Below are 137,128 nucleotides of genomic sequence, written 5' to 3'. Positions count from 1 at the left end.
CAGGTGTCCCCACCTCACTACTGGGGGATCTGGAGTCACCTGTGGGGCTCACCTGTCCCTCCTCACCTGTGGGGCTCACCTGGCCACTCTCCCCAGCAGAACTCACCTGTTCCCCCTCCCCTATGGAGCTCACCTGTCCCTCCTCACCTGTGGGGCTCACCTGGCTGCTCTCACCTGTGGGGCTCACCTGGCCACTCTCATTGTCACCTGTGGGGCTCACCTGTCCCCTCTCCCTTGCAGAGCTCACCTGGCTGCTCCCACTTTCAGAGCTCACCTGTCCCCACTCACCTGTTGGGCTCACCTGGCCACTCCCCCACTCACCTGTGGGGCTCACCTGGCTGCTCCCACTTGAGGGGAATCCCTGACTGCTCTCACCTGTGAGGCTCACCTGTCCCTCCTGACCTGCAGAGCTCGCCTGGCTGCTCTCACCTGCAGAGCTCACCTGGTCACTCCTTCCATCACCTGCAGAACTCACCTGGCCATTCTCACCTGTGGGACTCACCTGTCCCCCCTCACCTGCAGAGCTCACCTGGCTGCTCCCACTTTCAGAGCTCACCTGTCCCCCCTCACCTGTTGGGCTCACCTGGCCACTCCCCCACTCACCTGCAGAGCTCACCTGGCTGCTCGTACTTTCAGAGCTCACCTGTTCTCCCTCCTCACCTGTCGGGCTCATCTGTCCCCCCTCCCCTGCAGAGCTCACCTGTCCGCTCCCACTCTCACCTGTCCCCCTCACCTGTCCGCCGTGCCGCAGCCACGCCTCCCCCAGGTACCCGAGCACCGCCCCAGGTGGGCTCCGCCTCCCGGCCTGGGGGTGGAGCAGCCCCCGCAGCATCTCCAGCCCCGCCCCCCCCAAACCCCGCCAGGTGCGCGGCGGCGGCCCCGCCCCCTGGCCCGGCCCCGCCCCCTGCCCCGCTGCGCATGCGCGGCGGTGCCAGGCGCGGAAGCGGCGGAAGGCGGGGTCGGAGCGCGCAGGCGCAGTCCAGGGGAAGGTTCCGGTGAGCAGCGCGAAGAGCAGCACGCCCAGCGCCCAGGTGTCCACGGGCGGCGCCAGGTGCGCCAGGTGCGGCAGGTGCGGCTCACCTGGGCGGGGCAGCAGCTCGGGGGCGGCGTAGGGGGCGTGGCCGGGGGCGGGGCGCACCTGCGCGCCCTGCACGCGCGTCAGGCCGAAGTCGGCGAGCTTGACCAGGCGGCACTCGGCGTCGAAGGCCAGCACGTTGTCCAGCTTGAGGTCCGCGTGCACCAGGGCGTGGCCGTGCAGGTAGCACAGCGCCGAGCACACCTGGGCGGCGCAGCGCTTCACCTGCGGCTCCGGCAGGCCCACCTGCGGGCAGGGGACAGAGATGGGGTCACACCTGGGGGCACACCTGGGGACAGGTAACGCACCTGGGGGCACACCTGGGCATGGGGAACACAGCTGGGGGCACAGCTGGGGGCACACCTGGGGACAGGTAACACAGTTGGGGTCACCTAGAGATGGGAGTCACACCTGGGGACAGGTGACACACCTGGGGTCACACCTGGGCGTAGGGGACACAGCTGGGTTCACCTGGAGATGGGGGTCACACCTGGGGGCACACCTACGGACAGGTAACACAGCTGGGGTCGCCTGGGTGGGGTCAGTTATTCACCTGCAGCTCCAGGAGACCCACCTGGGGTTGGGGGACACACCTGGGGCACACCTATGAGGTCACTCAGTGGCACCTGGGGACAGGAACACACCTGGGGACACACCTGGGGATTGGGGGACCACCTGGGGACACTCAGCTCTGTCACCCAGCCAGGGCTGTGTCACCTGAGAGGTCACCTGGGCACACCTGTCCTCCCACCCGGGTGCAAAACTGTTCCCTCTTCCCACTCACCTGTCACTCACCTCACACCTGTCCCCCACCTGTCCCTCACCTGTCTCACCTGTGACTCACCCCAGGTGTGAGCAGCCCGCACAGGTCCCCCGCAGGTGTGAGCTCCATCCCTCACCTGTATCTCACCTGTCCCTCACCTGTCCCTCACCTGTTTCACCTGCCATACCTGTCACCTGTGACTCACCTGTCCCACCTGTCTGTCCCTCACCTGTGACTCACCCCAGGTGTGAGCAGCCCGCACAGGTCCCCCGCAGGTGCGAGCTCCTGGGCGAAGCCGAACTCCGTGGGCGTCTCGAAGGCGAGCGGCAGCACCTGGACGCAGGTGAGCGCCCCCCGCAGGCACAGGTGAGTGCAGAACTCGCGCAGGAAACGGAACCGGGGCGTGCGCGCCTTGGAGAGCAGCTTCAGCGCCACCTGCGCACCTGGGACAGGTGACACACCTGGGATAGGGACAGGCACAGCTGTGCCCAGGTGCCCCCAGGTGCGCTCATCCCCGCGCCAGGCCTGTGCCAGCAGCATGCACCCATGGGAGCTGCTGCCCAGGTGTGCCCAGGTGTGCACAGGTGTGTCTGTGGATATCCCCAGGTGTACCCAGGTGTGTCCAGGTGTGCCCATGTATATCCCAGGTGCCCCCAGGTGTGCCCAGGTGTGTCTGTAGATATCCTCAGGTGTGCCCATGTGCCCCCAGCTGTCCCCAGGTGTATCCCCCCAGGTGCCCCCAGCTGTGCCCAGCTGTGTCCAGGTGTCCCCAGGTGTATCCCCACCTGTCCCCAGGTGTCCCCAGGTGTCCCCAGCTGTCCCCAGCTGTCCCCAGGTGTGCCCAGGTGCCCCCAGGTGTATCCCAGGTGTGCCCAGGTGCTCTCTCACCTCCGTGCCGGGGCCGTGCCAGCAGCACCCGCCCGTAGGAGCCGCTGCCCAGCTCTCCCAGTATGGACCAGTCCCGCTCCAGCGCCCGCCGGGGCAGCGCCCGGTCCGCGCGGGCCATCAGCGCCTGCAGGGACCAGTGCGGACCAGTATGGACCAGTATGGACCAGTATGGACCGGTACGGACCGGTACGGACCGGTAAGGACCGGTATGGACCGGTATGGGGTGTTATAAACCAGTATGGACCGGTATGGACCGGTATGGACTGGTATAAACCAGTAAGGACCAGTATGGACCAGTATGGACCAATGCAGACCAGTATATCCAGTACAAACCAGTATGGACCAGTACAGACCAGTACAACCAGTATAAATCAGTATAACCCAGTACAGACCAATACAGACCAGTACAAACCAGTACAGACCAGTACAACCAGTACAACCAGTACAGACCTGCAGGAGCCGCTCCTGAGCTTCTGCTACTGACTCCTCATCATCGTCATCGTCACCTTCATCAGCAGCGGCCTCCACGCGGACATCCATGATCTGCCACCAGTATAAACCAGTATGAACCAGTATGAATCAGTGCAGACCAGTATGAACCAGTACAAACCAGTACAGACCTGCAGGGGGCACTCCTGACCCTGCTCATCATCGTCACCTTCATCATCGGCCTCTGAAGGTGCATCCGTGGCCTGCAGACCAGTATGGACCAGTATGAACCAGTACAAACCAGTATAAACCAGTATAATCAGTACAAACCAGTGCAGACCTGCAGGAGGCGCTCCTGAGCCTGCTCATCATCATCATCGTCATCTTCATCATCATCTGCGTCTGAGGGGACATCCGTGGCCTGCAGACCAGTACGGACCAGTAATGACCAGTATGAACCAGTACAGACCAGTATAAACCAGTATGAATGAGTATAACCACTATAACCCAGTATAACCCAGTACAGACCTGCAGGGGGTGCTCCTGACCTTGCCCATCGTCATCATCGTCACCTTCATCATCATCATCGGCCTCTGAAGGTGCATCCGTGGCCTGCAGATGAGTACAGACCAGTATAAACCAGTATGAACCAGTGTAACCAGTATGAACCAGTACAAACCAGTATGACCCAGTACAGACCTGCAGGGGGCGCTCCTGAGCCTGCTCATCATCATCATCGTCACCTTCATCCGAGGGAGTGTCCATGGCCTGGACCAGTATAAACCGGTATGAACCAGTATAAACCAGTATAACCCTGTATAGATCAGTATAATGCAATATAAACCAGTTCAGACCAGTATGACCCAGTGTAAACCAGTATGGACCAGTATGGACCAGTATGGACCAGTATAACTAATACAAACCAGTATAACCCAGTACAAACGAGTACTGACCAGTATAACCCAGTGTAAACCAGTACAGACCAGTACAGACCAGTATGACCAGTGTCCCCCAGTATAACCAGTACAGACCAGTACAGACCAGTATGACCAGTATCCCCCAGTGTCCCCCAGTATAGCCCAGTACAGACCAGTACAGACCAGTATGACCAGTGTCCCCCAGTATAACCAGTACAACCAGTACAGACCAGTATGACCAGTGTCCCCCAGTATAACCAGTACAACCAGTACAGACCAGTATGACCAGTGTCCCCCAGTATGACCAGTACAAACCAGTACAGACCAGTATGACCAGTGTCCCCCAGTATAACCAGTACAACCAGTACAGACCAGTATGACCAGTGTCCCCCAGTGTCCCCCAGTATAACCAGTACAGACCAGTACAGCCCAGTAGAACCCAGCAGAACCAGCCCAGCCCAGTGTGGGTTCCCCTCCCCCCCTCCCCTCCCCCCCAGCACCTGTTCCCCTCCCCCCCCCCGGTGTCCCCAGTGCCACCTGTCCTGTCCGAGTGCCACCGGGGTCACCAATGTCACCAGGGCCCCCCGTGGCACCGGTGCCACCTGTTCCAGCGTGCCCAGGTGGCCTCGAGAGTGCCCCAAGTGCCCCGGGGGGGGCCCCAGATGGCCCCGAGTGTCCCCAAATGTCCCTGAGGGTGGCCCAGCTGTCCCCAAGAGTCGCCCCCTGTTCCCATGGTGTCCCCAGGGTGGCCCCAGGGGTGGCCCAGCTGTCCCCGGGGTCCCACAGGTGTCCCCAAGGAGGCCCCAGGGGTGGCCCAGGTGTCCCCAAGGGTCCCTCACCTGTCCCCAAGAGTGCCCCAGGGGTCCCTCACCTGTCCCCAAGGGGCCTGAGGGGCAGCTCAGCTGTCCCCAGGGTCCCCCAGCTGTCCCAGGGTGTCACCAGGGTGGCCCAGCTGTCCCTGGGCATCCCAGAGGTGTCCCCAAGAGGCCCCGGGGGTGGCTCAGCTGTCCCCAGGAGGGGCCCCAGATGTCCCCGAGGGTCCCCAAGGGTTGCCACGGGTGGCCCAGCTGTCCCCAATGTCCCCCTGCTGTCCCCAAGGGTGGCCCAGGGGTCCCCCAGCTGTCACTGAGGGTGGCCCAGCTGTCACCAAGCAGGGCCCAGATGGCCCCGAGTGTCCCCAAGTGTCACCGAGGGTGGCCCAGCTGTCCCCGAGAGTGCCCCAGGGGTCCCCCAGCTGTCACCAAGTGGGGCCCAGATGGCCCTGAGTGTCCCCAAGTGTCCCCGAGAGTGCCCCAAGGGTCCCCCAGCTGTCACCGGGGTGCCACAGCTGTCCCCAAGAGGGGCCCAGATGGCCCCGAGTGTCCCCAAATGTCGCTGAGGGTGGCCCTGCTGTCCCCAAGGGTCCCCAGCTGTCCCCAGGGCCCCCCACTGTCCCCCGGGTGTCGCAGCTGTCCCCAGGGTTCCCCCCCTGTCCCCAGGGTCCCCCCCCTGTCCCCAGGGTCCCCGCGCTGTCCCCGGGGTGCCACAGGTGCCCCACCTGTGTCCGGGCGCTGCGGCTGTCCCCAGGTGTCCCCGCTGTCCCCTGGGCCGTGTCCCCCCCGGTGGCCCCGCGGTTGTGACTCAGAGTTTCCCGAGCCCGCGGTGCCACCGCCCCGCCGGGATTGTCACCTGCGGCGCGACAGCGCGGGGACAGCGCGGGGGGACAGCGACAGGAGGGGACAGCGCGGGGGGACAGCACGGGGACACGGGGGGGACGGCGACAGGAGGGGACAGAGCGGGGACAGAGCGGGGACACGGGGGGGACAGGGACAGGAGGGGACAGAGCGGGGACAGAGCGGGGACAGAGCGGGGGGACAGAGCGGGGACACGGGGGGGACAGGGACACGAGGGGACAGAGCGGGGACAGAGCGGGGACAGAGCGGGGACAGAGGGAGGGGACAGAGCGGGGACAGGGACAGGAGGGGACAGAGCGGGGACAGCACGCGGGGACAGCACGAGAAGATGGGGGGACAGCGAGAGACAGTGGGGCGACAGTGCAGGGACAGTTTGGGGACAGCGAGAGACGGGGGGGGACACTGGGTGGGGGCAGCGCGGGGACATGGGGGAAACGGGGGACACGGGGGGGACACAGGGGACAGAGCGGGGACAGGGGGGGACACGGGGGGGACACGGGGGACAGCGAGAGACGGGGGGGACAGTGGGACAAGGGGGCATGGGGGCACAAGGAGGAGGGGACAGCAAGGGACAGAAGGGGACAGGGTTTAAAAGGGGGGGGACAGGAGGGGACAGGGACAGGGATTGAGGGGACGGGGGGAGATGGGGGAGGGGACAGAGGGCACAGAGGGACAAGAGTGGGACAGGGAGAGCAGGACAGGAGGGGACAGGGGACAAAAGGGGAGGGGGACAGGAGGGGACAAAGGGGGCACGGGGAGAGGAGGGGACAGGGGTTGATGGGACAGGGGACAAAGGAGAAGGGGGCGACAGGAGGGCACAGAGACGGGGGGAGCACAGGGACAGGAGGGGACAAGGAGGGACACGGAGGGGACAGGACATGGGGACAGGAGGGGACAAGGGGGACGGGGAGGGCGGGAGGGGACAGGAGGGGACCCAAAGGGACAAGACAGGGACAAAGGGGGACTGGGAGGCACTGGGAGGGGGTTTGGGGGCACTGGGATATACTGGGAGGGCACTGGGACAGTGAACCTGGGTGTATGGAGCTGTGCTGGGGCCATGCTGGGCCATGCTGGAACCAAACTGGACCATATTGGGGCCATAGTGGGACGTACTGGGACCATATTGGGCCATACTGGTGCATACTGGGACTATCCTGGGACATTCTGGGGCCATACTGGGATGGACTGGGTCATACTGGAGCCATACTGGGAGGCAGCTGGGCCAAGCTGTGATCATGCTGGGACCATACTGGGCCATACTGGAGTTGTACTGGGGCCATACTGGGACCATACTGGGCCATACTGGTGTCCCCAAACCCTGTGCCAAGGACTGGGCCCAGTCCCAGTTCCTCCCAATTCATCCCAGTATATCCCAGTCCATCCCAGTATATCCCAATCCCCTCCCAGTTCATCCCAGTTCCCCCCAGTTTATCCCAGTCCCTCCCAGTTCCCCGCTCTGTCCCTCCCACCCCTCCCCCCCGCACCTGTCGCTGTCTCTGCCCCTCCCCGGTAATTAATCCCGGCCCTAATTAACCCCTGCAATTAACCCCTGCGGCAGCTCAACCCGCTCATTAATCATTCCCGGTAATTAATGCCGGCCCTAATTAACCCCTACGGCTCATTAATCATTCCTGGTAATTAATCCCCGCTCTAATTAACTGCTGTGGCAGCCCCACTCATTAATCACACACAGTTATTAATAATCCCTGTCATTAATCATTCCAGTAATTAATCATCCTCGGTCATTAATCATCCTCGGTCATTAATTATCCTGGTCATTAATCATTCCGGGTAATTAATCATTCCAGTGATTAATAATTCAGGGTAATTAATCATTCGCTGGTAATCAATAATTCCCGGTAATTAATCACACCTGGTAATTAATAATTCATCCCAGTGCTCCCAGTTCAGCCCAGTCCAGTCCATGCCCATGCTCCCAGTTCAGCCCATCCCAGTTCATCCCAGTGTTCCCAGTTCATCCCAGTCCAGCCCAGTACTCCCAGTTCATCCCAGTGCTCCCAGTTCATCCCAGTCCATCCCAGTTCAGCACTCCCAGTTAATCCCAGTACAGCCCAGTCCATCCCAGTACAGCCCAGTCCATCCCAGTCCATCCCAGTACAGCCCAGTCCATCCCAGTACAGCCCAGTCCATCCCAGTCCATCCCAGTACAGCCCAGTCCGTTCCAGTCCATCCCAGTCCATCCCTGTCCATCCCAGTACAGCCCAGTCCATCCCAGTCCATCCCAGTCCATCCCTGTCCATCCCAGTACAGCCCAGTCCATCCCAGTCCATCCCAGTACAGCCCAGTCCATCCCAGTCCATCCCAGTCCATCCCAGTCCATCCCAGTTCAGCCCAGTCCGTTCCAGTCCGTCCCAGTTCAGCCCAGTCCATCCCAGTACAGCCCAGTCCATCCCAGTCCATCCCAGTTCAGCCCAGTCCATCCCAGTACAGCCCAGTCCATCCCAGTCCATCCCAGTACAGCCCAGTCCGTTCCAGTCCGTCCCAGTTCCCCCCCCCCCCCCTCCGCACCACCGAGTCTCGGCTCATTAACAGCGCCCGTAATTAACGACAGCCGCTAATTAACCCCTGCTCTGCCGTCACGGACCATCCCCGGTCATTAATCATTCCCTGGTAATTAATCATTCCCTGGTAATTAATCATTGCTCCCGGTAATTAATCATTCCTCCTGGTCATTAATCACTCCCGGTAATCAATCCAGGGTCATTAATCATTCCTCCCGGCAATTAATCACTCCCGGTAATCAATCCCTGGTAATTAATCATTCCTCTCGGTAATTAATCATTCCCCACGGTCATTAATCACCCTCTGCAATCAATCCCGCTCATTAATCACCGTTAATTAGCGCAGGCACAGGTGGTTGTGGGGGGGAGGGGCGGCCCCGAATTCCTCCCGGGTCAGAGTGGGGAGAGAACAGAGCGACCAGCATAAACCAGTATGGACCAGTATAAACCAGTACGGACCAGTATAAACCAGTACGGACCAGCATAAACCAGTATGGACCAGTATAAACCAGTACGGACCAGTATAAACCAGTACGGACCAGCATAAACCAGTATGGACCAGTATAAACCAGTACGGACCAGTATAAACCAGTATGGACCAGCATAAACCAGTATGGACCAGTATAAACCAGTACGGACCAGTATAAACCAGTATGGACCAGCATAAACCAGTATGGACCAGTATAAACCAGTATGGACCAGTATAAACCAGTATGGAACCAGTATAAACCAGTACGGACCAGTATAAACCAGTACGGACCAGTATAAACCAGTATGGACCAGCATAAACCAGTATGGACCAGTATAAACCAGTACGGACCAGTATAAACCAGTATGGACCAGCATAAACCAGTATGGACCAGTATAAACCAGTATGGACCAGTATAAACCAGTATGGAACCAGTATAAACCAGTACGGACCAGTATAAACCAGTACGGACCAGTATAAACCAGTATGGAACCAGTATGGAGTGGTATAAACCAGTATGGACCAGTACAGGCCAGTATAAACCAGTATGGGCCAGTATAAACCAGTAGGGACCAGTACAGACCAGTATAAACCAGTATGGGCCAGTACAGACCAGTTCAGAGCTCCCAGTCCCCCCCGCTCCCCTCCCCCCCGGTTATTTCGGTCCCCCCGCACCTGTCCCTGGCCCTGCCCCTCCCCCACCGGGCCCCGCGCCAGCGCCCCTCCCCCACCCGGGGGGGCTGGGGAACTGGGAGGGACTGGGATAAACTGGGATAAACTGGGATAAACTGGGAGGGAATTGGGATAGACTGGGATAAACTGGGAGGGAATTGGGATAGACTGGGACAAACTGAGAGGTACTGGGAGGAGATTGGGGGAGACTGGGGGGAACTGGGAGGGACTGGGACAAACTGGGAGGGACTGGGAGGGACTGGGATAAACTGGGAGGGAATTGGGATAGACTGGGATAAACTGGGAGGGACTGGGAGGGACTGGGATAAACCTGGATAAACTGGGATAAACTGGGAGGTACTGGGAGGAGATTGGGGGAGACTGGGGGGAACTGGGAGGGACTGGGACAAACTGGGAGGGACTGGGATAAACTGGGGGGAGCTGGGAGTCATACTGGGGCCAAACTGGGCTATACTGGCGCTATACCAGAGCCAAACTGGATCCATACTGGGCTATACTGGAGTCACACTGGGACGGACTGGGCCATACTGGGATGGACTGGGCCATACTGGGGTCACTGGGGCCGTACTGGTCCCTATACTGGGCTATACTGGGACGGACTGGGCCATACTGGTCGCTAAACTGCCCCGCCCCCATTCCCAATAACCCCTTGGCCCCGCCCACTCCATTTGGCCCCTCCCATCTTTTGACTTTTTGGCCCCGCCCCCATTGCCCCATCCTGCCCCTTGGCTCCTCCCCTTCTTTTAGCCCCTCCCTCTTCTGGGCCCTGGCCCCGCCCCTTCTATTGGCCCTTCCCATCCATTGCCCATGGCCCCGCCCCCTCCCTTGGCCCCGCCCCTCCCGGAAGCACAAACTGCACGGTGGGTGGGGGAGGGGCGCCTTTATTGACATGGGGGGGGAGGGGAACACGGGAACGGCCTCACCTGGGCAGGTGAGCTCAGGTACCCCCTGGCACCCCCTGGCACCCCTCACCTGGGCAGGTGAGCTCAGGAACCCCCTGGCACCCCCTGCAACCCATCAGGTACCCCTCACCTGTGCCAGGTGTGCTCAGGTACCCCCTGGCACCCCCCTGGTACCCCCTGGCACCCCTCACCTGTGCCAGGTGTGCTCAGGTTCCTCTCAGGTGCCCCTCACCTGGGCAGGTGAGCTCAGGTACCACTGAGGTACCCCCTGGTACCCCTCACCTGTGCCAGGTGAGCTCAGGTACCCCTCAGGTACCCCCTGGCACCCCCATCACCTGCGGGCACAGGTGTGCACAGGGGCGGGGCACAGGGTCCCCCAGGCCAGGAGCACCTGTGGGGTTCCAGGTGGGCACTGGGCACCTCCAAGGTGAGTCCAGGTGGGCAGAGGGCACCTCTAACATGTCCAGGTGGGCACTGATGTGTCCAGGTGAGCACCGGGCACCTCTGCCATGCCCAGATGGACACTGGGCATCTCCAAGGTGTGCCCAGGTGAGCACTGGGAATGTCCATGGTCTCCAGGTGAGCGCTGGGCACCTCCAGGTGGGCACTGGGTACCAAGGTGTGCCCAGGTGGGCAATGAGCATCTCCAAGGTGTGTCCAGGTGAGCACTAGGCACTTTCTCGGTAGGTTCCAGGTGAGCACTGGGCACCTCCAGGTGGGCACTGGGCACCTGCTTGGTTTTCAGGTGAGCACTGGGCGCTTTCTCAGTGGGTTCCAGGTGGGCACTGGGCACCTCTGACATGCCCAGGAGGGCACTGAGCATCTCCAAGGTGTGTCCAGGTGGGCACAGGCCACCTGTGTGGTCTCCAGGTGTGCACAGGGCACCTGTGTGGTCTCCAGGTAGGCACTGGGCACTTTCTCAGTGGGTTCCAGATGGACACTGGGCACCTCCAAGGTGTGTCCAGGTGAGCACTGAGCATGTCCATGGTCTTCAGGTGAGCACTGGGCACCTCTGACATGCCCAGGTGGGCACTGGGCACCTCCAGGTGGGCACTGGGCACTTCTGACACACCCAGGTGAACACTGGGCACCTCCAAGGTGTCTCCAGGTGGGCAGAGGACACCTCTGATGTCTCCAGGTGGACACTGGTCATCTCCAAGCTGTGTCCAGGTGTGCACTGGGTACCTCTGACACACCCAGGTGGGCATCAAGCGTGTCCATGGTCTCCAGGTGGACATTGGCCACCTCCTAGGGGGGTTCCAGGTGCACCTCTGTGGGCTCCAGGTGGGCACCGGGCATCTTTGATGAGTCCAGGTGCGCACCAGGCACCTCCAGGTGGACTCTGGTCATTGCCAAGGTCTCCAGGTGGGCATTGGTCACCTCCTCGGTGGTCTCCAGGTGGACACAAGGCATATCCAGGTGGGCACTGGGTACCTCTGAGGTCTTCAGGTGGACATCGGTCACCTCTGACACGTCCAGGTGGGCACTGGGCACCTCCTCCATGGGCTCCAGGTGGACATCGGTCACCTCAGTGGTCTCCAGGTGAGCATTGGTCACCTCTGACACGTCCAGGTGGGCACTGGGCACCTCTGAGCTCTCCAGGTGGGCACTGGTCATCTCATTGGTCTCCAGGTGGGCACTGGGCACCTCTGACACGTCCAGCTGGACACTAGACAGTTCTGGGCTCTCCAGGTGGACATTGGTCACCTCTGAGGTGTCCAGGTGGACACTGGGCAGCTCTGACGTCTCCAGGTGGACATCAGTCACCTCTGGCATGTCCAGGTGGGCATGGGTCATCTCATTTGTCCCCAGGTGGACATCAGTCACTTCTGTGGTGTCCAGGTGGTCAGAGGGCACCTCCGACATGTCCAGGTGGGCACCGGGCAGTTCTGAGGTCTCCAGGTGGACATGGGTCACTTCCCTGGTGTCCAGGTGGGCATTGCTCACCTCTGTGGCTTCCAGGTGGGCACTGGGCAGCTCTGAGGTGTCCAGGTGGACACCGGGCACCTCCTCAGTGGTCCCCAGGTGGACATCGGTCACCTCAGTGGTCTCCAGGTGGACATTGGTCATCTCTGATGTGTCCAGGTGGGCATCAGCTGTGTCACTGGTTGCCAGGTGGGCATCGGTCACCTCTGAGGTCTCCAGGTGGACACTGGGCAATTCTGAGGTCTCCAGGTGGACACTGGCCACCTCTGATATGTCCAGGTGGCCATCGCTCACCTCTGATGTGTCCAGGTGGACATTGGGCACCTCCGTGGGTTCCAGGTGGGCACTGGTCATCTGGGTGGTCTCCAGGTGGACATCGGTCACCTCTGAGGTGTCCAGGTGGACATCGGTCATCTCGGTGGTCTCCAGGTGGGCACTGGGCAGCCGTGACATGTCCAGGTGGGCATCGGTCATCTCAGTGGGTTCCAGGTGGACATCGGTCACCTCTGAGGTCTCCAGGTGGGCACTGGGCACCTCCTCCATGGTCTCCAGGTGGACGTTGGTCACCTCTGAGATGTCCAGGTGGACACTGGGCAGCTCAGTGGCCTGGAACTGCACACCTGTGCCACCTGCAAGTGGTGGCAACACCTGGAGCTGGACATTGGCCACCTCACCTGTCTGCAGCTGCACACCTGTGCCACCTGCGGGTGGTGGCAACACCTGGAGCTGCACGTTGGTGACACCTGAGGTCAGCGGCAGGGCCTGGAGCTGGACATTGGTCACCTCACCTGCCTGGAGCTGCACACCTGTGCCACCTGGGGGTGGTGGTGGCAACACCTGGAGCTGGACATTGGCCACCTCACCTGTGCAGAGCTGGACGTTGGTGACCTCAGGTGGTGCTGGCAACACCTGGAGCTGCACACCTGAGCTACCTGCAGATGGTGGTGGCAACACCTGGAGCTGGACGTTGGTCACCTCACCTGTCTGGAACTGCACACCTGTGCCACCTGCAGGTGGTGGTGGCAACACCTGGAGCTGGACGTTGGTCACCTCACCTGCCTGGAGCTGGACGTTGGTGACTTCTGAAGGCGCTGGGAGCACCTGGAGCTGCAGCCCTGCCACACCTGTCATACCTGCCACGCCTGCACCTGCCACACCTACACGTGTCACACCCGTCACACCTGTCACACCTGCCACCTCCCCACCATGAACCTGGACATTGGTGACCTCTGGGGCCACCGGCAGCACCTGGAGCTGGACACCTGTGACCCCTACATCTGTCACACCTGTCACACCTGTCACACCTACACCTGTCACACCTGTAAGCCCTGTGACACTTGTCACACCTACACCTGTCACACCTGGGACCCCTGTGACACCTACACCTGTCATACCTGTCACACCTGGACTTGTAATACCTGTCACACCTGCCACTCCTGCCACACCCACACCTGTCACACCTGTCACACCTGTCACACCTGCCACACCTACACCTGTCATACCTGTCACACCTGCCACACCTACACCTGTCATACCTGTCACACCGGGACTTGTAACACCTGTCACCCCTGCCACACCTGGGACCCCTGTGACACCTGCTATACCTGCTACACCCACACCTGTCACACCTGCACTTGTAAAACCTGCCACACCTGTCACACCCCCACCTGTCACACCTGTCACACCTGTCACTTCTGCCACACCTGTCACACCTGTCACCCCAGCCACCTGCACCCCCGCTGCCGCCCCCTCCCTGCCCGCCCCAGGTATGAGCAGGACGCTGTGCCAGGTGCGCTGCTCCCTGCCCACCTGCGCCAGGTGCGGCTGGGCGTGGCCGGGCGTGGCCGCCACCAGCAGCACCTTGTGGGGGGAGGAGCCACCAGGGCCAGGCAGCACCAGGTAAGCGCCAGCAGGTGATGGCACAGCTGTGGCACCGCCAGGTGCGGCGGCAGCGCCAGGTGTGCGTCGCGGGGCGGGGCCGTGCGTGCGCAGGTGTCTCTGCAGGTAGGCGGCCATGACGAAGGCCTTGGGGCAGGTGGGGCAGCGGAAGGGCCGCGCCGCCGAGTGCGTGCGCCGGTGCAGGTGCAGGTTGGACGAGTGCGTGAAGCTCTTCCCGCAGGTGGCGCAGGTGTACGGCCGCTCCCCCGTGTGCACCCGCAGGTGCTGCCGCAGGTTGGTGGCCTGGGCGAAGCCCTTGCCGCAGGTGTCGCAGGTGTGCGGGCGCTCACCTGTGTGGGTGTGGCGGTGGCGCCGCAGGCTGGAGGAGTTCTTGAAGGCCTTGGGGCAGGTGGGGCAGCGGTAGGGCCGCTCACCTGAGTGCTGCCGCAGGTGGTACTGGTAGTGCGACGCCCACTTGAAGGTGAGGCCGCACTGGGCGCACCTGAAGGCGCGCAGCCCCGTGTGCACGCGCAGGTGAGTCTGCAGCAGCGAGGAGCGCTTGAAGCTCTTCCCACAGGTGGCGCAGGTGTAGGGGCGCTCACCTGTGTGGTCGCGCAGGTGGTAGCGCAGCCCCGAGGAGCCCTTGAAGGCCTTGCCGCACTCGCCGCACCTGTACGGCCGCTCGGGCGGGGCCGGCGCCTCGGCCTCACCTGGTGCGGGTGGGGCTCGGGGCCGCTCGTGCCCGGGCAGGTGCCGCGCCAGCCCCGCCCCGTTCTTGAAGCTCTTGCCGCAGGTGAGGCAGCGGTGGGGCGGGGCCGGGGGCGTGGCCGGTGTCACCGTCACCTCCTGCTCGGCACAGGTGAGCCCCAGCGGCCTCCAGAGCGGCTCAGGTGAGGCGGCGCCGGGCGGGGCGGGGCCCTGCGGGTGCCTCTGCGGGCAGGTGCGTGAGGCCAAGGGCGTGGCGCAGGTGGGGCACTGCGGGGCGGGGCCGTGCGTGCGCCGGTGCAGGTGCAGGTTGGACGAGTGCGTGAAGCTCTTCCCGCAGGTGGCGCAGGTGTACGGCCGCTCCCCCGTGTGCACCCGCAGGTGCTGCCGCAGGTTGGTGGCCTGGGCGAAGCCCTTGCCGCAGGTGTCGCAGGTGTGCGGGCGCTCACCTGTGTGGGTGTGGCGGTGGCGCCGCAGGCTGGAGGAGTTCTTGAAGGCCTTGGGGCAGGTGGGGCAGCGGTAGGGCCGCTCACCTGAGTGCTGCCGCAGGTGGTACTGGTAGTGCGACGCCCACTTGAAGGTGAGGCCGCACTGGGCGCACCTGAAGGCGCGCAGCCCCGTGTGCACGCGCAGGTGAGTCTGCAGCAGCGAGGAGCGCTTGAAGCTCTTCCCACAGGTGGCGCAGGTGTAGGGGCGCTCACCTGTGTGGCCCCGCAGGTGGTAGAGGAGGGCGGAGGAGCCCTTGAAGGCCTTGGGGCACTCGGAGCACTTGTAGGGGCGCTCACCTGTGTGGCTGCGCAGGTGATGCGCCAGGCGCGAGGACCAGCGGAAGGATTTGCCGCACTCCCGGCAGGTGAAGGGGTGCTCAGGGGCACCTGCGGGGGGCGCCGCGCCCGCCATGGCCGCACCTGGGGGGACATGGCTGCAGGTGAGAGGCTAAACCTGGGACAGGTGAGAGAACAAACCTGGGACAGGTGAGTGCACAGAGCTGGGACAGGTGAGAGAACAAACCTGACACAGGTGAGAGCCCAAATCTGAGACAGGTGAGAGCCTGCACCTGGGACAGGTGAGATCACAAACCTGGGAGTGGTGAGAGCACAGAGCTGACACAGGTGAGAGCACAGACCTGGGGCAGGGACAGGTGAGAGCCCACACCTGACACAGCTGAGAGCCCAAACATGGACCATGGGGGACAGGTGAGAGCCTGCACCTGACACAGGGGACCCGACAGATGGGGAGAGGTGAGAGTCCAGATCTGAGACAGGTGAGACACCAGACCCAATGTACAGACAGGTGAGAGCCCAGACATCAAACACAGGGACAGGTGAGAGCCCAGCCATGGAACACGAGGGACAGGTGAGAGCCTGCACCTCACACAGGTGAGAGCCCAGCCATGGAACATGGGGGACAGGTCAGAGCCCAGACCTGAAACACAGACACAGGTGAGAGCCCAGACCTGGGACAGGTGAGAGCCCAGACATGGAACATGGGGGGCAGGTGAGAGTACAGATGGGAAACACAGGGACAGGTGAGACCCCAGTCCCAGCACAGGTGAGACCCCAGACCCAGTACAGCTGGGCAGGTAAAACCTTGGACATGAGACACAGACACAGGTGAGACCCTAAATCTGACCCAGGGGAACAGGTATGACCAATGCCCCATCCCCGGTGTGCAGGTGAGACCCCAGCCCTACCCCAGGTGTGCAGGTGGGACCCCAAAGTCGATCCGGAGGGCGTGGCCAGATCGCACTAGGCCACGCCCCTTTCTATAGGCCTCGCCCCCCTCATGGCCCTCAGGCCCCGCCCCTTTCCCCTCAGCCCCTGCAGGCCCCGCCTCCTCCAGGCCCGCCCCGCGCAGGCGCCGCCGCCGCGGCCCCGCCGCTTCCTCCTCCTCCTCCTCCTCTTCTTCCTCCCTCCGCTCACCTGCGGGGCTCACGGTGGCTCCGCCGGGGCCGGAGCCGGGCCAGGACTGGGTTAGAACCGCGTTAGAACCGGGCCAGAACCGGGCCCGGCGCTGCCGCCGCCGCCGCGCAACGCCCGGGCCTCGCCGCCTCACGAGGCCACGCCCCCTCCTCCTCATGAGGCCACGCCCCCTCCGCCTTCCCGCCTTCCCCGCCGCCAATCGGACAGCACCTCATTGGGCCAGGCCACGCCCCTCCTTTTCCCTCCCGGAAGCGCGCGCGGTGCACGCTGGGTAATGTAGTCCCCAACCGAGCCTGGTCTAGCGGCTCTTTCTGGGCTGTGTTGGGCTGTACTGGGTTGTACTGGATTGCACTGGTCTGTACTGGGTTTTGCTGGTTTCTACTGGTTTGTGCTGGTCTATACTGGTCTCTACTGGTCCATACTGGTTTGCATTAGTTTATACTGGTTTGTACTGGGTTGTACTGGTCTTGACTGGTTTGTTCTGGTATGTACTGGTTGGTTAGTTTATACTGGTATATACTGGTCTGTACTGGTTTTTACAGGCCCATACGGGTTTATACCGGTCCACACTGATTTTGTACTGGTTTCTACTGTTCTGTACTGGTCCATACTGGTTTACACTGGCTATACTGGTCTGTACTGGTTTTTACTGGTCCATACTGGTTTATACTGGGTTTTATTGAGTTTTTACTGTCACGTCACTGACGTCACGGTGCAGGGTGTGACATCATGGTGGTGGGTGTGACATCACGGTTCTGGGTGTGGCATCTTGGTGCTGGGTCTGACGTCACCGTGGTGAAGGCTCTGGGTGATGTCACAAGGGTCATTGACTCCTGGCGTGGGTCGGGGTTGGGTCAGACAGAGGGGACACCAGGGGGTCATGGGGTCATCAAGGGGTCATTGCTGGGGTCACCTGTACAGTGTGGACAACAGGGAGAGACACAGTGACACTGGTCACCAGGGGTCACTGTGGGTCACCACAGGTCACCGTGGAGTGACACAGAGTGTCACTGGGGGTCACCAAGGGTCACCACAGGTCGATTTGGGTCATCATGGGTGGACAGGGGTCAACAAGTCAATGTGAGTTACATGGATGGAGATGGGCCATGAGGGGTCACCATGGATGGAGATGGGCCATGAGGAGTCAACGTGGGTCACCACGGATCAACAGGGGTCAACAAGCCAGTTATGGGTGACTGTGGATGGGCATGGACCATCATGGACCAAGAGGAGTCAACACGGGCCAACATGGATGGAGATGGGCCACCGTGGGCCAAGAGGAGTCAATGTGGATCCTCATGGATCAACAGGGATCAATGAGTCAACGTGGGTCACCACGGATGGACATGTATCAAGATGGGCCAAGAGGAGTCAACGTTGGTCACCATGCATGGAGATGGACCAAAATGGACCAGGAGGACTCAGTGTGGGTCAACTGGATGGACCCAGACCATCATGCACCACGAGGAGTCAAGGTGGACCACCATGGATCAACTGGAGTCAACGAGTCAACATGGATGGACATGGATCAAAATGGGCCCAAGAGGAGTCACCATGGGTCACCATGGATCAACAGGAGTCAACTTTGGTCCACAGGGATGGACATGGACCATCATGGATGAAGAGGAGTCACCGTGGGTCACCATGGATCAACAGGGGTCTACAGGAGTCAACGTGGGTCAATATGGGTGGTGATGGATGGACAGGGGCCAACAGCAGTCAATGTGGGTCACCATGAATGGAGATGGACCAAGAGGAGTCAACGTGGGTCAACACGGATGAAGATGGAAGGACATGGACCAGGAGGAGTCACAATGGATCACCATGGATGGAGATGGATCAAAATGGGCCAAGAGGAGTCACCGTGGGTCACCATGGATGGACAGGGGTCCACAGGAGTCACCGTGGATCACCATGGATGGACGGGGGTCAATGAGTCACCGTGGGTCACCAAGGGTGGACACTGACCACCATGGGGTCCCTGGGGGGGTGTGTGGGGGGTCCAGCTCCGTGGGGGTCCTGTGGGGGTCTCTGGGGACATTGAGGTCCCTTTGGGGTCATTGTGGGGACATTGAGGGGATCCCTTCGGGGACGTTGTCATCTGTGGGGACCATGGGGAAATTGGGGTCCCCATGGGGGTCCCTTTGGGGACATTGGGGTTCCCATGGGGATCCCTGTGGGGCCTGCGGGGACATTGGGCACATTGGAGACATTGGGTCCTGATGGGATCCCTGTGGGGACAGCGGGGGGTCCCTTTAGGGACATCGGGGTCCCTTTGGTGACATTGGGGTCCCGCTGTGTCTCCATCCGGCCCCGCCGCACCCCCGCTCCGCCAGGGGGCGCCCCCGCCTCTCTCCCGTCTCTATGGCGGCCACGGGGCCACTCTGGGCCCCTTTCTATGATCCACTTCCGGTCGTCTCCGGCGGAAGTGACGTCGGCGAGCGGCGGCGGCGGGAGCCGAGCGAGGTGTGGGGGAGGGGCCGGGGGGTCCCGGGGGGAGGGTTTGGGGTGGGGGAGGGGCGGGGTGGGGCCGGGGGGGTCCCGAGGGGTCCCGGGGGGGGCGGGGGAACGGGCCCGGGGGGTTCCGGCTGAGCTCGCGGACACCGCGCTGTTCCTCGCGGTGATGTCATCGGCGCGCCCTGACGTCACACGGGCTGTTCCCGGGCACCGGTGACGTCACGCGGGGTGTCCCCAGCTTCCGCCGGTGTCCCCATCAGTGTCCCCAGGCTCTGATGACGTCACACGGGGGGGTGTCCCCAGCCCCGGTGACGTCACCAGCCCCGTGTCTCTGTCCCCAGGTCCCGCCGGCCTCGCCGCTGTCCCCAGCGCTGTCCCCGTGCGTGTCCCCGGCACCGCCAGCCCCGCGTCCCTCTGTCCCCTCTGTGCCCTCTGTCCCTGCCGTCCCCAGTCCCGCCTGTCACTGCCATCTCTGTGTTCCAGTGTCCCCTCTATCCTCCCAGTGTCCCCTCTGTCCCCACCATCCCCGTGTGTCCCCTGAGTCCCCAGTGTCCTCGTATCCCTCTATCCCCCGTGTCCCCTGAGTTCCCAGTGTCCCATCTATCCGCTCTGTCCCCGTGTCCCCTCTGTCTTCTGTCCCTGAGTCCCCAGCGTCCCCTCTGTCCCCTCTATCCCAGTGTCCCCGTGTCTCTAGTGTCACCTCTGTCCCCAGTGTCCCCTCTACCCCTGTGTCCCCACCATCCCCTCTATCCCTGTCCCCCCAGTGCCCCCTTTGTCCCCCTGTCCCCCCATTGTCCCCCATTGTCCCCCTGTGTCCCCTCTATCCCCACCATCCCTGTGTCCCCTCTAGCCCCTGTTCCCCCTGAGTCCCCAGTGTCCCCTTGGTGTCCCTGTGCGCCCTCTGTCCCCATTGTCTCCCTGTCCCCCAGTGTCCCCCAGTGCCTCCCATTGTCCCCCATTGCCCTCCATTGTGCCCCAGTGCCCCCCCATTGTCCCCCAGTGTCCCCCCCCATTGTCCCCCTCTCTCCCCATTGTCCCCCATTGTCCCCTGTGCCCCATTGTCCTCCTAACCCCGCCATCGCCCCCATCCTCACCATCCCCCAGTGCCCCTCTATCCCTGTCCCCCCATTGTCCCCAGTGCCCCCCATTGTCCCCAGTGCCCCCCAGTGCCCTCCATTGTCCCCCTGTCCCCCCATTGTCCCCCCTGTCCCCCATTGCCCTCCAGTCCTGCCATTGTCCCCCTGTACCCTCAGTGCCCCCCATTGTCCCCCTGTCTCCCAATTGTCCCCCAGTGTCCCCCACCATCCCTGTGTCCCCGTGTCCCTCTGTCCCCTCTGTCCCCAGTGTCCCCACCATCCCCGTGTCCCTCTGTCCCCTCTGTCCCCAGTGTCCCCACCATCCCTGTGTCCCCTCCCAGTGTCCCGTGTCCCTCTGTCCCCAGTGTCCTCATCCTCCCAGTGTCCCTGTGTCCCCTCCCAGTGTCCCCCGTGTCCGTCTGTCCCCACCATCCCCCAGTGTCCCCTCTATCCCCACCATCTCAGTGTCCCCTCTACCCACTGCGTCCCCACCATCCCCTCCGTCCGCGTGCCCCCGTTGTCCCCCCGTCCCCGTGGCCGCCATGCCGGACGCGGTGCACCACATCCACCTGCGCACCTTCAGCCGCTCGCTGCTGCGGGCGCTGGACGGGCAGCGCGCCCGCGGCCGCTTCTGCGACGTGACGGTGCGCGCCCGCGGCGCCTCGCTGCGCGCCCACCGCTGCGTGCTGGCCGCCGGCAGCCCCTTCTTCCACGACAAGCTCAGCCTGGGCCACTCGGCCATCGAGGTGCCGCCCGTGGTGCCCGCGGCCGCCGTGCGCCAGCTGGTGGAGTTCCTGTACAGCGGCAGCCTGGCGGTGCCGCGCTCCGAGGCGCTGCCGCTGCTGACGGCCGCCGCCGTGCTGCGCATCGAGGCCGTCATCGGAGAGTGCGCCCGGATCCTGGCGCAGGCGCGGCCCCTGGCGCCCGCGCTGAGCGCCGGGATGGGCGCGGGGATGAGCACGGAGGTGGGCACGGAGATGGGCGCGGAGATGGGCACTGAACTGACCGCAGAACTGACCACGGAGATGGGCACTGAACTGACCGCTGAGGTGGGCACGGAAATGGGCACTGAACTGACCTCTGAGGTGAGCTTGAAGGTGGGCACGGAGATGGGCACACCAGTGGCCACAGAACTGACCACGGAGATGGGCACACCGCTGACTAAGGAACTGACTGCTGAGATGGCTGCGGAGATGGGCACTGAGGTGGCCACACTGACACCGGCACTGACCGCTGAGATGGGCACGGAGATGGGCACGGAGATGGGCACACCACTTACCGGAGAACTGACCACTGAGATGGCCAGGGAGATGATCACACCACTGTCCACACCGCTGGCTGCTGAGGTGGCCACGGAGATTGCCACGGAGATGGCCACACCACTGACCACAGAACTGACCAGTGAGATGGCCACAGAGATGGCCAAACCACTGTCCAGACCACTGTCCAGACCACTGACCACACCACTGACCCCATCCCTGACCACTGAGCTGGCCACTGAGCTGGCCACACCACTGACCAGACAACTGACCACTGAGATGGGCACGGAGATGATCACGCCACTGTCCACACCGCTGTCCACAGAACTGTCCACAGAACTCACCACAAAGCTGGCCACACCGCTGACCGGAGAACTGACCGCAGAGCTGACCAGACCGCTGTCCACACCGTTGTCCACACCACTGACCCCATCCCTGACCACAGAACTGACCACACCGCTGACCAGAGAACTGACCGCACCGCTGACCAGAGAACTGACCACACCGCTGACCATAGAACTGACCGCACCGCTGCCCACGCAGGTGCCCCGAGGGCTGCCCAGCAGCGGGCACAGCCGTAAGCAGCGCCAGCCGCTGCGCCTGCCGCCCGTCCCGCTCAAGGAGGAGCGCCCGGAGGAGGATGAGGATGGCCAGGAGGAGGATGAGGAGGCGGCGGGGGATGAAGGCGCCCCCCGGGCCCCGCCGTCCCCGCCGCGTTTCGGCGCCGCCATCGCCGCCCCCGAGGCGCCGTGGGCGGGGCCCGGCGGGGGCGGGGCCGGGGCGCCGCCCTGGTGGGCGGGGCCGGGGGTGGGCGGGGCTCTCAGGGCCCCCCCGGCGCCCCCCGGAGCCCCCCGGGGCCGGGCCCAGCCCCCGCCCCCGTACCTGTGCGGGCACTGCCAGAAGAGCTTCAGCTCCCGCAAGAACTACAGCAAGCACCTGTTCATCCACTCAGGTGAGCGCCTGGGGACACCTGGGGACACACCTGGGGACACACCTGGGGACATGGGACACACCTGGGGACACACCTGGGGGCATGGGGACACACCTGGGGACATGGGACACACCTGGGGGCACACCTGGGGATACACCTGGGGCCATGGGGACACAGGGACACACCTGGGGACGCACCTGGGGACATGGGGACACACCTGGGGACACACCTGGGACAGCTGGGGACATGGAGACACGCCTGGAGACATGGGGACACACATGGGGACACACCTGGGGATGTGGGGACACACCTGGGACATGGGGACACACCTGGGGACATGGGACACACCTGGGGACATGGGGACACACCCGCAAGAACTACAGCAAGCACACGTTCATCCACTCAGGTGAGCGCACCTGGGGACACCTGGGGACAGACACAGACACACCTGGGACATGGGGACACACCTGGGGGTCCTAGGGCCCCATTTTGGCCCATGTTGATCTGTTCCAATCCATGTTGACCAATGTTGACCCATTTTGGCCCGCATTGACCTGTATTGATCTGTATTTACCCGTGTTAACCCATTTTGGCCCGTGTTGGCCCATGTTGACTCACACCGATCCAGTTTGACCGATGTTGACCCATGTTGACCCATTTTAGTCCGTGTTGACCTGTGTTGACCCAGTCTGGCCCCTGTTGACCCACACTGAACCATTTTGGCCCGTGTTTACCCACATTAACCCAGTTTGGCCCACGTTGACCTGAGTTGGCCCATATTGACCCACACTGACCCACTTTGGCCAATGTTGACCCACACTGACCCACTTTGGCCCACGTTCACCTGTATTGGTCCGTGTAAGCCTGTATTGATCCACGTTGACCCACATTGACCCAGTTTGGCCACACTGACCCACACTGACCACACTGACCAGTACTGACCACACTGACCCACACTAACCCACACTGACCCACACTGACCACACTGACCACACTGACCACACTAACCCACACTGACCACGCTGACCACACTGACCACGCTGACCAGTACTGACCCACACTGACCAGTACTGACCCATGCTGACCACACTGACCCACACTGACCCACGCTGACCAGTACTGACCCACACTGACCCACACTGACCCGCACTGACCACGCTGACCACGCTGACCAGTACTGACCAGTACTGACCCACGCTGACCACGCTGACCACACTGACCACGCTGACCAGTACTGACCCACGCTGAGCACAGTGCCCGTTTCTCTCCGCACAGGTGAGAAGCCCCACCAGTGCTCGGTGTGCTGGCGCTCCTTCTCGCTCCGCGATTACCTGCTGAAGCACATGGTGACGCACACGGGCGTGCGCGCCTTCCAGTGCTCCGTGTGCTGCAAGCGCTTCACGCAGAAGAGCTCGCTCAACGTGCACATGCGCACGCACCGCCCCGAGCGCCGCCCCGAGCGCCGCCTCGCCCGCCGCGGCTGCGCGCCACGGGCCGCGCTCAACCGGCACGTGGGACAGCGCGCGACGGCGACGGGGACAGCGATGGGGACGGCGATGGGGACAGCAACGGGGACAGCAGGGACAGTGATGGGACTGCCACCAGGGACAGCAACGGGGACAGCGATGGGGACGGCGATGGGGACAGCAATGGGGACAGCGATGGGGACAGCAATGGGACTGCCAACAGGGACAGCAATAGGGACAGCGATGGGGACGGCGATGGGGACAGCGATGGGACTGCCACCAGGGACAGCAACGGGGACAGCAGGGACAGTGATGGGACTGCCACCAGGGACATCGACAATGGGGACAGCAGGGACAGTGATGGGACTGCCAACAGGGACAGCAATGGGGACAGCGATGGGGACGGCGATGGGGACAGCGATGGGACTGCCACCAGGGACAGCAACGGGGACAGCAGGGACAGTGATGGGACTGCCAACAGGGACAGCAATGGGGACAGCAGCGGGGACGCACTGCGCGCCGCTCCAGAGGCACACGGCAGCCGCCGCGCGCCCAGGGACAGCAGTGGGGACACAAATGGGACTGCCACCAGGGACACCAACGGGGACAGCAATGGGGACAGCAATGGGACTGGCACCTGGGACACCAACAGTGGGGACAGCGACAGGGACAGCAATGGGGACGCCCCGCGCCATGCTCCAGAGGCACGCGGGACACCATGGGACAGCAGCAACGGGGACAGCAGCAATGGGGACAGCAATGGGGACAGCAATGGGGACAGCAGCAATGGGGACAGCAGCAACGGGGACAGCAGGGACACCAATGGGACTGGCACCAGGGACAGTGACAATGGGGACAGCAATGGGGACAGCGACAATGGGGACAGCAATGGGGACAGCGGCGGGGACAGTGATGGGACTGGCACCAGGGACACCAACAGTGGGGACAACGCTGGGGACAGTGATGGGACTGGCACCTGGGACAGCAGGGACACCGATGGCACTGGCACCTGGGACACTGACAATGGGGACAGCAGCGGGGACGGCGATGGGACTGGCACCGATGGGACTGCAACCAGGGCCTCCACCAGGGACAGCAGGGACACCAACGGGGACAGCGGGGACACCGATGGCACTGGCACCCGGGACACCGACAATGGGGACAGCAACAGGGACAGCGATGGGGACAGCAAGGACACCACTGGGACCGCCATCAGGGACAGCAGCGACACTGGGACTGCCACCAGGGCCATCACCAGGGCCACCACCTGGGCTGCCACCAGGATTGCCACCAGGGCCACAATCTGGGCTGCCACCAGGGCCACCACTGGGCCTGCCACCAGGACCGCCACCAGGGCCACCACTGGGGCCACCAGCAGGACCACCATCTGGGCTGTCACCAGGGCCACCACCAGGGCTACCATCTGGGCCATCGCCAGGACCACCATCTGCGATGCCACTGGGGCCACCACCAGGGCCACCACCAGGGCTGCCACCAGGGCCACCAGCAGGGCCACCAGCAGGGCCACCTGCAGGATCGCCACCAGGGCCACCACTGAGACTGTCACCAGGACAATCGCCCGGGGTGCCACCAGGGCCACAACTCGGACTGCCACCTGGGCTGCCACCAGGGCCACCACCGGGCTGCCACCAGGGCCACCATCAGGACTACCACCAGGACCACCACTAGGGCTGCCACCAGAGCCACCACCAGGGCCACCATCTGGGCTGGCGCTGGGGCCACCACTGGGACTGCCACCAGGGCAAACAGGGCCACCACTGGGACTGCCACCAGGACTGCCACCAGGTCATCACCAGGGCTGCCACCGGGGCCACCACTGCCACCAGGGCCACTGGGACTGCCACCAGGGCCACCACCTGGGCTGCCACCAGGGCCACCGCTTAGACTGCCACCAGGGCCACCACCTGGGCTGCCACCAGGGCCACTGGGACTGCCACCAGGGCCACCACCTGGGCTGCCACCAGGACCACCGCCACCAACAGGGCCACCACTGGGACTGTCACCAGGGCCACCATTGGGGTCACCAGGGCTGCCACCAGGGCGATCACTGGGACTGTCACTGAGGCCACCATCGGGGCCACCAGGGCCAGCAGGACCACCACTGGGGCCACCACCAGGGCCACCACCAGGGCCACCAGCAGGACCTTCACCTGGACTGCCACCGGGGCCACCACCAGGAACACCACCAGGACCACCAGCAGGGCCACCATCAGGACCACCAGGGCCACCATCTGAGCAACCACTGAGGCCACCACCGGGGCCACCACCAGGACCACCAGCAGAGCCTGCCCCGGGCCCGTGTCCGGCCGTGGTGGGCGCTGGCCCCGCTCCCACAGCTGAGGAGGGGTCCCAGCCCCTGGCGGTGGGGGATGGAGCAGGAGCGTGAGGGCATCTCCAGGGGCTTCTGCAGGGTGGGGGCACCTGCCTGGGCACAGGAGAAGGGGACGGGGGGGACACCCGGGGGGCCAGGCAGGGCCATGAGCAGGGACAGATCCTGATCTGATGGACCCCCGGAATGTTCTGGAACTCTGGTGGGCACGGGGATTGGATGGATGGACCATGAGTGGCCATGGAGATGGTTGGATGGACAGATGGACCATGAGTGGCCGTGGAGATGATTGGATGGACAGATGGACCATGAGTGGCCATGGAGGTGCTCAGAGGGTTGGACAATGAGGGTGATGATGTCGTTGACCTGATGGGACCCGCGGAATGTTCTAGAGCAGGGATTGGATGGACAGATGGACCATGAGTGGCCATGGAGGCGCTCGCAGGGCTGGATTGAGGTGTCCCACCTGGAGAAGGACCCAGGGACACCTGAGAGTGACCCCAGAGCTGGGGATTGACGTGGGACCGGCCTCGCTCCTGTCCCCTCGATGGTGACAATGACCCCGGGGGTTCAGGGACACTCTTGGTGCTGTTCTTTTGCTGTTTTTTACATTAAAAGTGACGTCACCTGTGGTGTCACCTGTGGGGTGTCACCTGGGCTGTGTCACCTGTGGAGTGTCACCTGTGCTGTGTCACCTGTGGGGTGTCACCTGGGCTGTGTCACCTGTGGGGTGTCACCTGGGCTGTGTCACCTGTGGGGTGTCACCTGTGGGGTGTCACCTGTGCTGTGTCACCTGCTCAGCTCTGTCCCGGTATCTCCCAGTGCTCCCAGTAACCCCCAGTGATCCCCAGTAGTCCCAGTAATTCCCAGTAATTCCCAGCAATTGGGAGTAACTGGGAGTTACTGGGAATACTGGGGGTTCCTGGGAGCACTGAGGGTTACTGGGGATACTGGGAACACTGGGGGGTACTGGGAGCATTGGGGGTTACTGGGGGTTACTGGGAGCACTGGGGGTTCCTGGGAGCATTGGGACATCCCGAAGTGCTCCCAGTAACCCCAGCGACACCATTAACCCCCAGCAGCTCCCAGTGCTCCCAGTAACCCCCAGTCCTTCCCCATTTCTGCTCCCCATTGGTTTGTCCAGCTGTCCATCATATCATCGGCCCCGCCTCCTCGTCGCGCGCTGATGCCGATTGGCCGCTCAGTCCAGGAAGCTCCCTCCTTCCCCAGGGATCTACGCCCGCTGATTGGCTCAGCTCCTCCCGCTCTGCGCGCTGATTGGCCCATTCGCCTCCACGCGCCGGAGACCTCCTCCCGCCCTTTCCTTCCCGCCTTCTCCTCTCCCATTGCTCCCGCGCGCTGTCAATCCCCACTAATCCCCGCCCTCCCGGCATCCCATTGGTTCTCGAAAACGTCAATCAGGCATCGGGGGCGCTGATTGGCCGCGGGGCGGTGCGGGGGCGGGAGCAGCACGCCGTGCCCATCGTGAGGGGGACGCGGCCGCCATGGCGGCGCCTGAGGTGGCGGCGGCGCTCGGGAGCGGCCCCGGGGCCAGCGGAGCGGAGCTGCCCGAGCCGCTGGGGCTGCTGGAGCTCTGCGGGGCCTGCAGGCAGCGGCTGAGCCCGCAGCGGAAACCGAGGCTGCTGCCGTGCCTGCACTCCGTGTGCCGGGGCTGCATCGGCAGCGAGCACGGGGACAAGAACGGTGAGGGGATACTGGGGGTTAATGGGGATACTGGGAACACTGGGGGTTACTGGGAGCACTGGGAGATACTGGGAGCACTGAGGGTTACTGGGAACAGTGGGAGCAGTGGGGGTTACTGGGAGATACTGGGAATTATGGGAGCAGTGGGGGATACTGGGAGTTACTGGGAGATACTGGGAACACTGGGATATACTGGGGTTTACTGGGAGCACTGGAAGCATTGGGAGCTACTGGGAGTCACTGGGAGATACTGGGAGGTATTGGGGGTCACTGGGAGATACTGAGAGATACTGGGGTTTACTGGGGGATACTGGGAACACTGGGAGATACTGGGGGACACTGGGAACACTGGGAGATACTGGGAGATACTGGGGGCTACTGGGAGAGCCTGGGAACACTGGGGTTTATTTGAGTTACTGGGAGCACTGGGAGATACTGGGAGCACTGGGGGTTACTGGGGAATACTGGGAGATACCGAGGGTTACTGGGAACACTGGGAGTTACTGGGAGCATTGGGAGAGACTGGGAGCCACTGGGAGATGCTGGGAGCCACTGGGAGATGCTGGGAGTTACTGGGAGAGACAGGGAACACTGGGGGTTAGTGGGGGTTAATGGGGATATTGGGGGATACTGGGAGCACTGAGGGTTACTGGGAGCCCTGTGGATACTGGGGGATGCTCAGGGGCTTACTGGGAGCACTGGGAGAGCCTGGGGGTTACTGGGAGCGCTGGGAGATACTCAGAGATACTGGGAATACTGGGGGTTACTGGGAGCACTGGGGGTTACTGGGAGCCGCTGAGAACAATGGGAGTTCTGGGGCTTACTGGGAGATACTGGGAATTATGGGAGCCACTGGGGGATACTGGGAGCTACTGGGAGTTTGCACTGTTCCCTCCCTGGGCACACCACTGTCCCCTGTCCGTCCCTGAGGTGACCCTGGTGGCAGTGGAGGTGACAAGGACACCATGGAATAACTGTGTCCCCTGTGTGTCCCCTGTGTGTCCCTGGGTGTCCCCTGGGTGTCCCTGTGTGTCCCTGTGTGTCCCCTGGGTGTCCCTGTCTGTCCCCTTTGTGTCCCCTGGGTGTCCCTGGGTGTCCCCTGTGTGTGTCCCCTGTGTGTCCCTGTCGGTCCCTGTGTTCCCTCTGTGTCCCCTGGGTGTCCCCTGGGTGTCCCTGTGTGTCACCTGTGTGTCCCCTCTGTATCCCCTGCGTGTCCCTCTCTCTCCCTGTGTGTGTCCCCTGTGTGTCCCTGTGTGTCCCTGTGTGTCCCTCTGTGTCCCTGCGTGTCCCTGTCTGTCCCTGTGTGTGTCGCCTGTGTGTCCCTCTGTGTCCCTCTGTGTGTCCCCTCTGTGTCCCTCTGTGTCCCTGTGTGTCCCTCTCTGTCCCTGTGTGTGTCCCCTGTGTGTCCCTGTGTGTCCCTCTGTGTCCCTGTGTGTGTCCCCTCTGTGTCCCTCTGTGTCCCTGTGTGTGTCCCCTCTGTGTCCCTGTGTGTCCCTCTGTGTCCCTGTGTGTCCCCTCAGCGTTCGAGTGCCCCGTGTGCCACCAGCAGTGTCCCCTGGGTGACATCATGGACAACCTGTTCCTGCAGCCCAGCGCCAGCAGCCAGGTACGGCCTCATTAACCCTAATTAACACTAATTAGCGCTAACTAACCCTGGAGGTTAATGAGCTGTCCCTTGTACCCAGAGCTGCACCAGCTGTGAGGACAATGCCAGTGCCACCAGCTTCTGCTTGGAGTGCTCGGAGCCGCTGTGTGCCACCTGCGTGGGGGCTCACCTGAGGGTCAGGTACACCCGGGAGCACCGAGTGCAGCCCCTGGGTGAGTGTCACCTCATTGCCGCCTCCCTGTGTCACTGTGCCACCTCCCTGTGTCACCTCCCTGTGTCACTGTGTCACCTCATTGCCACCTCCCTGTGTCACTGTGCCACCTCCCTGTGTCACCTCCCTGTGTCACTGTGTCACCCCTTGTTACGAGGTGCTGACCCTGTCACTGGATCCATCTCGGTGCCATTCCTGGTGCCAGACCAATCCCATTCCCATTCCCCATTCCCCCATTCCCCATTCCCATTCCCATTCTCCCATTCCCCCATTCCCCATTCCCATATTCCCCCATTCCCCATTCCCATTCTCCCATTCCCCATTCCCCCATTCCCATATTCCCCCATTCCCATTCTCCCATTCCCATTCCCATTCCCATTCTCCCATTCCCCCATTCCCATATTCCCCCATTCCCCATTCCCATTCCCCCATTCCCCCATTCCCCATTCCCATTCCCCCATTCCCATTCTCCCATTCCCCCATTCCCATTCCCATATTCCCCCATTCCCCATTCCCATTCTCCCATTCCCCCATTCCCCATTCCCATTCTCCCATTCCCATATTCCCCCATTCCCATTCCCCCATTCCCATTCCCCCATTCCCCATTCCCATTCTCCCATTCCCATTCCCCCATTCTCCCATTCCCCCATTCTCCCATTCCCATTCCCCCATTCCCATTCCCTCATTTTCCCATTCCCCCATTCCCATTCCCAATTAGAATGGGGAAAACTTGGAAATTGGAAATGGGGGAATGGGAACATGGGAATGGGATTAGGAAAATGGGAACTGTAATGGGAATGGGAGAATTGGGATGGGAGAAACTGGAAAATTGGGAATGGGGGAATGGGGAAAACTCAGAATGGGGGATGGAAATGGGAATGGGAGAGTGGGAGAATGGGAGTGGGAACATGGGAACAAAGGCAATGGGATTGGGAAAATGGGAATTGGAATGGGGAAACTGGGAAAGGAAATGAGGGGAGCTGGGAGCATGGAATGGGGGAAACTGGGAACAGGAACGTGGCAATGGGGAATAGGGAAATGTGAAATGGGAGAATGGGAATGGGAACAGGGAAATGGTATTTGGAATGGGAACATGGGAACAAGGGAATGGGAATGGAGATGGGAAAATAGGAATAGAAACGGGGAATGGGAATGGGGGAAATTTGGAATGGGAATAGGAACAGAGGAATGGGATTGGGAATATGGGAATTGGAATGGCAATGGGGGAATGGGCAATGGGGGAATGGGCAATGGGGGAATGGGGGAATGGAAGCAAGAACATGAAAACGGGAATGGGATTGGGAATATGGGAATTGGAATGGGAACATGGGAATGGGAATGAGGGAAACTGGAACATGGAATGGTAGAATGGGAATAGGAATGGGGGAATGGGAATGGGGGAATGGGAATGGGAATTCCCTTGATCCTATTCCCAGTTTTCCCCATTCCCCCATTCCTTTTTCTGTTGCCATTTTTGCTTCCTTTACAATTTTCCCATTCCCATTCCAGTTTCTCCCATCCCAATTCTCCCATTCCCTCTCTCCCCAGGCTCTCCATCCGTTCCCGATGATCCCGCTGATCCCGCTGATCCCGCTGATCCGGCCCCGTTGCCGTCCTGGTGCCGCTCGCACCCCCGGGAGCCGCTGTCGCTGTTCTGCAGCTCCTGCGAGAGCCTGACCTGCGGGGAGTGCCACAGGAGGGAGCACCGCCACCACCCGTGAGTGTAATTGGTGTTAATTAGCGTTAATTAGTGCTGATTGCTGTCATTGCTGGCATTGCTGCTGGCACTGACCGCACAGGTGAGTGTTAGTTACTGTCATTGCTGGCATTGCTGTAACCGGGAGTGCCACAGGAGGGAGCACCGCCACCACCCGTGAGTGTAATTGGTGTTAATTAGCGTTAATTAGTGCTGATTGCTGTCATTGCTGGCATTGCTGTAACCGGGAGTGCCACAGGAGGGAGCACCGCCACCACCCGTGAGTGTAATTGGTGTTAATTAGCGTTAATTAGTGCTGATTGCTGTCATTGCTGGCATTGCTGTAACCGGGAGTGCCACAGGAGGGAGCACCGCCACCACCTGTGAGTCTAATTAACCTTAATTAGTGCTAATTAATTAATTAGTGTCATTGCTGCTGCCACTGAGTGTTAATTACTGCCGTTACTGAATTACCGTCATTACTGCCACCGCAGGGAGCACATACAGCACCCGTGAGTCTAATTAATGTTAATTACTGCTAATTAATTAATTACTGTAACCGGGAGTGCCACTGCAGGGAACATCACCAGCACCTGTGAGTAACGTTAATTAGTGTTAATTACCGCTAATTAATTAATTAGTGTCATTGTTGTAACTGGGACTGCCACTGGAGGGAACGCCAACAGCACCTGTGAGTGTAATTAACGTTAATTACTGCTAATTAATTAATTACTGTAACCAGGAGTGCCACTGGAGGGAACACCAACAGCACCTGTAACATTAATTACTCCTAATTAATTAATACTGTAATTGCTGTAATTTGGAGTGCCACCAGAGGGAGCACCCACAGCACCCCTGAGTAATGTTAATTACTGCTAATTACGGTAATTAATTAATGAATGAGGCTGATTAATTACTGGGAAACACCTGGAGTTGGCCTGCAGGTTAATTACTGCTGTTAATTAATAAGTAATTTCGTTGCTGGTTTGATTATTGAGTTTATTACCGGTTCTATGACTGGTTTAATTACTGATTGTTTAAATTAATTGATTTTTAATCAATTTTAATTGATTTCTGTTTATGGTTTTGCTGTTTTAATTGGCCAAACTTGGGGGAATCAATTGCTTTGATTGCTTAGCTGAGCACATCTTTAATTAGCTTGATCACCTTATTAATTAGCTAATTACTTAATCATTAATGGCATTAATGATCAATTAAGAAGCGCTTTTGTTGGGTAAGATCTAATGTAACTAATGTAATTAATGTAATTAAGGATTAAATGACAGAATCTGTTACCTGGGGCATCTCATTAACTAAACCTCTTCATCCATGGAGCTAATTAGATAATTGAGGCGTAATGAGGATTAATTAGTCCATTAATGGGTAATGAACTAATCAACTTCATTTTGCTTTTCTCTCCCCCTTTTTCCTCCCTTTTTCTGCTCCCTTTTCCCAATTTTATTTTTCCTATTTTTCCTTTTCCTCATTTTTCCTTTTCCCCTTTTTAATTTTCCTCATTTTTCCTTTTCCCATTTTCCCTTTCCCCCTTTTTTATTTTCTTTTTTTTTCCTATTTTTCCTTTTCCTTTTTTCCTGTTATTCCTTTTCTTTTTTCTTTTCCCCTTTTTCATTTTCTCTTCCTTTCCCCATTTTCCCTTTTCCCCTTTGTCCTTTTTTTCCTTTTCTCCTTTTCTCCTTTTTCCTTTTCTCCCTTTTTAATTTTCTCCAATTTTCCCTTTTCCCCCTTTTTCCTTTTCTTCCTATTTTTCCTTGTCCCCGTTTTCCTTTTCCTTTTTTTTCTATTTTTCCTTTCCCCCTTTTTCGTTTTCCCCTCCTTTTCCCCTTTTTCCTTTTCCCCTTTTTCCTTTTCCCCTTTTTCCTTTTCCCCTTTTTCTTTTTCCCCCTTTTTAATTCCCCCCTTTTTCCTTTTCCCACCTTTCCTCCCTTTTTATTTTCCCTTTTTACCCTTTCCCCTTTTTCCTTTTCCTTTTTTCCTATTTTTCCTTTTCCCATTTTTCATTTCCCCCCTTTTCCCTTTCCCCCACCATTTCTCCCTTTTTATTTTCCCCTTTTTCTTTTCTCCCTTTTTATCTTCCCGTTTTTCCTTTTTCCCTCTTTTCCTTTTTAATTTTCTCCCTCTTTTCCTCCCCTTTTTCTCCTCCCTTTCTGTCCCTTTCCCCTTTTCCTGCTCTTTCCCCCCTCTTTCCCCTCTGCCCCTTTTTCCTCATTTTCTTCTCCATTTTTGTCTCATTTTTCCCTATTCATCCCCACTTCCCCCGTTTCCCTCCATTTTGCCCCATTTTCCCACCATTTCCCCCATGTTTTCCCCATTTTCCCCCTTTTTTTCCCCAATGTTTTCCCCATTACCCCCCATTTTTCCACCATACTTTTCCTCTTACTTTTCCTCTATTTTCTGCCATTTTCCCCCATGTTTTCCCCATATTTCCCCCTTACTTTTCCCTGTTTCCCCCAATTTTTCCCCATGTTTCCCCCCATTTTTCCCCATTTCCCCCCATTTTTCCCCATTTTTCCCCATTTCCCCCCATTTTTCCCCATTTCCCCCAGCTCCCAGCCTGTGGCCGAGGCCGTTGTCCAGCAGCGCTCGGTGCTGTCGGCGCTGCTGCAGCGCCTGGCGGAGAAACACGGCGAGGTGCAGCGCTGCAGCGCCCGCCTGCACGCCTGGTCAGTGTCCCCAAATGTCCCCTGAGTGTCACCTGAGTGTCACCTGAGTGTCACTGTGTGTCACTGTGTCATTGTGTCACCTTCCTATCCCCTGTGTGTCACTGAGTGTCACTGAGTGTCCCTGACAAACACGGCGAGGTGCAGCGCTGCAGCGCCCGCCTGCACGCCTGGTCAGTGTCCCCAAGTGTCCCCTGAGTGTCTGTCACCTGAGTGTCACCTGAGTGTCACTGTGTGTCACTGTGTCATTGTGTCACCTTCCTATCCCCTGTGTGTCACTGAGTGTCACTGAGTGTCCCTGACAAACACGGCGAGGTGCAGCGCTGCAGCGCCCGCCTGCACGCCTGGTCAGTGTCCCCAAATGTCCCCTGAGTGTCACTGTGTGTCCCTGAATGTCTCCAGTGTCCCCTCCATGTCACCCTATCCTCTGGGTGTCCCTTTGTGTCCCTGAATGTCCCCAGTGTCCCCTGAGTGTCCTCAGTGTCCCAATGTCCCCTGAATGTCCCCAGTGTCACCTCCATGTCCCTAAGTGTCCCCTGAGTGTCCCATGACTGTCCCCAATGTCCCCAGAGTGTCTTCAGTGTCCCTGCCTGTCCCTGAGTGTCCCCTGTGTGTCCCTCCCTGTCCCCTGAGTGTCCCCAGTGTCCCCATGTCCCCATGTCCCCAGGTCCCGTCACATATCGGACGCGCAGAAGCGGCTGCAGGTGGAGGTGAAGCTGGGCACACTCCATGTCCCCAGTGTCCCCAATGTCCCCAATGTCCCCAATGTCCCCAGTGTCCCCCAATGTCCCCAGTGTCCCCCATGTCCCCAATGTCCCCATGTCCCCATGTCCCCCATGTCCCCAGGTCCCGTCACATATCGGACGTGCAGAAGCAGCTGCAGGTGGAGGTGAAGCTCGCTGTCCTCCAGGCCATGAGGGAGCTCAACAAACGCGCCAAGGTCCTCATGGGGGACGTGCAGGTGAGAGTGCCACCAGCCCTGGGTGTCCCCATTGTCCCCCGAGTGTCCCCGAGTGTCACAGTCAGTGTCCCCTCGGTGCCATGGTGACACTGCTGGTATTAACGATCATTAGGAAATCCAAACTAATAAATGGCAAAAGTTTTATTTTTCTGACGAAAATCTTCCCCTAAGTGTCCCCTGAGTGTCCCCTGAGTGTCAGTGCCATGATGACACTGGTGTTATAAAAACTCAGCCAGAAACCCAAATTAATAAATGCCCAAGGTTTATTCATTTATATATATGTATAAAATTATGAAAGAAATTATAAAAAATTGGACTAAATAATTATAAACATAAATGTTAGTTATCAATATATTGTAATAATAAAAACTAATGATAAATAAATTATAATTTTCTATAAATTATTGTCCCTTTGGTGTCCCCAGCACGTGACCGAGGGCCGGCGGCAGCGCCTGGAGCGGCATTATATATAATATAAATAACTATAATTAATTATAAATAAAAATGATATATAATTATACCTAAATAATGATAAATAACTAATTAATAATGATAAATAAGTGACAATTTTCAATAACTGCTTGTCCCTTTGGTGTCCCCAGCGCGTGACCGAGGGCCGGCGGCAGCGCTTTTAGCTGCATTATATATAATATAAATAACTATAAATAAATACAAATAATTATGAATAAAATGATATGTAATTGTGAGTGAATAACGCTAAACGATGACAGTTTTAATGGAATCGCTGTCCCTGGGTGTCCCCAGCGCGTGACCGAGGGCCGGCGGCAGCGCCTGGAGCAGCATTATATAAAATATAAATAACTATAAATAAATACAAATAATTATGAATAAGGAGATACATAATTATGAATGAATAATGCTAAACAATGATAATTTTAATGGAATCGCTGTCCCCTGGGTGTCCCCAGCGCGTGACCGAGGGCCGGCGGCAGCGCCTGGAGCGGCATTATATATATAATATACGTAACTATAAATAAATACAAATAATTGTAAATAAAATGGTATGTAATTGTGAATGAATAACGCCAAACGATGACAGTTTTAAAGGAATCATTGTCCCCTTGGTGTCCCCAGCGCGTGACCGAGGGCCGGCGGCAGCGCCTGGAGCGGCAGCGCCGGGAGCTGAGCCGGCTGCGGCGGCTGCAGGAGCACGCGCTGCGCTTCGGGAAGCGCGCCCTGCACGGGCGCCACGGCACCGCCCTGCTGCTGTCCCGGAGGCTGGTGAGACACGGACACGCAGGGCCCCGAACCGCACCCCAGAATGTACCCCAGAGACACCCGGGCACCCCTCAGGGACACGGTGGCACTTGGGGACGCTTGGGGCCTTTGTGGTTGTGACTCTGTGCTCCCACAATGGAGACACCCCCATTTGCTCATCGTTTTCTCACTGTTTTCTCCCCGTTTTCCCCATTACCCCCATTATCCCCCCATTCCCCCCATTTCCCCCCATTCCTCCCCATTTCCCCCCATTTCCCCCCATTCCTCCCCATTTCCCCCCATTTTCCCGGTCTTCTCCCCATTTTCCCTATTCCTCCCCATTTTTCCCCATTTTCCATGTTTTGCCCCATTTCCCCCCATTTTCCCCCATTCCTCTTCCTCCCCATTTTGCTGTTTTTCCCCATTTTCTCCCTGTTTTTTTCCTCACTTTTCTGCATTTTCCCCCATTTCCCCCCATTTTTCCCAATTCCTCCCTATTTTTCCCATTTTCCCCCGTTTCTCCCCATTTTTCCCATTTTCTCCCCATTTCCCCCCACAGCACCGCCCTGCTGCTCTCCAGGAGGCTGCTGAGAGACCCCAAAATACCCCAAAATGTGCCCAAAATGTACCCAGGGAACCCAGGGGCTCTGATGTCCCCAATGTCCCCAATGTGTCCCCACTGTCCCCAATGTGTCCCCAGTGTCCCCAGGTGCAGGCCCAGCTGTTGAGGGCCCTGGGGGTGCCAATGTCCTCAATGTCCCCATTGTCCCCATTCCCCCCAAAGTCCCCAGTGTCCCCAATATCACCAATGTCCCCAGTGTCCCCAATGTCCCCAGTGTCCCCCCGGTGTCCTCACTGTCCCCATTCCCCCCAATGTCCCCAGTGTCCCCGTTGTCCCCAATGTCCCCAATGTGTCCCCAGTGTCCCCAGTGTCCCCAGGTGCAGGCCCAGCTGTTGAGGGCCCTGGGGGTGCCAATGTCCTCAATGTCCCCAATGTCCCCAGTGTCCCCAATGTCCCCAATGTCCCCAGTGTCCCCAATGTCCCCATTCCCCCCAGTGTCCCCGTTGTCCCCAAGTGCAGGCACAGCTGCTCGGTGCCCTGGGAGTGTCAGTGACCCTGGTGTCCCCAATGTCCCTGCTCTCCCCAGTGTCCCCATTCCCCCAGTGTCCCCAATGTGTCCCCAGGTGCAGGCCCAGCTGCTCGCTGCCCTGGGGGTGCCAATGTCCCCAGTGTCCCCATGTCCCCAGTGTCCCCAGTGTCCCCACTGTGTCCCCAGGTGCAGGCCCAGCTGCTCGCTGCCCTGGGGGTGCCCCTGGAGCCCCCCGAGCCTCAGGGGGAGCTGAAATTCCAGTGGGACCTGCAGGGATGGAGCCGGAGCACCCAGAGCTTCGGTGAGGGACACTGGGGACATCGCTGGGGACACTGGGGACAGTGGGGACATCACTGGGGACACTGGTGACATTGGGAACATGGGGATCAGTGGGGACATTGGGGGCATTGGGGGGAATGGGGACATTGGGGACATGGGGGACACTGAGGGGACAGTGGGGACACTGGGGACATCATTGGGGACACTGGGGACAGTGGGGACAGTGGGGACATTGGGGACAGTGGGGACATTGGGGACAGTGGGACCTGCAGGGATGGAGCCGGAGCGCCCAGAGCTTCGGTATGGGGACACTGGGGACACTGAGGGGACACCGGGGGGACGCTTGGAGACACGAGACACAAGGGACAAGGGCATGGGGTGACAAAGGACAGGAGAGAGGGGGTGACAGGGGACAGGGGGTGACAAATGACAAGGGGTGACGGGGGGGTGACAGTGACAAGGGTGACAATGACAAGGGGGGTGACAGTGACACGGGGCGGTGACAATGACATGGGGGGGTCAGAGAGGGGGTGGCAGTGACACGGGGTGACAGTGACACGGGGGGTGACAGGGAGGGGGTGACAATGACACGGGTGATATGGGGGATGACAGTGACGGGGGGGTGACAGTGACACAGGGGGGTGTCAATGACACAAGGGGTGACAGTGACAGGGGGTGACAGTGACAGGGGGTTGTCAATGACACAAGGGGTGACAGTGACAGGGGGTGACAGTGACACGGGGGTGTCAGGTGGCCCCGGTGTCCCTGACCCCTCCCCTCCCCCCAGGTGCCATCGTCTCAGAGCCGCCCCTCCCCCCCTCGCGGAGCCCCCCCCGCGGCCCCTCCCCCACCACGCAGGTAAGGGGGGACACTGGGGGGTGACACCATCCCACGGTGTCCCCGTTGTCCCCAACCCCCCCGCGGTGTCCCCAGTGTCCCCCGTGATGTCCCCACAGGTACCTGGGGTGACATTCCGGGGGTGCCACCCCCCTCAATGGTGTCCCCAACCCCCTGTGATGTCCCCAATGTCCCCACCCATCCCATGGTGTCCCCACAGGTACCTGGGGTGACATTTGGGGAGTGCCACCCCCTGTGATTGTCCCCAACCCCCCTGTAATTGTCCCCAATGTCCCCACCCCTCCCTGATGTCCCCACAGGTACCTGGGTGACATTCCAGGGGTGCCACCCCCTGTGATTGTCCCCAACCCCTGTAATGTCCCCACCCCTCCCCAGTGTCCTCTCAGGTACCCTGGTGACATTCTGGGGGTGCCACCCCCTGTGATGTCCCCACCCCCCTGTGATGTCCCCACCTCCCCTGTGATTGTCCCCACCCCACCCTGCTGAACCCGGTGACATTCCGGGGTGCCACCCCCTGATGTCCCCATGTGTACCCGGTGACGTTCCCGGGTGCCACCCCCTGATGTCCCCTCCCTGTCGTGTCGTGTCCCCAGGTTGTCCCCGCACCCCAGGAGCTGCTCCTGCAGGGCCCCCCCCGGCTGTCACCTCCCCCCCAGGTGTCACCTGCCCCCCGGATGTCACCTCCCCCCCTGGAGCCCGCGGCCACCCCCAGCCCCCAGCGCGGTGAGGGGACACGGGGGACAGGGGACACGGGGACACGGGGACAGGGGAGGGGACACAGGATGGGGACAGGGAGACATGGGAGGGGATGGGAGGGGGACACAGGATGGGGACACGGGGACAGAGACACGGAAGGGATGGGAGGGGGACACAGGATGGGGACATGGGAGGGGGACATGGGGCAGGGGAGGGGACACGGGGACACAGGTTGGGGACAGGGGAGGTGACAGGGGAGGGGACCCTTGGGCAGTCCCTGACTGGCATTTGTCCCCAGCCACCAGCCCTGAGAACGGCGTCACCGCAGGGAGCGTGTGAGTGGGGACGGGGGGGCACTGTCCCTTGTCACCCCCTGTCCCTTGTCACCCCCTGCCACCCCTGGGACCCCCCCTGCTCCTTGTCACCCTCGTACTGCCCCCTGTCCCAGGGGTGACATCTGTCCCTCTCCCCTGATGCCATCTGTCCCTTGTCCCATGGTGCCACCTACCTATCCCTGTCCCATGGTGACATTTGGGGCTGTCCCCTGTCCCCTGGTGCCACTGTCCCTGTCCCGGGTGCCGCTGTCCCTGTCCCTGGTGCCATCTGTCCCTGGTGCCATCTGTCCCCTGGTGCCACTGTCCCTGTCCCCGCAGGAGGGTCCCCAGCCATTCCCCCCGGGAGGAGAAGCTCGTTAAGAAGCTGCTCATTAAACGGTAACGAGGGGGGGAGGGGACCCTGCCACCCCCTGTCCCTTGTCACCCCCTGTGTCACCTGTCACCCCTGTGTCCCTTGCTACCTGTCACCCCTTTGTCACCTGTCACCCTGTGACCCTGCCACCCCCTGTCCCTTGTCACCTGTCACCCCTGTGTCCCTTGTCACCTCACCTGCAGCCCCTCCCCGTCCTGTCCCTCCCTGTCACTGTCCCCTGTCCTGGGGTCCCCCTGTGCCAGGACCCCCTGTCCCTGTCCCTTGTCCCCAACACCCCCAACCCTTGTCACTGTCCCCCTGTCTCTGTCCCTTGTCCCCCTGTCCCTGAGCCTTGTCACTGTCCTTGGTGTCCCCCTGTCCCAGAGCTCCCAGCACCCCCAGCCCCCCAATCTCCTGGGTCCACCCCCAGAGCTTTGGGGTCCCCGTGTGTCCCCACTGTCCCCCAGGATCCCCCCAGGGGTTTTGGGGTCCCCCTGTGACCCCGCTGTCCCCAGGAGGGGCTCCCAGGGGTTTTGGGGTCCCCAGATGTCCCCAGCATCTCCCAGGATCCCTCCCCTGAGGTTTGGGGTCCCCGTGTGACCCCATTTCCCCACAGGAGGGGCCCCCTCGGTGTGGGGCAGCCCCCCCCGGGTTTTGGGGTGCCCCGGTGACGTTGGTGTCCCCGCAGGAGGGGCCCCCCCTCGGTGTGGGGCAGCCCCCCCCGGCTCCCCAAGCAGCCCCGGGTGAGCCTGGAGCGCCTGGAGCTGGACCTGGAGCTGGACCCGGCACAGCCGCCCGTGTTCCGCATCTTCCCCGGGCCCTCGGCGCACGAGTTCAGCCTCATCGTCATCGAGCAGGGCGCGCCGGGGACACCGGGGACACCGGGGACAGCTGGGAATGAGGGGACACAGGGGACTCAAGGGACAGAAGGGACTCAAGGGATAGAAGGGACGGCGGGGACGGTGCAGCCACACGGAGCGCTGCCGGTCAAGGTGAGTGACACCTGTGTCCCCTCCCCACCCTGGGCAGTGTCCCCAGTCTCTGTCCCCGTCCCCTTTGTCCCCATCCCACTCAGGTGAGTGTCCCCTGTGTCCCCTCCCAGTGCCCACTGTCCCTTCCCCACCCGGGTGAGTGTCCCCAGTCTCTGTCCCCATCCCTTGTGTCCCCTCCCCACCCAGGTGAGTGTCCCCTGTCCCCATCCCCTTTGTCCCCATCCCACTGAGTGTCCCCAGTGTCCCCATCCGGTCCCTACTGTTCCCCACCCAGGTGAATGTCCTCAGTCTCTGTCCCCATTCCTGTCCCCTCCCCACCCAGATCAGTGTCCCCTGTGCCCCCTCCCCAGTGCCCATTGTCCCCTCCCCATCCAGGTGAGTGTACCCTGTCCCTGAGTGTGTCCCCTGTCCCCATCCCTGTCCTTGTCCCCCTCCCTGTCCCTGTCCCTGACCGTGTCCCCCCCTGCAGGAGGAGCAGCAGGAGTCGCCCATCGGTGACACCGGTGACACTGGGGACACCAAACCCGTGGGGCTGCTGCCCCCCGCCCTGGGTGACCCAGCCCCTGTCCCGGGGGTCCCTGGTGTCCCCGGGGGTGTCCCCGGTGTCCCCGTGGGGGTCCCTGGGGTCTCGTGCTGCCGCGTGTGCGGCCAGGCCGGGGCCGTGGTGATGTGTGACCGCTGCCAGCGCTGCTTCCACCTGCACTGCCACCTGCCCGCCCTGCACGACGTGCCCAGGTACGGATGCACCAACGGGATCCAGGGGGATCCAGTGCCCTGTGTCACCCCCAGATGTCCCTGGGATCCACTGCCCTGTGTCACCCCACAATATTCCTGGGATCCGTTCCCCTGTGTCATCCCCTGGGACCTGGGATCCACTGCCCTGTGTCACCCTTCAATGTCCCCAGGATCCACTGCCCCGTGTCACCTCCCCGGGATCCACTGCCCTGTGTCACCCACTGTCCCCCAAATGTCCCTGGGATCCACTGTCCTGTGTCACCCCTCAGTGTCCCTGGGATCCACTGCCCCGTGTAACCTCCCTGAGTCCCCCAATGTCCCCAGGATCCGCTGCCCCGTGTCACCCCCAAATATCCTTGGGATCCGTTACCCCGTGTCACTCCCCCATAATCCCCTGCACCGTGTCACCCCTCAGTGTCCCTGGGAGCCACTGTCCCTGTCACCCCCTGGGCCTGGGATCCACTGCACTGTGTCACCCTCCTGAGTTCCCCAATGTCCCTGGGATCCACTGCCCTGATCCCCCATGACCCCGTTCCCACTCCAAGCCCCGTGGGCATCCCCATTCCTGTTCCTGATCCCCCATTCCCGATCCCACAGCCCCGAGTGGACGTGTTTGCTGTGCCAGGAGCTGCCCCCATGATCCCATTCCCGATCCCCCGTTCCTGATCCCCCATTCCCGATCCCCCATTCCCGATCCCCCATTCCCGATCCCCCGTTCCTGATCCCATTCCCGATCCCGCAGCCCCGAGTGGACGTGTTTGCTGTGCCAGGAGCTGCCCCCTCCCCTGCCGGAGCCGGAGCCGGATCCTGAGCAGGGCCCCCCGGTGAAACTGAGCCCCCAGGACCAGCAGGTGAGGCTGGGCTGATCCCACTGGGCTGATCTCCCTGGGCTGATCCCTGATCCCAATCCTGGGGCTGATCCTGCTGGGCTGATCCCACTGAACTGATCCCTCTGGGCTGATCCTGCTGGGCTGATCCTGATCCCGAGGATCACTCTGGGCTGATCCCACTGTGCTGATCCCGCTGGGCTGATCCCTGATCCCAATCCCGGGGCTGATCCCACTGGGCTGATCCCAATCCCGATCCTGAGGATCCCACTGGGCTGATCCCGCTGGGCTGATCCCTCTGTGCCGACCCCTCTGGGCTGATCCCGCTGGGCTGATCCCACTGGGCTGATCCCGCTGGGCCAATCCCGAGGGATCCCTCTGGGCTGATTCCTCTGGGCTGATCCCACTGGACTGATTCCTCTGGGCTGATCCCACTGGGCTGATCCTGTGACCCCCTGATCCCTCTGGGCTGATCCCTCTGGGCTGAATTCCTCTGGGCTGATCCCACTGGGCTGATCCCGCTGGGCTGATCCTGCTGGGCTGATCCTGTGACCCCCTGCTCCCTCTGGGCTGATCCCTCTGGGCTGATCCCCCATTCCTGATCCCTCTGTGCCGATCCCGGGGGATCCCCTGGGCTGATCTGATCCCAGGGGATCCCCTGGGATCTCCTCCCTCGGGATGCCATCCCTGACCCCGATGCCGTTCCCGCAGCGCTGCGAGTTCGTGCTGCTGGAGCTGCTGTGCCACGAGCCCTGGCGGCCCCTGCAGCGCCTCTGCAGCTCCGCCGTGAGCGCCGGGGGAATGGGGGGATCTGGGGTGGGATCGGGGGGGATCTGGGGTGGGATCGGGGGGAGATGGGGAGGGATCGGGGGGAGATGGGGAGGGATTGGGGGGGATCTGGGGTGGGATTGGAGGGAGATGGGGAGGGATTGGGGGGGATCTGGGGTGGGATCGGGGGGGATCCGGGGTGGGATCAGCTCCCCAGTGACCAAGGGGGATATGGGGGGGATCAGGGATGTGATCTGGGGGAAACGGGTGGGATCAGCTGCCCTGGTGAGCAGGAGGGGAGATGGGGGATCAGGGGTGGGATCAAGATGGGGGGTGGGATCAAGATGGGGGGTGGGATCAAGATGGCACCTGCCCTGTTCAGGCTCAGGGCGTGGGATCAGGATCAGGGGTGGGAGCTGCCCCGTTTTGGAGCGTGGGTGGGCCCACGGTCAGGACGTGCCCCCCGCGCCCCCCTGACCCCGTGCCCGCCCTCAGGACGGCGCGGGCGCCATGGACCTGACGCTGATGCGGGCGCGGCTGCAGGAGAAGCTGAGCCCGGCGTACCGCAGCCCGCAGGAGTTCGCGCGCGACGGCTGGGTCCTGCTGCGCCAGTTCCACCGCCTCACCGAGGTCTGCCAACTGGGGGGCCCTTTGGGGGGTGTTTGGGGTGTCTAGGGGGTTTTTGTGGGGTTTTTGTGGGGTTTTCTGGGGGTTTGTGGGGTTTTTGGCGTGTTTGTGGGGTTTTTGGGGTGTTTTTGGGTTGTTTGTGACGTTTTTGGGGTGTCCAGCCCCTCTGGAATTCCCATTTTCCCCTCAGGATGTGCAGTCCAATCTGGAGCTGCAGAGGTTCCTCGAGAGCCGCCCCAGGGGCCCTTTTTGGGTTCTTTGTGGGGTCTTTGGGGTGTTTTGGGGGTTTTTGTGGGGTTTTTGGGGTTTTTGTGGCGTTTTGGGGGTTTTTGTGGGGTTTTTGGGGTTTTTCCCCTCAGGACCAGGTGGATGTGCAGTCCGTCCTGGAGCTGCAGCGGTTCCTTGAGGAACCGCCTCAGCGCTGCCCTCCAGGGCCCTTTCTGGGGGTTTTTTCAGGCTTTTGTGGAGTTTTTTGGGGTGTTTGTGACATTTTTGGGGTGCCCAACCCCTCTGGAATCCCCATTTTCCCCTCAGGACCAGGCGGATGTGCAGTCCATCCCGGTGCTGCTGTGGTTCCTTGAGAGGCTCCCCAGGGCCCTTTTTGGGGGTTTGTGGGGTTTTTGGGGTGCTCAGCCCCTCAGGAATTCCCGTTTTAGGACAAGGCAGATGTTCAGTCCATCCTGGAGCTGCAGAGGTTCCTCGAGAGCCGCCTCAGCGCCGCCTTCGGGGACCAGAAGTTCTCCAGGATGCTGCTGGAGCCTGAGGAGAGCCTGGTGGGGTCACCGGGGACCTGAGTGATGATTCTGGGGGGACAAAACCCTCCCAGAACCCCAAAATCCCCTCACAACACCCAAATTCCCTCACAGGACCCCAAATTTCCTCTTCTAGGACCCCAATTTCTCCTCTTAGGACCCCAATTTCCCTCACAGGACCCCAATTTCCCTCATAGGACCCCAAATTCCTCACCCAGGACCTCAATTTCCCTTTGAGTACCCCAATTTCCCTCTGAGCACCCCAGTTTCCCTCTGAGGACCCCATTTTCTCTCTGAGCACCCCAATTTCCCTCTCAGGACCCCAATTTCCCCTCACAGCAACCCAAATTCCCTCACAAAACCCCAAATTCCCTCTGAGGACCTCAATTTCCCCTTTCAGCACGCAAATTTCCTGTTCTAGGACCCCAATTTCCCTCCCAGCACCCCAAATTCCTCACCCACACCTCAAATTCCTCCTTTAGGACCACAAATTCCCCTCACAGGACTCCGATTTCCCTCACAGGACCCAAATTCCCCTCACAGCACCCCAAATTCCCTCACAAAACCCCAAATTCCTCTTTTAGGACCCCAAATTCCCCTCACAGGACTCCGATTTCCCTCACAGGACCCCAAATTCCTTGCCCAGGACCCCGAATTCCTCACCTAGAACCCCAGTTTTCCCTCACAGGACCTCAAATTCCCTCACAGAACCCCAATATTAACTCCTAGAACCTCAATTTGCTCTCCCAGGACCCAAATTTCCCTCACAGGTCCCCAAATTCCCTCCAGGACCCCGAATTTAACTCCCAGGACCCCAATTTCCCCTCACAAAACCCCAAGCTCCCTCACAGCACCCCAAATTCCTCGCCTAGAACCCCAAATTCCCTCTGAGGATCCCAATTCCCCTCACAGGATCCTGATTTTAACTGCCAGCACCCCAAATTCCCCTCCCAGCACCCCAATTTCCCCCACATGAATTTTGGGGTCCCCCCAGAGCCCCCCAGGATTTTGGGGTGTCCCTGTCCCCCCTATCCTGGGGTAAATAAAGGGTAAATAAAGCCCCGGGGGGGGTTTAAAGTTTGGGCTCTGGGTTCTGCTTCGTTTCTGGGCTGGGTTTGCTGAATTCTCAATTTTCTGTGCTTGGATTTCCTGGAATTTCCCCCATTTTAGTGTTTGGATTTCCTGGATTCTGGCCCAATTTCTGTGCTTGGATTTCCTGGAATTTCCCTCATTTCATGGCTTGAATTTTCTGTGTTCTCCTCAATTTCTCTCCTTGGATTTCCAGGATTCTCCCCCATTTCAGGGCTTGGATTCTGCCCCATTTCTGTGCTTAGATTTCCTGGAACTTCCCTCATTTCTGTGCCTGGATTTCCAGGATTCTCCCCAATTTCTGTGCTTGGATTTAGTGGGATTTCCCTTGTTTTTGGGCTTGGATTTGCTAGAATTACCCTTATTTCTATGCTTGGATTTCCTAAATTCTCCCCTATTTTGGGGCTTGGATTTCATGGATTCTCAACCCATTTCTGTGCTTGGGTTTCCTGAGTCCCCCCCAGTTTTGGGTTTTGGATTTCCTGGGTTCTCCCCCATTTCTGTGCTTGGATTTCCTGGGTTACCCCCCAATTTCAGGGCTTGGATTTACTGGAATTTCCCTTGTTTTAAGGCTTGGATTTCCTAGAATTCCATTCAATTTTTGTGCTTGGATTTCCTGGAATTTCCCCAATTTCAGGGCTTAATCTGACCTGGATTTACTGAATTCTGCCCCATTTCTGTGCTTGGGTTTCCTGGAATTTCCCTCATTTCTGGGTTTGGATTTCCTGCATTCTGTCCCATTTCTGTGCTTTGATTTCCTGGAATCTCCCCAATTTCAGGGCTTGGATTTCCAGGATTTTCCTTCATTTTAATGTTTGGATTTCCAGGATTCTGCCCCATTTCTGGGCTTATGTTTCCTGAATTCCTCGCCCATTTTGGGGCTGGGATTTCTTGGATTCTGCCTCATTTTAATATTTGGATTTCCTGGGTTCTCCCTCATTTTAATGTTTGAATTTCCTGGGTTACCCCCCAATTTCAGGGCTTGGATTTCCTGGATTCGCCCTTATTTTAGTGTTTGAATTTTGAGCATTGTCCCTCATTTCTGGGCTCAGATTTCCTGAATTCTCCCCCATTTCTGTACTTGGGTTTACTGGATTCTCCGTCATTTTAATATTTGAATTTCCTGCGTTCTCCCCCATTTTAATGTTTGGATTTCCTGAATTCTCCACAATTTCTATGCTTGGATTTTCTGAATTCTCCCCAATTTCCGTGCCGGATCCACCCCTGGGCGTGAACTGGGGCTGGGACGGGAGGCGCTGGGAGGGCAAACTGGTCCCAGTTCACCCCGAGCCAGCAAAGATGGCAGCGCCCATGAGCAACATGGCGGCACCCACTGGGAGAAAGGGCCGCAAGCCCCGCCCCCCGCGCGGGATTGGCTGGTGGGAGCCGGGGAGAGCCGAAAGGCTCCGGAAAGAGCCGAGTGTGAGGCAAGGGAGAGAGAAACGAGATCGGCGCTTCTCGGAGCGCCTGGCCCCGCCCCCTTTTCCGGAAAAACCCGAAATGCTCCGGAAAGAGCCGAGCGTGAGGCGAGGGAGAGAGAAACGAGATTGGCACTTCTCGGAGCGCTTCGCCCCGCCTCCTTTCCGGAAAAACCCGAAGTGTTCCGGAAAGAGCCGAGGACTCGAGATCGGCGCTCCTCGGATCACCTCGCCCCGCCCCCTTTTACGGAAAAACCCGAAGGCTTCCGGAAATAGCCGAGCGTGAAACGCGGGAAACAGAAACGAAGCGGCTGCCGGAAAGAGCCGAGGGGCGGAGATCGGCGCTTTTCGGAGCGCTTTGCCCCGCCCCCTTTTCCGAAAAAACCCGAAGCGCTCCGGAAAGAGCCGAAGCGAGGTCGAAGCGCCGGAACGAGTCGATCTCCTTCCGGAAGAAGCCGAAGCGCCCTCGGGCCCGCCGGAGTCTTTCCAGAAAGTGCTGAGGGGACCCTCCCCCCCTTCCGGAGACCCCCGAGCCCCTCCCCTCCCCCCCCCTTTTCCGGAGATCCCCGAAGCGGTTCCGGAGCTCCCGGAAGCGGCTCCCGAGCGGCGCCGGCGGAGCCCGAGGCCAAAACGGTTCCGAAGCGGGTCCGGAACTCGCCAGGCGGCTCCGGAGTTTGCCGAGAGATTCCGAAGCCCTGCGGAGGTTCTCGAAGCGATTCCAGAGACCCGCGAAGCGGCCCCGGAGATCGCCCAGAGGTTCCGAAGCGGTTCCGGAGAGTCCCGAACCTCCTCCCTCCTTTCCGGAAGGTTCCGAGCGGCTCCGGACATCGCTGAGGCCGTTCTGCAAAGCCCCGAGACGGTTCCGAAGCGGTTCCGGAAGTCGCCAAGCACCTCCGGAGCTTCCCGAAGCGCTTCCGCAACTCCCGAAGTCGCAGCGAAGCAATTCCGGAGCTTCACGAAGAGATCCCGGAAGTTGCCGAAGCGGTTCCGGAGAGTCCCGAGCGGCTCCGGAAGTTGCCGAGCGGCTCCGGAAGTTGCCGAGCGGCTCCGGAAGTTGCCGAGCCGGCCGGCCCTCAGCGCTCGCCTCCGGCCCCCGTCGCCCCCGGAGCCCCCGAACCGGAGCCGCCCCCGGCCCGGCCCCGCTCCCTCGGCCCCGGGGGGGGCCCGGACCCGCCCCGGCCCCGCCGCCCCGGCCCGGCAGGATGATCAAGCTGTTCTCGCTGAAGCAGCAGAAGAAGGAGGAGGAATCGGCGGGCGGCACCAAGAGCTCCAGCAAAAAGGCCTCGGCCGCGCAGCTCCGCATCCAGAAAGGTCTGAGGGGAGGCGGCGGGCACAGACTGGCGCCAGCAGGGACGCACACTGGGGCCAGTCAGAGCTGGACACTGGTCCCAGTAAAGGTCCCAAACTGGGCCTGTGAGGGTCCCGAACTGGGACCAGTAAGGGCTGGAAACTGGGGCCAGTGAGGGTCTCAACTGGGGCCAGCAGGGCTGCAGACTGGGGCCAGTAAGGGTCCCAAACTGGGTCCAGAAAAGGCCTCGAACTGCGGCCAGTAACGGCCACAGACTGAGGGCAGTAATGGCCGCACACTGGCCCCAACAGGGCCTCAAACTGGGACCAGTAAGGGCCACAAACTGGGCCCAGTAATAGCTGCAAACTGGGACCAGTAAGGGTCCCAAACTGAGGCCAGTAGGGACCCCAAACTGGGCCCAGTAAGGGCTGGAAGCTGGGACCAGTAAGGGCCTCGAACTGAGGCCAGTGAGGGCCTGACTGGGCCCAGTAACGGCCACAGACTGAGGCCAGTAATGGCCACACACTGGGCCCAGCAGGGCCTCAAACTGGGACCAGTCAGGGTCCCAAACTGGGGCCAGTATGAGCAGCACACTGGGGCCAGTAAGGGCCTCGAATTGGGGCCAGTGACGGTTGCAGACTTGGCCCAGCAGGGCCGCACACTGGGCCAATGAAGGCCACAGACTGGGGCCAGTAATGGCCACAAACTGGGGCCAGTCAGGGTCCCAAACTGGGGCCAGCAACGGTCCCAAACTGGGGCCAATAAAGGCCACAGACTGGGGCCAGTAAGGGCTACAAACGGGGGGCAGTGTGGATCCCAAACTGGGGCAGGAAGGGTCAGAAGCTAGGACCAGTAGGGGCCCCAAACTGGGACCAGTCAGGGCCTCGAAGTGGGCCCAGGAAGGGCCATGAACTGGGCCCAGTAAGGGTCACAGACTGAGCCCAGCAGGGCCATGAACTGGGCCCAGCAGGGCCATGAACTGGGCCCAGTAAGGGTCACAGACTGGGCCCAGCAGGGCCTCAAACTGAGGCCAGTAAGGGCCTCGAACTGGGACCAGTAACGGCTGCAAACTGGGGCCAGTAACGGTTGCAGACTGGGACCAGTAAGGGTCCCAAAGTGATCCCAGTAAGGGCCCCAAACTGGGGCCAGCAGGGTGTCATACTGGTCCCAGTAAGGGCCCCAAACTGGTCCCAGCAGGCCCTCATACTGGTCCCAGTAAGGGTCTCAGACTGGGCCTATTAACGGTCGCAGACTGGGCCCAGTAAGGGCTGGAAACTGGGGCCAGTAAGGGCCTCATACTGGGACCAGTAAGGGCCTCATACTGGGACCAGTAAGGGCCTCATACTGGTCCCAGTAACAGTCGCAGTCTGGGCCCAGTAAGGGCTGCAAACTGGGACCAGTAAGGGCTGTAAACTGGGGCCAGTAATGGCCTCAAACTGGGGCCAGAAAGGGCCCCAAAGAGGTCCCAGTAAGGGTCTCAAACTGGGACCAGTAAAGGGTCTCATACTGGGACCAGTAAAGGGCTCATGCTGGGACCAGTGAGGGGCACATACTGGGACCAGTGAGAGGCACATGCTGGGACCAGTAAAGGGTCTCATACTGGGACCAGTAAAGGGCTCATGCTGGGACCAGTGAGGGGCACATACTGGGACCAGTGAGGGGCACATACTGGGACCAGTAAAGGGCTCATACTGGGACCAGTGAGGGGCACATACTGGGACCAGTAAAGGGCACGTACTGGGACCAGTAAAGGGCACGTACTGGGACCAGTGAGGGGCACATACTGGGGCCACTAAAGGGTCTCATACTGGGACCAGTAAAGGGCTCATGCTGGGACCAGTGAGGGGCACATACTGGGACCAGTAAAGGGCACGTACTGGGACCAGTGAGGGGCACATACTGGGACCAGTAAAGGGCACGTACTGGGACCAGTAAGGCCTCAGTGGGGGTCACATACTGGTCCCAGTAAGGGGCAGGTACTGGTTCCAGCAGGGGTCCCATACTGGGACCAGTGAGGGGCACATACTGGGACCAGTAGGGGTCAGATACAGGTCCCAGTATGGCCCCAGTATGGTGCCAGTATAATCCCAGTATAGTCCCAGTATGCTCCCAGTACGGCCCCAGTATGCTCCCAGTATGGCCCAGTATGGTCCCAGTGATTCCCAGTATGGCCCAGTTTGGTCCCAGTTTGAGCCCAGTTGTGCTGGGGATGGGCCAGGGAGGGGTTGGGCTCATGGGGTGTCATGGCTCTGTGTCACCTGTGTGTCACCTGTGTCACCTGTGTCACCTGTGTCACCTGAGTGTCACCTGTGTCACCTGTGTCATCTGAGTGTCACCTGTGTCACCTGTGTGTGTCACCTGTGTGTCACTGCTGTCCCTCCTGTGTCCCCGTGTGTCCCCAGCTGTCCCCAATGTCCCTGTGTCCCTATTTGTCCCTGTGTGTCCCCGCTGTCCCCTCAGTGTCCCTGTGTCCCCTCAGTGTCCCGTGTGTCCCTATCTATCCCCAGCTGTCCTGTGTGTCCCTCCTTGTCCCCGTGTGTCCCCATGTCCTCAATGTCCCCATGTTTCCCAGCTGTCCTCGCTTGTCCCCAGGTGTCCCCAATGTCCTCATTGTCCTCTCTGTCCCAATGGCCCCAGTGTCCCCATTGGTGTCCCCAGACATCACCGAGCTGAACCTGCCCAGACGTGTGAGATCCCCGTCCTGTCAGTGTCCCCAGTGTCCCCTCAGTGTCCCCTCAGTGTCCCAATGTCCCCTCAGTGTCCCCTCAGTGTCCCCTCAGTGTCCCCAATGTCCCCAGACATCACCGAGCTGAACCTGCCCAAGACATGTGAGATCCCTGTCCTGTCAGTGTCCCCAGTGTCCCCTCAGTGTCCCCTCAGTGTCCCAATGTCCCCTCAGTGTCCCCAGTGTCCCCTCAGTGTCCCCTCAGTGTCCCCTCAGTGTCCCCTCAGTGTCCCCAATGTCCCCTCAGTGTCCCCATTGGTGTCCCCTCAGTGTCCCCTCAGTGTCCCCATTGGTGTCCCCTCAGTGTCCCCTCAGTGTCCCCATTGGTGTCCCCTCAGTGTCCCCTCAGTGTCCCCTCAGTGTCCCCATTGGTGTCCCCAGACATCAACGAGCTGAACCTGCCCAAGACGTGTGAGATCGATTTCTCAGACCAGGACGATCTGCTGCACTTCCGCCTGCTCATCTGCCCCGACGAGGTGCGCCCAGCATGGGGACACCTGTGTCACCTTGTGTCACCTTGTGTCACCTCTGTGTGTCGCCTCTGTGTGTCACCTGGGGAACCTGGGGGAACCTGGGCGAACCTGGGTCATCTGTGCCACCTGGGGAACCTCCATGGGGAACCTGGGTCACGTGTGTGTCACCTGTGTGTCACCTGGGCAGCATCTGGGGAACCTTCCTATGTCGCCTGGGGCACCTCCCTGTGTCACCTGGAGAACCTCCCTGTGACGCCTGGGGCACCTGTGTGTCACCTGGGGCACCTGGGGGTACCTCCTTGTGTCACGTGTGTCACTTGGAGGGTACCCCAAGGCACCTGGGGAACCTGGGGAGCACCTGGGGAACCTTCCTGTGTCACCTCTGTGTCACCTGGGGGGCACCTGGGGGGCACCTGGGTCATCTGTGTCACCTGGGGCACCTCCCTGGGGAGCCTGGGTGGCACCTGGGGCACCTGGGGGCATCTGGGGAACCTGGGGGGCACCTGGGAGTACCTGGGACCTGCGGGGAACCTGGGGAACGTCCCTGGGGGTACCTGGGGAATCTGGGGGCACCTGGGTCATCTGTGTCACCTGTGTGTCTCCGGGGGGGCACCTGGGGAACGTCCCTAGGGTGCCTGGGGGGCACCTGGGGGGAACCTGGGGCACCTGGCATCTGGTGGGCACCTACCTGTGGCACCTGGGGCACCTGGGGCACTTGTGGCACCTGGGGGGACCTGGGGGGTACCTGGGGGCACCTGGAACCTGGGGAGCACCTGGGGGGCACTTGGAGGCACCTGGAGAACCTGGGGGGCACCTGGGGGCATCTGGGGCAGCTCCCTGTGTCACCTGTGTCACCTGTGTCACCTTGCACCTGGGGGGCACCTGGGGGCCATGTTGGGGGGAACCTGGGGCACCTCCCTGGAGAAGCTCCCTGGGGAACCTGGGTGTCCCCTCCGTGTGTCCCCTCCGTGTGTCCCCTCCCCGTCCCCGTGTCCCTGTCCCCTGTGTCCCTGTCCCCGTGTCCCCTCAGTGACGTTTGTGTGTCCCCAGGGTTTCTACAAGGGCGGCAAATTCGTCTTCAGCTTCAAGGTCAGTGCTGGGCCCCCCTGGGCGGGCACTCGCTGGCCCCTGGGGACGTTGGTGGCCATCGGGGGTCACTCGGTGGTCATTGGGCACTGCCTGGTGGCCATTGGGGGTCACTGGGTGGCCATTGGGGGTCACTGGGTGGCCATTGGGGGTCACTGGGTGGTCACTGGGGGTCACTCGGTGGTCATTGGGCACTGCCTGGTGGCCATTGGGGGTTGGTGGCCATTGGGGGTCACTCGGTGGCCATTGGGGGTCACTGGGTGGCCATTGGGGGTCACTCGGTGGCCACCGGGCACTGCCTGGTGGCCCCTGGGGAGGTTGGTGGCCATTGGGGGTCACTGGGTGGTCACGGGGGGGTTGGTGGCCCCCGGAGGGGCTGGTGGCCACCATGGTGACTTGGTGGCTCCTGGGCCAGAGGAGGGCTGGAGGTCACTCAGTGGCCACTTGGGGTCACTCAGTGGCCATTGGGAGGGTTGGTGGCCATCAGGGGTCACTCGGTGGCCCCCAGGTGTGTCCCCCTCAGGTAGGCCAGGGCTGGGGAGGGGATTGGTGGCCCCTGGAGGTCACTCAGTGGTCACTCGGTGGCCATTGGGGGTCACTCAGTGGTCACTCGGTGGTCACTTGGTGGCCATTGGTGGCCCCTGGAGGTCACTCAGTGGTCACTCGGTGGCCCCAGGTGACCCTGTTGTCCCCCCAGGTGGGGCAGGGGTACCCTCACGACCCGCCCAAGGTGAAGTGTGAGACGATGGTGTACCACCCCAACATCGACCTGGAGGGCAACGTCTGCCTCAACATCCTCAGGTGAGCCTGGGACACACCTGGGACACACCTGGGACACACCTGGGACACACCTGGGACACACAGTGACACACACAGTGACACACCTGGCCATGCTGTACCACCCCAACATCGACCTGGAGGGCAACGTCTGCCTCAACATCCTCAGGTGAGCCTGGGACACACCTGGGACACACCTGGGACACACCTGGGACACACCTGGGGGGCTGTGGTCACCTGCTGGTGGCTGTGGTGGCCCCACTGACCATTGACCACTGACTGCACTGACCGCAATGACCACTGACCACACTGACCCCACTGACCACACTGACCACACTGACCACATTGACCACACTGACCACACTGACCACACTGACCCCACTGCCCACTGACCCCACTGCCCACTGACACCACTGCCCACTGCCCACTGACTGCTGTCCTCTAATTGCATTGCCAACTGACCGCTGACCAATGACCAACGACCACACTGACCGTGGCCACAATGGCCGCAGTGGCCACTGACCCCTGACCGCAGTGCCCGCTGGCCATGGCCGCAGTGCTCACTGACCATGGCCGTGCCCGCAGTGGCCTCAGTGGCAGTGACGGCTGACCACAGTGCCCGCTGACTGCAGTGGCCACACTGACCACTGACCACTGGCCATGTCTGCGGGCACAATGGCTGCCCTGGCCATAGATGTGGCAGCAGTGGCCACAGTGCCCGCTGACCGCAGTGACTGCAGTGCCCGCAGTGACCAGTGGCCGTGGCCGCAGTGCCCTCAGTGACCACAGTGACCGCAGTGCCTGCAGTGACCAGTGGCCGTGGATGAGTGCCCAGTGACTGCTGGCCGTGCCCAGTGGCCGCAGTGCCCGCTGACCGCTGTGGCTGCAGTGCCCGCTGGCCACAGTGCCTGCAGTGACCAGTGGCTGTGGCCATGCCTGCTGCCCGCTGGCCGTGCCCGCTGACCACAGTGCCCACTGGCCGTGCCCGCTGACCGGTGCCCATGGCCGTGCCCGCTGACCACTGCCCGCTGACCACTGCCCGCTGACCGGTGCCCGCTGTCCCCACAGGGAGGACTGGAAGCCGGTGCTGACCATCAACTCCATCATCTACGGCCTGCAGTACCTGTTCCTGGTGAGGGACACCTGGGGGGCTTGGGGACACACCTGGGGACACCTGGAGGGGCTTGGGGACACACCTGGGGGGCTTGGGGACACCTGGGGGGGCTTGGAGGCACACCTGGGGGGCTTGGGGGGACACAGGGACACCTGGGGGGGCTTGGAGACACCTGGGGACACACCTGGGGGGGCCTGGGGACATTGGGAAAAAATTGGGGACACGTGGGGGGGCTTGGGGACACACCTGTGGGGACATGGGGGGACACAGGGACATCTGGGGGACAGCTGGGGACATGGGGAGGGACATGGGGACACCTGGGGACACATCTGGGGGCTAATGGGGACACATCTGGGGACACCTGGGGGCACACCTGGGGATGTGGGGACACACCTGTGGGGACATGGGGGGACATAGGGACACCTGGGGGATATGCATGGGGACACCTGGGGGTGTTGGGGACACACCTGGGGACATGAGGGGACACCTGGGGGACAGCTGGGGGGACATGGGGACACACCTGGGGATGTGGGGACACCTGGAAGGCTTGGGGACACACCTGGGGGGACATGGGGGGATACACCTGAGAATACCTGGGGGACCTTGGAGACATGGGGACATTGGGGGACACGGGGACACACCTGGGGGCACACCTGGGGATGTGGGGACACACCTGGGGGAGCTTGGGGACACCTGAGGACATGGGGACGCATCTGGGGGCACACCTGGGGACATGGGGACACACCTGGGGGCACACCTGGGGATGTGGGGACACACCTGGGGGCACACCTGGGGATGTGGGGACAAACCCCAAACCAGGGCTGATGGGATTTTGGGGCAGTTTTAGGGGAATTCTGGGTTTTGGGTTGCATGAGGGGATTTGGGGTTTTTGAGATTTCCTTCCCCCCATATTTGGGGGTCCCTCAAACCCCAAATTTCCCCCCAAAAGGAGCCAAACCCCAAACAATGATTGATGGGATTTTGGGGGGGGATTTTAGGGGAATTCTGAGGGGTTTCAGGTGAATATTGGGATCTGAGTACTTTAAGGGATTTTGGGGGGTTTTAGGGGAATTTTGGGACTTGGGTGCTTTAAGGGATTTTCGGGGAGTTTTAGGGGAATTGTGGGATCCCCCTGACCCCAAACTTTCCCCCAAAAGGAGCTGAACCCCAAACAGGAACTTACGGGATTTGGGGGAGTTTTAGGGGAATTCTGGGGGGTTTTAGGGGAATTTTGGGATTTGGGTTGTGTAAAGGGATTTTGGGGGATTTTAGGATCTCTCCCCCCCATATTTTGGGGTCCCTCAAACCCCAGATTTTATCCCCAAAAGGAGCTGAACCCCAACCAATGGCTTATGGGATTTGGGGCAGTTTTAGGGGAAATCTGGGGGTTTTAGGGGAATTCTGAGATTTGAGTGCTTTAAGGGATTTTAGGGGAATTTTAGGGGAATTTTAGGATAAGTTTTGGATCCTCCTGACCCCAAACTTTCCCCCAAAAGGAGCCAAACCCCAAAAAATGACTGATGGAATTTTCTGGGATTTGTGGCGCATGAAGGGATTTTGGGGGGATTTGTGGGGTTTTTGAGAATTCTGGGATTCTGTGGGATTTTAGGGGAATCTTAGGGGAATTTTGGGATCCCCCTGACCCCAAATCTCCCCCCCCAAAGGAGCCCAACCCCGAGGACCCCCTGAGCACGGGGAGCCCCAAAACGGGACCCAAACCCCAAACAGGGGCTGGTGTGAGGGGATTTTGTGGGATTTTAGTGGGATTTTTGGGGATTTTGGGACTTGGGTGCTCTAAGGGATTTTGTGGGGATTTTGTGGGGATCTTAGGGGGGTTGTGGGATCCCCCTGAGCCCAGGCTTTGCCCCCCGAAGGAGCCCAACCCCGAGGACCCCCTGAACAAGGAGGCTGCTGAGGTGCTGCAGAGCAACCGGCGCCTGTTTGAGCAGAACGTGCAGCGCTCGCTGCGGGGCGGCTACGTGGGAGCCACCTACTTCGAGCGCTGCCTCAAGTGACCCCAGAGCCGCCCCGAGGAGGGGAGAGACGCCCCAGGAACCCAGGAACACCCGCAGAGAAACCCCCCAAAACACCCCAATAAAACCTGAGAAAATCCCCTGAAAGATCTGCAAAATATCCCCAAAAACACCCAATAAAAGGGTGCGAAAATATCCCCAAAAACACCCAATAAAAGGGTGCGAAAATATCCCCAAAAAATCCCCTTGGAGAACCCAGTAAAACCTGAAAAAAAATCCCCAGAAAAATACCCCAGAAAATCTCAATCCTGGAAAACCCCACGGAAAACCCAATAAAACCTGAGAAAATACCCCAGAAAATCCCAGTCCTGGAAAACCCCACGGAAAACCCAATAAAACCTGTGAAAAAATCCCATAAAAAACCAAATGTGAGAAAAACCCCATAAACCCCCCCAGAAAAACAACCCTATTAAAAACCTGCAAAAAATCCTATAAAAACCTGCAAAAAAAGGACAAAACCGGAAAATCCAATGAAAATCTGAAAAAAAGCCCAGAAAACCCCCCAAAAATCCTCAAAACCCCCCAAGAAATCCCAAAAAACCCCAAAATACCCCCCAAAAATAAAAAACCAAAATTCCTAAAATGCCTCAAAAAAATCCTGAAAAAATCCCAAAAAATTCCCCCAAAATTCAAAAAAGCCTCCAAAAATTCCCAAAAAATATCAAAGATGAATCCCCAAAAATCCCAGAATAACCAAAAAAAAAAAAAAAAAACCCAAAAAAAAAAAAGATTCTCCAAAAACCCCAAAAATTTAAAAAGAAAAATTTTGAAAAAACCCCAAATATTCCCCTGGCCCCGCCCCTCCCCTCAGTGCTGCTTGGGCCGGATTAAAGAGCAAGGGACTGGTCTGGACTGGTTTATACTGGTCTGGACTGGTTTATACTGGTCTGCACTGGTTCGGACTGGTTTATACTGGTCTGGACTGGTCTGGACTGGTTTGGGTTCAGTTTGGTTGGGTTGGACTGGTTTATACTGGGAGGGGGTGTCACTAGTTTATACTGGTTTATACTGGTTATACTGGGAGGGGGTGGGGGTGTCACTGGTTAAACTGGGATGGGCCCAGTCCCATTCCCAGTGCTCCCAGTATGGCCCAGTTCCCTTCCCAGTATGTCCCAGTTCCTCTCCCAGCACTCCCAGTATCCCCATTCCCATTCCCAGTATATCCCAGTACATCCCAGTATATCTCAGTACCCCCAGTTTCCCCTCCCAGTACAAACCAGCACTCCCAGTACCCCCAGTATCCCCAATTCCATTCCCAGTATATCCCAGTACCCCCAGTTCCATTCCCAGCACTCCCAGTACCCCCAGTTTCCCCTCCCAGTACATCCCAGTACATCCCAGTATCCCCAGTTTCCCCTCCCAGTACATCCCAGTACATCCCAGTATCCCCAGTGCGTCCCAGTCGCTCCCACCCTCCCCGCACCCCCTGGCCGCCAGGTGTCGCCCCCCCGGAAGTGGCCGCTCCGGCTGCTCCTCTCGCTGCTCCCGTACCGGAAATGGCCGCTCCGGCCGCTCCTCTCGCTGCTCCCGTACCGGAAGCGGCCGCTCCGGCCGCTCCTCTCGCTGCTCCCGTACCGGAAGTGACCGCTCCATCCCCTCCTCTATGGTTCCCTCCTCCTCCCCTGTCTGCGCCGCCGTCGCGTGCCCGGAAGCGCGGTGACGTCATTGTTTGCGGAAGTGCCGCTGCGGAGCCGGGTGAGGGCCGGGGGCGCTCGGGGGGTTTGGGGACGTTTGGGGACATTCGGGGACGTTCCGGGACGTTCGGGGACATTTGGGGACGTTCGGGGACATTTGGGGACGTTTGGGGACATTCGGGGACGTTCCGGGACAGTTTTAGCGGCTCGGGAGGGCCGGAGGGGCGCGGGGGCCGCTCGGGGCCGCTCTGAGGGATCGGGGCGGGGTCGAAGGGGCCTGAGGGGGGGGGGGGGGGGGGCGGGCGGGACCGGCCCGGGCACTTCTGATGTCACCGTGCGCCACCTCCCTGTCGCCGTGTGTCGCCTCTGTGTCCCCCTGCGCCACCTCCCTGTCCCCGTGTGTCCCCTCCGTGTCCCCTCCGTGTCCCCCTGTGTCACCGTGTGTCACTCTCCTGTCCCTCTGTGTTCCTTCCCTGTCCCCTCCCTGTCGCCTCCTCATCCCTTTGAGTCACCCCTGTGTCCCCCTGTGTCACCTCCCCGGGGCCGTGTCACCTCCGTGTCACCGTGTGTCCCTGTGTGTCACCGTGTGTCACCGTGTGTCACCGTGCTCACTCTGAAGGATGTCACTGATGTCCCCGTGTGTCACTGCTGTCCCCAGCGTGCCATGGAGCTGCTGTTCGGGCGCAGGCGCTCCCCGGAGGAGCTGCTCCGGCAGAACCAGCGCGCCCTGTCCTGTGTGTCCCTGTGTGTCCCTGGGTGTCACTGTCACTGTGTGTCACCGTGTGTCCCTGTGCTCACTCTGATGGATGTCCCCGATGTCCCCAGTGTCCCCAGCGTGCCATGGAGCTGCTGTTCGGGCGCAGGCGCTCCCCGGAGGAGCTGCTCCGGCAGAACCAGCGCGCCCTGGCCCGCGCCGTGCGGGAGCTCGAGCGGGAGCGGCAGAAGCTCGAGGCGCAGGAGAAGAAAATCATCGTGGACATCAAGAAAATGGCCAAGCAGGGCCAGATGGTCAGGGGGACACTGGGGACACTGGGGGGCATTGGGGACATTGGGGACAGATGGTCAGGGGGGACACTGGGGACATTGGGGGGCATTGGGGACAGTGGGGACAGTGGGGACATTGGGGGGCATTGGGGACAGTGGGGACAGATGGTCAGAGGGGACACTGGGGGGACAGCAGGGCCAGTTGGTCATAGGGGACATCTGGGGACATTTGGGACATTGGGTTAGGGTTAGGGGGACATTGAGGGGGGACACTGGGGACATTTGGGGACATTGGGGGGACATGGCAGGGACAGACGGTCAGAGGGGACACTGGGGACATTGGGGACATTGAGAACAGATGATCAGAGGGGACACGGGGACATTGGGGGACACTGGGGGGACATTGGGGGAACATTCAGAGGGACATTGGGAACATTGGGGACACTGGGGACACTGGGGACATGGCAGGGCCAGATGGTCAGAGAGGCATCTGGGGACATTGGGGGGACATTGGGGACGTGGCAGGGACAGAAGGGGGACACTGGGGGACACAGGGGGTGCAGAGGGGTGGGAGAGGGGGGAAGGGATCAGGGACAAGGGACACGGAGGGGACAGACAGGGACGGAGGGACACAGGGCACATTGGGGACAGCAGGGACAGCAGGGCCAGATGTGAGAGGGGACTTGGGGACACAGAGGGGACAGCGGGGTCAGAGGGGAGATGGTGGGTGGGAGGGGACTGGGGACAAGGGACACAGAGGGGTCTGGGGGACATGGAGGGACCGGGGGATGTCCCCTTGATGTCCCCGTGAGGTCCCCTCACTGTCCCTGCACGTCCCTGGCGATGTCCCCACTGTCCCTGACGCTGTCCCTGTCCCCTGTCCCTAACCCAGTCCCTGCTGTCCCTGTGTCCCTAACCTTGTCCCTTGTGTCCCCTGTGTCCCTAACGCTGTCCCTGCTGTTCCTGCTGTCCCCAGGACGCTGCCCTTGTCCCTGTCCCTGTTCCCTGTGTCCCCTGTCCCCAGAACCCTGTCCCCATGTCCCTTACCCTGTCCTCGGTGTCCCCTGTCCCCTCAGGACACTGTCCCTGTCCCTAACCCTGTCCCCTGTGTCCCCAGGACGCTGTCCCCTGTTGTCCCCATGTCCCTAACGGTGTCTCCATGTCCCCAGGACGCTGTTCTCATGTCCCTGTCCCTAACCCTGACGACTGTCCCCTGCTGTCCCTGTGTCCCTGTCCCTAACCCTGTCCCTGCTGTCCCCAGGACGCTGTCCCTGTCCCTGCTGTCCTCTGCTGCCCCCCGTGTCCCTAACCCTGTCCCCTGTGTCCCTTGGTGTCCCCAGGACGCCGTGCGGGTGCTGGCCAAGGCCCTGGTGCGCACACGGCGCTGCGAGCGCGAGTTCATCGCTGTGTCCCCGTGTCCCTGTCCCTGTGTCCCTAACGATGTCCCTAACGATGTCCACTGTGTCCCCGTGTCCCCAGGACGCCGTGCGGGTGCTGGCCAAGGACCTGGTGCGCACACGGCGCTGCGAGCGCGAGTTCATCGCTGTGTCCCTGTGTCCCCGTGTCCCCAACGCTGTCCCCATGTCCCCAACGCTGTCCCCTGTGTCCCTGACCCTGCTGTGCCCCGTGTCCCCATGTCCCCAACGCTGTCCCCGTGTCCCCAACGCTGTCCCCGTGTCCCCAGGACGCCGTGCGGGTGCTGGCCAAGGCCCTGGTGCGCACGCGGCGCTGCGAGCGCGAGTTCATCGCTGTGTCCCTGTGTCCCTAACGATGTCCCTAATGATGTCCCCGTGTCCCTAACGATGTCCCCGTGTCCCTTGGTGTCCCCAGGACGCCGTGCGGGTGCTGGCCAAGGCCCTGGTGCGCACGCGGCGCTACGAGCGCGAGTTCATCGCTGTGTCCCTGTGTCCCCGTGTCCCCAACGCTGTCCCCTGTGTCCCTGACCCTGCTATACCCCGTGTCCCCGTGTCCCCAACGCTGTCCCCGTGTCCCCAGGACGCCGTGCGGGTGCTGGCCAAGGACCTGGTGCGCACGCGGCGCTACGAGCGCAAGTTCATCGCCATGAGGGCCAACGTGCAGGGCGTGGCCCTGCGGGTGCAGACGCTGCGGTCGCACAGCGCCATGGCCACCGCCATGAGGGGGGTGACGCGGGCCATGGCCACCATGAACCGACAGGTGAGCGTCGCCCGCGTGTCACCGCGCGTCGCCCTGTGCGTCCCCGCGCCGCCTGTCTGTCGCTGCGTGTCGCCGTGTCACCCGTGCTCGCTCGGGTCACGGTGACGCCCCTGTCACCGATGGTGGCGCTGAGGTCACCAGGCTGTCCCCGTTGCCGCTGCTGTCCCAGCGGTCACCCTGCTGTCCCCTCCGTGTCCCCATTGTCTCCAGTGTCCCCTTGCTGTCCCTGCTGTCACTGTGTGTGCCTCAATGTCCCCGATGTCCCCGATCCCCCCAATGTCCCCAATCCCCCCAGTGTCCCCATTGTCCCCAATCCCCCCAGTGTCCCCAGTGTCCCCAGTGTCCCCAATGTCCCCACTGTCCCCAGCTGAAGCTGCCCCAGATCCAGCGCATCCTGCAGGAGTTCCAGAAGCAGTCGGAGCTCATGGACATGAAGGAGGAGCTGATGAACGACGCCATCGACGACGCCCTCGGGGACGAGGACGACGAGGACGAGAGGTGGGGACACCTGGGGGGGACATGGGGACACACCTGGGGACACACCTGGGGGAGAGAGCCTGAGGACAGCTGGGGACAGCTGGGGGACACAGGGCAGACACTGGGGACACCGAGGGGACACGGGGATGGAGTGGGTCCCTGTCTGTCCCAGTCCATCCCAGTTTCTCTCGCCAGTGAAGCCGGGGTGTCTCAGGTCCCCGTATCCCATCCCAGTTTATCCCAGTCCATCCCAGTTTCCCATCCCAGTCCATCCCAGTTTATCCCCGCTCTGTCCCCAGTGACGCCGTGGTGTCGCAGGTCCTGGACGAGCTGGGGCTGAACCTGACCGAGGAGCTGGCCAGTGAGCGCGGGGGCATTCGGGGGGATTTTGGAGGATTTTGGGGGGATTTGGGGGGATTTGGGGGGATTTAGGGGGGATTTGGGAGCATTTCAGGGAATTTTGGGATAATCTGGGTGGGGTTTGGGGTGAATTTTATTGGGATTTGGGTTAATGGGATTTGGGATAATCTGGGTGGGATTTTTTGGGATTTGGGATAATCTGGGTGGGATTTGGGGTTACTCTGTTGGATTTGGGATAATCTGGGTGGGATTTTGGGTTTAATGGGATTTTTGGGTTTATTCTGGGTGGGGTTTTGGGGTTAATCAGGGCAGGATTTGGGGTTAATGTGAGTGAGATTTGGGATAATCCGGGTGGGGGTTTGGGGTTAATCTGGGTGGGGATTTTTTGGGGGGATTTGGGATAATCTGGGTGGGGGTTTGGGGTTAATCTGGGTGGGGATTTTTTGGGGGATTTGGGTTAATCTGGGTGGGATTTGGGTTCATTTTGTCGGGATTTGGTGGAGGTTAATCTGGGGGGGATCTTGTGGGGATTTGGGTTAATCTGGGTGGGATTTGGGTTCATTTTGCGGGGACTCGTCTGCGTTTCTCGCACGCCCTGACTGTCCCTCTGTCCCCCTGTCCGTCCGTCTGTCCGTCCCTCTGTCCCTCCGTCCCTCTGTCCGTCCCTCTGTCCGTCCCCCTGTCCGTCCGTCCCCCTGTCCGTCCGTCTGTCCGTCCCTCTGTCCCTCCGTCCCTCTGTCCATCCCTCTGTCCGTCCCCCTGTCCGTCCGTCCCCCTGTCCGTCCGTCGGTCCGTCCGCAGCCCTGCCGGCGCCCGGGGGCTCGCTGGCAGCGGGGGAGGGGCGCGGGGGGGCCGAGGCAGCCGCGGCCGCTTTGGCCGACGCCGACGCCGACCTGGAGGAGCGGCTCAAGAACCTCAGGAGGGACTGAGAGCGGGCAGCGCTTCGGCATTTCGGGACTTTCTGGGATTTTTGGGACTTTCTGGGATTTTTCCCCTTTTTTTTCCCCGATTTTTCTGGGATTTTTCCCGATTTTTTTCTGATTTTTTGGCGATCCCAGACAGAGGACGTTTTGCCGCTTTATTCCAAATTCTCTGCCCCACTCCTGGGAACCCCCCAAAGTCTGACCCCCTTCATTTAGGATTTCCCCCCATTTTGGGATTTTTTGGGAATTTCTTGGCATTTTTGGCGATCCCAGATGGGAGATTTTGCCCCTTTATTCTGATTTTTGGGGGTATTTTTAGGTCTCCAGCACCCCTAAGAGTCCCCAAAGTCTGACCCCTTTTATTCGGGATTTCCCCCCAATTTTTGGGATTTCTTTGGGGATTTTTGGGGGATTTTTTTCTGATTTTTGGCTGTCCCAGATGGGAGATTTTGCCCCTTTATTCCAATTTTCGGGGGAATTTTCTGGTCCCTGTCCCACTCCTGGAAACCCCGAAACTCTGACCCCTTTTACTGGGGATTTTCCCCAATTTTTAGGACTTTTTGGCGAAATTTTTGGGATTTTTCCCGATTTTTTTCCAAATTTTTTTTTCTGATTTTTTTGGGGATTTTTTCCAAATTTTTGGCTGTTCCAGAGGGGGGATTTTGCCCCTTTATTCCAATTTTTTGGGGGGAGTTTTAGGTCCCAAGCACCCCTGAGAGACCCCAAATTCTGACCCCATTTGTTTGGGATTTTTTGGGATTTTTCCCCAGTTTTGGGATTTTTTGGGAATTTTTGGGGGAATTTTTAGGGATTTTTTCCAAATTTTTGGCAGTCCCAGAGTGGGAATTTTGCCCCTTTATTCTGATTTTTGGGGGGAATTTTTCGACTGGTTTTGGGATTCTGACCACACCCCAATGGGATTTCCCCTTGTATTTGGGATTTCCCCCTTTTATTTAATATTTCCCCTCTTTATTTGGGATCCTTTGGGGGATTTTTGGCCACCCTGGGCAGGATTTCCCCCTTCGTTTAGGGTTTTCCCCCTTTTTTGGGGAGTTTCACTCTTTATTGAGGATTTCCCCCTTTTATTTGGGATTTTTCTCTTTTTTGGTGGGATTTTTTTCATTTTTTTGGGACTTACACCTTTTTTTGAGGATATCTCCCTTTTATTTGGGACTTTTCTCTTTTTTTTTTGAGCCTTCCCGCTTTCTTTTGGGATTTCCTCCCTTTTTATTCAGGATTTTCCCCTTTTTTTGGGATTTCCCCCCTTTTTGGGATTTTTTTTGAGACTTCCCCCTTTCTTTTGGGATTTCCTCCCTTTTTTGGGGATTTCCCCCCTTCTTTTAGGGTTTTCCCCCTTTTTGGGGAATTTTCACTCTATTTAGGGGTTTTCCCCTTTTTCTGAAATTTCCCCCCTTTTAGTTGGGATTTTCCCCATTTTTTGGGGATTTTCCCCATTTTTTGGGATTCCCCTCCTTTTATTTGGGACTTTTCTAATTTTTGGGGGGATTTCCCCTTTTTTTAGGGATTTCCCCCCTTTGTTGGGATTTCCCTCTTTTATTTACTATTTCCCCCCTTTTTGGGATTTTCCGGTTTTTGGGGCTTTTTCGGGATCTTCCTCCCTTTTGGGGCACTGGCACTACTTTGGGGTCAATCCCCCATTTTTTGGGGTCAATCCCCCCTTTTTGGGGTTTTCCCCCTTTTTGGGGGGGTTTCCCCCTTTTCTGGGACACTGGCACTACTTTGGGGTAAAAGTCCCCATTTTTGGGGTCAATTCCCCCATTTTGGGGTCTTTCCCCGCTATTTTCAGGTCTCTCTCTCCCATTTTTGGGGTAAATTATCCATTTTTGGGGTTTGTTCTGGGTCTCTCTCCCATTTTTGGGGTAAATTCCCCATTTTTGGGGTCTGTTCTGGGTCTCTCTCCCATTTTTGGGGTAAATTCTCCATTTTTGGGGTCCATTTTCAGTCTCTCTCCCATTTTTGGGGTAAATTCCCCATTTTTGGGGTCTATTTTCGGTCTCTCTCCCATTTTTGGGGTAAATTCCCATTTTTGGGGTCTGTTCTGGGTGTCTCTCCCATTTTTGGGGTAAATTCCCCATTTTTGGGGTCCATTTTCGGTCTCTCTCCCATTTTTGGGGTAAATTCCCAATTTTGGGGTCCATTTTCGGTCTCTCTCCCATTTTGGGTTTCTCTCCCCATTTTGGGGTCCCCCCCCAATAAAGTTTTGGTTCCTGGGGCGGCTCCGGCTCCTCCTGCTGGGAGGGGGGAGGGGCGGGGGGGATTTGGGGATTTTGGGGAATTTTGGGGAATTTTGGGTCTTTGGGGATTTTGGGTCCATTTGGGGTGTTTGGGGTGGGGAGTGGAAAACCCCAAAATTGGAATTTTTGGGCGGGGAAGCCCCAAAGTTTTGGGGTCTCTGGGGCAACTTTGGGCTCAGTTTGTGGGGTTTGGGTTCAGTTTTTGGGATTCCGGGTTCATTTTGAAGGATTTGGGTTCATTTTTTGAGATTTTGGGTAATTTTGAAGGGTTTTCACTTCATTTTTTGGGGGGTTTGGGGTCCTTTTGTGGGGTTTGGGTAATTTTGAAGGGTTTGGGGCTCATTTTGAGGGGTTTGGCTTCATTTTGGGGGGCACAAACCCCAAAATTTGACTTTTTTGGGGGGGAAAACCCCAAAATTTGGGATTTTCTGAATCTCCTGGGCTGAATTTTCGGGTTTTTGGGGCGATTTGGGGTTCATTTTATGAGATTTGGGTAATTTTGAAGGATTTTGGGCTAATTTTTTGGGTTTTGGGTTCATTTTATCGGGTTTGGGGGCTTTATTGTGGGGTTTGGGTTCATTTTATGGGGTTTTGGGGTTTTGGAGGGGTTTGGGGTCATTTTGGGGGTTTTGCGTTAATTTTTTGGGATTTTTGAGTCATTTTATGGAGTTTTAGGTCATTTTTGGAGGCTTTGGGTTAAATTTTTAAGTTTGGGGTTCATTTTTTGGGGTTTTGGTTCATTTTATGGGATTTGGGTTTATTTTTGGGGATTTTTATTCTTTTTGGGGTTTTGGTTTCATTTTTGGGGGGTTTTGTGTCATTTTAAAGGGTTTGGGTTCATTTTTTGGGTTTTGGGTTCATTTTGTGGGATTTTTGGTCATGTTTGGGGGTTTTGGGTTCATTTTATGGGATTTTGGTTCATTTAATGGGGTTTGGATTAATTTTGAAGGATTTGGGTTTAGTTTTAAAAGGTTTGGATTCATTTTTAAAGGTTTTGGGTTCATTTATGGGATTTTGATTCATTTCTTTGGGTTTGGGGGGACATTTTGGGGCCTCTCACAGATTTTTGGTGTATTTTTCTCATTGCTGTTCATTTCTAAATAAAATAAAAATTCTTTTCTCGACCCGACCCTGGGAAAAGCAGAAATTCCTCAATCCCCCTCAAAATCGCTGATTCTGGCACCGTTTGGGTTTTTCTCAGTTTCAAATTGAATAAAAAAACCCCAAAAAGTGAAGTGAAAAATCCCCAAAAAGCGGAAAAATCCCCCACAAAAAAATTTCACTTCTCTTTTTTGGGGGTTTTTGGGTTTTTTGTTTTTTTTTTTTTTTTTTGATTTCTGACGTTTTTCCTGGGAGGTTTTTCCTGGGGGCTGAAATGGCACAAAAAGCTCCAAAATCGGCTGAAAAAAACCCAAAAAATCAAAATTTCCCTGGGACAGGAGCACAGGTGAGGGGGGACCCCAAAATTTGGGATTTGGGGGCCCAAAATGGGGAAATTTGGGGAGAAAATCCCCAAATTTGGAGCTGGGAACACCCCAAAATTCCAATTTTGGGTAAAAAAATCCCGAAATTGGGGCTGGGAATTGGGGGAGCCCCAAAATTTGGGGGTTTGGGATTGGAGAACCCCAAAATTTTTACTTTTAGAGAGGGAAAACCCCAAAATTTGGGGATTTGGAGCCCCAAAATTGTGAATTTTGGGAGGGAATACCCCAACATTTTTATCTAAAAATGCCCCAAAATTCAGGTTTTTTGGGGTAAAAAATCCCAAAATTTGGGCTGGGAATTGTGGGAGCCCCAAAATTTGGGGTCTGGGACCCCCAAAATTGGGAATTTGGGGTTTGGGGTTGGATTTTTGAGGAAATTTCCGGATTTTTCCGCAGCCCCGGAGCGATGGCGCCGCTGCAGGTACGGCCGGGGGGTTGGGGGGAATAAAATGGGGAAATTATTTTGAATTTGTGTCCAAAAATCACAATTTTGAATTCTTTAATTTTGATTTTTTAATATATAATATATATATTTTTCTACATTTAAATGTTTTTATTTTTCATTTTTAAAATTCATGCTAAAAATTTAATATCTTAATTTTAATGTATTATTTTTAGTTTTAATTAATTTAATTTTGAATTTAATTTTTTAATTTCTAATTTAATTTTTAGTTATTGAATTCTCTAATTCTTTACTTTCTAATCTAAAGTTTTTAATTTTTAGTTTTGAAACTTTTAATGTTTTAATTTTTGATGTTTTCATTTTCTATTTTTAATTTTTAATATTTTATTTTTGAAATTTTCTATATATTATTTTTTAATTTTTAGCTTTATAATTTGTAAGTTATTTTTAATTTTTCATTTATTAATTCTTAATGTTTTAATTTTAATGCCTTCATTTTCTATTAATTTTTCATTTTTAATTTTTAATATTTTAAAATTTATTTTAATTTTTAATTTTGATTATAAGTTTCTTAATTTTTAATTTTAATTGTAGTATCTTAATTTTAAATTTTAAATTCTTATTTTTTTATTTTTTAATTTTTAATTTTTATTTTGAATTCTGGATTTTGTGTTTTTAATTGTAAATTTTAAATTTTTAATTATTTATTTTAAAATTTTTATTTTGAAATTTTTATTTTGAAATTTTATTTTAAAATTTCACTTTTAGTTTTAAAAATTATTTATATTTTAGTTTTTAATTTTTAACATTTCTTAAAATTTCGAATATTTTCATTTTTACCTTTAATTTTAAAAAATTTTAATATTTTCTTTATTTTAAAATTATTTTATTATGTAATTTTGAATTTTTAATTTGAATTTGTAATTTTTTTTGTTTTTTTTTTTTATAAGGGGAGGAACGGGATAAAATCCCAAATCCAGACCTGGGGGGGCTTTGGGACAATTTGGGGTTTCAGCCCCAAAAGGGAATTTGGGGTCGGCTTTGGGGTTTGGGGTGACGGCCCTGGGTCCCCCCCAGCTCCCGGTGCTGCTGCTGCTGCTGTTCGGAGCAGCAATTCCAGCAATTCCAGGAAATTCGGGAATTCCGGGAGTTTCGGGGATTGCGGCGGCGCCGGCCCCGGGCAGGAACCGCGAGGAGACCCCAGGTGAGTGCTGGGCTGGAGCCCGGAGCAGTGTGGACCAGTGTGGACCAGTATGGACCAGTATGGACCAGTATGGACCAGGCCATCCCAGTCCATTTCAATCCATCCCACTCCATCCCAGTCCATCCCAGTCTGTCCCAATCCCCTCTCAGTCCATCCCAACCCCTCCCAGTCCCTCCCAGTTTTGTCCCAGTTTAGTTTCAGTCCTCCCCAGTCCATCCCAGTCCATCCCAGTCCCTCCCAGTCCCTCCCAGTCCATCCCAATCCCATCCCAGTCCATCCCAATCCCATCCCAGTCCATCCCAGTCCATCCCAATCCCATCCCAGTCCATCCCAATCCCATCCCAGTCCATCCCAGTCCATCCCAATCCCATCTCAATCCCATCCCAGTCCCTCCCAGTCCCTCCCAGTCCCATCCCAGTCCCTCCCAGTCCCTCCCAGTCCCTCCCAGTCCATCCCAATCCCATCCCAGTCCATCCCAATCCCCTCCCAGTCCATCCCAATCCCATCCCAGTCCTCCCCAGTCCATCCCAGTCCATCCCAGTCCCTCCCAGTCCGTCCCCCTCCGTTCCAGCTCCCTCCCAGCGCCGCCCTCGCTCCGTGGCCGCCTCCCCGTGGCTCCGCTGGGCTCCGTTCCGCGGCTCCGTCCCCGCCGACGCCGTGTCCAGCCCCGACCCCGTGTCGGGCCGCGCCGCGTTCGTGTGCTCCACGCGCGCCCACGGCTGCAACCTGGGCTCCTTTGAGCCGGCCCGCGGCCCCTTCTGCGCCTACCCCTGGAACGAGCTGGAGCTGCGCAGCTCCGACTTCCAGCTGCTCCTCAACCCCGGCGGCTTCGAGGCGCTGCACTGGGTGGACGATTCCTTCGGCGGGACGCCGCCGGGAGCCGTCGAGGGCTGTCCCCTGACCGACGTGTTCGTGGGCCGCAGCCCCGAGGGGCTGGGCAAGGTGTCCAAGGAGCAGCAGGCGCTCTTCGTGCCCGTGGAGGGCGAGGAGGTTTGGTACAAGTGGTACCAGGTGCTGGCGGTGCGCCAGGACGCCGCCGGCCTCTCCATCGCCGACGTGTCCTACAACGGCAGCGCGGCGCTGGAGAGCGCCGAGGAAGAGGAGCTGGGCGAGGCGCTGGCCCGCAACGAGGGCTGCCGGGCGGCCTGGCAGGCGGTGGCCGTGCAGGAGGCCACCGAGGCGGAGCGGGGCTGGAGCGCCGCGCTGCCCGCGCTGGCGGCCGCCCGCGGGGTTCTCCGCGCGGCCCCGTTAATCCCGACGGAGCCGCGCGGGTGGCGCTTGGGCAACGCCAGCGCCGTGCCGTGGGTCGGCGGCGCCGCCGCCACCGAGTTCGTGTCGCGGGCGCACCGCGCGCGGCGGGAGCTCCCGGCGCGCTCCGAGTGCTCCGTGCGGCTCCGCGGGCTCCGGCGCCGCCTCCGGGTCCCGTTCGAGGCGCGGCTGACGCGCGAGTTCCGCTCGGGGCCCCCGCACCGCGTGCGCGTGGCGGGCACGGCGTGGAGCAGCGGCGTCACCGGGCTCCGCGTGGAGCTGGGCACGTGCCGGCCGATCACCGGGCTGCCGCCGTGCCCCGGCCGGGGCTGAGCCCCCGAAACTGCGGTGTTAGCCCCAAAAAAAACCACCCCAAATCCCCAGGAATGCCTGGCTTCCACGTGGGGGTTTGAGTTCTGTGGAATGAAGTGACCCCAAAGTGCAGGAAAATGGTTCTGGTGAAGTGTCCTTTTTTGTCCCCAGAAATTCAGCAGGAAACTGGGGGTGAGTCCCTGGAATTCCGGTTTTATCCCAAAAAAAAAAAAAAAAACCAAATTCGTGGGAATGCTCAGTTTTGGAATGGGGTTTTGGGGTTTTGTGGTATAAAATTCACCTCAAAATGCAGGGAATGGGGTTTCTGGTGAAGTGTCCTTTTTTGTCCCCAGAAATTCAGCAGGAAACTGGGGGTGAGTCCCTGGAATTCCGGTTTTCACCCCAAAAAAACCCCACAGATCCATGGGATAACTCGGCTTCGGTGCCCGAATCATGGAACCGTGGAGCCACCAGGGGATGGTTGCGTCAATGGCCATGGTCCCACCACCTCTGCTGGCTCGCAGGGAGCACAGGACGGGGTCACGGAGCCACCGGGTGATGGGAGACACCAAACCCCAGCTCAGGTCCATCCTCACCCGCGTCTGAGCCACCTCAGGGCAGCCCTGGGGCCACCGGCTCCTAGGGGACACCAACCCAACCAAGGCGGACATCCGGGAGCTGGGATGGGATCGTGGAGCCACCAGGGCACGGGGGTGCCAATGGTCGTGGTCCCACCACCCGTGTGGGACCTCTGGGAGCAGGGAACAGGTTCAGAGAGCCACCAAGTCATGGAGGACAACCCATCAGCCATGTGGGATACCTTTAAGCAGGGAACCAGATCACGGAGCCACCAGATCATGGGGGAGTCAATGGCCATGGTCCCACCACCCATCCTGGATCTCCAGGGGCAGAGAATGAGATCATGGAGCCACCAGGTCATGGAGGACATCCCATCAGCCATGTGGGGGACTCTTGCCCCAAAATCCCCGAACGTGGTATTGGGGACTCTTTCCCCCCAATATCCAATCCCGGGGGTCCCCAGATCCCCCCTCACCCCAATATCCAAACCCGGGGGTCCCCAGCCCCTCTTTGCCCCCCAATATCCAAACCCGGGGGTCCCCAGCCCCTCTTTGCCCCCCAATATCCAAACCCGGGGGTCCCCAGCCCCTCTTTGCCCCCCAATATCCAATCCCGGGGGTCCCCAGCCCCTCTTTCCCCCCAATATCCAATCCCGGGGGTCCCCAGATCCCCCCTCACCCCAATATCCAAACCCGGGGGTCCCCAGCCCCCCCTCACCCCAATATCCAAACCTGGGGGTCCCCAGATCCCCTCACCCCCCAATATCCAAACCTGGGGGTCCCCCCGAGCAGGGCCCGGCCCCGCGGCCGCCGCCCCCCGACACAAAGGGCGGGAGCGGCCGGGCCCGGCACCGCCCCCGGCACCTCCCTGGGGGTCCCGGGGGGTCCCGGGGGGTCCCGGGGATCCCAAATTTCTCCCCCCTCCCCAAATTCTCCCCGCCGGGACCCGCCGTACCTGAGGGAGGCGGCGAGGCTCCGCCCCTCATTGGGTGAGGGAGCTGTCAATTACGGGGAGGCCACGCCCACAAGGCGGAGTGGGGGCGGCAGCCCTGGGGGTCAGATTGACAGCACGAGCAGCCAATGAAAAAACGGGATGAGGGGAAAGAGGCGGGACAAGGGCGGGAGGGCTCGCCCCTACACGGCATGGCGGTAGGGAATGATTGACAGCACCGACAGCCAATAGAAGGGCAAGAAGGGCGAGGAGGCGGGGCCTGTGGGAGAGGCTCAAAAATTGTTTTTTTTTCAGGAAAATCGGTGAAAATATTTTCTTTTTCCTGGAAATTGACGAAAATTGGGCTTTATCCAGGAGAATTTGGTGCAAATTGTTTTTTTTTTTTTTTTTGTCAGGCAAATCAGTGAAAATTGAGGGGTTTTTTTCTAGGAAAATTGGTAAAAACTGGGGGTTTTTTCCAGGAAATTCAGTAAATTTTTTTTTCAGGAAAATCGGTAAAAATTGGGGTTTTTTTAATCCAGGAAAATAGGTGAAAATTAGGATTTTTTCCCCAGAAAAATTGGTGAATTTTTTCCTCAGGAAAATTAGTGAAAATTGTCTTTTATGCAGGAAAATCATAAAACCCAAAAATTTGTGGGTTTATTCCAGAAAAAATGGTAGAATTTTTTTTTCCCCACGAAAATCGGTGAAAATTGAGATTTTTCTGCAGAAAAATCAGTGAAAACTGGGGGCTTTTTCTCTAGAAAATTGGTGAAAATTGCTTTTTGGGGATTTTTTCAGGGAAATTGGTGAAAATTGCATTTTTTTTCCCATGCAAATCAGTGAAAACTAGGATTTTTTTCCAGAAAAATTGGTGAAAATTGGGGTTTTTTTCCAGGAAAACCAGTGAAAACCTTTTCTTTTCTGTGAAAATTGGTGAAAATTGGGACTTTTTTTCATGAAAATTGGTGAAATTTCCTTTTTTTCTTTTCCTCTTCTTTTTCTTTCCCCCCTCTTTAACCAACATTTTTCCTTTTCCCTTCTTTTTTCCCATTTGTCCTTTATTTATTTTATTTTTTTAGTTTTTTATTCCTGATTTATTTCACTCCCGTTCCAGGGCGCCTCTCCCGGTACCGGGGGCTCAGAGCGGCCCCGGGAGCGGCTCCGGGATCGGCCCCGGTACCGGCACCGGGAGCGGCTCCGGGAGCGGCTCCGGGATCGACCCCGGTACCGGCACCGGGAGCGGCTCCGGGAGCGGCTCCGGGAGCGGCACCGGCACCGGCACCGGGCGGATCCGGAGCGCCCCCTCCTCCCCTCGGGACACGAACGGGAAAAACTTCCCCGGGGAAATCCCGGCCAGCGGGTCCCGGTGCCCCGGGGGATCCCGGAGCGAGATCCCGGCCAGGAGCTGCCTCCGCTCCGCATCGTAGAACTCCAGCAGCGCCTTCTCCCGGTCCAGGAGCACCCCGAGCACCGAGAGACGCCCGGGATCGTTGGGGAGCACCGAGAGATGCCCGGGATCGTTGGGCAGCACCGAGAGATGCCGGGAACGCTCAGAGAACACCGAGAGATCCCGGGGATGATTCCCGAGGGTGGAGAGATCCCGGGGATGACTGGGGAGCACCGAGAGATCCCGGAACACCGAGAGGTTCCCGGGATGATTCCCGAGAACTGAGAGATCCCCGGTGAGCGCCGAGAAATCCCGGGGATGATTGCCGAGATCCCGGGGGTGATTGCCGAGATCCCCGGTGATTGTCGAGAAATCCCGGGGGTGATTGCCGAGATCCCGGGGGTGATTGCCGAGATCCCGGGGGTGATTGCCGAGATCCCCGGTGATTGTCGAGAAATCCCGGGGGTGATTGCCGAGATCCCAGGGGTGATTGCCGAGATCCCGGGGGTGATTCTCGAGACCCCGGGGATGATGATTGCCGAGATCCCGGGGATGATGATTGCCGAGATCCCGGGGGTGATTCTCGAGACCCCGCGGGTGATTGCCGAGAGCGCGGCTGGCGGAGAAGAGGCGGCCCTGGGACGCGCAGAGAGCCCAGAGCCACGGCGGCTCCCGGGGATTTCGGGGGTCCCGGGGCTCCGGGGGCTCCCGGAGCACGCCCAGGGCCCAGCCGCGCTCCCGGCCCAGCTCCACCTCCCAGTAGCGGCTCCCGGCTCCCAGCGCGTCCCGCGCCACCAGCGCGTCCCCGAGGGGCAGGAGCCGCGGCTCGGCACCCAGCGCCACCGGAGCTGCGGGGACATTCCCGGGAGAGCGGATTCGCAGGAGCCCCGAGTCCCCGAATCCCCAAAATCACAGAAACCCCCAATCCCGGAATCCCAGAATCCCCAAATCCTCAAATCACAGAAACCCCAAATACCCAAATTCCGGAATCCCAGAATCCCCAAATCCCCAAATCCCACAAACCCTGAATCCCCAAATCCCGGAATCCCAGAATCCCCAAATCACAGAAACCTCGAATTCTGGAATATCAGAATCCCAAATTCCAGAATCCCAGAATCCCCAAATCCTCAAATCACAGAAACCCCAAATTCCACAAACCCTGAATCCCCAAATTCCTGAATCCCTGAATTCCCAAATCCCCAAATTCCCAAATCCTCCAATCCCCGAATCCGCAAAATCCCAAATCCCTGAAATCCCAAATCCCAAATCCCCAAATTCATGAACCCCTGCACTCCCAAATCCCCCAAATTCCTGAATCCCCAAATCCCCGAATTCCCAAATTCCTGAACCCTTGAATCCTCAAATCCCAAATCCTGGAATCCCCGAACCCCCAAATCCCTGAAATCCCAAATCCCCGAATCCCCAAATCCCCGAATCCCCAAATCCCCGAATTTCCCACTCACCCGCGTGGCTCCGCGCTTCCCAGAAATCTGCGAGGAGAAGGAAAAAATTGGGAATTGTGATTTTCATGGAGGAATTCCGATTTTTATGGAGGAATTCCATCCTTTTCTCCCCCAGAGTTCCCATTTAATTTCCCCCAAATCCCAGGAATTTGGGCATTCCCGAGGTTTTCCCAGGAATTTGATTTTTCCGGGAATTTGGGCATTCCTGGGCATTTGGGGATTCAGGGATTCAGGAATTTGGGGATTTGGGGATTTGAGGTTTCGGGGATTCAGGGATGGGGAAATTCAGGGATTCAGGGATTCAGAAATTTGGGATTTTCGGAATTTGGGGATTCAGGAATTTGGGGATTTGAGGTTTCTGGGATTCGGGGATGGGGAAATTCAGGGATTCAGGGATTCAGAAATTTGGGATTTTCGGAATTTGGGGATTTGGGGATTTGAGGTTTCTGGGATTCGGGGATGGGGAAATTCAGAGATTCAGGGATTCAGAAATTTGGGATTTTCAGAATTTGGGGGTTCGGGGATTTGGGAATTCGGCCGTTCAGGAATTCAGGGATTCAGGAATTTGGAGATTTGAGGTTTCAGGGATTCGGGGATTTGGGATTTCAGGAATTTGTGAATTTTGGGAGTTCAGGAATTCAGGGATTTGGGGGTTCCTGAGGTTTCCCAGATATTTGGGTATTCCCAAGATTTTCCCAGGAATTTGGGCATTCCCAAGGTTTTCCTGGGAATTTGGGGATTTCTGGGATTCGGGGATGGGGAAATTCAGGGATTCAGAAATTTGGGGTTTCAGGAATTCGGGAATTTGAGGATTCGGGGGTTCAGGGATTCAGGGATTCGGGAATTTGGAGATTTGGGTGTTCCCGAGGTTTTCCCAGGAATTTGATTTTTCCCAGGAATTTTTGCCATTCCCGAGTTTTCCGCACTCACCCAGCTCGGCTTTCAGCTGACCTGAAAGGAAAAGTTTTTCCGTCCTTTTTTGGGATTTTCCCGTTTTTCCCCCCATTTTCCCCATCCAAACCAACCCTGAATTTGGAATTGTGGGAAATTCCCATCCCTGGCTGAATTAACCCCAAATTCCAGGGAAAATGTGGAAAATCAGCAGAATTCCTGGGTTATTTTTAACCGGTTTCGGGGGAAATGTGGATTTATGGAATCTGAGGTTTCTTACCCAAGCGTTCCTTGAATTGGATTTTTGCTGGAAAGGAAAAAAGGGAAATGAGTGATGGGAAAATTCCATGGAAAAATGGGAATATCAGCAGGAAAGGCATGGGAAAATTGGGAAAAAATGGGAAAAGGAGAAGAAAGGGGATAAAAGAAAGAAAAATGGGGAAAAAAAGGGAGGAAATGGGATTTAAAATGGGATTTAAAATGGGATTTACCTTCTCGTTTCTTGGCTTTTTCTCCATCTGGGAATTCCGGATGTGGAATCAAAGGAATGACAGGGAGAAATATTAATTTAATAATGGTTAATAGTATTGAATAATAGTTAATAATAGTTAATTATATCAGGTTTGTAAGTGTTTGCATTGATGGTGTTTGTAGGGGGAAGGGGAAAGGGGAAAAACAGGAAAAAGTAAAAAAAGGGGTAAAAAAAGGAAAAATGGGAGAAAAAGGGGTAAAAAAAGGAAAAAAGTGGGGAAGGGGGAAAAAAGGGAAAAGGAGGAAAAAACATGAAAAAAAGGAAAAGGGGAAAAAAGGGGGGAAGGAGAAAAAGGGGGAAAGGCAAACGAGAAAAAGGGAAAAAGGGGAAAGAGAGAAAAAAGAGGAAAAAATGGGGAAAAAGGGGAAAAATGGGGAAAACGGCGCAAGGGCAGCACTCACCCAGCAGCGCCTTCACTTTCTTCTTGTCTGGAACAGAAGTGGCAGAAATTCAGCCCCAAGCCCGGGAAAATCAATTTCGGGTTTTGGGCACCGATAATTTCATCCACAGAATCCGCAAAGTTCGTTTTCATTAACAGGCGAGGGCAAGTGAAAATCAATTAACAGTTCATTTCTGATTAATGCATTAAATAATTCAAAAATTAATATAATTATTGTATTTAATAGGCGAGGTTAAATTAAAATAAATTAATACTTCATTTATGATTCATACATTAAATAATTCAATAATTAATACAATTAATTTGAATTAATAGGCGAGGTTAAATTAAAATAAATTACTAGTTAATTTATGATTAGTGCATTAAATAATTCAAAAATTATAATTTAAATAAGTAGGCGAGGTTAAGTGAAAATTAATTAATAGTTAATTTATGATTAATGCATTAAATAATTCAAAAATTAATACGTGACAATTGATTTAATAATTAATATATTTATTAATTTAATCATTATTATAGTTTATCATAAGTATATATGGCATATTTAATAATTAATATATTTTATAATGATCATGTTTAAAATTTAATATATTTATAATTAATCTATTTAATAATAATGTAAATATTTTAAATATTTTAATTTTTTTTACATTTTCACTTGAGCCAAAAGTCGTTTCCCAAAAGAAACCAAACCCAGATTTGATCCATTTTAAATGGGAAGAAAAGAGCAAGTAAAGCAAAATTAGAATCGGGAAATATTGAATTAAACATTAAGCATTAAGCATTAAAAATTAAAAATTAAAAATTTTGCAAGTAAAGCAAAATTAGAATTGTGAAATGTTGAATTAAAAATTGAAAAATCAATTTTAGATATTAACATTTTTGACATTTGAATTTTCTTTCATTTGGACATTTTGAAGTTGTAAGAGTTCAATTGATTAAAAAATTAAATTAAATTAAAGAAATTAGCAACTCAATCAAAAATCTAAATGTAAGAAAAACGAGGGAATTTTTGGAATGGGAATTTTTAAATTGTAAGAAACTTAAAACTACAAATTTAATTAATTTAAATAATGAAATTTAATTTATTTCAAACACAGAAGATTTTTACCTTCCTCCCTGTCCAGCTTTGCCTTGCCTGGAAAAAAGAGAAACATTTAATGAGTGAATTGGGAACAATTCACAATATATTTATATTTATATTTATATTTATATTTATATTTATATTTATACCTATATTTATATTTATAAACATTCAATGGGTGAATTGGGAACAATTTATAGTATATTTATGTTTATGTTTTTGTTTATGTTTATATTTATGTTTATGTTTATGTTTATATACGTGATTGTACACATATTTATAGACATATTCACATTTCCATTTCCATTTACATTTATACTATTTCAGTTACTTATGTTTTCAATCTATACCTAATTACCTGTTAAATATGAACATATCCAATATCTTTAATTAATTATCTTTAATTTGAATTAATTTGGAAGTAAATCTATTGAATATTTGTACGATTTTGTTGTAATTATATCTCTATATGTTTCTATTTCAATAATATTTAATAAAACCTACATTTGTTATTTTATATTGAATAGTTTCAAGATTTTATCATATTTTCTATGTCTACATCCGTTTAGCAATATTCAATAAAATCTTATTTTCTTATTTACTGATGTATTATCTTTCATTTTTCTTTCAACTTTAATTATTTGCTACTTTTATTCATTACAATTAAATAATATAATTTTAATAACAATTATTAGAAATTAATAACTACAAATAAATAATTAATAAATATTTTTACAATATTTTAATGGTCAAAATTGAAAGTAATAAGTAAAATTCTCTGTAATATAATTTTATTTAACATTATTTTATAAAAACAAAGTATTAAATATTTTATGTAATAAAATATTAATATTTTATAAAAATAAAATATTTTAATAAATATAAATATAAAATATTTTCCGGTAAATATTTGATGAAATTTTATTTTTATGAGTTCATTTAAATTTCGTTTTTAAGAAATAGAAAAGAAATATTATTTTAAAAAGAATTATTTGTAATAAATATTTTATGATGATGATAATAATTAATGATTATAATATAATATAATATAATATAATATAATATAATATAATATAATATAATAATATCTTAATATTTATAACTAATTAGGATAATTTTTGATATTGTAATATTTAATTGCAAAAAAATACAAGTAAGAAATAATTAAAGTAAAACCAAAAATTAAATTATGAAAATCCTTGGCAAAACCGCCATTAGCTATCATTAATTAAAGACATTATTATTATGATTAACATTTAATTATTAATTAATTACTAATTAATTCCCCTACCTGCCTTCAGAGTTCTCTTGTGGCTCCCTGGGGGAAAACAAAAAAAGAAGAAAAATTTCAAAATGTCATTTTTCCCCAAGGTTTGGGTGGGAAATTCGGCTCCTCCTGCAGGGTTTGGTCGGGAGCGGGAACGGCCGGGACTGCCCTGACTGCGGGATTCGGGATTTGGGGTTTTCATCGGATTCGGGATTTGGGGTTTTCATCGGATTTGGGATTTGGGGTTTCATCGGATTCGGGATTTGGGGTTTCATCGGATTCGGGATTTGGGGTTTCATCGGATTTGGGATTTTGGGGTTTCATCGGATTCGGGATTTGGGGTTTCATCGGATTCGGGATTTGGGGTTTCATCGGATTCGGGATTTTCTGAGATTCCTGCGGGATTTGGGATTTTGGGGTTTCATCGGATTTCGGATTTGGGGTTTCATTGGATTTGGGATTTTGGGGTTTCATCGGATTTGGGATTTGGGGTTTCATCGGATTTGGGATTTTGGGGTTTCATCGGATTTGGGATTTTCCCTGGATTCTGGAGGGATTTGGGATTTTTTCTGATGTAAAATTTCTGATGTAAAATTCCAGGAGGATTTGGGATTTTCCCTGGATTCTGGCAGATTTGGGATTTCTGGGATTTCTGTCCCTGATTCCAGAAGGATTTGGGATTTTGGTGTCCCCGATCCCAGCAGGATTTGGGATTTCTGTCCGTGATTCCAGCAGGATTTGGGTTTTTTTGTCCCCGATCCCATCAGGATTTGGGGTTTCTGTCCCTGATTTTGGGATTTCCCGGACTCACTCTGGAGCAGACAGAAAATGCCAGAAATCAGCGCCAGGGTCAGGAACAAAAGCGCCAGGAAAATCTGCAGCCAGAGCGAGACGGACGGCAGGAACGCCTCTGGGAAAACAAAGAATTAACAATTAATAACTAATAACTGATAATTAACAATTAATATTAACCAATAGCTAATGATCGATAATTAATGATTAAAATTTATAATAAATTGGCGGCCCTGCCGTGCGCACCGTGCAGGCGCAGGCGGGCGCCGCGGGAGCCGTTCAGCCGCGGGTTGAGCACCAGGCAGGAGATGTCCGGCTCCGCTCCCGGCGGGACGCGCACCGAGCCCTCGACGCTGAAGAGCCCCCCGGGGGTCGCGGTGGCCGCGGTGAGCGAGGGCTCCGGGCGGACGCGGCCGCGCCCGTCCAGCCAGAGCAGCTCCGGCCGCGGGAACCAGCCCGAGGCGCGGCACGACAGGCCCAGCGCGCGGCCGTCGCGGCCGCGCAGGATCAGCGACGGAGACTCGCCCATGGCTGCGGAGAAACAGAGGGATTTTCATTGAAATCACATTAAATTTGGGGTTTGGGGAGTCAAGGATTCCGTTCATGATGGAGATGTCACCATGGGATCAGCGACGGAGATTCGCCCATGGCTGCGGAGAAACAGAAGGATTTTCATTGAAATCACATTAAATTTGGGGTTTGGGGAGTCAAGGATTCCGTTCATGATGGAGATGTCACCATGGGATCAGCGACGGAGACTCGCCCATGGCTGCGGAGAAACAGAGGGATTTTCATTGAAATCGTGGTAAATTTGGGGTTTTGGGGAGTCAAGGATTCCGTTCATGATGGAGATGTCACCATGGGATCAGCGACGGAGACTCGCCCATGGCTGCGGAGAAACAGAGGGATTTTCATTGAAATCTCGTTAAATTTGGGGTTTGGGGAGTCAAGGATTCCGTTCATGATGGAGATGTCACCATGGGATCAGCGACGGAGACTCGCCCATGGCTGCGGAGAAACAGAAGGATTTTCATTGAAATCACGTTAAATTTGGGGTTTGGGGAGTCAAAGATTACGTTCGTCGAGGAGCCGCCGCCCACCGGATCACGGATGGAACCTCTGTGGAAAAACAGGAGTTCCCATTTTAATCCCGTTAAATTCGGGGGTTTGGGAGTCAAGGATTCCGTTCATCGAGGAGGTGCCACCACAGGATCACCAATGGAGATTCAACGATGGCTGGGGAGAAACGGGAATTTGTGATTAAATTCTGGTAAATTTGGGGTTTGGGAGTCAAGGATTCCGTTCATGATGGAGGTGTCACCACAGGATCACGGATGGAGATTCACCCATGGCTGGGGAGAAACAGGAATTTCCAATTAAATCCCGTTAAATTTGGGGTTTTGGGGAGTCAAAGATTCCGTTCATGATGGAGATGTCGCCATGGAATCACGGATGGAGATTCGCCGATGGCTGGGGAGAAACAGGGATTTCTGTTCAAACCACGTTAAATCTGGGTTTTGGGAGTCAAGGACTCTTTTCATCAAGGAGGTGTCACCACAGGATCACGAATGGAAACTGTGTGGAACAACAGAGGCATTTCCATTTTAATCCCGTTAAATTTGGGTGTTTTGGGAGTCAAAGATTCCCTTCAATGAGGAGTTGTCACCATGGATGGAACAACATAAATCCTGTTAAATTTGGGGTGTTGGGAGTCAAGGATCCCATTCGTTGGGCAGTTGTCACCACGGGACCATGGATGGAGTTTCTCCAACAGCAGTGGAAAACCAGGAATTCTCCATTTCGATCCCATTAAATTTGGGTTTTTGGAACTCAGTTTTTTGCCCAGGGGCTGTAAAGTCTTGGAGGATTTTCCGGGATTTGATCCACGGGGTTGGAGGTTCTCAGTGGTCGATGGATCCGAGAATGTCCTTGGGAATGAGGGATTTAATGGAGAATCTGGAAAAGGATGGAGCGGTGGGGGCGGTTCTGGGATGGATTTGGGAGTGGAATTTGCCAGGATTTTGTGGAATGCATGAAATATAAAAGTTGTAGTAACAAATACATAAAATATATAGAATTATCTTTTATCTTTTATATAGTTATACCTATATAAATATATAGAATTATCTTTTATTAAAACTATAAAATATAAAAATATAAACTATATGATTTAGAACTGTAAACAGATAAATATGAATGTAAGTGTAAATGTAAAATAATGTATCACTCATATTTATTTTCTTATATATTATATATATTGTAGCATGTATTGTAATAGATCTATAACTGTATTAATAATTGTATTAATAATATATTATAAATATAATATAATATAATATAATATAATGTAATGTAATATAATATAATATAATATAATATAATATAATATAATATAGTATAATATAATAGAGTATAATATAGTATAATATAGTATAATATAGTATAATATAGTATAATATAATAATGTCATGATATAGCAATTATTATATTGATATAATTAATTATAGCAATTATTATATTGGTATAATGATATCGCATTATAATAGCAATATCATGTAAGATATAAGATATAAATTAATAATATATTAATATATTTAATATATTAATAATTATAAGTAACATAATATATGTAATATAAAAAGCAAACAATACCTAATTACAGAGCTGTATAATATATAAAAAATTATTCTATTGAATTGAAGATAATTTATATCCTATAGTATTATACATAATGTAATACATATAATATATATATTATTGTGTATATGTATATACATATATGTATTTATATCTTTCTATAATGTAATATTTATATTATATATGTTATACATGTTACGTTTTACAACGTATAAGAAGTCAAATATAAAAAATAAAAGTATAAAAACAGAAATTAAAGGTGCAAACATATAAATTGTCTAATGTAAAAAAAAAAATTAGACATGAACACTAAAAACATTATTTAATTATTTAACGATTAGAAAATGCAAAAACATTAAAATGTAAGAGTGAATTGATTTTAATGAAACGAGAAAAAGGGGGAACGGCACCGACCTGCCACTTGCAGCTCCACCAGCACCTCCCAGGACTCACCCTGGAGGGAGACCCGGCAGCCGTAGGAGCCCTGGTCGGAGCTGCGCACGTCGCTCAGGAGCAGGGACGCGTTCCCGGCGCGGAGCTCCCGGCGGAACAGCTCCGCGCGGCCCCGGTACCGCCGGTCCGGCTCCTCGCCGCGGCCCTCGCCGCTGTAGCCGCACACGGGGACGCGCCGGGACCGCCCGGCGTGGAAGGTCCAGCGGATGGAGAAGTCCTGGCCAGCGAGCGTGGCGCCCACCTGGCAGGGCAGCAGCACCGGGTCCCCGATGATGCCGAGGACGGGAGTGGAGGGAGCGCTGAGCAATCCGCCTGGTTTGGGGTAAAACGGGACAGTTCTGGGTTTCCCCACCGCGTTTCCCATCGACTTCCATCGGGATCCATCCCGTCCTCAGCAGGAGAGGGATATCCGGAGGAAAACCAAAAAACAAAAAATAAATGGGAACGCGGTGCTCATGGATTTGTCGTTGGGTGTTTTGAACAACAGCTCGATTTCTCGGCTGGTAAAACGTTGGGGAATCCCGGGAAAAGGGATGGAAACAGCAAATTCCTTCCAAAACGGGATTCTCGAAGCTGGGATTTACATCCAGAAAATCCCAGGTGGGAATCGCCCGCCCCCGCAGCGGTTCCCAGGAAGGTTGGGAATGTCCCAGGGCCTGGAATTCATCCCTACAGCGCCGGGAGATGTGGGGACGTCCCCAAGGATACACGAGGGGTTCCTTGGATGTCCCTGAGGGTCTCCCAGGGCGGGATTGGGATGTGGGTGATAAAACCATGGAATTCCCTGAGCTGGGAGTGGTAAAATCACGGAATTCCCTGAGCTGGAAGAGGATCAGAGCCCAACCCCTGGCCCTGCACAGGAGAATCCCGACAATCCCGACAGTCGCGGCAATCCTGGAAATTTTGACAATCCCCACAATCCTGACGATCTCAACAACCCCCACAATCCCAAACAATCCCAACAGTTCCAACACTACAGTCTCAATAATCCTGACAGGCCCGACAACCCCGACAATCTCAACAGTACCGACAATCCCAACAATCCCAACAGTCCCAACAACCCTGACAATTCTGACAATCCCATCAATCCAAAAAATCCCGACAATCCTGACAATCCCAACAATCCAAACCCAACTACCCCGACAGTCCCAACAACCCCGACAATCCTGACAATCCTGACAATCCAAACCCAACAATCTTGACAATCCCAACAGTCCCAACAATCCAAACCCAACAATCCCAACAATCCCAACAGTCCCAACAATCCAAACCCAACAATCCCAACAGTCCCAACAATCCCAACAATCCCAACAATCCCAACAATCCCAACAATCCAAAAAATCCCAACAATCCTGACAATCCCAACAATCCCAATAATCAAAAAAATCCCGACAATCCCAACAATCCAAAAAATCCCAGCAGTCCTGAATATCCTGACAACCCCAACAGTCCCAACAGTCCCGACAATCCCAACAGTCCCAACAACCCTGACAACTCTGACAATCCCAACAGTCCCAACAATCAAAAAAATCCCAACAATCCCAACAATCCAAAAAATCCCAGCAGTCCTGAATATCCTGACAACCCCAACTATCCCAACAGTCCCAACAATTCCGACCGTCCCAACAGTCCCAAAATCCAAACCCAAGAATCCCGACAATCCCGACAGTCCCAACAATCCCGACAGTCCCGACCCAACAATCCCGACATTCCCAACAGTCCCGACATTCCCAACAGCGCCAACAATCCCAACAGTGCCTGACAGCGTTGCCCCAACGCTCCACAAACTCTGGAATGTTCCGGAGTCGCTGCGGAGCAGCTCCACCCTCTGGAGACGGAACCTTTCCCAAGCTAACCCCGCGCGCTCGTTAGGCGCTAATTGACATTTCGGAGCGGGAATCGGCCGTCTCCCGGGAACGGGCGCCCGGTGGAGCCTCCCTCACCTGCGGCCAGGACCGGGAGCAGCGCCAGCCACCACAGCCGGGCATCCATGGGCGACCCCGGCGGGAAGCTGCGAGAGGGAAAACCAGAAACATCCGCGGAACCCCGTGGGAAACGGGACCCCAGGAATCTTCCTCCCCGCGGAGTCGCGCGGGGCTCAAACCCACCCGCGAAATCCTCCTGGGAGTCCTCGCTCCCGCTTTTCCCCTCTCACTGAGGAACCCCGCCCAGCTGGAGCTTGGTTTGATATCAGTTTGGGATGTCGTTTCGGTATCGGATTTTTGGTTTGATATCAGTTTTAGAGGGGTTGGGATGTCGTTTCGGTATCGGATTTTTGGTTTGATATCAGTTTTAGAGGGGTTGGGATGTCGTTTCGGTATCGGATTTTTGGTTTGATATCAGTTTTAGAGGGGTTGGGATGTCGTTTCGGTATCGGATTTTTGGTTTGATATCAGTTTTAGTGGGGTTGGGATGTCGCTTCGGTATCGGATTTTAATATTGGATCTTGTGATTATATTTTAATACTAAATTTTAACAGTGGGTTTTGATACTGTTTTGAAATAATTTCTAATGCTATACATTATAAAAATTATTAACATTACAGTACTAATTTAATATTATATCATTATATTTTGATACTATGTAATTATATTTTTATATGTATTTTATTACAATATTTACCATATTGAGATATAAATATACATAATACATCAAATTGAATTATAAATAAAATAGCATTAATTTAATATAATATTGCATTTGGATATTATATGTAAATATTATATTTTGATTATATATTTAATGTAAAGTATTTTATATCACACATTTCCCTATTAATAGTACAATATTAATTAATTATTTTATTATTACATTTCGATATTATAATGTTATATTTGGATATGGTATTTTAATACTATATATTATGTTTTATGCAAAAATATATATTGTATTGTAGTCTATGTATCATGTCATGTTATATTATGTTATGTTATGTTATGTTATGTTATGTTATGTTATGTTATGTTATATTATATTATATCATATCATATCATATCATATAATTGCTATATTTATTTAATAAATAGGCCGATAATAAAAATATTTTATTGTCATTATTATAACAATTTAAATTTATGTTTTGAGATCGTATTTTCATTATAATTTTATATTATCCCCAGCTTTCTGTAGAATCTCAGGCCGGCTCCACACGGAAAAAACCTTTCCAATCACCAAATCCAATAATTTTATATGGAAAAAAAAAAAAAAAAGCTCCAAGAAGACACAAATTCCCCGGAGCAGCAGGACCTCGGCGCCGCTGTTTTAATTGGAATTCCGTGATTTCGTGGCTCTGGCTGCCGAGATTTCCCGCCCCGGGTGAGGACAAATGCTCAAACTGAGCGGCGAGCCGGGATTTCACGGGGGATTTTTCCTGGGATTTCCTGCGTTTTCCGCCACATCCCAAACCACGGATAAATCCCGCGGGAGAGCAACTCCGCCCCAACCGCTCATTAATCCCCGCCGAAACGCATTTATCCCCGTTCAATTAATTAATCCCGGTTAATTAAAGGGGTTTTTTTCCCAATGGGAGTTCCGTACCTGAGCGGGAAGGACGCGGCGGCTGCCCCGGGGTGGGGCTGGGACGGACCTTTGTCCCCGGATTTATGGATTTATGGATTTATGGATTTTTATGGATTTATGGATTTATGGATTTATGGAAACTGAGACCGGCCTTTTCCGGAGGGGGATGGAGCTCGGGAAAACGCCCGGAAAATCCCGTCCTTCCTCCCGGCCATCGCCACGGATGTTCCTCCTCATCCTCACGCGGGAAATCCTTCCCTGCCCCACCAGGACCTAATGGGAAAAAGGTTTCACGGACCAAAAATTCTGGGAAAAAAGCGAAATTCCACAGGTGGGATAAAGCCATGCTTGGTTTGGGATTTTTTTTTCCTGGGGAATGGTGTTGGGTGTTTTTTGGGGCAGGGTTGCCCTGGTTTTCTTCCTTTTTGTCATGGAAATTTCAATCAGTTTTGGGATTATTCAAATCAGTTTTGGAATTATTCCAATTAGTTTTGGGATTATTCCAATTACTTTTGGGATTATTCCAATTACTGTTGGGATTATTCCAATTAGTTTTGGGATTATTCCAATTACTTTTGGAATTATTCCAATTACTGTTGGGATTATTCCAATTAGTTTTGGGATTATTCCAATTACTTTTGGGATTATTCCAATTACTTTTGGAATTATTCCAATTACTTTTGGGATTATTCCAATTAGTTTTGGGATTATTCCAATTAGTTTTGGGATTATTCCTTTTTTTTTTTGGGGCAGGGTGGGGGTGTGGGGTTTTTTTTTTTTTGGGGGGGAGGATGGGGGAAATTTTCTCCTGGTGCTTTTTCTTCTTATTTTGTCACGGAAAACTTACTGATGGGAATTCATTGATTAATTAAGTCACTGTATCAATTTTAAAAAGCAATAAAACACAATGCAATAAAGTGCAATCAAACAAAAATAATAAAAATGAAAGAAATAAAAATTCCGCGTTTGTACCGGGCTTTGTTGGGGTTTTTTTACTGGTTTATTCTGGTTTGTACTGGCCCGCACTGGTTTGTACTGGTTACACTGGTTTGTACCGGTCCGCACTGGTCCATACTGGTCTATACTGGTTTATACTGGTCTGCACTGGTCCGTACTGGTCTGTACTGGTTTTGTTGAATTTTTACTTCTCCATACTGGCCCGTACTGGTCCATACTGGTCTGTACTGGTTTATACTGGTTTTATTGAGTTTATTCTGGTCTGTACTAGTCCACACTGGTCCATACTGGTCTGTACTGGTTTATACTGGTTTTATTGAGTTTGTACTGCTCCATACTGGTCCGTACTGGTCTGTACTGGTTTATACTGGTTTTATTGAGTTTATTGTGCTCCGTACTGGTCCGTACTGGTCCGTACTGGTCCGTACTGGTCTATACTGGTCCGTGCTGGTCCGCGCTGGTCTCTCCGGCCGTTCCCGGCTGTTCCGGGGGCAGCAGGGGCTCACCTGGGCAGGTGAGGGGTCGGGGGGGATTTTGGGGGGACCCCAAAACCTCCCAGGGACCCCCATAATCCCCCAAAATCCCCAAAATCCCCCAAAATCCCCCAAAATCCACCCCAAACCCCTCAGGAACACCCCCAGGGACCCCCCAAAACCTCCCCGGAACCCCCAAATTCCACAAATCCCCCCCAAATCCACCCCAGGACCCCCCAAATCCACCCCAAAATCCTCGGGAACCCCCCCCCCAAACCCCAAAATCCCCCAAATCCACCCCAAAACCTCCCCGGGACCCCCAAAAATCCCAAAATCCAAACCCCAATCTCCCAGACCCCCAAAATCCCCCGAAATTCCCCCAAAACCTCCCCAGGGGACCCCCGAATTCCCCAAAATCTCCAAATCCACCCCAAGCCCCCCCAGGGACCCCCAAAATTCAGCAAAATTCCCCCAAAATTCAGCAAAATTCCCCCAAAATCTCCCAGGGACCCCCAAAATCCCCCCAAAATTCCCCCAAACCCCCCAGAGACCCCCAAAATCCCTCAGGGACCCCAAAATCCCCAAATCCAGCCCAAAAACCTCCCCGGGACCCCCAAATTCCCCCAAAATCCCCAAATCCAGCCCAAAACCTCTCCGGGACCCCCAAATTCCCCCAAAATCCCCAAAACTCCCCCAAAACCTTCCCGAGACCCCCCCAGGGACCCCCAGAATCTTCCCGGGACCCCCAAAATCCCCAAATCCAGCCCAAAAACCTCCCCGGGACCCCCAAATTTCCCCAAAATCCCCAAATCCAGCCCAAAACCTCTCCGGGACCCCCAAAACTCCCCAAATTCCCCTCAGGACCCCCCCCTCCCCCATGACCCCCAAAATTTCCCAAATTCCACAAATCTCCCCCCAAACCCCTCAAGAGCCCCCCCCCCCCCCCCCCAAATTCCCCAGGGACCCCCCGAATTTCCCAGGACCCCCCAAAATCTCCCCCAAATTCCCAAAATCCCCCCCCAAAACCCCTCAGGACCCCCCCAAATCCCCCCCAAATTCCTCTGGACCCCCCCCAGGACCCCCCCAAATCCCCCCCAGATCCCTCCAGGACCCCCCAAATCCACCCCAAAATTATCCCAAAAGTCCCTCAGGGCCTCTCAAATCCCCCCGCCCCCCAAAAATCCCCCCGGGATCCCCCCAAAACCCTCCCAGACCCCCTGAAATTCCCCAGGACCCCCCAAATCCCCCTCAAACCCCCCCCCAGGACCCCCAAAATCCCCCAAATTCCCCCCAGGGACCCCCAAAATCTCCCAAATCCCCCCCCAAGTCCACCCCAAGACCCCCCAGGACACCCCAAAACCCTTCACGACCCCTCAAAATCCCCCCAAAATCCCCCCAGGACCCCCCAAATTCACCCCAATTCCCCCAAAATCGCCCGGGATTCCCCAAATTCCCCAAATTTCCCCCCCCAGGACCCCCCCAAATTCACCCCAACCCCCTCCCCAAATATCCCGGGATCCCCCCAGAGACCCCCGGGGGAATTTGGGGGGGGATTCGGGGGGTCCTGGGGGGATTTGGGGTGGGCTGGGGAGTATTTGGCAGCTGGTGGGGGAAATTTGGGGGATTTTGGGGGGTCTTGAGGGGGTCCCGTGGAATTTGGGGGGTCCTGGGGGGCTTTGGGAGGGATTTTTTGTTGGGGGGGGGAATTTGGGGGATTTTGGGGGTCCCTGGGTGGAATTTGGGGGATTTTGGGGGGTTTGGGGGGCAGCCATGGAATTTGGGGGGTTCATGGGGGGAATTTGAGGGGTTTTGGGGGGATTTCGGGGGATTTTGGGAAATTTGGGGTTTTTTTTTGGGGAGGGTTTGGGGGGATTTTGGGGTCCCTGAGCCGTGCGTGGGATGGCTTTTGGGAAATTTCGGTGATTTTGGGGAGGATTTTGGAAATTTTGGGGAATTTTTGGGGTTCCCGGGCCACTTTTTTGGGGAGGATTCTGGGGTTTTGAGGGAGAATTTTGGGGATTTTGGGGGAATTTCGGGGGGTTTTGGGGTCCCCCGGGCCAGTTTTGGGGTGGATTTGGGGAGATTTTGGGGATTTCGTGGGTTTTTTGAGAGAATTTTGGGGATTTGGGGCGTTTTGGGGAGGATTTTTGGGGGGTTTGGGGGTTTTTTGGGGGGGATTTTGGGGGAATTTTGAGGGTTTTAGGGAGGATTTGGGGGATTTTGGGGGTTTTGGGTTCCCTCGAGGGGATTTTGGGGAGGATTTTGGGGATTCTGGGGTGGATTTGGGGGGAATTTTTGGGGATTTTGGGGATTCTGGGGTGGATTTTGGGGGGAATTTTTGGGGATTTTGGGGAGGATTTTGGGGTGGATTTTGGGGATTTTGGGGGGAATTTTGGGGGGAATTTTGGGGATTTTTGGGTTGCCCAGCCGTACCTGGCCGTGTCCGTCCCCGTGGGGGGTGGGGACCCCTGGCACCGCTGGCACACCTGGCACACCTGGTGCACAGGTAAAGGCCCAGCAGGGCCCCGCAGAGCCCCGCCCCCACCCCCAGCAGCGCCCCCAGCAGAGAGCACGGATCGGGCGGGGCTGCACAGGTGAGACAGGTGAGAGACAGGTGAGACACAGGTGAGACAGGTGAGACACAGGCGAGGGACAGGTGAGACACAGGTGAGAGACAGGTGAGACAGGTGAGAGACAGGTGAGACAGGTGAGACAGGTGAGACATGGACAGGTGAGACACAGGTGAGGGACAGGTGAGACAGGTGAGACACGGAGAGGTAAGATATGAACAGGTGAGAGAGAGACAGGTGAGACCGGCAGGTGAGACACAGGTGGGTGGGACCAGTAGATGAGACAGGTGAGATCCAGGTGAGGGACAGGTGAGATACAGAGGGGTGAGGGATGGACAGGTGAGACAGGTAAGAGACAGGTAAGACAGGTGAGACACAGACAGGTGAGACAGGTGAGAGATGGACAGGTGAGGGGACAGGTGAGAGCGGTGGGACAGGTGAGGGATGGGCAGGTGAGATACAGGTGGGGGACAAGTGAGGGACAGGTGAGACACAGACAGGTGAGACGGGTGAGACACAGGCGAGATACGGACAGGTGAAGGACAGGTAAGGGATGGACAGGTGTGACCAGGTAACCCCACCCTCCTTCCCCCCTCACCTGGCGGCTCCTCGCACGCCACGTTGGCCACCGCACCTGTCCCGCAGGTACCTGGGCGGAGCCTCGGGCACTCGATCAGCAGCTGCTCCGAGCCCCGACAGGTGAGCTCCAACAGGTGCGGCTCCGACAGGTGCGGCTGGGCCGGGCGGGGTCCCTGCTCCTGCAGGTGCGGCCCCGCAGGTGCGCTGAGGGCGGGGCCGCAGCCCAGCTGCCGGCACAGCACCTGCGCCTCGGGCGGCCCCCAGGTGAGGCCGCACACCTGCAGCCAGGTGCGGTTCAGCAGCACCTGCACCTGCCCCGAGCAGGGCCCGGCCCCGCCCCGCAGCCGCACCTGGGGGGGATCCGCACCTGGGGGGGAGGGGACGGGGGGGGATCCGCACCTGGGGGGGAGGGGACGCGGGGTCAGGGGGGCGGGGACAGGTGGGGACAGGTGAGCGCACCTGAGCACACCTGAGCTAATCTGAGCGCATCTGGGTGTACCTGGGGGGCAGGTGGGGGCACCTGGGGGCACCTGAGCTAATCTGAGCACACCTGGGCACACCTGGGCGCACCTGAGCTCCCCTGAACCCACCTGAGCACGCCTGAGTTCTCCAATGCTCACCTGGGGGCACCTGAGCTCACCTGGGGGTGCCTGGGCACACCTGAGCACACCTGAATCCACCTGGGTCTCACCTGAGTTCGCCTGTCCCACCAACTGCCCCAGCTTTCCCCCTGTTCTCACCTGTGCCACCTGAGCTCACCTGAGCCCCACCAGCCCCACCTGTCCCTCACCTGTCCAGGTGCTCACCTGAGCACACGGCGCCGGCGTCCTCGCCGTGCCCGCAGTCGTGCTGTCCCCAGGTGTGCAGGCGGCACCTGGCCAAGGTGAGCTCCTCACCTGTGCAGTGCGTCCCGTCCAGCCAGATCGGCCCCGCCCCCTGCCCGAAGTGGGCGTGGCCAGGGGCGGCCAGGGCGGAGCCGCAGCCCAGGGAGCGGCAGATCACCTGTGGGGGGAGGGGACAGGTGAGCCCCAGGTGTGCCCAGGTGTGTCCAGGTGTGTCCCCACCACCAGGTGTGTCTCAGGTGTGCCCAGGTGTGTCCAGGTGTGTCACAGGTGTGTTCCAGGTGTGCCCAGGTGTGCCCAGGTGTGTCTGTGGATATCCCCAGGTACCCCTAGGTGTCCCCAGGTGTGTCCCAAGTGTGTCCCACCTGTGCCAGGTGTGTCTGTGGATATCCCCAGGTGTGTCCCCATTGTCCCCAGGTGTGTCCCACGTGTGTCCCAAGTTCCCCCAGGTGTGTCCCCAGGTGTGTCCCCAGGTGTGTCCCTGGTCTCACCTGTGCATCCGCCATGTCCCAGGTGTGTCCCCACCTGTCCCAGGTACCCCCAGGTGTGTCCCAGGTGTGTCCCCATTGTCCCCACCTGTCCCAGGTGTGTCCCGGGTCTCACCTGTGCGTCTGCCACGTCCCAGGTGTGTTCCCATCCCCAGGTGTGTCCCCACCTGTCCCAGGTGTGTCCCCGGTCTCACCTGTGCGTCTGCCATGTCCCAGGTGTCGTCGCAGACCGAGCCCCACCTGTTCCTGTGCAGCACCTCCACCCGGCCCACGCACCTGGAGGAGCCGTTCACCAACCGCACCTGCGGGGACACCTGGGCTCACCTGGGCGCACCTGGGCACACCTGGGCACACCTGGGCACACCTGGGCACACCTGGGGTCACACCTGGGACACACCTGGGGTCACACCTGGGACACACCTGGGGTCACACCTGGGACACACCTGGGGCCTTACCTTCAACCGATCCCGGCCGTCCACCTGAGGCTGCACCTGCAGCTCCACCTGGGCGTCCCCGTGTGGGTGCACCTGTGGGCAGACCTGTGTTGTTACCTGGTTCCGTACCTGGAAACACACCTGGGCATCCACCTGGGGATTCGCTGCGCCCTCACCTGCGCCCTCACCTGTGGTGTTACCTGTGCCCCCTCCTCACCTGTGCCCTCACCTGGAGATTCACCTGTGGATGCACCTGGGGCTGCACCTGCAGCAGGGCATCAGCATCTGTGGGGGAAGGAGAGAGGGGAGTGGCGCAGGTGAGCACACCTGGGCACACCTGGGCACACCTGGACACACCTGGCCATGCTCACCTGTGCTTACCTGGGCTCACCTGCGCACACCTGTCCATGAACACCTGTGTTCACCTGTGCTCACCTGTCAGTGCTCACCTGTCCATGCACACCTGTCCATGCACACCTGTCCACACCTGTGCACACCTGTTCAGACTCACCTGAGCACAGCACACCTGTGGGAAAGAGAAAGGACAGGTGAGCTCAGGTGAGGTGGGGGAGGGTCAGGTACAGGACAGGTGAGTTCAGGTGAGGGACAGGTGAGCACAGGTGTGCACAGGTGTGCCCAGGTGTGCCCAGGTGAGCATGGACAGGTGAGCACAGGTGAGGGGATTGGGGGAATGGAAAAAGGGAGGGAAAATGGGGAAAAAAAGGGGAAAAGGGGGAAAAATTGGGGAAAGGGAGAATAAAATTTGGGAAAAATTGGGAAAATTGGTAAAAATTGAGAAAAAGTGGGAAAAAATGGGGAAAATGGGACAGGGGAGGGGAAAAATTGGGGGGAAATTGGGGAAAATTTGGGAAAATTTGGGAAAGAGGAGAGGAAAATTTTGGAAAATCGGAAAAAATTGGGAAAGAGAAGAAAATCTGGGAAAAAAGGGGGGAAAATTGGGGTAAAAGTGGGAAAAAATGGGAAAAAAAGGGGGAAAAATTGGGGAGAGGAAAGCCCGGAATTCTGGGGGAAAATCGGGAAAATTTGGGGAAAAGGAGGAGAAAATTTGGGAAAAATCGGGAAAAAATTGTGGGAAAAGATTGTGGGAAAATCTGTGAAAAAGGAGGTGAAAAATTGGAGAGAAAAATTCGGGAAAAGGGAAGGGGAAATGGGAAAATTGTGGAAAATTTGGGAAAAAATTGAGGAAAAAATGGGGGAAAAGTGGGGGAAGGGAGGAGAAAAACTGGGGAAAATTAGATAAAATCTGGGAAAAAAATTGTGGGAAAATTGGGGGAAAAGAGGGGAAGGAAAGAGAAAAATTGGGGAAAAGGAGGAGAAAAATCAGGGAAAAAATCAGGAAAATTTTGAGGAAAAAAAAAATTAGAAAATTTGGTGAAAAGTTGGGTAAAAGAAGGGGAAATAATGGGAAAATTTGGGGAAAAAATCGGGAAAATTTGGGGGAAAAGGGGAGAAATGAGGAGGGGAGCTGGGAATTCTGGGAATTCTGGAAAATTCGGGATTTCGGGAATTCGGGACCCGGGAGGGGCCGAAGGTCGCGCGGGGGCCCCAAAATCGCGGAATTTGCCCCCAAAAATCGATCGGGACCCAAGGGCGGGGGCGGGGCGGAATTCCCGGGAAAAAATGGGCGGGAAAAGGGAAATTCCCGGAATTTGGGAATGGGGGAGGGGAATGGGGGGGGGGGGGGGGGGGAAGGGAATTTGGGGAAAAAAGTCCTGAATTTTGGGGTTAAAAATGGGAATTTTGGGATAAAATCCCTCGATTTTGTTTTTTTTTTTGTGGATGAAATTCCTGAATTTTGGGATAAAATTTCCCAGTTTTGGGATAAAATTCCTGAATTTCGGCCCCAAATCCTGATTTTTTTTTTAGGAGAAATCCCCAAATTTTTGGGGGGATAAATTTTGGGAATTTCGGGATTAAATCCCAGAATTTTTTATGCTCAAATCCCCGAATTTTGGACTCAAATCCTGAATTCTTTTGGGATAAAATCCCTGAATTTTGGTCCCAAATCCTGAATTTTTGGGGGAATAAAATCTCCGAATTTTTGTGATCAAATCCCCCAGTTTTGGGATAAAAATCCCCAAATTTTTTTATAAAATTCCTGAATTTTGGCCCAAAATCCTTGATTTGTTTTTGGGATACAATCCCCCAATTTTGGATAAAATCTCTGAATTTTCTGGGATAAAATCTCTCAAATTCTTGGGAGAAAATCCTGGAGTGTTTTAGGATCAAACCCCTGAATTTTGGCCTCAAATCACAGAAATTTTGGGGATAAAAATCTCCAAATTTTGGTGGAAAATACCCAGATTTTGGCCCCAAATTCCTGAATTTTTTGGGCATAAAATCCTCCAATTTGAGGATGAAATCCCCCAATTTTTTGGGATTAAATCTCCGCATTTTTGCCCCAAAATCTGAATTTTTGTGGGGATAAAATCCATGAATTTTTCTCCCCAAATCCTGAAATTATTTTTTTATAAAATCCCTGAAAGTTTGGGATCAACCCCCTGAATATATTTGGGATAAAATCCCCGAATTTTTGGTATAAAACCCCCCGAATTTTGGGATAAAATACCAGGATGTTTTAGGATCAAATAATTGAATTTTGGGATAAAATCCCTGAATTTTGGTGTAAAATATTGAAATTTTTTGGAATAAAATCAATGATATTGTGGTGGAAATGCTCCAAATTTTGGGTCTAAATGCCCCAGTTTTGGCCTCAAATTCCTGAATTTTTGGGGGATAAAATCACCCAATTTTGGAGATAAAAATCTCTGAATTTTTTGGATAAAACCCCCCAGTTTGGGGATAAAAATCCCTCAATGTTTGGGATAAACCGCCCAATTTCGGGATAAAATCCTCCAATTTCTGGTAAAATCCCCGAAATTTTGGGATTAAATCCCAAATTTTTTGGGGGTAAAATCCCTGATTTTTTTGGGATTAATCCCCCCAGTTTTGGGATAAACTCCCCTAATTTTGGGATAAAATTCCCAAATATTTTGGCACAAAATCCCCGAATTTGGGGGATAAAATTCCCGAATTTTGGGGTAAAACCCCCTAACTTTTGGATAAACCCCCTCCAATTTTGGGATAAAATCCCCGAATATTTTGGGCTAAAATTCCCCAAATTTTGGATAACTCCCCCCCCCCAATTTTGGCCTAAAATTCCCCAATTTTGGATAAAATCCCCCCAATTTTGGGACCAAACCCTCGAATTTTTTGGGAAGAATCCCCCCAGTTTTGGTATAAAGTCACTGAATTTTGGGACAAAAACCCCCTGAATATTTTGGGCTGAAATCCCCCGGTTTTGGGATAACTCCCCCCCAGGTTTGGGGCGCCCCCCTCCCCCCCGATGACGTCACTCACCGGCCAGGTGCAGCAGCCCCAGGAGGCCCCAGGTGAGCGCCCCGAGCCCCCCCCGGGCCGCACCTGGAGCCGCCATGGCCGCAGGTGAGACCCGGGCCCCGCCCCTCCCCCACGCACAGGTGACCCCTCCCCCACCTCCCCGAGACCCCGCCCCCCTTCCCCTCCCCCCATGACACCACCCCCCCCCGTGGCCCCTCCCCCCGTGACCCCGCCCCCTTCAGGTGACCCCTCCCCCATCCGGCACCCCGCCCCCCGTGACCCCGCCCCCGCCGTGGCTCCACCCCCACGTGGCCCCGCCCCCTCAATGCAACCCCTCCCCCCAGCTGGCCCCGCCCTTTCTACAATGTGACCCCGCCCCCCCGGTGACCCCGCCCCTCACTTCAGCTGACCCCGCCCCTTTTCCCACGTGACCCCTCCCCCTTGTCCGCTGCCCCCGTAACTCCGCCCACCCCCGCTGACCTCGCCCCGCCCCTCCAGGTGACCCCGCCCCCTCGTAACCCCGCCCCTTCCTGCGGCTGACCCCGCCCCTTCTCCAATGGCGCCCCTCCCCCAGCGGACCCCGCCCCCTTTCCCACGTGACCCCGCCCCTGTGACCCCGCCCCTCCTCTCAGCTGACCCCGCCCCCTCGGCTGACCCCGCCCAGCCCCGGGGTCACCTCAGGGGTCACGGGGGGGAGGGGCGGGGTTTGTTCAGAGCTGCGGGAACAGAACGGAGACACCTGAGGGGACAGGTGAGGGACACCTGGGGGGACGTGGGGGGACATGAGGGGACATGGGGACAGGTGAGGGACACCTGGGGGCACTGGGACACACCTGGGCGCACCTGGGGCTGGGGACACACCTGGGAACGGACACCTGGTTCAGCTGGGGGGGGGGGGATCTTAAACCACCGGGGGGACCCTCACCTGTCCTGGCCCCCCTCTCACCTGTCCTGGCCCCCCTCACCTGTGCCCCAGATCAGCCTGTCCTGAGACCTCACCTGAGCTCACCTGAGCCTGCCCCTCCCCCTCCAGGTGACCCCGCCCCTCTCCCTGGTGACCACCTGAACTCACCTGAACCCACCTGAGCTCACCTGGACTCACCTGGACACACCTGAACCCACCTAGACTCACCTGAGCTCACCTGAGCTCACCTGTCCTCACCTGGGCCCCTCACCTGCCATGAGGATTGGGGGCCCCCCTCACCTGGGGGCTCACCTGGGGCTGCTCCTGCACCTGTGGGGGCTCTGCGGTGAGTGGGGGAGGGGCCGGGAGGGGGGAGGGGCCAGGTGAGGGGGGAGGGGCCGGGAGGGGGAAGGGGCCAGGTGAGGGGGGGTCAGACAGGTGAGGGGGGGGCCAGACAGGTGAGGGGGGAGGGGCCAGGTGAGGGGGGTCAGACAGGTGAGACCTCCCAGCTCTCCACACCCAGGTGTGCCCATTGGGTGCCCAGGTGAGCTCACCTGTCCATGTTCTGTGTTCCAGGTGCGCCCCCAGGTGAGGCCCTGGCACCGTCAGGTGCGACCCTGGAACCCTCAGGTGAGTCCTTGGTGCCCAGGTGGGCCCCAGGTGTGCCCAGGTGAGCTCACCTGTCCCCATTGGGTGCCCAGGTGCGCCCTTGGCATGCCCAGGTGAGCTCACCTGTCCGTGTTCCGTGCTCCAGGTGTGCACCCTGGTACCCCCCCAGGTACGGCCATGACACCCTCAGGTGTGACCCTGGAACCCTCAGGTGAGTCCTGGGTGCCCAGGTGAGCCCCAGGTGTGCCCAGGTGAGCCCCAGGTGTGCCCAGGTGAGCTCACCTGTCCCTGTTCTGTGTTCCAGGTGTGACCACAGGTGTGACCCCGGCACCCTCAGGTGAGCACCTGACACCCCCAGGTGAGCCTGCAGCACCCTCAGGTGAGCCCCTGCAGTGCCAGGTGAGCCCCATTGGGCGCCCAGGTGAGCTCACCTGTGGTCACTGGGTGCCCAGGTGTGCCCCTGTTGTGCCCAGGTGAGCTCACCCGTCCCGGATGGGTGCCCAGGTGAGCCCCATTGGGTGCCCAGGTGAGCTCACCTGTCCCTGTCGAGTGCCCAGGTGAGATCCTGGCACCCTCAGGTGAGCCCCTGTTGTGCCCAGGTGAGCTCACCTGTCCCCACTGGGTGCCCAGGTGAGCCCTCGGCGCATCCAGGTGTGCTCCCGACGCCCAGGTGCCCTCACCTGTCCCGTTTGTCGCCGCCAGGTGAGCCCGCGGAGGGCCAGGTGCGCCTGGCCGGGGGCCCGCACAGGTGCGCGGGGGCGCGTCGAGGTGTTCCACGCGGGCAGGTGGGGCTCGGTGTGCGACGACACCTGGGACCTGGCGGGCCGCGCGCGCGTCACCTGCCGCCAGGTGCGCTGCGGCCCCCGCCCTCTGGGCGCCAGGTGCGGCGCAGTTCGGCGAGGGGGCGGGGCCCGTCTGGCTGGACGGGCTCAGGTGCGCGGGCACCGAGGAGCACCTGGCGCAGTGCCCCGGGCACACCTGGGGGGAGCACAGGTGCAACCACGCCGAGGACGCCGGGGGCCGCGTGCGCAGGTGAGGCGGGGGGCAGGTGCGCGCAGGTGTGCGCAGGTGAGAGCAGGCGTGGGAAGGGGAGGGACAGGTGAGCTCAGGTGAGCTGTCACACACCTGCCCCAGGTAATCCTAAACCCCTCACCTGTCCCAGGTGACCCTGACCCACCCCTCACCTGTCCCAGGTAACGCCCCCGGGTGACCCTGACCCCTCACACCTGCCCCAGGTACCCCCAGGTAACCCCGACCCCCTCACCTGCCCCACACCTGTCCAACACCTGTCCCAGGTAACCCCCAGGTGACACCCAGGTGACCCTGACCCCCACACCTGTCCTGTACCTCACCTGTCCCTGCCCTCACACCTGTGCCCAGGTAACCCCGACCCCCTCACCTGTCCCACACCTGTCCCAGGTGTCCACAGGTATCCTTGCCCACACCTGTCCTGCCCCTCACCTGTCCCTCACCTGTGCCCAGGTAACCCCTCCCTCTCTCCCCAGTCTCAGCGGTGCCGGCCCCGCCCCAGGTGCGCCTCTCAGGTGCGCCCGACAGGTGCGCGGGGCGGGTGGAGGTGCTGCGCGCGCACCTGTGGGGCACCGTGTGCGACGACACCTGGGGGCTGCGGCAGGCGCGGGTGCTGTGCGCGCACCTGGGCTGCGGCCCCGCCCTCGAGGCGCCAGGTGCGGCCAGGTACGGCCGGGGGGCGGGGCCCATCTGGCTCGATGACGTCACCTGCACGGGGGAGGAGCCGGACTTCTTCAGGTGCGCGCACCGAGCGTGGGGGGAGCACAACTGCCACCACGGGGAGGACGCAGGTGTGATCTGCGCAGGTGAGTGCCGACAGGTGTGAGCGGACAGGTGTGATAGGGACAGGTGCGATATGGATGGACAGGTGTGATAGGGACAGGTGCGATATGGACAGGTGTGACAGGGACAGGTGTGATAGGGACAGGTGCGATAGGGATGGACAGGTGTGATATGGACAGGTGTGACACTGCACCTGGGGGGAGCACAACTGCCACCACGGGGAGGATGCAGGTGTGATCTGCGCAGGTGAGTGCCGACAGGTGTGCACAGGTGAGACACGGACAGGTGTGCACAGGTGAGACACAGGTGTGTGTGCAGGTAAAACAGGGACAGGTGTGATAGGGACAGGTGTGACACTGCACCTGGGGGGAGCACAACTGCCACCACGGGGACGACACAGGTGTGATCTGCGCAGGTGAGACACGGGCAGGTGTGATACGGGCAGGTGTGATATGGACAGGTGTGATATGGATGGACAGGTGTGATAGGGACAGGTGTGATATGGATGGACAGGTGTGATAGGGACAGGTGTGATAGGGACAGGTGTGACACTGCACCTGGGGGAGCACAACTGCCACCACGGGGAGGACGCAGGTGTGATCTGCGCAGGTGAGATGCGGACAGGTGTGTGCACAGGTAAAACAGGGACAGGTGAGACAGGCGTGGCACTGCACCTGGGGGGAGCACAACTGCCCCGTGGGAAGGACGTGTGCGTGGTCTGCGCAGGTGAGTGCAGACAGGTGTGCACAGGTGAGCAGGGACAGGTGAGAGAGGTCTGCACAGGTGTGATACAGACAGGTGCGCAGAGGCGTGATATGGACAGGTGAGACAGGTGTGCACAGGTGCGTGCAGGAGTGGTATGGACAAGCGTGCACAGGTGAGACACGGGCAGGTGTGGTGTGCACAGGTGTGTGCACAGGTGTGGTGCGTGCAGGTGAGCAAGGACAGGTGTGGTGTGCACAGGTGCGTGCAGGTGTGCAGGTGTGATGTGGACGGGTGAGCAAGGACAAGTGTGCACAGGTGAGTGCAGGTGTGTGTGCAGGTGAGGCGGGGGTTCCTATAAAGCGTGAATCACCTGTCCAGGTGAGCCTCACCTGGCCCTGGAGCCTCAGGTGAGCCTCACCTGTTGCTGAGGTCTGAGGTGAGCCTCACCTGGCCCTGGGGTCTCAGGTGAGGCTCACCTGTTGCTGGGCTCTCACCTGTCCGTGTTTCACAGGTAACTCGAGCTCAGGTGCGGTGCGGCTGGCGGCCGGGCCTCACCTGTGCGCAGGTAGGGTGGAGGTGCTGCACGAGGGGCGCTGGGGCAGCGTCTGCGACCGCGGATGGGACCTGAGCGACGCCCAGGTGAGCACAGGTGGGACAGGTGGGGACAGGTGAGCACAGGTGAGGGGACGGGTGGGGAACAGGTGAGGGTGGGGTGGGCTCAGGTGGGACCTGAGCGACGCCCAGGTGAGCACAGGTGGGCGCAGGTGAGCCCTGAGAATGCCCAGGTGAGCTCAGGGGTATCCCTGAGAGAACCCAGGTGTGTTACCTGTTCCCCAGGTGTGTTCGATGTCACTCACCTGTATTTACCTGTCCGCAGGTGTGTTTAAGGTCACACATGTGCACTTAAGGTGACTCAGGTGTATTTACCTGTCTCACAGGTGTATTTTAGGTCTCACAGGTGTGTTCAATGTCACTCACCTGTATTTACCTGTCCCCAGGTGTGTGCGATGTCACTCACCTGTGCTTACCTGTCCCCAGGTGTGTGCGATGTCACTCACCTGTGCTTACCTGTCCCCAGGTGGTCTGTCACCAGCTGGGCTGTGGCCGCGCTCTCTCCGCCCCGGGCGGGGCGCGCTTTGGGCGTGGCTCCGGCCAGGTGTGGCTGAGCGACCTCACCTGCGCGGGCAGCGAGCGGCACCTGGGGCAGTGCCCCGCCCCCCCCTGGGGCAGCAACACCTGCGGGCACGAGCGCGACGCGGCCGTGGAGTGCGCAGGTGAGCGAGAGCGCGCAGGTGGGACAGGTGAGGGCGGGTGGGACAGGTGAGGGCAGGTGAGGGCAGGCGAGGGCAGGTGAGGGCAGGTGGGACAGGTGAGGGCAGGTGAGGGCAGGTGGGACAGGTGAGGGCAGGTGAGGGCAGGTGCTCGGCTGTCCATCCCTCACCTGTCCCATTTCCCCACAGCCCCGCCCCCCACGCCCTCACCTGCCCATCCCACCTGTCCATCCCTCACCTGTCGCTCTCTCACCTGCCCATCCCACCTGTCCATCCCTCACCTGTCGCTCTCTCACCTGTCCATCCCTCACCTGCCCATCCCTCACCTGCCCATCCCTCACCTGTCGCTCTCTCACCTGCCCATCCCACCTGTCCATCCCTCACCTGTCGCTCTCTCACCTGCCCATCCCTCACCTGTCCATCCCTCACCTGCCCATCCCTCACCTGTTGCTCTCTCACCTGCCCATCCCTCACCTGTTGCTCTCTCACCTGCCCATCCCTCACCTGTCGCTCTCTCACCTGTCCATCCCTCACCTGCCCATCCCTCACCTGTTGCTCTCTCACCTGTCTCTCCGCAGCCCCTCCCCCGTCCCCCTCACCTGTCCCCTCCCCTCCCCCTCCCCCTCCCCCTCCCCCTGCCCAGGTGCGCCTGGCCGGGGGCCCGCACAGGTGCGCGGGGCGGGTGGAGCTGCTGCACCTGGGCAGGTGGGGCTCGGTGTGCGGGCGCACCTGGGACCTGGCGGCCGCGCGCGTCACCTGCCGCCAGGTGCGCTGCGGCCCCGCCCTGGCCGCACCGGGGCGAGCGCGCTTCGGGCCAGGTGAGGGCCCCGTGTGGCTGGGCCAGGTGCGCTGCACAGGTGAGGAGCTCACCTTGGACAGGTGCGACAGCCACACCTGGGGGGAGAGCGGCTGCGGGCACGAGGAGGACGCGGCCGCCGTGTGCGCAGGTGAGGGGACAGGTGAGCACAGGTGAGCACAGGTGAGCACAGGTGAGGACCTGGGACAGGTATAGGGGGACAGGGGAGCACCTGGAGGGACAGATGGGCACCTGCACAGGTGTGCACAGGTGAGTACAGGTGAGCACCTGGGAGCACCTGGGACAGGTACAAGGGGACAGATGTGCACAGGTGAGCACCTGGGACAGGTGAGAAGCCAGGTGAGGGTTGGGGGGGTCAGCTGTGTTTTGGAGAGACCCAGGTGCGCTCAGGTGCGCTCAGGTGTGCTCAGGTAATTCAGATAGGGTGAGGAGCCCAGGTGCCTCCAGGTGAGCTCAGGTGTGCTCAGTTAACACAGGCAGGCTCAGGTGAGCTCAGGTGTCCCCAGGTTTCCTGAGGTGCCCCCGGCTGTGCCCAGGTGAGCTCGGGTGGGTTCAGGTGCCCCCAGGTGTCCCCACAGGTGTGCCCAGGTGTGCTCAGATTAGCTCAGGTGCCCCCAGGTGCCCCCACCTGCCCCCCAGGTACACCCAGGTGCGCTCAGATGATCTCAGGTGTGCTCAGGTGCGCTCACCTGTCCCCACCTGTCCCCGCCCCCCTGACCCCGCGTCCCCTCCCCCCCAGGTGCGGATCCCCCCCAGGTGCGGCTGCGGGGCGGGGCCGGGCCCTGCTCGGGGCAGGTGCAGGTGCTGCTGAACCGCACCTGGCTGCAGGTGTGCGGCCTCACCTGGGGGCCGCCCGAGGCGCAGGTGCTGTGCCGGCAGCTGGGCTGCGGCCCCGCCCTCGGCGCACCTGCGGGGCCGCACCTGCAGGAGCAGGGACCCCGCCCGGCCCGGGGGCGGCTCTACCTGTCCGGCCTCACCTGTGACGGCTCCGAGGCGCACCTGGCCGAGTGCCTGCAGGAGGGGGCGGGGCCGGGCACCTGCGCGGGGGGGGCGGCGGCCGAGCTCAGGTGCGAGATGCCCAAAGGTGAGCGGGGGGGAGGGGCTAAAGGGGGGAGGGCGGGGCCAATGGTGAGGGGGAGGGGCTAAAGGTGAGGGGGAGGGGCCAAAGGTGAGGGACAGGTGTGGGGGAGGGGCTAAAAGTTAAGGACAGGTGAAGGGGAGGGGCTAACGCTGAGGGGGAGGGGCCACAGGTATGGGACAGGTGAGGGGGCGGGGCTCTGGGTGAGAGGGAGGGGCCAAAGGTGGGGAGAGGGGGAGGGGCCACAGGTGAGGGACAGGTGTGGCAGGACGGGCGGGATTCAGGACAGGTGGGACAGGCGAGAAGGCTGGGACAGGTAAAGACACGTAAGGACAGGTGAGTCCAGGTGTGACATCTCCCCCTGCCCCTCACCTGTCCCCAGGTGCTGCCCCCTCCTGCTCGTACCTGGTGGCGCTGCTGGTGCTGCTGACGTCACTGGGCGGGGCCCTGCTCTGGCTCACCTTGCGGGCCAGGTGTGTCCCAGGTGAGTCCCGGGTGTGTCCCCATCCCAGGTGTGTCCCAGGTGTGACCCCAGGTGTGTCCCAGGTGTGACCCCAGGTGACCCCAGGTGTGTCCCCAGCTCACCTGGACGCCTCGAGGGCCCCCGGCGCCATTTACCTGCCCAGGAGGAGCTCACCTGGCCAGGGGGAGGAGCTGCAGCTGATGGACGACGCCCCCTGAGCTCACCTGGAGGGACTCACCTGGGACTCACCTGGTGGGGCTCACCTGGCACCTGGAACCTCTCACCTGAACCTCTCACCTGGGATCTTCACCTGAACCTCACCTGGCCCTCCTCACCTGGCTGCTCTCACCTGGAATCTCTCACCTTGAACCCCACCTGGAACTTCTCACCTGAGCCTCACCTGGCTGCTCCCACCTGGAATCCTCACCTGGAATCTCTCACCTGAACCTCACCTGGCATCCTCACATGCGTTCCCTAACCTGAACTTCACCTGGAATCCTCACCTGGAATCCTCACCTGGCTGCTCTCACCTGGCTGCTCTCACCTGGAATCCTCACCTGGAATCCTCACCTGGCTGCTCTCACCTGGCTGCTCTCACCTGGAATCCTCACCTGGAATCTCTCACCTGAACTTCTCACCTGAACCTCACCTGTCTGCTCTCACCTGTCTGCTCTCACCTGGAATCCTCACCTGGAATCTTCACCTCAAACTCACCTGGTTATTCTCTCACCTGAACCTCTCACCTGGAATCTCTCACCTGAACCTCATGTGGAATTCTCACCTGGAATCCTCACCTGCAAACCTCACCCGAACCTCTCACCTGGATTCTCTCACCTGGAATTTCTCACCTGGCTGCTCTCACCTGGAGTCCTCACCTGGAACCCTCACCTGGCTCCTTCCTCCCCCCCCCTCCACCTGTGGAGCTCAGGTGTCCCCGCACACCTGGGCAGGCGAATAAATTAAAAATGGCGTCTGGAGCCTCCAGGTGTGAACTTTGGGGTCTCCTCTTCTCCCAGGTGTGACTCCCAGGTGTCCCCACCCCCTCCAGGTACGACAGGTGTGAATTCCAGGTGCTCCTGAACACTCCGGGTGCGAATTTTGGGAATCCCAAACCCCTCAGGTGTGACAGGTGTGACTCTCAGGTGCTCCCAACCCCCCCCAGGTGTGAATTTCAGGCGTTCCCACCCCTCCAGGTGTGACAGGTGTGAATTTTGGGAGGTCTCCCCCCCCCAGGTGTGACTCTCAGGTGTCCCCAAACCCCTCCAGGTGTGAATTCTGGGGTTCCCCATCCCCTCCAGGTGTGAATCTCAGGTGTTCCCAAACACCCCAGGTGTGAATTTTGGGGTCCCCCACCCCTCCAGGTGAGACAGGTGTGAATTTCGGGAGGTTCTTGTTCTCCAGGTGTGAATTTTGGGAATCCCAAACCCTCCCAGGTGTGACAGGTGTGAATCCCAGGTGACCCCACCCACCCCAGGTGTGAATTTTGGGGGCTCCCCCCCCCCCCCCCCCGTCTGCTGACTCCGCCCCCAAAGCTCCAGGTGAGACCGGCGGTGACGTCATCAATGAACGATCCTTTAATGAACGATCCAGGTGTGCCCCGCCCACCCCCAGCGCTACGGAACCGCCCGGAAAGGTGCGACAGGTGAGCTCAGGTGTGCCCAGGTGTGTGCTAGGGTTAGGGTTAGGTGTGTTCAGGTGTCCCCAAGGTAAGCTCAGGTGTGTTCAGGTGTGCCCCAGATAAGCTCAGGTGTGCCCCAGGTAAGCTCAGGTGTGTTCAGGCCCCGCCCCATCCAGGTGTGCTCCTGCCCCATCCAGGTGTGCCCTCCCCCATCCAGGTGTGCACCTGCCCCATCCAGGTGTGCCCCGCCCCATCCAGGTGTGCTCTGCCCCATCCTGTGGCTCAGGTGTCGCTGTCCAGGTGTTGCTGCTGCAGCTTTTGGGGTCCACACCTGTCCAGGTGTGCAGGTCCGGGGTTCCCACACCTGGTCAGGTGTGAGGTTTCAGGTTCCACACCTGTGCTGGGATGGAGATTCAGGGTGCCCTCACCTGTGGCTCAGGTGCCGCTGTCCAGGTGTTCCTGCCACACCTTTTTGGGGTCCAAATACAATTTCTGGGCTCCACACCTGTGCAGGTGTGCACATCTGAAGTCCCTTCACCTGGGGCTCAGGTGTTGCAGTCCAGGTGTTGCTGCTGCAGCTTTCGGGGTCCGCACCTGTGCAGGTGTGCACATCTGAAGTCCCTTCACCTGGGGCTCAGGTGCCGCAGTCCAGGTGTTGCTGCTGCTGCAGCTCTCGGGGCCCACACCTGTGCAGGTGTGCATTTCCGGGGTTTCCACACCTGGGGCTCAGGTGTTGCAGTCCAGGTGCCGCAGTCCAGGTGCTGCTGCTGCAGCTTTCGGGGCCCACACCTGCCCGGGCTCACAGGTACCGAGTCCTTCCACCCGGGCCTTCATCCCCGGGGCTCGGGCGCCGCCGCCGCCGCCGCACCTTTCCCGGCGCGCTCACCTGCGCGCTCAGGTGTCGCGGTGCACGCGGCGGTGCTGCAGCAGGTTGGAGGGGTGCGCGAAGCCCTTGGCGCACACGCCGCACCTGTAGGGCGTCTCGCCCGTGTGCACCTTCTCGTGCGCGGCCAGGTAGGCCGGGTCCTTGAAGAGCTTGTGGCAGCGGGCGCACCTGTGCGGGCGCGCCCGGCCGTGCGCGCGCCGGTGCCGCAGCAGCAGCGAGGGCCGCGCGAAGGCCCTGCCGCACGCCTCGCACGCGTACGGCCGCTCGCCCGTGTGGGCGCGCCGGTGCACGGCCAGGTACGAGGACTGCTTGAAGGCCTTGCCGCAGGTGCGGCAGGCGAAGGGGCGCTCGCCCGTGTGCACGCGCGCGTGCGAGGCCAGCGCGTTGCTCTGCTTGAAGGCCTTGCCGCAGAGCGCGCACCCGAAGGGGCGGTCGCCCGTGTGCACGCGCTCGTGCACCTTGAGCGAGTGCCCGTGGGCGAAGCGCTTGCCGCAGACGCCGCAGGCGTGCCGCTTCTCCTCGCAGCCGCGCCGCCGGTGCAGCAGCAGCGCGCCCGCCGCCGGGAACGCCTTGCCGCACGCGCCGCACCTGAGCGGCGCCTCCTCCGGGGCGGCCAGGTGCGTCAGGGCGTGGCGCCGGCGCTCGTAGGGCGTCCGGAAGGACTTGGCGCACCCGGCGCAGGCGAAGGGGCGCTGGCCGCTGTGGGTGCGGCGGTGCTCCTGCAGGTTGGAGGAGCGCTTGAAGCGCTTCCCGCACAGGTCGCAGCCGTGCGGCCGCTCCTCGCTGTGCACCAGGGCGTGGCTCTTGAAGTCCGAGTGGCGCTTGAAGGCGGCGCGGCACAGGTGGCAGGTGAAGGGCCGCGCCTCGGTGTGCACCACCTGGTGGCTCAGCAGCTCCCAGGTGCGCTTGAAGCTCTTGTGGCAGGCGGGGCACTGGAAGGGCTTGTCGGCCACGATCACCTGGCGGATCTCCAGGTGGGCGGGCGGATCCTCCTCCTCCTCCTCCTCCCCCTTACCCGCGCCTTCCTGCTCCCCGTTGTCCTCGTTGTCGGGCTCACCTGGCGCACCTGAGCGCCCGCCCAGCACCAGCTTGGCGGTGGAGTAGACGCCGCGCTCGTCGATGAGCTGCACGAAGCCGGGCGCGGCGGGCTCACCTGGCTCAGGTGAGCGTGGGGCTCCCGGTGGGTGGGGCCAGGGGTGCTGCAGGTGGGAGGGGCCGGGCTCGGCCGGGGGTGGGCGCGGCCGCAGGTAAAGGCGGGGCCGGCGGGAGGAGGGGGCGGCCGGAGAGGGGCGCACCTGGAGGGACGCACCTGGGCGGCGGTGCTGGTCTTCATCGTCGTCGTCATCATCGTCACCTGGATCTTCAGCATCATCACCCGGATCCTCTTCATCGTCATCACCTGGTTCTTCCTCACCTGGTTCTTCGTCATCACCTGGATCTTCTTCACCTGCATCGTCATCTCCTGGTTCTTCCTCACCTGGTTCTTCGTCATCACCTGAATCTTCATCATCACCTGGTTCTTCACCTGTTCTTTCCTCACCTATTCCTTCTGCTTCCTCACCTGTTCCTTCTTCCTCCTCACCTGGCTGCTCTTCCTCCTCCTCACCTGGTTCCTCCTCCTCCTCGGACAGGTGAGGAATCACCTGGGCAAAGGGGGAATGGGCCTCCATGGTGGCACCTGGGAAAGGGGGCGGGGACAGGTGAGACAGGTGGGGGACAGGTGGGGGACAGGTGAGGATTTGGGGGTCCCTTGGAAACTCCTGGAGCTGAATTTGGGGAATTGGGGACCCCCTCGAGGACCCCCCCGGGCAGAGCAAAACGACCAAAAAAAAAAAAAAAAAAAACAAAATTGGGGGATTCCAGAGGATTTGAGCGGTTCTGAAAAACCCCAAAATAATCCTGGAACCCAAAACAATCCTGGATCCCAAAACCCCAAAATCCTGGATCCCAAAATAATCTCACATCCCAAAATCTGGGATCAGAATTCCAGGAGTTCCGAGGTCACCGAAGAGGCTCCAAACCCCAAAATCCAGGGTTGGAATTTTGGGAATTCCAAGGAGGCCCCAAATCCCAAAATCCCAAAATCTGGGATCACAATTTTGGGAATTCTGATGGATTCAAAGAGGCCCCAAATTCCCCAAATCTCAAAATCCCCGAATTCCCAATATTCCAAAACCCTTAAATATCAAAATCCCGAAAATCCCAAAACCCCAAAACCTCAAAATTCTAAAATCTCAAACCCCCAAAATCCCAAAATCCAGGATCGGAATTTTGGGAATTTTGATGTCACCACCAGGGTCCAACATCCCAAAATTTGGGATCAGAATTCCGGGACCTCCAAAGTCATTGGAGAGGCCCCAAACCCCAAAATCTGGGATTGGAATTTCAGGAATTCTGAGGAGACCCAAAACCCCAAAATCTGGGATTGGAGTTTTGGGAATCCTGGTGCCACGAAGGCCCAAAAATCCCAAAATCTGGGATCAGGATTTTGGGACTTCTGATGGCTCCGAGGAGGCCCCAAATTCCCCAAAACCCCCAAAACTCCCAAAATTCCCAAAATTCTAAAATCCTAAACCCCTAAACTCCCAAATTCCAAAACCCAAATCCCCAAGCCCCAAAAACCCCAAATCCCAAAATTCCTAAATCCCTCAAATCCCCAAAATCCCAAATCCCAAAAAATCCCAAATCCCCCAAAACCCCAAATCCCCAAAAATTCCCAAATCCCCCAAAACCCCAAAAACCCCAAATCCCCAAAAATTCCCAAATCCCCAAAAACCCCAAATCCCAAAATCTGGGATGGGAATTCTGGGGATTGGGGATGGAATTCCCATTTTTGGGTCCCCGTGGATATTCCCAGGATGGGATGGGGATAAACGAGGCGCCGGGAATATGCAAATGAGGCATTTGCATCTCATTAGTGATAGGGGCGGGGATTCCTGCAGGGGGGATTCTGGGAATTTGGGGATTTTCTGGGGATCTGGGGATTTTCTGGGAATTTCTGGGAATTTGGGGTTTTCAGGATTTGGGGTTTTGGGGAATTTGGGATTTTCTGGGGATTTGGGGATTTTCTGGGAATTTCTGGGAATTTGGGGTTTTCAGGATTTGGGGTTTTGGGGAATTTGGGATTTTCTGGGGATTTGGGGATTTTCTGGGAATTTGGGGTTTTCAGGATTTGGGGTTTTTGGGAATTTGGGGTTTTTGGGATTCCCTGGGCTGGAATTTGGGATTTTGGGATCCTCTCGGGGGATCTGAGAATTTGGGATATTTTGGGAATTCCCTGGGCTGGGATTTTGGGAATTCCCTGGGATGGGATTTTGGGATTTTGGGGATTCCCTGGGTTGGGATTTTGGGAATTCCCTGGGTTGGGATTTTGGGATTCTGGGGATTCCCTGGGTTGGGATTCTGGGGATTCCCTGGGCTGGGATTTTGGGATTCTGGGGATTCCCTGGGCTGGGATTTTGGGATTCTGGGGATTCCCTGGGCTGGGATTTTGGGATTTGGGGATCCCCTCGGGGGTCTCTGCGATGGGTTTGGGACCCCAGAAATTCGGGGGATTTGGGACCCCCAAAAAACTTCGAGATTTGGGATGCCCAAAATTCGGGATTTGGGACTCGGGGATCCACCCGGGAACGGCCCCAGTAAATCCCAGTCCCTCCCAGTCCCTCCCAGTTTGTCCCAGTTTGTCCCAGTTTGTCCCAGTTTATCCCAGTCCCTCCCAGTCCCTCCCAGTCCCTCCCAGTCCCTCCCAGTCCGTCCCAGTTTATCCCAGTCCCTCCCAGTTTATCCCAGTTTGTCCCAGTTTATCCCGTTCCATTCCAGTTCCCTCCCGGTTCCTCACCGGGCGCCGCCGCCGCCCCCGGAGCCACTTCCGGCCGCGCTATCGCGAGATGACGTCACCTCCGGAATGGGCGGGGCCTGAGCGGGAACTGGGAGGGGACTGGGACGAACTGGGACAAACTGGGACAGACTGGGACAGACTGGGACAGACTGGGACAAACTGGGACTGACTGGGACGAACTGGGACAGACTGGGACAGACTGGGACAAACTGGGACAAACTGGGACTGACTGGGACAAACTGGGACTGACTGGGACAAACTGGGACAGACTGGGACAGACTGGGACGAACTGGGACAGACTGGGACAGACTGGGACAAACTGGGACAGACTGGGACAAACTGGGACAGACTGGGACAGACTGGGACAGACTGGGAGGGGTTCGGCGGAGATTTAAAAGGGAATTTTAGCGAGAAAAGGATCCCGAAATCGGGGATTTCCCGCCAAAAAAATCGGGGGGGGTTCCCGCCAAAATTTGGGATGGAACCCCCAAAATTGGGGATTTGACCCCCAAAAAAATCCGGGATGTGAAACCTCAAAAATTCGTAATTGAAGCGCAGGATCGGGGATTTAGCTCCAAAGTCGGGGGTTGAACCCAAAAAAATTTTGAATCTCACTCCAAAAAATCGGGGGTTTAACCTCCAAAATCGGGGATTTCAGCCCCAAAAATCGGGGAATGAACCCCAAAAATTTGAAATTTCCTGCCAAAAATTCGGGGATTTAACCCCCCCCAAAAAAATCGGGAATCGAAGCCCAAAACAATCGGGGAGTTCACCTAAAAAATTGGGGATGTAACCCCAAAAATCTGAGATTTACCCCCAAAAAATCGAAGATGTAACCCCAAAATTCGGGAATTAACCCCAAAAATTGGGGAATTCACCCCAAAAATCGGGAATTGAAGCCCAAAAAATTGGGGAGTTCACCACAAAAATTGGGGATTCGAACCCCAAAAATCAGAATTAATCCCAAAATGGGAGATTTCCCGCCAAAAATTAGGAATTTGTCCTGAAAAATCGGGGATTTCACCCCCCAAAAAAATCAGGGGATTGAACCCCAAAAATCGAGGACTTCACCTCCAAAATCCCGGTTTTGAAACCCCAGAAATCAGGGATATAACCCCAAAAAATCAGGGATTTAAGCTCCCCAAAAAACGGGATTTGAAACCCCCAAAATCGGGGATTCAACTCCAAAATTGGGGATTTCCCACCAAAACTCGGGAGTTTAACCCCAAAAATCCAGGATTTAAAACCCCCCAAATCAGGAATTTATTCTCAAAAACTGACGATTTAACCCCAAAAATTGGGGATTTCAAACCCCAAAATCGAGGATTTAACCCCCAAAAATCAGGTATTTTTCCCAAAAAAGCAGTTCCAGTTCAGGGTGGGATTGGGGAAATTGGGATCACCCCATAAAAATTGGAATTTCGGTTTTTTTACCCCAAAATTTGTGTCCTGATGAGGGTGGGATTTGAACCCAGGCATGAAGAGAACAATGGATCAGCAAAAAAGGGAATTTTCAAGAGAGAGAGAGATACCAAAATTGGGGCGTTTCCCCCAAAAATCATCTCCAGAGGTTGGAGGATTTGGGATTGAAACCCTGAAAAAGCGAATTTCGGGTTTTTCACCCAAAAGTGCGAGTCCCGACGAGGGTGGGATTCGAACCCACGCGTGCAGAGCACAATGGATTAGCAGTCCATCGCCTTAACCACTCGGCCACCTCGTCCGCGGCTGCGCGCCCGCGCCCAGCGCCCATAGGCTGCGCTAAGGGGGCGTGGTCACGGCTGGAGGCGTGGTGGAAGGCGTGGTCTGGGCGTGGATTCAGCTCCGGGAATCGCGGGTTCGAATCCCGACCCGACCAAATACGGGAAAATCTCAATTTTCTCTTTTTTTATCCTAATTTTTTCCCATTTTTTTTTTCCCCCCCAAATTTCTCCTTGTTCTTTCCGAATGACCTCAAATTTTATACTTCTTTGTTCTTTTCTTTTTTCCTTTTTTTTCCCGAAGGGGAAAATTAAATAAAAAAGGGAAAATTAAATTTTAAATAAGGGGAAAGTGAAACGAAAAAATAGAAAAGTCAGATTTCAAAAATAAAAGTTAAATTTAAAAAGGAAAACTTAAATTAAAAAGGGAAAAATTGAATAAGAAAGAAAATTAAATTAAAAAGGGACAATTAAAATTTAAGAAAGGAAAAATCAAATTAGAAAAGAAAAAAAATTAAATTAAAAAGGGAATATTAACTAAAAAAGGAAAAAATGAATTTTATAAAGGGGGAATTTAAAAAAAAAAAGGGCAAAATTTAAAAAAAAATGAACAAAAACCCCGTAAAAATTAAATGCAAAATTAAAAATAAACCCCTCAATAAAATCGGCGGGGAAAGCGCGGGACCGAAGCTGCGCCAGCAGAGAAAATATCGCGAGATTTCCCAGCCGGTGACATCATGGGTAGTTGGGGGCATTAAGGTTTAATCAGGAGCGGGGCTGCAGCAGCAGAGTGGCGCAGCGGGAGCGTGCTGGGCCCATAACCCAGAGGTCGATGGATCGAAACCATCCTCTGCTAGCCCGTAATTTTTCCCATTCTTTCATATAATTTTTCTATTTTTCTCTTTATTTTCCCTTTTCCCCTCATTTACCACTCAATTTTCCACATTAATTTCAATTTTTTTCTAACAAATTTTCCCCATGTAGCCCCCTCATTATCTCATCAATTTTCCCTTTTCCCCCCTCATTTCCCCCTCATTTTTGCCATTTTCTCCCTCATTTTCTTATCAATTTTCCCTTTATTTTCCCCTCAATTTTCCTGCTTTTTCCCCCTTTTTCCCTCATTTTCCACTCAATTTTCCAATTTAATTTCAAATTTTCCCCTCATTTTCCCCATTTCCCCCTCATTTTCTCCTCAATTTCCCCGTTTTTCCCCTTCATTTTCTCATAAATTTTGGGATTTTTGGGGTTTTTCCCTTTTTGGGGGGAGGCGAATTTCGGGATTTTTTTGGAGGAAAAATTTGGGAATTTTGGGATTTTTCATTTTTTGGGGGGAAGAAATTTGGGATTTTTGGAATTTTTCCTTTGTTGGGGAAGGAAAATTTGGGAATTTGTGTTTTCCCTTTTGAGGGAGGAAAATTTGGGATTTTTTAGGGAAAGAAATTTGGAATTCTGGGGTTTTTTTCTTCTTTTATGGAGGGGAAATTTGGAAATTTTTGTGGAGGAAAAATTTGGGCTTTGGGGGTTTTTCCTTTTTAGGGGAAGGTAAATTTGAGGTTTTGGGGGTTTTTCCTGTTTTGGGGGAGGTGAAATTTTGGATTTTTCGTGGAGAAAAAAATTGGGAATTTTGGGTTTTTCCTTTTTTAGGGAACGCGAAATTTGGGATTTTTGGGGATGGGGAAATTTGGGATTTTTGGAATTTTTCCTTTGTTGGGGAAGGAAGATTCGGGATTTTGGGGCTTTTCCCTTTTTGGGGGAGGGGAAACTTGGGATTTTTTGGGGAAAAAAAATTTGGGATTTTGAATTTTCTCGTTTTTGCGGGGAAGGGAATTTGGGATTTTGGGGGAAGAAAATTTGGGATTTTGGGGCAGGAAAATTTGAGATTTTTGAATTTTTCCTTTTTTTTTGGGAATTTTGGGTTTTTGGATTTAGGGCGGCGCTGGGAGCGCGCGGCGCCGTGGCTTAGTTGGTTAAAGCGCCTGTCTAGTAAACAGGAGATCCTGGGTTCGAATCCCAGCGGTGCCTCCGCTCTGTCGCGACCAAATCGCGATAGAACCGTCAGCATTTTATGCTTTCCGTCACAGTTCTTTTCCCTAATTTAATGAATTAATTTTTGACTAAACGAAACATAAGGGGTATAAGGAAAAACAGGATTCCGCCAGCGGAAGCGGAAATAAGTTGGGAAAAAATTTAAAATAAATAAAATGTAAAAGCATCGCTCATATTCCCTGACCGGGAATCGAACCCGGGCCGCGGCGGTGAGAGCGCCGAATCCTAACCACTAGACCACCAGGGAACGCCAAGGACCGCTAAGCGCGGGCGCCACCAGAGGCACTATAGTAAAAGCTGATTGGCTAAACCACTCCCGAATGCTGTCAATCAAATAGCGAAGCCAATCAGAGCGCGGTTCACGGGTGGTCACGCCCTCTGCCTCAGATTTCCCGCCTCTCGCGCCCGGCGCTTAGGGGAGGAAATTTGGGGATTTTTGGGTTAAAATTCGGGAATTTTGGGGGAAAATTGGGGCATTTTGGGGTGGGATTCGGGAATTTGTGGGCGAAATGCGGAGATTTTGAGGGAAAATTCGAGGATTTTGCGCAGAAGCCGCATGCTCTGCGCTGATTGGCTGGGATGGTATGGAGAAAGTGTCAATCAAAATGTAAAGTCAATCACAGCGCGGATCAGGGCTGGTCACTCCTCGCCTCAGGTATCCCGCCTCCCCGTGTGGGAGAGAATTTCGGGCATTTTGGGGTGGAATACGGAAATTTTGGTTAAAAAACCGGGTATTAAGGGGTGGAATTCGGGAATCTGTGAGTGAAATGCGGAGATTTTGGGGTAAAATTCGGGAATTTCGTATGGAAATTCGGTGATTTTGAGCTACGCGGCACGGACACCCTTGAAACCTTGCGGCGCGCTGAATGGCTAAAGCCCTCCGGCTGGAGTGCCAATCAAAGGGCGCAGCCAATCAGAGCGGGATTCCGGCGTGGTCACGCCCTCTGCCTCAGGTTTCCCGCCTCTTCGGCGCTGTTGGAAGGAAATTTGGGGATTTTGTGGTGGAATTCGGGGGTTTAGGGAAAAAAATTCGGGGATTTTGGGGTGGAACTCGCGGGTTTGTGGGGGAAAATCGGGGATTTTGGGGGTAATTTCGGCGATTTCGGGTGGAAAGTCGGGGATTTTGCACCGAAGCCGTATGCTGCGCGTTGATTGGCCGTGATGGCACGGCGATGGTGTCAATCAAAAAGCAAAGCCAATCAGAACGCGGTTCTGGCGTGGTCACGCCCCTCGCCTCAGGTTTCCCGCCTCTCCCTCCCGGAGCTGTGAGGAGGAAATTTGGGGATTTTGGGATGAAAATTGGGGATTTGGACTGGAATTTGGGGGGTTTGGACTGGAATTTGGGGGGTTTGGGGCAAAAATTTGAGATTTTGGGCAAAATTAAATTATTTGGTGTGAAAATTTGGGGTTTTAAGATGGAATTTGAAGATTTTGGGGTGAGATTTTAGAATTTTGTGGGGGTATTTGGAGATTTTGGGAAGTTTGATGTGGAATTTGAAGATTTGGGGGTGAAATTCGGGGATTTTGAGGTGAAATTCACAGATTTGGGCTGGAATTCAGCCATTTTGGGTGAAATTTGGGGATTTGGTTGTTTGTAAATAAATTCGGGATTTGAGGCAAAATTCAGTGATTCTGAGGTGAAATTTGGGGCAAAACTGAAATTTGAGCTGGAATTTGTCCATTTTGGAGTGAAATTTGGAGATTTTGGGGTGAAATTGGGGGATTTTGATCCGCCTGGCGCTCGAAACCCCACGCCGCGCTCTGATTGGGTGCTTTGCATGAATGCAGCTGTCAATCAATGCAGAGAGCTAATCAGAGCGCCTGCTTAGGGCTTGGCACCGCCCCCGTGACGGGTTTCCCGCCCCTGGCCATGAAGGGGAGAAAATCGGGAATTTTGGGGTGAAAATAGGGGATTTTAGGGTCAATTCGGGAAAATTGGGGTTAAATGTGGGAATTTTGGGGTAAATTCGGTAAAATTGGGGGATTTTAGTCCCAGTACACAGACACGAAGCTGCCACCGATCGCTTTTAATCCTTTCTGGGAGGGATTTGCTGCCACTGAGGTGCCCAGGTGTCCCCAAGTGCCATCCAGGTGTGCCCAGGTGCCACCCAGGTGTCACTCAGGTGTCCCCAAGAGCCCCCAGGTGTCCCCAGGTGCCACCCAGGTGTCTCCAGGTGTGCCCAGGTGTTACTCAGGTGCCCCCAGGTGTGCCCAGGTGTTACTCAGGTGTCCCCAGGTGTCACTCAGGTGTCTCCAGGTGTCTCCCAGGTGTCCTCAGGTTTGCCCAGGTGTGTCACCCAGGTGTCACTCAGGTGCCCCCAGGTGTGCCCAGGTGTCACTCAGGTGTGTCACCCAGGTGTCCCTCAGGTGTCTCCAGGTGCCCCTGACGTGTCCCCAAGTGTGCCCAGGTGTCACTCAGGTGTCCCCAGGTGTCACCCAGGTGTCCCCAGGTGTGCCCAGGTGTGTCACTCAGGTGTCACTCAGGTGTCTCCAGGTGTCCCTGAGGTGTCACCCAGGTGTGCCCAGGTGTCCCCCAGGTGTGCCTCCCAGGTGTCCCCCAGGTGTCACCCAGGTGTCCCCAGGTGTGCCCAGGTGTCACTCAGGTGTCACTCAGGTGTCTCCAGGTGTCCCTGAGGTGTCACCCAGGTGTGCCCAGGTGTCCCCCAGGTGTGTCCCCCAGGTGTCCCCCAGGTGTTCCCAGGTGTCACTCGGGACTCAGCCAGGTGCCCGCCTCCTCCACGTCCCGCGTCACCACCAGCAGGAGCTCGGAGGGCGCCGGGGCCAGCGCCGAGCGCAGGAACTCCCTGGGGACAGACGGGGACAACCAGGTGAGAACCAGGTGACAACCAGGTGTCCCCAGATGCCGCTCAGGTGCCTCCAGGAGCGACCAAGAGCCCCCAGGTGCCATCCAGGTGTCCCCAAAGTGTCCCCAGGTGCCATCCAGGTGTCCCAAAGTGCCATCAGGAGCCCCCAGATGCCACCCAAGGTGTCCCCAAAGTGTCCCCGAGGTGCCACCAAATCCCGTCCAGGTGTCCCCAAGTGCCACCCCAATGTCCCCAGGTGTCCCCTGCTGCCATCCAAGTGTCCCCAAGTGCCATCCAGGTGTCCCCAGGTGTCTCCAGGTGCCACCAGGAGCACTCAGATGCCACCTGAGATGTTCCTGAAGTGCCACCAAATGCCACCCTGGTGTCCCCAGATCCCATCCAGGTGTCCCCAAGCTCCACCCCCCCCCCCCCCCCGTGATGTCCCCAGGTGTCACCTGAGCTGCGGCTCCGCCCCGGCGTGGGTGGGCGTGGCCAGCTTGGAGCCCAGGTGTCCCCAAAGTGTCTCCAAAGTGCCACCAAATGCCAACACAATGTCCTCAAACTGTCCCCAGATGCCATCCCAATGTCCCCAAGGTGTCCCCAAGGTGTCCCCAAGGTCCCCAGGTGCCATCCAGGTGTCCCAAGGTGCCACCAGGAGCCCCCAGATGCCACCCAAGGTGTCCCCAAAGTGTCCCCGAGGTGCCACCAAATCCCGTCCAGGCGTCCCCAAGTACCACCCCAATGTGCCCAGGTGTCCCCAGGTGCCATCCAAATGTCCCCAGGTGTCCCCAGACGTCCCCAGGTGCCTCCAGGTGTCTCCAGGTGCCACCAGGAGCACTCAGATGCCACCTGAGATGTTCCCGAAGTGCCACCAAATGCCACCCTGGTGTCCCCAGATCCCATCCAGGTGTCCGCCCCCATGTCCCCAGGTGTCACCTGAGCTGCGGCTCCGCCCCGATGCGGGTGGGCGTGGCCAGCTTGGAGTCCAGGTTGTAGAAGGCGGGGCCGAAGGGGCGCACGCAGAGCCAGTGGGGGGCGGCGCAGCGGCAGCGCCAGCGCGCCCAGCGTCACCCGCGAGGGGACGTTGAGCAGGAAGCCGAGCACGCGGGGCACGCACAGCCGCTCCAGGGGGCTGCAGCATTAATTAATTAACTCGTTAATTGGGGCTGGGGTCCCCAGCGTTCATTAATTAACTCGTTAATTGGGGCTGGGGTCCCCAGCGTCACCCGCGAGGGGACGTTGAGCAGGAAGCCGAGCACGCGGGGCACGCACAGCCGCTCCAGGGGGCTGCAGCATTAATTAATTAACTCGTTAATTGGGGCTGGGGTCCCCAGCGTTCATTAATTAACTCGTTAATTGGGGCTGGGGTCCCCAGCGTCACCCGCGAGGGGACGTTGAGCAGGAAGCCGAGCACGCGGGGCACGCACAGCCGCTCCAGGGGGCTGCGTTCATTAATTAGGTGGTTAATTAATTAATTAATTCATTAATTAGTTCATTAGTTAACGGGGAGTTAAAGGGAAGGGAGTGGGAAATGGCGGTGGGAAAAGGGGAAGGGGGAAGGAATTGGGTCTGGGGGCTCTGAGGGGTTTGGAATTGGGGTGAGAGGTCCCAGATTTGGGCCTGGGGTCCTGGGAGGGGTCTGGAATTTGGGTCTGGGGTCTCAGGGAATTTGGGGAATTGGGTCTGGGGGCTCTCTCGTTCGGTTAATTTGGGTCTGGGGTCTCAGGGAATTTGGGGAATTGGGTCTGGGGGCTCTCTCGTTCGGTTAATTTGGGTCTGGGGGCTCTCTCATTCGGTTAATTTGGGTCTGGGGTCTCAGGGAATTTGGGGAATTGGGTCTGGGGGCTCTCTCATTCGGTTAATTTGGGTCTGGGGTCTCACCGCCGCTTGTCCCACCACACGGCCGCCAATCCCAGCATGCCCAGCGCCGCCATCACCACGTTGACGTCATAATTGCCCAATCCCAGCAGGCTCCGGTGGGGGTTGGGCCGCGAGTTTGGGGCCAACCTGGGGGGGCTTCCGGGTGAGACCCCGCCCCAAATTAACCCTGAGCCTCCCTGGGACCCCACTGGAGACCCCAGACCCAATTTGGGGAGGGGAATCCCCGCCTGAGAGACCCCAGACCCAATTGGATCCCTTAAAGCGCCAATGGGATCCCTCAAAGCAATGACGTCATTTGAAATGGGGAAACCCCACCCCAAATATGGGAAATCCCTCAAGACCCCTCCCCAAATTAACCCTGAGCCTCCCTGGGACCCCACTGGAGACCCCAGACCCAATTTGGAGAGCGGAATCCCCCCGTGAGAGACCCCAGACCCAATTGGATCCCTTAAAGCGCCAATGGGATCCCTCAAAGCAATGACGTCATTTTAAATGGGGAAACCCCACCCCAAATATGGGAAATCCCTCAAGACCCCTCCCCAAATTAACCTGGACATCCCCAGAGACCCCAGACCCAATTTGGGGAGGGGAATCCCCGCCTGAGAGACCCCAGACCCAATTGGATCCCTTAAAGCGCCAATTGGGGATCCCACAAAGCAATGACGTCATTTTAAATGGGGGAAACCCCCCCTGAGACCCCTCCCCAAATTTGGGAAATCCCTCAAGACCCCTCCCCAAATTAACCCTGAGCCTCCCTGGGACCCCACTGGAGACCCCAGACCCAACTGGATCCCTTAAAGCGCCAATGGGATCCCTCAAAGCAATGACGTCATTTTAAATGGGGGAAATCCCCCCTGAGACCCCTCCCCAAATTAAGGCATCCCTCTGAGACCCCTCCCCACAGCCTTGAGACCCCTCCCCAAATTCAGAAACTCCCCTAAACCCCCCCCAAACCCCCTCCCACCACCCTAAAACCCCCCCAAGACCCCTCCCCGGAGCCCCCAACGCCCCCGGGACCCTTCCCCGAATTGGGTCTGGGGTCTCACCGCTGGCAGATGCGGTCGGCCTGGGCCTGGCTCAGCCAGGGCCGCTGCAGGAGGTTGTTGAGGGCGTGCAGGGCGCAGAGCTGCCGGCGCTGCCGCTCGTGGTACGGCACCCCCGGGACCCCAGACCCAAATCCGGGCAGCCCCCCCCCCACGTCGGGGAGCTCCTGGTCCCCCAGGACCCCCCCCAAATCCAGGGAGGCCTGGGGGGCTGCGGGGAGAGTGGGAACTGTGAGACCCCAGACTCAAATTTGGGGAGACCCCCTCCTCAAATTCCTCCCCAAAATTCCCTCGAATTCCCCCCAAATTTCATCAAATTTACTCCAAGGCCCCTCCTCAAATTCCCCCAAAAATTCCCTCAAAATCCCCCCAAAATTTCACCAAATCTCCTCCAAGACCCCTCCCCAAATTCCATCAAATCCCCCCCGAGACCCCTCCCCAAATTCCTGACACCCCCAAATTCCCCTCAGGAACCCCAAAACCCCTCCAGACCCCTGAGACCGCCCCAAAAATCCCCTCAAAATCCCTCCCAGAGACCCCCCAGAACCCCCTAAATCCCCCTCAAGCCCCCTCCCCAAATTCCTGACACCTCCAAATTCCCTCAGGACCCCTCCCCAAATTCTTGACACCCCCAAAGTTGCCCCAAAATCCCTCAAATCCCCCCAAAATCCCCTCAAAATCCCTCCCAGCACCCTTCAAACCCCCTCCCCAAATTCCTGACACCCTCAAACCCCCCCCGGACCCCCCAAAATCCTCTCGGGACCCCCCAAAACCCCCTCAGGCCTCCCCAGCCCTTCCGCCCTCCCGGGCCCTCAGTGCGGCCTCCGCCTCCCTTCGCCCCCAAACCCCCTCCGGACGCCCCAAAAACCTCCCCGAGCCCTTCCTGAGCCCCCCAAGACCCCCCAGGACCCCTCAGGACCCCCCAAAATCCGGCTGGGCCGCCCCCTCCTCACCCCGCGCGTCCTCCAGGGCCATGGCGGCCTCTGCCCCCCAGGGCCGCGGACTACAACTCCCGTCGTGCTTTGCGAGGCGCTAACCAATCAGAACGCGCCGCTCACGTCCCTCCTCAGCGTCTAACCAATCAGCGCTTTGACCTTTTTCCTGTGATGCTTTGCACCGCCGCGTCAACCAATCAGCGGTGAGAACGCTTCTCCCGGCAGTTTTTCCACCAATCAGGTCGCGCCTCTTCGCCGCCGCCATTTTAAGAAGGGCGCCACCACCTCCAGGCCTTGCCAGGTCTTTATTGTCCCCAAATTGTCCCCAAAATGTCCCCAAATCGTCCCCAAGTCGTCCCCCGCGGGTTTTTTTCCCGCCGTTCCTCCTCAGCAGATCTTGACGCAGCCGCCGTGTCCCGTGCAGGCTGCGGGGAGGGCACAGAGTGAGCGGGCCTGAGGTGGCACAGGTGACACCGAGGGGTGGTGGCACAGGTGACACTGAGGTGACAAACCCTGCACGCTGCTCCAGAAGCTGTGGCGGGTGGCGCTGCCGGTGACGCGGCCGGGCTCGGCGGGGTTGCGGCGGGTGCTGGTGACGGTCAGCGAGCGGCCGCCCTCGGGGACGGCGGTGACCTCGACATCGATGATGTGACAGTCGGGGACACTGAGGGGACACTGGGGACACTGAGAGTGACGCCGATGTGACCTCGATATCGATGATGTCACAGTCGGGGACACTGAGGGGACACTGAGAGTGACAGTGATAGGGACATTGGGGACACTGAGGGGACATTGGGGACGTTGACAGGGACATTGGGGACACATCGACAGTGATGAGGTGACAGTCGGGGACACTGAGGGTGACAGTGACAGGAACATTGGAGACACCTCAGCAGTGATGAGGTGACAGCTGGGGACACTGAGGGGACATTGGGGATACTGAGGGGACAGGGACATTGGGGACCTTGGGGACACTGAGGGTGTGTGACCTCCATAGTGATGATGTGACGATTGGGGACACTGTGAGGGGACAGGGACAGTGACAATGTGACCGTCGGGGACACTGAGGGGACAGTGGGGACATCGATGAGGGGACAGTCGGGGACACTGCGGACAGTGACAGGGACACTGAGGGGACATTGGGGACACTGAGGGTGACAATAAGGGGACAGGGAGGGGACATTGGGGTGGCACTGGAGGGACAGTGAGGGGACAGTGAGGGGACAGAGGTGACACAAAGAGGTGACACAGCACAGGAGGTGCCACAAACAGCACAGGTGACACAGGAGGTGCCACAGGTGCCACACAGATGACACAGGGGACACTCAGAGGATGCAGATGACGCACAGGAGGTGACACACAGGTGACACTCAGGTGACACACCTGGGGTCGGCCACCAGGCAGGCGGTGACGCCGTCGAAGCCCAGGTGCGGCGCTGCCACCGCGGCGGCCGCCATGGTGTTGACGTTGTTGGGGACAAGGGGACAGAGCGGGCGCAGGGGACCCTCGTAGAGCACCGTGCGTGTCCCCGAGGCCACCGCGGCCGCCACGCGCGGGGACAGCCAGCCCTGGGCACGGAAACTGCCGGGGGCCTTGGTCATTGTCACCTTCAGCGCCTGGGGACAGACAGAGGAACATTGTCAGTGTCACTGTCATTGTCACTGTCATTGTCATTGTCACTGTCAGTGTCACTGTCATTGCCATTGTCATTGTCACAGCCAGCCCTGGGCACGGAAACTGCCGGGGGCCTTGGTCATTGTCACCTTCAGCGCCTGGGGACACAGAGGGACATTGTCAGTGTCACTGTCATTGTCACTGTCATTGTCACTGTCATTGTCATTGTCACAGCCAGCCCTGGGCACGGAAACTGCCGGGGGCCTTGGTCATTGTCACCTTCAGCGCCTGGGGACAGACAGAGGGGACATTGTCAGTGTCATTGTCCCCTCTGGGGACAGTCAGGGACATTGTCATTGTCCCCTCTGGGGACACAGGGCACAGCCAGAGGACGAGATCAGGGGACAGTGTCGGGATGGACCTGCAGTGTCCCCAATGTCCCCGGTGTCACCTGCAGCGTCCCCGCGCGGTCCATGCGGGCGATGTCCCCAATGTCCCCGATGTCCCCAATGTCCCCAATGTCCCCAATGTCCCCAATGTCCCCGATGTCCCCAATGTCCCCAATGTCCCCGATGTCCCCAATGCCCCCAATGTCCCCAATGTCCCCGATGTCCCCAATGTCTCCAATGTCCCCAATGTCCCCGATGTCCCCAATGTCCCCAATGTCCCCAATGTCCCCGATGTCCCCAATGTCCCCAATGTCCCCAATGTCCCCGGTGTCCCCAATGTCCCCAATGTCCCCATTACCCCCAATGTCCCCAATGTCCCCAGTGTCCCCAGTGTCACCTGCAGCGTCCCCGCGCGGTCCATGCGGGCGATGTCCCCAATGTCCCCAATGTCCCCGGTGTCCCCAATGTCCCCAATGTCCCCATTACCCCCAATGTCCCCAGTGTCCCCAGTGTCACCTGCAGCGTCCCTGCGCGGTCCATGCGGGCGATGTCCTCGCAGCCCCACAGCGCCCCCCGGGGCACGTACAGGGTGTGGCCCCCGCGCGCCGCCGCCGCCCGCAGCCGCCCCTCGGTGACGGCGTCGGCCAGCGCCGTGGGGGACCCCAGCTGGGGACAACGGGGACAGTGGGGACACTGGGGGCAGTGAGGGGATTGGGGACATTGGGGGCAATGGAGATGTTGGGACGTTGGGGTCAATGGGGACATCGGGGACGATGGGGGGACTGGGGACGTTGGGCACATTGGGAATAATGGGGGGAATGGGGACATTGGGGACAATGGGGGGATTGGGGACAATGGGGACATTGGGGACAATGGGGGGGTTGGGGACATTGGGGACAATGGGGGGATTGGGGACAGTGGGGACATTGGAGACAATGGGGGCATTGCGGGTATTGGGGTCAATGGGGGTGCTGGGGACGTTGGGGACATTGCAGTCAATGGGGACACTGGGGGTTTGGGGACGTTGGGGACATTGGGGACACTGGGACGTTGGGGATAACGGGGGGATTGGGGACATTGGGCTTGGTGACAGCGTATGCCAGCGCCATGGGGGACCCCAGCTGGGGACAATGGGGACATTGGGGGAAATGGGGATAATGGGGGCAATGGGGACATCAGGGACACTGGGGACAATGGGGACATTGAGGGGATGGGGGACATGGAGAATAATGGGGGGAATGGGGACAAGGGCACATTGGGGACATTGGGGACATCGGGGACATTGGGGACATTGGGGGGAATGGGGTCAATGGGGCATTGAGGACAATCTGGGACATTTGGGGACATTGGGGACAATGGGGGCATTTGGGGGTAATGGAGACATTGGGGCCAACGGGGACGCTGGGACATTGGGGACATCAAGGACATTGGGGACATTGGGGGGGATTGGGAATATTGGGGACACTGGGGACACTGGGGTCTGTGGGGGCAATGGGACATCGAGGACATGGGGAGGTTGGGGACATTGGGGACATTTGAGGGGTTTGGGGACATTGGGGACATTTGAGGGGATTTGGGGACATCGGGGCCAGGTGCGCGGTGTCACCATGAGGTCGGCGTGTCCCAGGATGTCCTCGCCGTGCTCCTGTGTCACACACGGGTGTGCCACCTCCACCACCAGGTCCACCCCCCTGGGGACAGCGTTGGGGACATTGGGGACAATGGGGACAATGGGGGCATTGGGGACATCGGGGACATTGGGGACAGTGGGGGGCATTGGGGACAATGGGGGCATCAGGGGGATTGGGGACATCGGGGACATTGGGGGGCATTGGGGACAATGGGGACATTGGGGACATTGGGGACAATGGGGACAATGGGGGCATTGGGGACAATGGGGGGCATTGGGGACATCAGGGGGCATTGGGGACATCGGGGATATTGGGGACATTGGGGGGCATTGGGGACAATGGGGACATTGGGGTGATTGGGGACGTCGGGGACATTGGGGGGCGTTGGGGACATTTGGAGGATTGGGGACAATGGGGACATCGGGGGATTGGGGACATTGGGGACATTTGGGGACATTTGGGGACATTGGTTTTTTCCTGTTTTTTTGGGGGGTATTTTGGGACGTTTGGGGTGAAACTGGGAGGTTTTGGGATGGATTTTGGATATTTGAATTTGGGGTGAGTTTGGGACTTTTTTGGGGACATTTTTGAGGGTAAATCCGGGACATTTTTGGGGTGAATTCCGGACGATTTCAGGACATTTTTGGGTTGAATTCGGACCATTTTTTGGGACATTTTTGGGTTGAATTCAGGACATTTTTGAGACATTTTTCGGGACATTTCTGGGGTGAATTCCGGATATTTTTGGGACATTTTTGGGGTCAGTTCGGGGCACTTTTAGGGACATTTTCGGAGCGAACCCGGGACATTTCTGGGGACGTTTTTTGTGGTGAATTTAGGACATTTTGGGGACATTTTTGGGGTGAATCCCGGACATTCTGGGGACATTTTTGTGGTGAATCCCGGACATTTTTGGGGACATTTTTGGGTTGAATTCGGGCCGTTTCGGGTCCCTCACGTGCTGGGCAGGTCGCTCAGGTCGCGCAGGCGCAGAGCGGGCGGCAGCGCCTCCAGCGCCTCCCAGCGGCGAGCCCAGACAAAGGCGAGGGACAGACCGACGGACGGACCGTGCGACAGCAGCTGCGACACCAGGAACTGCCCTGGGGACACCGCGACTGTCATTGTCACCTCCCTGGCACAGCCCTGGGACACAGGGACAGGGACAGACCGACGGACGGACCGCGGGGACATCGGGGACAGCAGTGTCACCTCCCCTCTGTGACACCAAGGAACGGCCCTGGGGACATTTGGGACGTTGGGGACAGCCCTGTCACCTCCTCCCTGTCACCTCCCCTCTGTGACACCAGGAATGGCCCTGGGGACGTCGGGATTGTCATTGTCACCTCCCCCTGGCACCTCCTATCGCCTCCCAGTGTCCCCTCAGTGTCCCCTCCCAGTTCACCCCAGTGTCCCCTCTCAATGTCCCCAGTGTCCCCCCAGTTTCCCCCCCAGTTCCTCCCAGTTTATCCCAGTCCCTCCCAGTGTCCCCAATGTCCCCTCAGTGTCCCCAGTGACCCCTCCCAGTCCCGAGCTCTCTGTATCCCAGTATAAACCAGTATCCCCCAGTATAAACCAGTATCCCCAGTTTGTCCCAGTCGCTCCCAGTACGGAGCTCTTTGTATCCCAGTATAAACCAGTATCCCTGGTCCATACAACCAGTATAACCCAGTCCATCCCAGTATAACCCAGTCCCTCCAGTCCATCCCAGTATAACCAGTTTATCCCAGTCCATCCCAGTACAGACCAGTATAAACCAGTATCCCCAGTCCATATAACCAGTATAAACCAGTATAAACCAGTATAACCAGTACGTCCCAGTCCATCCCAGTATATCCCAGTCAAACCAGTATAACCCAGTATATCCCAGTACAAACCAGTGTATCCCAGTATAAACCAGTACAACCCAGTATAAACCAGTACAACCAGTACAACCCAGTATAACCCAGTATCCCCAGTCCGTATAACCAGTATAAACCAGTATAACTGAGTATATCCCAGTATAAACCAGTACAACCCAGTATAAACCAGTATAAACCAGTCCCTGCCAGTATATCCCAGTCCATCCCAGTACATCCCAGTCCATCCCAGTATAAACCAGTATATCCCAGTATATCCCAGTATCCCCAGTACCGAGCTGTCCGTATCCCAGGATCCCAACGCGCCGAGTCTGCGGCTGCTCCTCCATGGCCTGGGGCAGCCAATTAACGCTAATTAACCCCTAATTAACCCCTAATTAACACTCATTAACCCCGAATTAACCCCCAATTAACCCCCAATCACCCTACTCAACCCAAACTAACACTAATTAACCCCAAGTAACACTAATTAACCCCAAACTCCCTTAATTAACCCTCAAGACCCCTAATTACCCCCCTAAATTCTCGTAATTAACCCCAATTTCCCCTAATTATGCCCCAAACCGCCCTGATTAAAACCCTAAATTCCCCTCATTAACCCCTAACCTTCTAATTAACACCTAATTAAGCGCCAAACCCTACTAATTAACCCCCCCAAACCCCTTAATTAACCCCCAAACCCCTTCAATTAACCCGAAACCCCCTTCAATTAACCCCAAACCCCCTTAATTAATGCCCAAACCGCCCTAATTAACCCACACTCACTAATTAGCGTTCGCTCCCCTCCCCCCCCGCGCCCTTTGCCCCCCCCGCCCCTCCCCCTCCCCCGCGGGGGCACTTCCGGGTGTGGGCGGGGCCTGAGGACAAGGGGCGGGGCCTGGGGCCATTTGTGGGCGGGGCCCGGAGCACATTGGGGACGTGGTCCGAGTTAATTTGTGGGCGTGGCTTGTGGGATTTGAGGGCGTGGCCTGACCCTACTTGAAGGCCTTTGGAGGCGGGGCTTGGAGCTCTTTGTGGGCGGGGCTTGGGGCCAATTGGGGGTAGGGGGAGACCCCCAATTGTGGGTGGTTCCATTTTCTGGAGGGGGGGGGGTCGCGCCCTTAAGGCCCCAAATTTTGGGTGAGGGGTTCCCAAATTTTGGGACGATCCATTTTTGGAGGGGGGTCATGTTCCTTGTATCCCCAAATTTTGGGAGGGGTCCTCAATTTTTGGGCATTTCCATTTGTTTTGGTGGGGGTCGTGCTCTTGAGACTCCCAGATTTTGGGGAGGGGTCTTCAATTTTTGGATGGTTCCATTTTTTTGGGGGGGAGTCGCATCTTTGGGACCCCCTAAATTTGGGGGTGGGTTCCTCAACTTTTGGGTGATTTCATTTTTGGAGGGGGGGTCGTGCTCTTGGGACCCCAAATTTTGGGGAAGGGGTCTTCAAATTTTGGGAGGTTCCATTTTTGGGAGGTCACACCCTTGGGATCCCAGATTTTGGGGGAGAGGTCCCCAAATTTTGGGAGGTTCCATTTTTGGGGGGGTTGTACCCTTGGGATCCCAAATTTGGTGGAGGTTCCCCAAATTTTGGGTGATTCCATTACTGGGGGTGGTCGTGCTCTTGAGACCCCCAAATTTGGGTGTGGGGTCCCCAATATTTGGGAGGTTCCATATTCTTGTGGGGGGTCGTGTTCTTGGGACCCCAGATTTTGAGGGGAGGGCCCCAAATCTCTGGCTATTCCAGTTTTTGGGGAGTGTCCCTAAATTTTATGGGTGGGGAACCCCAATTTTTGAGGTGATTCCATTTTTTGAAGGTGGGGTCACGTCCTTGGGACCCCAGTTTTTGAGGGGGTCCCCCAAATTTTGTGCGATTCCGTTTTTTTGGGGGGTGTTGTGCTCTTGGGACCCCCAAATTTTTAAGGAAGGGTACCCAAAATTTGGGAGGTTCCATTTTTTGGGGAAGTTCCATTTTTAGGGGGAGGTCCTCACCTTGAGACCCCAAATTTTTGCGAGATCCCAAATTTTTTGGGGGGATCACGCCCTTGGGACCCCAAATTTAAAGGCACCCCATTTTTGGGGTGGAGGTCCCCAATTTATGAGGGGCACGCATCCTTGAGACCCAAATTTTGGGTGGCGGGTCCCTAAATTTTGGGGGCCTCCATTTCCTCCATTTTTGGGGAGAACTCGCGCCCTTTGAACCCCAGATTTTGGGTGGGGGTCCCCAAATTTTGTCAGGGGGATGAGTCGCATCCCTGGGTCCCTTTTTAGGGGAAAAGTCCCCAAATTTTCTGGGGGGGTTCCATTTTTGGGGTCCCCCCCTCCCCCAATTCCAATTTTCCCGGAGGGGGCCGCGATTCGCGTTTCAGCGCTGTTCCCGTTGCTATGGGAACAGCCCACTCCCGTTCCCGTGGCAACCGCCGTTCCCGCAATCTCCTCCCTCCCTCCTCACCTCCCTTCCCGTTACCATGGAAACTCCCCGCGCTGTTCTAACGGTCACGCCGCCTCCCTCGGCGCCGCCGTCGTCATGGCAACGCCGTTGTGCTTTGCCCTCTCCCTCCCTCCGCGCTGTTCCCACGGCAACCGCGCTGTTCCCATGGCAACGGGAACAGCGGGGAGACGGGAACCCCCCCCCCCCGGGATCTGGGGGATTTTGGGGAGATTTTTGGGGCGGGTTTAGGGGATTTTGGGGCTATTTGGGGTTTTCTGGGGGATTTTTGTGGTTTGGGGGTATTTTGGGTTATTTTGGGGGTATTTCGGGATGATTTTGGGGGTATTTGTGGGTGATTTTGGGGATTTTTTAGATTATTCAGGTGGATTTTGGGGGCATTTTAGGGGCGATTTTGGGGTAATTTTAGGGCATTTTTGGGGTGGTTTTAGGGGATTTTGGGGATAATTTGCTGTTTGGGGGGAAATTGGGGGGGATTTTTGTGGTTTTGGGGTATTTGGGGATATTTGGGGGGGGTTTGGGGAATTTTTGGGTGATTTGGGGGAATTTTTTTGTAATTCTGGGGATTTTGGGGTATCTTTAGGATATTTTGGGTATTGTTATTGATTTTTGGGGTATTTTTAGGAAATGTTTTGGCAGTTTTAGGTAATTTTGGGTGGTTTTTTGGGGGTGGATTTGGGGGAATTTTTGGGGTGAGTTCTGGTGGTTTTTAGGGCACTTTTGGGGTAATTTGAGGTGGCTTTGGTGTCATTTTAATGAGGTTTTTTTGGGGATATTTCAGGTGTGGCTTTTCAGGACTTTTTGGGTAATTTGGGGTTGTTTTGGGGCCTTTTGGGTGGATTTTAAGGGTATTTTGTGGGTATTTTTAATGTGGTTTTTAGGGTATTTTTTGGGTGTTTTTAGCGTAATTTTGGGGTGGTTTTGGTGAGGGTTTTGGGGTATTTTTGAGGTGCAATTTGAGGGGAATTTTAGGATAATTTGGGGTATTTTTGGTGCAGTTTTTGGAGAATTTTTGGGGTGTTTTTTGGAATTTTGGGGGCAATTTGGGGCATATTTTTGGTGTGGATTTTGGGGTTGTTTTGGGGTGTTTATGGAGGTGATTTTGGGGTATTTTTGGGGTGGTTTTGAGGCATTTCTGGACCGTTCTTGATCGCAGCGAGGGATGTCCTGGTCCAGGGTCATTCACATCCCAAAGTCACCAAAACCACCCCCAAAATCACCCTAAAACCACCCAAAACCCTCTGATCCACCCAACCCAAATCAGCCCTGGTACCACCCTGATCTCACATCTGAAACGCTCCAAAATCACCCAAAACCAACCCAAAACCACCCAAAAATCCCACAACGACCCAAACCCACCCCAAATCCCCACGAACCCACCCCAAACCACTCCAAATCCCCCGAAATCCACCCCAAATCCCCCCAAAGCCACCCTAAATCCCCCAAATCTCACCCCAAATCCCCCCAAACCCACCCCAAACCCATCCTAACCCACCCCAAACCTCCCCAAACCCACCCTAAATCCCCCCAAACCCACCCTAAATCCCCCGAATCTCACCCCAAATCCCCCAAATCTCACCCCAAACCCATCCTAAACCTCCCCAAACCCACCCTAAATCCCCCCAAACCCACCTCAAACCCACCCTAAACCTCCCAAAATCCATCCTAACCCACCCCAAACGCCCCTAAAACCACCCCAAACCCCCTAAACCCACCCCAAAACCCCCTAAACCCACCCCAAACCCAGCTCAAACCCCCTAAGCCCACCCTGAACCTCCCAAACCTCACTCCAAAACTGCCCAAACCCACCCCAAACCCCCAACCCCCCCAAATCCACCCCAAACCCCCTCCAAACCCACCTAAACCCCCCCAAACCCACCCAAAACCCCCCCAAACCCCCTAACCCCCCCCAAAGCCCCCCAAACCCACCCCAAAACCCCCAAAACCCCCCTAAACCCACCCCAAACCCCCCCCAAACCACCCCAAACCCACCCCAAAACCCCCTAAACCCAGCTCAAAACACCCCCAAACCCCCCCAAACCCACCCCAAAGCCCCCCAAAGCCACCCCAAACTCTCCCCAAAACCCCCCCAAACCCACCCCAAAACCCCCTAAACCCAGCTCAAAACCCCCCCCAAACCCCTCTAAACCCCCCCAAACCCACCCCAAAACCGCCCAAACCCACCCCCAACCCCCCCAAAGCCCCCCGCCCGGGTTTAACCCCTTCCTTCCCTCCCTCCCTCCCTCCCTCCCCGTGCCCGGCGCCGTTGGAAACACCCGCTGGGTTTTTATTAAAGTAGGAAAGTTTCGCTTCTTTGCGGCCGCGGCGAATTAAAAAATTCCCCCCCCGGGCCCCTCCCCCACCCGCCCCTCCCCCACCCCGACCCCGACCCCCCCCCTCCCGGCCCCTCCCCCGCCCCCGTTTTTGGGGTCCCCCCCCGTTTTTGGGGTCAAATTTGGGATTTTTTTTGGTCAAATTTTTGGGGTTTTTGCAGTCAAATTTTGGAAATTTTGCTGTCGAATTTCGGGGATTTTTTTTTTTTTGGTCAAATTTTTGGGGTTTTGGGGTCAAATTTTGGGATTTTTGGGGTCCAAATTTGGGGCTGGGGGCGTTTCTTGAATGGGAGGAAGTTGGGGGTCCCCGCCCCTCATTTTTTTGGGGGGATCCCCCTCATTTTTCCTCCATTTTGAGGGGTCTCCCCCCCATTTTCCTCCATTTTGGGCACGTCCAAACCTTAATTTTGGGGGGGGTCCCAAACCCCAATTTTTTGGGGGGGCTCCAAATTTTAATTTTTTTTTGGGTCGGGGCGGGGGTCCCAAACCCCAATTTTGGGGGGTACCATCTTATTTTGGGGGGGGGGGGGTCCCCACATTTTCCCCCCATTTTTGGGGGGGTTTCAACACCGAGTCCGCAAGGGGGGGGTCCCGCACCCCAAATTCTATTTGCGAGGGGGTCAGCTCCAAGTCCGTGGTTTTTTGGGGGGTCCCACCCCCATTTTTGGGGGGCTCCTCTTCATCTCCGCAGGTCAGGGGGGGGTCCCGCACCCCAAATTTTTTTTGGGGGGGGCAGCAACAGGTCCAAAGTTCAGGGGGGTCTCGCACCCCAAATTATTTTTTTTGAGGGGGGGGGTCCAGCTCCAGGTCCGTGGTTTTGGGGGGGTCCAACCCCCATTTTTGAGGGCTCGCCCCCATTTTTGGGGGTCTTCATCTTCACCAAGTCCAAAGTTCGAGATTTGGGGGGGGGGGTCCCCCCATTTTTGGGGTTTTCCATCTCATCCAACACCGATTTAGGGTTGGGGGGGTCCCCAATTTTTTGGGGTTTCCTTCAGGTCTGCAGGTCCGGGGGGTTCCCTTAAATTATTTTTGGGGTTCCCCGAAATTTTTTGGGGGGTGGGGGGTTCCACCTCATTTTTTAGGGTTTCTCCATAATTTTTGGGGGGGTTTTCCCATTTTTGGGTTTTTTTTCCCCATTGTTTTAGGGTTCCCTTCACATTTTTGGGGGGATTTTTCTCCACATTTTTGGGGGTTTCATTCACCTTTTTTGGGGTTTTCCCCCCCTTTTTTTTTTTTTAGGGTTTCCTTCACAATTTTGGGGGATTTTTCTCCCATTTTTTGGGGTTCCCCCCCATTTTTTAGGGTTTCCCTTCCATTTTTGGGGTTTCCTCCACAATTTTTGGGGCATTTCCCTCTATATTTTGGGGGATTTTCATTCACATTTTTTAGGGCTCCCCTCATATTTTTAAAATTTCGTCCATAATTTTCCCACCTGTTTTTCCCATATTTTTTTAGGATTTCCCCCCATTTTTTAGTTTTTTTTTTTCCTCACATTTTTAGGATTTTTCCCCATTTTTTAGGGTTTCCCCCCCCCCCACATTTTTGTTTTTTTTTTTTTTTCCCTTTGTTCCTGGAGTTTTTCCCCACATTTTTTCCTAGTCTTTCCCATTTTTTGAGGGACCTTTTCCCTCACATTTTTTGGGTTTTCCCCCAGTTTTTTAGGAGTGTCTTCCACATTTTCGGGGGATTTTCCTTGATATTTTTTAGGATTTTCTCCCCTTTTTTTTTAGGATTTTCCTCCCCATTTTTTAGGAGTTTCCTCCAATTTTTTAAGAGTCTCTTCCCATTTTTTTTTTAGGAATTTTCTTCTCAATTTTTAAGAATTTCCCCCACATTTTTATGAGTTTCTCCCACCAATCTTTTAGTTTTCCCCACATTTTCTGAGTACTTTCCTCACAATTTTTTAGGATTTTCCTCCCCAATTTTTAGGATTTCCCCCCAGTTTTTTCCCAGTCTCCCCCCTCTTTTTTTTTAAGAATCTCCTCCATTTTTTAGGAGTCTCCCCCTCATTTTGGGGGGGATTTTTCTCCCCATTTTTAGGAGTCTCCCCCACATTTTTTAGGGTTTTTCCCCCCACATCTTTTCAAGTTCCCCCACTTTTTTCCGCTATCTCCCCCATTTTTTTTTTTTAATTTTCCCCACATTTTTAGGGTTTTTTTCCCCACTTTTTTTTTGGGGTTTTTTTTCCCTCCTTTCCAGCAGTTTTCCCCCACATTTTTTAGGAATTTCCCCCACATTTTTTGGGACATTTCCCCCCACACTTTTTAAAGAATTTTCCAGAAGTCTCTCCCCATTCCTCCAGAGCCTCCCCCCATTTTTGAGGGGTTTCCCCCCACATTTTTGGGGTTTTCCCTCCTTTTTTCCACACTTTTTTTAGGAGTTTCCCCCCGTTTTTGTGGATTTTCCTCCGCATTTTTTAAGAGTCTCCCCCAGTTTTTTTCAGCATCTCCCCTAAATTTTTTGGAGTTTCCCCCACATTTTTTCCAGAGTCTCCCCCTCATTTTTCAGGGTTTTCCCTCCACATTTTTGGGGTTTCCCCCACTTTTCTCCACACATTTTTACGGGTTTCCCTCAATATTTTTGGGGTTTTCTCCCCTTTTTTCCCACACATTTTTAGGAGTTGCCCCCCCACATTTTTGAGGTTTTTCCCCCCTCCTTTCCACCAGTTTTTCCACACAGTTTTTAGGGGTTTTCCCCCAACATTTTTGGGGTTTTCCCCCCTTTTTCCCACACATTTTTAGGAGTTCCCCCCCCACATTTTTAAGGTTTTCCCCCCCGTCCTTTCCACCAGTTTTTCCACACATTTTTTAGGACTTTTTCAGGACTTTCCCCCCATTTTTGGGGGTTGTTTCCCCCATCTCCCCCACTCCTCCACCTCCACCCCCCCCAAAGTCTCCCCCACTTTTTACTTTTCCCCTTTTCTCCCCCAAAATTTTTGTTTTTCCTTTCCCGGCTGGATTTTTTCGGGGAGTTTTTTGGGGAGGGGTAGAAAGTCCAAGGGCTGATTAGGGGGGGGTTCCATTCCAAACCCCCCCCTCCCCAAAATCTCAGATCTGCGTCTCCTGCACGTTCTCCTTGGAGGGGCTCTTGAAGAGCAGCGGCTCGTGCACCGAGTTGAGCAGCGGCGTCTTCCCGCAGCCCAGCGCCGCCGCCGGGCCCCCGTAGTGGGCAGCCAACGCCGCGTACCTGTCCAGGTGCTCCCTCTCCAACGCCGGCAACGCCAGCCGGTTGTCCCCACCCGTCCCGGCGCCGCCTCCGCCGGGGCCGCCGCCGCCTCCGCCGCCGCCGGCGGGACCCCCGGCCAGCTCGTCCTCGACGTTGACGATCTCGACGGCGCGCGCGGGGCCGCCGCGGTGCTTGTGGCGCTGGTGCTGCTTGCGGAGCTTGTAGAAGGCCACCAGCATGACGGCGGCCATGAAGGTGATGGCCACGAAGCAGCCGATGATGATCTTGGTGGTCTTCAAGACGTCGTCCAAATCTTGGAGACCTCCGCCGGCCGCCGCGCCGGCCGCCGCCGCCGTGATGGGCACGGTGAAGGGTTTGCCGGTGGCGCGCGTGGCCGGGGCGGCCGTGGAGGCGCCGGCTGGGTCCCAACCGGCCGCCGTGGGCGCCGCGGGGGTTTGGGGGGCTTGGTCGTCGCCGCCGGCGCCCTCGGTGGTCTCCACGGTGACCGTGGTGAAGTAGGTGTAACCGGTGGCCGCTGCTGCTGCTGCTGCGGCCGCGGCGGCGTCGGCGGCCGAGACGTTGAGCGTGGCGGTGGCCGTGGTGTTGCCTGCGGCGTTGGTGACCATGCAGGTGTACTGGCCGGTGTCCTGCACGGTGACGTTGGTGAAGTTGAGCGTGCCGTCGTGCAGCACCGAGATGCGCACGCGGTACGAGCCGTGCGTCATCAGCGTCCCGTTGGGCGTCAGCCAGTTGACCGACGTCATGGCCGTGCCCGTGCGGCACTTGAGCTCGGCCGCCATGCCCTCGGTGACGTTGAGGTCGGCCGGCGGCTCCACGATGACGGGCGCGTAGCAGGTGAAGTGGCCGGGCTCCAGCTCGCCCAGGTAGCGGCCGCGCAGCGCGGGCGGCGCGTGGCAGCGGGCGCAGCAGCTGGTGTTGCTGGGCACGGTCTCGCGCAGCCACCAGCTGAGCCACAGCACGTCGCAGTCGCAGCGCCAGGGGTTGTGGTGCAGGTGAACGCGCTCCAGCCGGTGCAGCGGCGCGAACAGGTCGTGGGGCAGCGAGGCCAGGTCGTTGTGGGCCAGGTTGAGCTCCTCCAGAGCCTTCAGGTCGTCGAAGGCGTTGCGCTCCACCGCCGCCACCCGCGCGTGCATCAGCCACAGCTTCCTCAGGCTGCCCAAGCCTTGGAACGAGCCCGGCCGCACCCGGCCCAGGCGGTTCCCCGAGAGCTCCAGCTCCTCCAGCCTCACCAGCGCCGTCAGGTTGGGGATCTCCTTGAGGTTGCACATGCCTGCAGGGGGGCACAGGATGGGAAAATGTAATGTTATCCCCTAAAGATAATCCTTGCACTGTAATGATAACGGAACTCTTGATATGAGATAACCAATGGTGACCCCGACGTGATTCGGGAGAAAAAGGATTTGGGTCTAAAATATATTGCCTTGTGGATTCCGGATGACCCGTGGATTTCGGACTGAACTATTTTGCCCTGTGGATTTGGGGAAACCAAATTTGACCATTTAACCCAGTGGATTTGGGGCAACAGGAATTTGACTCTATAACCCCACGGATTCGGGGAAACTGGATTTGAGTACTAAACTATTGGCAAAATAGATCAATTCCACCTCTTGGTGTTTGTCAAATACGAGAGTAAAAGACCTTAATGATAAATGCTTTGTAAACTGGGAAAAGCTCTGGCGATACGGAATCCTTGAGCTATAATGATAAGAGAACTCTGGATAGATAAGCAATGGTGACCCCGACGTGATTTGGGAGATAAAGGATTTGGCACTAAACTCTATCGCCCTGTGGAATTCTCGCACGATAATGATAAGCGAACTCTTGATAGATAAGACAACAAATGGTGACCCCGATGTGATTCAGGAGATAAAGGATTCAGGACTAAACCATATTGCCCCATGAAATCCTTGCACTATAATGATAAGAGAACTCTTGATAGATAAGACAACAAATGGTGACCCCGACGTGATTCGGGAGATAAAGGATTTGGGACTAATCTCTATCGCCCCATGGAATTCTTGCACTACAATGATAACAGAACTCTTGATAAATAAGATAACAAATGGTGACCCCGACGTGATTCGGGAGATAAAGGATTTGGGACTAATCTCTATCGCCCCATGGAATTCTTGCACTACAATGATAACAGAACTCTTGATAAATAAGATAACAAATGGTGACCCCGATGTGATTCAGGAGATAAAGGATTCAGGACTAAACCATATTGCCCCACGAAATCCTTGCACTATAATGATAAGAGAACTCTTGATAGATAAGACAACAAATGGTGATCCCAACATGATTCGGGAGATAAAGGATTTGGGACTAATCTCTATCGCCCCATGGAATTCTTGCACTACAATGATAACAGAACTCTTGATAAATAAGATAACAAATGGTGACCCCGACGTGATTCGGGAAGATAAAAGATTCAGGACTAAACTCTATTGCCCCATGGATTTGGGACTAAACCCTATCGCCCCATGGAATCCTTGCACTACAATGATAACAGAACTCTTGACAGATAAGCCAACACATGCCCAGGTTGAGGTAGCGCAGGTTGACCAGGCCCTCGAAGGCGGCCTCGGAGATGTACTCGAGGCGCTTGAGCTCGCCCAGGTCGAGGCGGCGCAGCGAGGGCACGCGGTTGAAGGCGTAGCTGGGGATGCTCTCGATGGGGTTGTTCCTCAGCCAGAGCTCGCGGAGCTTGGACAGGTACTCGAAGGCCTGCGTGGGCACCGTGGTCAGGCGGTTGTCGAAGAGCTCCAGCGTGTTGAGGTTGGGCAGCCCGTTGAAGGCGCCCACCTCCACCTTGCGCACCAGGTTGCGGCTGAGCTGGAGGATCTCCAGGTGGCGAAGGTGCTTGAAGGTGTCGGTGCGGATCACCTGCGGAGGGGAGGTAATTAGTTGGTAATTGCAATCAGGGAGAAGCAGCAAAGGTTGGTTCGTTTTGTAATTTTAATTAAGGGGAACCAAAGGTTGGTTGGGTTGGTAACTGGAATTAGGGAGAAGCAGCATGGATTGGTTGGTTTCATAATTGTAATTAGGGAGAAGAAGCAAAGATTGGTTGGCACCAAAAGCTGGTTGGTTTGGTAATTGTAATTAGGGAGAAGCAGCGTAGATTGGTTCGTTTCGTAATTTTAATTAGGGAGAACCAAAGGTTGGTTGGTTTGGTAATTGTAATTAGGGAGAAGCAGCGAAGGTTTGTTCGTTTCATAATTTTAATTAAGGAGAACCAAAGGTTGGTTGGTTTGGTAATTGTAATTAGGGAGAAGCAGCGAAGGTTTGTTCATTTTGTAATTTTAATTAAGGAGAACTAAAGGTTGGTTGGTTTGGTAATTGTAATTAGGGAGAAGCAGCGAAGGTTTGTTCGTTTCGTAATTTTAATTAAGGAGAACCAAAGGTTGGTTGGTTTGGTAATTGTAATTAAGGAGAAGTGGTAAAGATTGCTTAGTTTGGTAATTTTAATTATGGAGAAGTGGTAAAGATTGGTTCGT

At 56.3% G+C, this 137,128-nt stretch overlaps 11 protein-coding genes and 4 non-coding genes across 17 annotated transcripts; 7 read left to right on the top strand and 8 right to left on the bottom strand.

Moving 5' to 3' along the window:
• Positions 1-10,805: 10,805 nt before the first annotated feature.
• LOC131570377 (zinc finger protein 628-like) lies at positions 10,806-15,740 on the bottom strand. The gene is made up of 6 exons (XM_058822728.1): positions 15,591-15,740; positions 13,925-15,506; positions 13,212-13,405; positions 12,825-13,166; positions 12,462-12,611; positions 10,806-12,068 (listed from the first exon to the last, which is right to left on the bottom strand). The coding sequence occupies exons 1-6, from the start codon at positions 15,738-15,740 to the stop codon at positions 11,580-11,582; spliced, it is 2,907 nt and encodes a 968-aa protein (XP_058678711.1). The 3' UTR covers positions 10,806-11,579.
• A 12,066-nt stretch (positions 15,741-27,806) lies between these two features.
• Positions 27,807-45,748, top strand: TRIM28 (tripartite motif containing 28). Its single transcript, XM_058822727.1, is given in 18 exon segments — positions 27,807-28,022; positions 29,534-29,609; positions 29,647-29,826; positions 31,413-31,539; positions 34,083-34,199; positions 35,043-35,157; positions 36,253-36,399; positions 37,653-37,767; positions 38,533-38,603; positions 39,197-39,326; positions 39,598-39,634; positions 39,953-40,012; positions 40,675-40,978; positions 41,448-41,713; positions 42,456-42,564; positions 43,252-43,326; positions 43,804-43,938; positions 44,592-45,748. Coding segments are annotated over 18 exon segments (2,418 nt in total). The 3' UTR covers positions 44,730-45,748.
• A 1,987-nt stretch (positions 45,749-47,735) lies between these two features.
• On the top strand, positions 47,736-57,209 carry UBE2M (ubiquitin conjugating enzyme E2 M). The gene is made up of 6 exons (XM_058822743.1): positions 47,736-48,505; positions 51,589-51,683; positions 52,731-52,769; positions 53,464-53,567; positions 54,612-54,675; positions 56,532-57,209. Exons 1-6 carry the CDS (start codon positions 48,397-48,399, stop codon positions 56,670-56,672), a joined length of 552 nt encoding a protein of 183 aa, XP_058678726.1. The 5' UTR covers positions 47,736-48,396; the 3' UTR covers positions 56,673-57,209.
• A 959-nt stretch (positions 57,210-58,168) lies between these two features.
• Positions 58,169-65,487, top strand: CHMP2A (charged multivesicular body protein 2A). The gene is made up of 6 exons (XM_058822731.1): positions 58,169-58,385; positions 59,150-59,332; positions 61,304-61,483; positions 61,851-61,981; positions 62,260-62,321; positions 63,122-65,487. The coding sequence occupies exons 2-6, from the start codon at positions 59,165-59,167 to the stop codon at positions 63,247-63,249; spliced, it is 669 nt and encodes a 222-aa protein (XP_058678714.1). The 5' UTR covers positions 58,169-58,385; positions 59,150-59,164; the 3' UTR covers positions 63,250-65,487.
• Positions 65,488-66,877: 1,390 nt separating this feature from the next.
• Positions 66,878-70,199, top strand: LOC131570423 (natterin-3-like). The gene is made up of 4 exons (XM_058822784.1): positions 66,878-66,945; positions 67,379-67,403; positions 68,463-68,589; positions 69,161-70,199. The coding sequence occupies exons 2-4, from the start codon at positions 67,389-67,391 to the stop codon at positions 70,168-70,170; spliced, it is 1,152 nt and encodes a 383-aa protein (XP_058678767.1). The 5' UTR covers positions 66,878-66,945; positions 67,379-67,388; the 3' UTR covers positions 70,171-70,199.
• A 16,952-nt stretch (positions 70,200-87,151) lies between these two features.
• LOC131570375 (deleted in malignant brain tumors 1 protein-like) lies at positions 87,152-95,886 on the bottom strand. Its single transcript, XM_058822726.1, has 9 exons — positions 95,811-95,886; positions 92,941-92,955; positions 92,647-92,714; positions 92,451-92,522; positions 92,190-92,297; positions 91,472-91,667; positions 90,685-91,032; positions 89,950-90,102; positions 87,152-87,549 (listed from the first exon to the last, which is right to left on the bottom strand). Exons 1-9 carry the CDS (start codon positions 95,884-95,886, stop codon positions 87,476-87,478), a joined length of 1,110 nt encoding a protein of 369 aa, XP_058678709.1. The 3' UTR covers positions 87,152-87,475.
• Positions 95,887-96,969: 1,083 nt separating this feature from the next.
• LOC131570374 (soluble scavenger receptor cysteine-rich domain-containing protein SSC5D-like) lies at positions 96,970-103,670 on the top strand. Its single transcript, XM_058822724.1, is given in 18 exon segments — positions 96,970-97,039; positions 97,270-97,323; positions 97,448-97,513; positions 97,607-97,723; positions 98,005-98,057; positions 98,059-98,163; positions 98,165-98,334; positions 98,538-98,547; positions 98,722-98,731; positions 98,808-99,137; positions 99,594-99,669; positions 99,671-99,723; positions 100,331-100,458; positions 100,898-101,093; positions 101,669-102,037; positions 102,736-102,991; positions 103,368-103,469; positions 103,566-103,670. Coding segments are annotated over 16 exon segments (1,962 nt in total). The 3' UTR covers positions 102,891-102,991; positions 103,368-103,469; positions 103,566-103,670.
• A 1,679-nt stretch (positions 103,671-105,349) lies between these two features.
• Positions 105,350-109,822, bottom strand: LOC131570414 (zinc finger protein 883-like). Its single transcript, XM_058822775.1, has 2 exons — positions 109,791-109,822; positions 105,350-107,630 (listed from the first exon to the last, which is right to left on the bottom strand). The coding sequence occupies exon 2, from the start codon at positions 107,620-107,622 to the stop codon at positions 105,961-105,963; it is 1,662 nt and encodes a 553-aa protein (XP_058678758.1). The 5' UTR covers positions 107,623-107,630; positions 109,791-109,822; the 3' UTR covers positions 105,350-105,960.
• A 1,606-nt stretch (positions 109,823-111,428) lies between these two features.
• Positions 111,429-111,510, bottom strand: TRNAS-GCU (transfer RNA serine (anticodon GCU)). The gene has a single exon. It is a non-coding gene; the product is annotated as a tRNA-Ser (tRNA).
• Positions 111,511-112,271: 761 nt separating this feature from the next.
• On the top strand, positions 112,272-112,343 carry TRNAM-CAU (transfer RNA methionine (anticodon CAU)). Its single transcript has one exon. It is a non-coding gene; the product is annotated as a tRNA-Met (tRNA).
• A 1,092-nt stretch (positions 112,344-113,435) lies between these two features.
• Positions 113,436-113,509, top strand: TRNAT-AGU (transfer RNA threonine (anticodon AGU)). The gene has a single exon. It is a non-coding gene; the product is annotated as a tRNA-Thr (tRNA).
• Positions 113,510-113,708: 199 nt separating this feature from the next.
• TRNAE-CUC (transfer RNA glutamic acid (anticodon CUC)) lies at positions 113,709-113,780 on the bottom strand. Its single transcript has one exon. It is a non-coding gene; the product is annotated as a tRNA-Glu (tRNA).
• Positions 113,781-115,552: 1,772 nt separating this feature from the next.
• On the bottom strand, positions 115,553-120,236 carry JOSD2 (Josephin domain containing 2). The gene is given in 6 exon segments (XM_058822755.1): positions 115,553-116,337; positions 117,274-117,371; positions 117,373-117,469; positions 118,219-118,344; positions 119,265-119,472; positions 120,215-120,236. Coding segments are annotated over 6 exon segments (651 nt in total). The 3' UTR covers positions 115,553-116,237.
• Positions 120,237-120,427: 191 nt separating this feature from the next.
• On the bottom strand, positions 120,428-126,474 carry ASPDH (aspartate dehydrogenase domain containing). 3 transcript variants are annotated; one of them, XR_009275866.1, is made up of 8 exons: positions 126,452-126,474; positions 125,961-126,018; positions 124,789-124,930; positions 123,806-123,890; positions 122,716-122,865; positions 121,580-121,812; positions 120,709-120,880; positions 120,428-120,621 (listed from the first exon to the last, which is right to left on the bottom strand). XR_009275866.1 is itself a non-coding variant. In XM_058822754.1 (8 exons), exons 2-8 carry the CDS (start codon positions 126,013-126,015, stop codon positions 120,584-120,586), a joined length of 855 nt encoding a protein of 284 aa, XP_058678737.1. In that variant the 5' UTR covers positions 126,016-126,018; positions 126,452-126,474; the 3' UTR covers positions 120,428-120,583. The 3 variants fall into 3 exon arrangements, 1 of the variants encoding a protein (XP_058678737.1); XR_009275867.1 differs by having other exon boundaries at positions 120,709-120,871; XM_058822754.1 differs by having other exon boundaries at positions 120,709-120,860.
• Positions 126,475-133,435: 6,961 nt separating this feature from the next.
• LRRC4B (leucine rich repeat containing 4B) lies at positions 133,436-136,568 on the bottom strand (the record flags this gene model as incomplete). The annotated part of the gene is made up of 2 exons (XM_058822723.1): positions 133,436-134,901; positions 136,172-136,568. Coding segments are annotated over 2 exons (1,806 nt in total), but the record flags the coding sequence as incomplete, so codon positions are not given.
• Between the last annotated feature and the right edge of the window lie 560 nt (positions 136,569-137,128).

This window comes from Ammospiza caudacuta, chromosome 34 (genome assembly GCF_027887145.1).
Source record: "Ammospiza caudacuta isolate bAmmCau1 chromosome 34, bAmmCau1.pri, whole genome shotgun sequence".
Classification (NCBI taxonomy): domain Eukaryota; kingdom Metazoa; phylum Chordata; class Aves; order Passeriformes; family Passerellidae; genus Ammospiza; species Ammospiza caudacuta.
This window is presented reverse-complemented; position numbering and strand designations above follow the sequence as displayed.

What these genes read in the sequence shown, in the direction of transcription:
- LOC131570377 (XM_058822728.1), bottom strand. Translation starts at nt 15,740, where the DNA reads ATGGCGGGCGCGGCGCCCCCCGCAGGTGCCCCTGAGCACCCCTTCACC. An exon ending in AGGTGTGACAGGTGTGACAG is followed by an intron (nt 13,406 to 13,924) that starts GTGGGGGTGTGA and finishes TAGGTGTGGCAG; the next exon opens with GTGCAGGCGTGGCAGGTATG. An exon ending in TCCACCTGGACATCTCAGAG is followed by an intron (nt 12,612 to 12,824) that starts GTGACCAACGTC and finishes GAGACCACCCAG; the next exon opens with ATGACCAGTGCCCACCTGGA.
- UBE2M (XM_058822743.1), top strand. Translation starts at nt 48,397, where the DNA reads ATGATCAAGCTGTTCTCGCTGAAGCAGCAGAAGAAGGAGGAGGAATCG. An exon ending in TGCTCATCTGCCCCGACGAG is followed by an intron (nt 51,684 to 52,730) that starts GTGCGCCCAGCA and finishes GTGTGTCCCCAG; the next exon opens with GGTTTCTACAAGGGCGGCAA. An exon ending in GTCTGCCTCAACATCCTCAG is followed by an intron (nt 53,568 to 54,611) that starts GTGAGCCTGGGA and finishes CTGTCCCCACAG; the next exon opens with GGAGGACTGGAAGCCGGTGC.
- CHMP2A (XM_058822731.1), top strand. Translation starts at nt 59,165, where the DNA reads ATGGAGCTGCTGTTCGGGCGCAGGCGCTCCCCGGAGGAGCTGCTCCGG. An exon ending in TGGCCACCATGAACCGACAG is followed by an intron (nt 61,484 to 61,850) that starts GTGAGCGTCGCC and finishes CACTGTCCCCAG; the next exon opens with CTGAAGCTGCCCCAGATCCA. An exon ending in CCTGACCGAGGAGCTGGCCA is followed by an intron (nt 62,322 to 63,121) that starts GTGAGCGCGGGG and finishes GTCCGTCCGCAG; the next exon opens with CCCTGCCGGCGCCCGGGGGC.
- LOC131570423 (XM_058822784.1), top strand. An exon ending in GAACCGCGAGGAGACCCCAG is followed by an intron (nt 68,590 to 69,160) that starts GTGAGTGCTGGG and finishes CCTCCGTTCCAG; the next exon opens with CTCCCTCCCAGCGCCGCCCT.
- LOC131570375 (XM_058822726.1), bottom strand. Translation starts at nt 95,886, where the DNA reads ATGGCGGCTCCAGGTGCGGCCCGGGGGGGGCTCGGGGCGCTCACCTGG. An exon ending in ATCTCCAGGTGAGGGCACAG is followed by an intron (nt 92,523 to 92,646) that starts GTGAGGAGGGGG and finishes GTCTGCCCACAG; the next exon opens with GTGCACCCACACGGGGACGC. An exon ending in ACGGCCGGGATCGGTTGAAG is followed by an intron (nt 92,298 to 92,450) that starts GTAAGGCCCCAG and finishes GTGTCCCCGCAG; the next exon opens with GTGCGGTTGGTGAACGGCTC.
- LOC131570414 (XM_058822775.1), bottom strand. Translation starts at nt 107,622, where the DNA reads ATGGAGGCCCATTCCCCCTTTGCCCAGGTGATTCCTCACCTGTCCGAG.
- ASPDH (XM_058822754.1), bottom strand. Translation starts at nt 126,015, where the DNA reads ATGGAGGAGCAGCCGCAGACTCGGCGCGTTGGGATCCTGGGATACGGA. An exon ending in ACCGCGCAGGGACGCTGCAG is followed by an intron (nt 121,813 to 122,715) that starts GTGACACTGGGG and finishes GTCTGTCCCCAG; the next exon opens with GCGCTGAAGGTGACAATGAC. An exon ending in CTTCTGGAGCAGCGTGCAGG is followed by an intron (nt 120,622 to 120,708) that starts GTTTGTCACCTC and finishes CCCTCCCCGCAG; the next exon opens with CCTGCACGGGACACGGCGGC.